At 38.3% G+C, this 144,179-nt stretch overlaps 1 protein-coding gene across 1 annotated transcript; it reads left to right on the top strand.

Annotated features, from left to right (window-relative positions):
• The first annotated feature begins 56,016 nt into the window (after positions 1–56,016).
• Positions 56,017–115,983, top strand: LOC132119591 (protocadherin-17-like). Its single transcript, XM_059529686.1, has 5 exons — positions 56,017–56,570; positions 57,325–60,126; positions 81,893–81,951; positions 82,095–82,267; positions 113,756–115,983. Exons 2-5 carry the CDS (start codon positions 57,646–57,648, stop codon positions 114,454–114,456), a joined length of 3,414 nt encoding a protein of 1,137 aa, XP_059385669.1. The 5' UTR covers positions 56,017–56,570; positions 57,325–57,645; the 3' UTR covers positions 114,457–115,983.
• Positions 115,984–144,179: the final 28,196 nt, after the last annotated feature.

The raw sequence follows: 144,179 nt of genomic DNA, 5'->3' as shown, positions 1-144,179 counted from the left end.
GCCGAAAGAGACCGGCAGCCTTGATTCTGTCTGCTGGTCCGGAGAGACTTCATTCGTGCAGGTTCACGTGTTGCGTACGAATGAAATATTTGTTGATTGAGACCAAAATCCTTTCAGGTGTTGAGACCCAAGCAGCACTGACGCGACATCTCGGAAAGCACCGGCGTTGCCAAGACCGTGTTTTTTTTTTTTTTTTTTTTTTTTGCGGGTTGCTATTCCAGTCCGGGGTTTGAGGTGACCCCAATAATGTCATACATAGCCCCTAGAATGTGAATTCTTCGAGAAACCCCTTTTTGAACGCGATTGGGCTATTTTTAGTAGTAACTGACGGTTTTGAGAAAACCTGGCAACCCTGGAAAGCACGCGAACTTCGCCAATGTTTCACATCCTCTGCCGAGAAAAGCCAAAGTTTGTATATCATCGACACGAATGACCGCAGATAATTACCGCGACACGGAGCAAAGCCAGCGATCTCGTGTACATCTTAGAGGAACGTCGAACTCGCTATAGTTTGCAGGACACAACTTAACTATAGCGAGTAAATCAATAAACGCGACAGCTTGAGCAAGGACAATCGTGTCGGAATCTGCGGTTGTTATCACGTCGGCATCTGTGAACTCAAACATGTGTAAGTAAGATCTTTTATACCAAAGTATAAAGACGTGATTGGATAATGAGGAAGGTAATTAGTGACGAAGTAATTGAGTCTTCCTGGCAGAACTTAGGCTAAAGCTTTCATTTAGCAATAACGACACTACATTGAAACAGATCCTGTTTGCAAAACTGATCTGAATGATTAAATTCGTGAATTTAGAGAAAAAAAATAATAAATAATGCACATTAATGGATTGACATGAGAGTGAATAAATGATAACATAACTTTCATTTTTGTGTGAATTATTCCTTTATCTTGTTTCCTGAATAATTTGATTTTTTGTTTGTTTTTGTTTTTTTATCTAGTAATCTCGCATGTGTCTCCTATGCAGTTGCAGAAATATGTAAACAACGTTTCCAATTTTCCAAGATCCTAGGTCTAGAATCAAAGGTGAAAATTTTTAATATGAATTTCCATCAACAGTTTCCATCACGTTTGGCCAACTTAGTCCAACTAAGTTGATGCATAAATGAACTATGACTAAGAAATCCACACCTCAGAGCTGTAAAAGATTCCCCTGGAATCCCTGTCACACTTTTACCAACACACTCCACAAGGCGCCATGACTAGTGTACAACCATGCTTTATGTTACTTTATTAGATGTGGTGAATGAGGCTGAATATATAACACTGTCCTTCTGCAATCAGAAGCGAGGGCAGCTAAATTAATTATCCAAAAGCGATGATCACAAACATCAGACAGTTTATGACTGAAGTGTGTGGCCTTTGTTTGCCTTTCAGAGTTTGGCCCTGGGGCAGCACCAATTCCTTTTTTCATAACTCTGTGCAAACAAATTGACTCATTTTGACAAAAAGTTGTATGAAAACAGGAACGAGGGCAGGTTGTGGGTCAACACTTCTGTTCCACCCACACACTGATACACACAGGCATTACAATGAGTCTTGCACATTTGCTCACAATGACCTCTATTGATCACAACAGCCAGAGCAAGAGATGGGATGGACATGTTGTTATCATAGAGGAATGGACAAGAAAAGACAACATGGAAGGGAGGAAATAGATCGTGACAAAGATGGAGATGACAAAGGGGAAGAATGAGGTTTGGAAGGGAACAAAAAATGCTGTAATAAAAGTGTCAGGGCCAATTATTGATTCCTTCTCAGCACTGATCGATCAATTTGTGCCTGTACTGCCCAGTGTTGCTTCCTGCTTTTACAAGAAATTTCAGGAAATAGAAACTCAGCATGGATTCAGAGACTTTTGAAGAGAGGATTGTATAGTAGTATAGTAAGTCTTTGGAACCATCATTTCAACCATGTCTTCACAAGAAGCATTTCCCAGACACTTTTTAAAACAGCTATTTTAGGTCCTACAATCTGATTGGTTGAGAACAGATTTGGGTGAGTTCTTTCTCACTCCATGTTCCGTTGGACAGGAGTTTCTCTCACCTCTCTCACACAAACAATATTTGGCTGAGATACAGCTATTTGAATATCTGGAATCTGTGGGTTAAAAAATAAGTTTTTATATATTTACATTGAGTAATTTACCAAATATCTTCATGGAACATGATCTTTACTTAATATCTTAATGATTTTTAGCATAAAAGAAAAATCAATAATTTTGACCCATACAATATATTTTTTGCTATTGCTACAAATTTACCATAGTGACGGTTAATCTCTACCCTAGATTGGTTTTGTGGTCCAGGGTCACGTATATATGTTTGTATGTATGTAATTGTTTGTTGGGCTTCACGGATTTATTTCTAAATGTTGTGTTTATAGATGGTAAAAGAACACAGAGCCATGCTTCACTCTAAAACATGCAGTGCATATATATATTTAATTAAATCAAAGTCTTTGAGATTTGATGTTGTTTTCACCACAAGATTTATGTTTTAAAAAATGTAAGGTAAAAAATAAAAATAAAAAGGAAACATGCATGAATGAACAGTTAACAATAAGATCAATAACATGCACTTAGAAAACATAGGCTGATATTCCATTTCATGCAGACTTTAATAAGGAAAAAAAACAGATGTTTATGTACATTTTCTAGCTTCTAATCATCAAATGATGATGAAAAGCATTTGAATGCTAATTCAATGAGTTGAATGCTAAGCAACACAAACAGTGCATGAAAATAAAAGTCGCTATCAGCTATTGTATTGTATTCTTGAATTCCCCTTGTTCTTAAAAGCTAGCCTCTTTTGTTTTCCTTATTTAGCAAGATAAGGAAAAGCAGAGATGGAGATGTATGAATCACTTCCCAGAATTTATTTATTTATTTATTTTTAATCTCCCTCTATCATGCATCACGTTTCAGTGGTTTTGACATTACTGGTATTTATCAAATGTAATCTTCATTAGACACAACGTCATGTGTATGTGTGCGTGTTTAGCATACCAAGACCGTATGTGGGCACACAGATGAACCATGCCAAGACAAACATCTCAAATACAACAACGGAGGGATGTTATCGCTAAGGCGCAGAAGCTGGCAAAGCCTGACACACTGCTGTTTGTCTCTCAAGGTCTTCAGCAGTAAACAGCACATCACCCTAAGAATATGGCAGTGTACACAATATATGCAATCATTCCCCTAATTCAAGGCCATACATCTATAGCACAGACAAATGAGCTTGTTTTATAGATAACAACTGATTTATGCAGTGCTTTTATGAGAATGCGGGGGAACCCTGATCTTAAGGTGTTTGAGTTGGTTTTTAGAACATATTTGAATTTAATTTACCAATCTAACCATCTTAACCTAGGTCTACCAGGATTAAACCATGTCTATAGACTCTCTAATCCAGCTATGACCAGCTAAATACAATGACTTACCATTGTGGACCAGCAAGTAAACTGAGTTTGTTTTAAGGCATTTTAGATATTTTTAATTGGAAATGTAGATAAAATAGTAGGAATATGAAAATAGTTTTTTTTTTTTTTTTCTGGAACAGCTGAATTTCCCAGACAGGAACATCTTAAACCTGTCTGGTTTTCGAAACTAACCTGGACTGGTTAAGACGGTTTTTAGATTGTTTGACGGTTTGACGGTTTGACTTGCGAGCTACTGTAGGTGTAAACTAATTTTGGAAGGACTTTACTAGACAGACATGAGATCTCTAAATCTATTTAAGCCATTTATTTTTCCCCAAACCCTTCTAAACCCAGCAAACCAATTTAGTCTGGTTTAGGCCAATGTTTATTAAATAACAAATACATTTTGTTCCTACCAAAACCACTCTAAAATAGACCAGCTTAAACTGTTTGGTGGCAAGCATAGACTAACAAACCTATTAAAAGTGATTTAAGCTATTTTTATCCCCCAAAACCCATCTAAAACCATCAAGCCCAGTCTACTTGAAGGAAGTGCCTGTATATCAGCCCCAGTACCTCAAGGAGGATCAGTCATAGACCATCACAGTCATCATTCAGACCCCATACCCTCAACCAGCTGGCTCACAATTACGCACAGGCATCCACACACCTCATAGCTTATGTACCCGTTGACATCCATGTACGCTCACACATTGTTTTACTTCCATAGACCTGCTGTTTGATTCTGATCTGTCGAAAAATATTCTGGCCTATCATCATTATTTATTTCCGACACTATTGGTTTTACATCACAATATGTTCATTTGCATGCCTGTATGGGCTGTACATTACAGGAAACCTGCTGAAACGTTGCCAAAAGCCTCCTGCCGCACCCTGTAATTTATAACACACGTCCTCAGTGCGCTTTCCCCAGGCTAGCATCTCCAAAAAGCTCAAGGTCACTCTTAAATAATGCTCATTTTTCCCAGCTTGTCCCACCATAATAATTTACCCCCCAGGCTCCTCCTCACCACAAAAAAGAAAGACTTCAAAACGCCCCCGTCTGCCAATCCCCATGGGCTTTATTGATGACCGGAGCTCATCTCTGCTCTCAGGTGCCTGGATTGTCAGTGTATCAGTGTGAATACATCATCGGGGAAAGGCGTGAGCACCTAAACCCAGTCCAAGGTAATAAATCTGGAGCTGAAAGGTCCAGCCAAAAGTCCTTCTTGTATGGAGACTATAGGTGACAGTGAAGGACACTCCATATCAAGATGCTGCACTGCCTGCGCGACAGGTCTGAGCAATAGGGATTAAAACGTTGCTGGAATGGACAACAGAGATGGAGAAAGAGGGAAGTGGGAGGTGGAGAACGAGGAAAGTTTTGAGGGGGATTTATGAAGAGGGAAAGGACAACACGTGCTTGGAATACTATGTAAGCTTAGTCTCATAAACTAAAGTCAAGTTTGTTTTTTTCACTGCAATTGTTCTTTTTTTTTCAGCCGTTGTATGTTCCCATAGGATGATTTTAGCAGCTCGTGCAAAGCTTTGGGGGTTTTGAGAAGAATAAGTTATGAGATATTTTCATTTAAGTATTTTATCAATTGGAGATGTTTCTCCTACAGTGTCTTAAAAGAGAAATATAAAATATTCAGTGATAAAAATGAGTGTACTTCCAATACTTCCAGGACCAGATTATTCAATCTTTGCAATCATATCGAAACCTCTGACCTTTTTTGCAGGCTTTGATGTCTTGATGACACTGAGATCTCTTCTGATCACGATCCTCTCATTCCTGTGTCTCACAGATGCACGGTTGTATCAATATAAGCTTGAGTAAATTACATTTTAATATTATTATAATTATTGCTTGGGGTAAACTATTCCTGTTATATTGCATTTTAAAGCAATTAAGAGAAAATAACAATAATGTAGGCCTGAGTTAAAAAAGCAGAAAACAAAAGTTTCACAACAGTTTCAGAAAGAAAAAAAAAAACATTGATCATAAATGTTATTAATGTAGGCTTGTTTGTGTTTTATTTTTAAGTACCAGCTTAATAAATGAATCAGTTATTTTAGTTTTCAGCCATATTAACATTGACAATCAGATTGAGATTGTGGCAGTAAAAAAAACTAAAAATAATCTTCCTCATGTGATTTCAGACCAATGTTATTTTAGTATAATTTACATAATATTATTTAAAAAAAGATATATTAATATTTAAAAAATTAGCTGTCAATTTAATATATTTACATTTTCAGTTTTAATGTTAATTTTAGTTTTTAGTCGTTGTTGTTTTTTCGCTTTGTTTATTTCACTTTTAATTTTACAATTGTAATGCCTTTATTTCACGTAGTTGCCAAGGCAAGTTTTGCAAAGTTTTTAAAATAATTTAATTTAATTAATTTTTTTTTATAATTTAAGTCAACAATGACAACATTATTCCACACCTGTATCCTGTTATTGTCCTGTTTTGTCAGTGAAATACAAAAGAATCTTCATGCACAACATCTGTTCATAGCAGCAACAGCTGTCAAGCTCTAAAAGGCACAAACTGCTTCTCCAATGTTGCTTTCAAATCAAATGAGGTTCCTTTAGACTTGGGTTGAGTGTCCATGACATCAAATTTCATGTGTCTTGTGTCCTCTGCACACTTCAACCACAGGTGAACTCCATCGAGGCCCAGTGAAACACAATAACTGATTCAGATGCTGATGCTAATGTGTCCTTTTCCAGATCCTCTTCATTAAGTAAAAGCACTTAGCAACTTATAATCAACAGCCTCATCTGGTTTTGATGACTCATAGTGACAGATGATCAGCACGTGAAAGCAAAAAAGCACATAAGGACATTTTCTCTCTTAGCATGCCCACTTTTTCCTATTAGTGAACAACAGCTTTGTGATTACACTGAATGATTTAATTGACCTGACTGGGTTACCATGTATTTAAGAGAATTCAATTAATCTTTGCGTAGACCGAGTTCCTGTCTGACAGATTACAGCTCTATTTCCTCAGAAGCAGGTCAGGGATCTAAAAACAGACAAGCCCGTCTTTTGACTGCGTTCAGGGATTCGATGGTGCCAAATGAACGTGTTTAATGAACGAATCGTCGCTCTTGTTCACATCGCTTCGGCTCTGATCGGCCGCCGTCGTATCTGGAGGGATATTGGCTATTTGTTATGCTAATATAACATCTTCAGCTCGCTGGCTCTTCTAGACATGTTAGGCAACACTCCACCTATCGCAAATGAGATTCGTTTGGTAACCAAAGTGGAACCCGCTGCCTTAGGTGCTATTTGTGTGCTTTATAAAACCGAGAAAGAGAGAGATGGAAAGAGCAGTGAGTGATGCGGAAAAACCACCACATCTGTCAACAGGCATCAATAACCAAGACACAGCATCACCCGTCTCTTTTAATTGGCTCCTGAGGCAATATGTTTCAATCGAGCCTCATTCACTGCTTTTTCAAATGAGCTATGAAACAAAGCCATTTGTGTTTCCTCTAAAAAGAAGCATGTGCTCCGGAGCCAGATTTGTCTTGTGTCCTAAATTATTGCAATCATATTTAAATGTTTTCTCTCTCTCTCTCTCTTTCTCTCTAAAACCTGCCATTAAGCACATTTTTTTGTTTGTTTTTTTTATTCAAATGGTGGTTTAGAGGAGGACAGATTATTATCCACTGACCCCTGTGGACAGTCGTTTGACTCTTAATGAAGATCTGTTGAGAACGAATATAGCAAACCAAAGCTACGAAACACAAAGACTTCTTGTGTGCTTTTGGAAAATCAAATTACTTTCTGCCGTGGAAGAGAAAGATCAAGGTGGCTCTCAAGGTTCAAGTAACATTTCAAAGCCTTTAATTACTATATCCTTTGGGCATTTTATAATATATCAAGGTTTTTAGATAAAAAAAAGCATTTTTAAGAATTCTGTTTTATATAGACATTAAATAACATACTTTTGAAGAAAATTCCTTCTGAAAAACACACTTGGCTTATTATACCTTCTGTGGTGTATGTTATGGTAATCAATAACTTAAAATGTGCATCAAGAAATTAAAGAATACATTTAACAACACATTTGATACATATAAAACCAGAGGTGGAAAGAGTAACACAATTTTGTACTCAAGTAAAAGTACTGTTACTTATGTGAAATTTTACTGAAGTACAAGTAAAGTTACCAGTCTAAAAATTTACTCAAGTAAAAGTAAAAAGTAGCTCATTAAAAATGTACTCAGAGTAAAAGTTACCGAGTTACTTTTTTAACAGCGGGATTCTAGTGTAGTTAAAAAAAGACAAGGGAAAAAAAAATCTCAATCTAGTTGTTTTTAATTGAAGGAAGACTTTTACAAATTAAAGTGTTATAGTAAAAATAATACAATAAAAATAAAAGAGATAGATGATTTTAGTGCAGATCATCCAATAAAACATTTTAAACATTACTACAACCATTAATATGGCATGAACTGTGGATTCAGAAGAGCATCCTTTTCTTAAACAGAAAAGACAGACTTACTACAAAACATTAAATTTAAATTGGGTCAGGGACCTTCAAGTATTTAAAGACCAAACTGTGCCATTGTCAGATAACAGACCTGTCGAATAACAAAACATCAAATGAACAACGTGGTCTATTCTTTTCTGTATATCTTTACACTATGAACTTTTTGTTAAGTTTGAGTAGCAGTTGGTTTTCAAAGTTAGTAGATTTCATCCTTGCCCGCTTTGCAGTGAATAACAGTCCAGCACTGCTGAAGAGACGCTCACAGGCAGCTGAGGCAGGAAGACCAGTGTTGAGTTTGAGAGAGAGGTTTTTGATGTGTGGAAATGAGTTCAACAGATCCATTTTGTTTGAGATACAAGCAAGGTACCCATCTAGCTCCCCTGTACCTTGTGACCTTCTGGACTTCATTGAGGAGAAGAAATCTTCTTCATCTGATGAATGTTGCCCAACTTGCTCCACTTCTGCCTCTGCCATCTGGTCAATGTGTTGTCTCACATAGACCAGACCTGTTGAACAACAACACAACAATGCATATTTAATATTTTTATCAATGCAGAAACTGCAAAGATTCATTTTACTGTACTTACACAACACTGGATTATTAAGTAGTAACAAAATAGACAAAACTGGGATTGATAATTAGCAACTGATTACACTGATATAAAACAATGAAATCATACCTGCTTCTATGATTTCAGTCCTCTCAGTCCAGGTGTTCTTAAACTTTGGCAGAAGGATTGCTGCAGCAATCAGTTCAGGGTCTTGAATCATCCCACCAAAACGCGTTTGGACACCATCCTGCACTGCTTTGATAAGGGGCAGACACATTTTGGAGGATGTCTCCAATCTGCTGAGTTTTGCTTGTAACTGAAAGATCACCGGCAGGAGCCACCCCATGTGTGTGTTGGTCTCAGACTGGAGAATGTTCAATGCCTTCACAACAGGTTTCATAACAGTGCAATACTCAGTCAGGAAAACAATTTCAGCTGGACTCAGCCTGTAGGACAAACAACAAATGCATTTTTTTAGACATTTCTTGCAGGAATAGGTGTGGATTAAATGTAAAAAAATATATAAGAAGGGGAACTTTGGGAAATTATTTTAATTTGTGTTATTTTATACTTATTTGATTATATTGATTAAATTATATAAAAAAACCTCACATTTTCACTTTGAATTCTTCACAGACATTTCTGATAGCGTCTTCGCCTTTGTCTTGTATGATCCTTAAGATTCTCTCCACAGCCATGTATGTAGAGTTCCACCTAGTCTGATTTGGCCGGATGAGCTGGAGCTCGCATTTATCTTCAACAGTTTCTGCTGCCATGTATGACCGACCTGTCTTGTTCCACATTGCTTGGCATTTCCCAAAGGCAGCTCGTGATAGCCGTTTGTATGTGTCATTGTTCTTTTCTGCCAAGGCAGCATCGGTTGTGGCGACTAAATTTAACAAGTGGCATGCACACCTTTGATGTGGAGGAAGCTGGTACTCAAGACCACTGTCTTGTTCCAGGATGTCAAATGTGTCCAGGTACTCAGCTTCAGGCTCTTCAGAAGAGTCTTGTTCTGATTCGGACTCTGCTTCCTTAGTTTGGCTTTTCTCACCAAAAATACTAAATGCCTTGATAAAGTTTGAGCCGCTGTCTGTTGTGGTTCTTACCACTTTTCCCCTTATTCTGTACTGACAATGAATGTCATCAAGAGTGCCTGCCAGGACATCAAAGGTGTGTGACCCTCTCAATCTCTGGCAAGCAAGTGCGGCAGATCTCCTCTCCAATGTTTCCTCATCAATCCAATGAGCTGTCACCCCTATGAAACTTTGCTGGTGCGCAGTCCAGCAATCAGTAGTTGTGGAAACATAGCTGACTTTACTGAGGTGTGACTGCAAAGTCTTCTTCAACTGAATGGCAGTATCATCAATTCTGGTCCGGAGAGTGGGTCTGGATATGACTTTGCACTGTGGATTCAGTCCAAGTAAAAGTTCTTTAAAAGCAGGTTGTTCAACCAAAGAAAATGGATGAAGACCATCACAAATAAAGTTGATCATGAGCTTGTCAACCTTTGCCTGTGACACACATTTGTTTGCACTCGGTGCAAATACGTCACTTATTTTTGCTTGCTTGGCTGGGATTTTTGGTGGTTCCAGGGTTCGCTTCCGTGTTGCCACAAAGTCACTGAAGGCCTTCAGCTTTGATGGATGTTTTCTCTGTAACCAAACAATTTTAATCATTTAAATCAATGTCATGTTCATTAAACATGCTGAATTAAAAATATTTACATTCATTGATCAAATGTTTTCTACACACATTACATTTTGTCTTTACATTTCATAGTGCACAATTCTTGCTCAGTTAACAGTAAGACAAGAATATGACTATGAAAAAAATGGATATATTAACATGTCTAAATTAAAAGGGAAGGGATGTACAATAGAAATGTACCTGTGGCCTTCCTTTCAGTCTAACATGATATACAGAAATATAAACTGTCTCCGCTGCTGCATTATTAATAATAAATTAAATATGGAATAACTTCTTATTAAAGCTACACTTTTCTCCGTTACCTTTGTTCTTTGATTTACTTTAAATACAGAAATCGTTAGTGTCTGTCTGCTGTCACTTTAAGATCTGCGCGCTATAACACAAGTCAAATTTTTTCCACAACTCTTTTAAGTTCATTTAGTTTTTTTTTTACTCATTTAAGACAATAGCCTACTCGACAAAATGGGCATTTTGGCATAATTCTGTTTTATTGTACGCGAAGAGAACTCGATTCTGGCGCTTCTTTCAGACAAGGTCTGTCTCAATCACCTCCTAGTGCAGTAGTGAAGGCACTGATCATGGATTTGCCACATTCTTGTACACGATATAGCCTACTGATTCACCACCTAGTTTACTAGGAGCTGACTGAGACGCAACCAGGACATTATTAAGAGACAGCGGCTTCTCTTTCGTCTTGTCGCGCTGAATTTTGCATGAATAGGAGCGTGATCATAATATAACGCTAGACGGATAATATAAAAATATAATTCTGGGTTAATTGTTTTATATATATATATATATATATATATAGAATAAATCGCCTGCGTTAAAGCGCTTATTTTGACAGCACTAATTAACTTAGTTCACGTTAGTCTACAGCCATGCTTAAAATGCAAAATCAGCAGATCTAACGTTACACCAAATAACACTTTAATTAATTTTATATGACAGTTAAATAATGACACTGGAAATAGACCTAGCTTGTGCATTGACAATTTTGCACTAGTAGCTAATCACCGACTCTCCTGCTAACAAGCTCACGCACTGATGCAACGCAAGAGTATGCTACAACAATTATGTAAACTAACTAAAGTACAAGTAATATTATACAAGTATACAAGTAATATTAACTTACCTCAACATGTTTGCGGAGGTTTGATGTAGAGTTTTTATAAGCTGCCAGTTCAGTCGACTTGGGCAGACACAGTTTACACTGCATGATAAAGCTGTCGCCTTTCTTGCACTTGAAGTCAAAGTGGTCGCTTAAATATGGCCAGGGGTTTGCTTCAAAAGAAGTTGATGGTATTTCGATTTCAGCTGGGTTTGCATCTGTTTTGTCCGTCTCCATCATTCTTGTTTAGCGCATTCGTTCTCCCGCTCATCAATCAATCAGTGCAGTAACGTTAGTTTCCTGGGCGCGATTTTTTTTCCTTTGCTTTTTTTTTCCCTTTGCATTTTTTTTTACTCAGTAACGGATATAATTTAAAATGTAGCGAAGTACAATACTCCAAACAAAAAATACTTAAGTAAAAGTAAAATTACAGATTTAAAAAAACACTTTAAAAAGTAGAAGTACACAAAAAAACTACTCAGTTACAGTAACGCGAGTAAATGTAATTCGTTACTTTCCACCTCTGTATAAAACATTGGAGAATGTGGGATTTAAAATCCAATGTAAAAATGATATATTACACACTGCCATTCAAAAGTTTGGGATCAGTCTCTTATGCTGTGACGGTTCTGCTGCTGTGCTGGAATGAGGAGCGAAGGAGCAGGGAAACATAGGGACGTGGAATAATCTTTATTTACAGGAAGGAAGGAGCACGCATAGCAGGAGATGACGACATTCAAAACCAGACCAAGAAACTCAGAACAGGACTCAATATAAATACACAAGAACTAGTGGAACACACCTGGGAGAAAAAAAGAACAAAACAGGGAACGCCTGGAACAAATGATACGGACAGGAATGGGATGGATCAAATATGGGCATAAAGAAACATAACATGGAGCATGTGGGGGAAGAAACACACACAGACAGTCTGACAGGTGTGACATACAGTATGCTTATCGAGTCTGCACAGATTTGATCAGAAATACAGAAAATAAAAATATTAATATTGTGAAATGTTATTACATTTTTTTTTTTTAAATTCTATTTGAATATATTTTAAAATATAAATTATTTCTGTGATGCAAAGCTAAATTTTCGGCTGATTTGTTATCAGTTTTGAAAAAAGTGCTGCTTAATTATTTATTTATTTTTTTGTATTTTTTTGTGATACTTTTTTCAGAATTATTTGATGAATAAAAAGTTCAAACGAACAGCATTTATTCAAAATTGATTTTTTTGTACAATATACGTCTTTACTATCACTTTTTAAAATCATTTTAAAACATCCTTGATAAATAAAAAGATAATTAAAAAAAGGAAGAAAAATGTACTGACCCCAAATTTTTTGAACAGTAGTGTATACTAATAACATTTCTATTTTAAATGCTGTTCTTGTGTGATGAGTTGACATGAAAACAGATCTTGTTCCTGTTATTCAGCTTTCCATTGTTATGCTGGTTAATAATATATATATATATATATATATATATATATATGTGTGTGTGTGTGTGTGTGTGTGTGTGTGTGTATGTATATACATGTCAACAATCATTTAACTGTCAAATTAATTAAGAGATATAAATTAGGAAAAGTAAGGAAATATTGTTTCACTTTCATGTAATTTCATGTTACGTCACTCAATGTTAATAAATATTACATTAAATAGTGTGTTTCACTTCAGATTGCTTCACGCCATATTACTGAAATAAAATGTGTTGCAAACGCAATTTCATGTGACAGTAATTGAGCTGCAGCTGTTGTGTATTGGTTAAAGCATACAAGTTTATATATATATATATATATATAAATATATCAAATTAAAAAAAGGTGCATTAAACTATAGAAAAATGCAAGCATTTTCACTAGTGGTCTCAGACACTGTATTTCTAAAAATGCAACAATGGACTTACTTTTTCGCCATCTGGCAGCTTGTGCTCGTGGCATTTTGGACAGGTGTAGTGTTTCCTAATAAAATGTAACACCATTGCTGCAAACGGTTTAAAACAACTGACAGGATTATCTCTGGTAGGAAAATCAACTCAGGATTTAAATCATTTTAGGATTTAAATGCATCTTTCTGATATTTTGGCACCATCAGTGAGCAATAAGGAGGATCACAGCAGATTTGATGGTGGGGATCTAGGGATAGAAGAAGGTTCTGGTTGAATATAAAGAAAATATTAAGTTTTGAGGGCAAATAAATAAAATAAATAAAAAATTATTTGCGGAGTGGGAGAGGAGTTTTCTGATCCAAGAGAATAATGTCAAAAGCAACAGGGGTGTGATTAACCCAAAACCAGGCTTAAATCCAGCTGTGTTCACTAAGTATGCTCAAAAACAAGACTGTACACCTGATCACACATTCAATCGCATGTAAACATTGATACTAATCAGTGCTTTCATATAAAATTTGACTGTCTGATCCAAAAGCCCAGGGACATTTCATGCCAAAATCAAATATTTAAATGACACATTTTAGCAAATTTTTCATTGAATGAGTAAATCATGATCATTTTAATTTTAGGGTGACTCGTTCCTTTAAGAATCCGTGAGGAAGTCATAACCTGGCATGAGCATCTCTGGTCTCCAGCAATTAAAACCTCACAAAAGTAATTTATCTCCCTCATTGCTTTGAATTTGATTAAATCTTTCAGAAGATCAAAGTATTAATATGTCTTTACCTCCTTAATCTCTTGGGTTTTTTTAGATTTAAACTGAGTGGAGAGGGAAATCACACAATAGAACACCAGCCTGGCTTTTTCATAAAGGCATTAATGCTGTAATCGTCTGTCTTTGTTTACAACACAGGAGTTGCACGTCCATGCTATAATCACTTCCAAGTCAAAAGAGAAAGCAGCTTATGTAAAGTTTACCGTTGATTCCTGATTCCTAGTCTACTGGCTATTGCTTTAGTATCAACTAGACTGCCTGTCAGCTGTTACATTGGTATGGTCAGTGAAAATGGAACACTTGGCCTCACAGTGTCCATGTTACACATATCATGGAACTTTTCCACTGCGTGGTACAACTCAGCTCGGTACGGCTCGACTCGGCTCGGATTGCGTTTCCACTGCAATATAGTACGTTTTGATTCCGCATCACCCCATCAAAATCTTGCTGAATCCGCCACTTTGCTATCAACGAGAGGAATGTCTGTAATTCCTCAACAGACAACGAAACAGCCATTTTTGTCTGTTTCGTTAAAAAAGCTGCACTTGTTCAAAACATTCAATCCTTCACTGGCTGTGCTGATTTAAATCTAGCGGTTCTGTTGTGTTTGTGTTGCAAGTTCAGTGATGCAGGGAGTGAAGATTCACCACGGCCAATCAGTGATCAGCAGAGCTTACACGTAACAGTTTGGTAATGGTTCACTTGGAACCTCAACTGAGGTACCAGGTACTGTACCCAGTGGAAAACCTAAAAGTGAACAGTCAATATCTAAACATAACAATTTATCAGTCCAGTCTTGAGAAGAAAGCTATAGTGCATGTAATATTGTGTATGGATGGAAAATCAGATAGACTGAAATACAGTGAGATGGATGGACGATAGATGGACAATTCGATGGATGGATGGATGGATGGATAGATGGACAATTCGATTGATGGATGGATGGACGGATGGACGGACTGATGGACGGATGGATGGATGGATGGTCAGTTTAATAAATAGACAGTGGGATAGATATACTTTTCAATACAAAGATGGATGGAAGGATGGACAGTGCAATGGATGGATTGATGATGGATAGATAGATGGACAATTAAATGGATGAATGGACAAACAGAGTTTGATAGACAGAGGGATGGTTGGAAATTTTGATGTATAGATGGATGGACAGACACACGGATGGATTGACTGAGTGAGTGATTGATTGACTGACTTGGGTGTGCAAATCTCATCCTGGTCATCCATTAAGCAGGTGAAGTTTGGCATATAAATTAGTGCAGGAATGACATTGCTAAAATGTTTTAAATCATTCATGTCAAAAGCTGTGCTGCATTGTGGCCTATTTAAAGCCTAATGGATTTAATTTAGGAAAGGCCACACAAAACAATCTCAAATTCATGAAAATTATGACACATTGAACAAACCAGCCTGTGTGACCTTAAGTCTTGTTTGTCTAATGAATGATAAGAGTGGAAAGAACTGGTAAAAGGTAAAAGACTTGACATTACAACAGATGAAAAAGGGTCCCTGAATAGCTTTGTAAATGGACCACACAAAGAGTCACTCAATCAAATTTGATCATTCAGCAATATTAGGAGAGAGAAAATTAAGATGTGAATGATTCACTTTCAAGCACATTAATTCTTATGGAATGCCACAATGAGTATTATGTATTTGAATGCATAGTTATAATTTTTTTATTTACATTTTTATTTTTTATTTTTTCAGATGCTGATTGTATGCATGTGTGTCAAGTTTGTCCTGTATCATAGGGGACAATGTCACAAGTGGTGTAAAAAAACATTTAATTTATATCTAAACAGTAATATAAAAATTAATACACAGTAGGTCTCTGTAAGGGTTAGATTTAGCTCAATATTAAAACAATAGAAGTCAATGGAAAGTCCCTACCATTATCGTGTGTGTGTGTGTGTGTGTGTGTGTGTGTGTGTGTTCGTGTATGAATGCTTGCAATGCATCTCTTCAATACGTGTTCATGTGCTTGGCCATATTGGCCTGGCGTCATGAGTTTTTAATGTGCAATAATGCAGCAGCATGTGTAAAGGAATAGCTCATTGCCCTTTTCAGTGTGGAGCCAGATGATGGGGCCCTTTGCACTGAATGGCCATAATTGTGATGAGCAAATATCAAAATGGCGTAAAAAAAAAAAAAAAATTGGTTATCGTCTTCTGTGCCGTTAATGTTGTCATCATGTTAATGCCCACCCTATATTAGCTCTAAAACTTAAGTAGTTTATCTCGGGTAGACATGGTAGACCAGATATGGTAATGGTATGATAGAAATAGCAGATTGTGGCCCAAAAAATCTAGTTTGACACATTCACATATATATACATCTCAAACAACTTGACTCCACCCACAAACATGTCATTTTATAGATGACGGCTTCCCTAATCTCGGGGAATTAAAAAAATAAAAATAAAAAATGTTCAATGCTGGATTCACTAAACGCTTGCTCTTGAAAGATTGCTCAGTACCCTGTTTATTTGGACCAGCTGGCTCCACTGAATCACAAGTATGATAAATAATAGATGTTTAGATTTTCTATTGAGCATTCAAAATACAAATTGTATTGTAATGAGCGTTTCATTTCCCACACGCTGTACACGGTAGACCACAGCAGACTGGGCCATCTGACCAATCAAAGTAGAGAAGGCTCATGGAAAGGAGGGGTTTAGAGAGACTGAATCTTAGAACTGCTTAGAACTAATCGTTTGAGAATTGCTGGAAAATGAGGTGAAATTAAATGCATATTTTGAGAAAACAATAGTGTTTTTTGACCTTGCATGCATGTAATCCCATTGTAGGATACTCCCAAAACAATATTAGGAACCTTAAAAATAACATAAAGTGGGCACTTTAAAAAAGGCATTTTGAAATTGAGTAATGGGAGACTTTTATCAGAGCAACAAAAGTAGGACGAAGAGTAAGATCTAAAGTGTACGTGGAGACATGAGTGATTTGAAGGATGCAAGGACAGTGTGACAAGAAACTATGACTGTAAGGACAGTCGAGGAACAGACAGAAAAAAATAGCGAGAAGGCCTGAGGCCTCTGTCGTCCTGGTTTAGTCTGTCCATCCGGTCAAAGTGGACGAGAGGCGTCTGTTGGGAGGCTGTGACTGACATGTCCCTATGCCTTTTCCTTTAATTGTCCTCGGATCTACTGAACTAGTCCAAACAGCTACAAAGAGAACACGAGATGAAATCTCATTATCATACCCATTTCTGTAATACATGAGTGGTGTTTGTCCATCCAAAAACTGTTGAAATAATACTAGGGTGGTATTTTATTTTATATAAAAAAATTTTTTTTAAAAACAGTATCCCAGTTTCCACTTCACACTAAGCAACTCGACTGTTTTCATCGTTGATAATAATAAGAAATGTTTCTTGAGCATTAAATCAGTAAATTCAAATGATTTCTTAAGGATCAAGTCACACTGAAGACGGGAGTAATGTCTGCAGAAAATTCAGATTTCCATCACACATGAATAAACTACTTAAAAATATATTATTATTAATAAAATAAATAGTTTAATATGAAAATATAATAAAATAGAAAACAATTATTTTCACTTTATTTTTGAGTAAATAAATTGAACTTCTGAACAGTAGTGTATGTCTGTGATCCCTTTATTTAACACCCATTGTATCATTTGTGAGGTGAAAATCATATCACTCTGAAAATAACAGTTCACCTCTCCTCGTCTAGTCACACAGTTTAAGGTGTTAATCAAATTACAAACAGTGTGGAGTTAGGAGTTACATTTTTATTTGAGATAATTTATTCAAATACTTAACCTTAACTATGAGCAATAGTGTTAGCGATGCTCGCCTAAGCCAGCACCACTAATAATCTTCATCTTTCTTTCTCTTTTGTTCTCAGCTCTGGTGTTTTTTCTCCCCTTCTTGAAGTAATGGTTGCCAGGTTACAGCTTCTTGAAATGCACAGTCATAATAATTATTTTGAATAAATAACGAGAGGTCTATTCAAAATGGACTTGGGATTCAGCTCATAGAAGAATGCAGAGGTAGCCATGCTCCGGTGTCTGCAGTCAGTGTGTGTGTGTGTGTGTGTGTTATGAACAGAGAAAGAGAGTATATATCAGGGTCCATTAATCATATCACCTCATTAAAACACTAGCGCAGGAAGGTCGGCAAGCGTTTGAGTGTGTATTTTACATGTGACTGCATTTTACCTGAAATTTCAATTTTAATTTGTTTAGTGCAACAGCTTAACATGTGCGAACGGCTGTAAATCCCACAACCTCCATCGGTGTAACGATGCAAAAAAGGTCAGTGGGAGTGTACGAGTGTGTGTCCTTGTTTCAGATGAGTGCGTGAAGCGAACGATGTTGGTAAACACATTGTCTATTAGAAGTCCTCCTCTGGACGGTGACATGCTCGCAGATAATGTTCATTTGCAGCCTGCCAGTCCATAAACCCCAGCCATATCTCTACTGAAAGAGCTTTTCTTTTTCCAGATGGTCAGTTACACTATTGAGTCCGACAGGCGTGCATATACAAACACAATCTGAAAAGCACTCTGAAAGTTTGCCCAGGCGTGGCTATTTTTCTGTGAAACAGAACAATTCAATTAGGAACAGAGAGCTCCCCTACAAATTACTGATGGAGGATAAACAGTGTATTTAAAGGTCTCTCTTTTTCTCAGTGTGTACTGTAGGTGTGTGTTTCCATAAAATCATCTGTAATCTCTCTCCAAGCCAACCACCAACCAGCCTTTTTCTAATTATGTTATAACCAGAGGTGTAAAGTAACGAATTACATTTACTCGCGTTACTGTAATTGAGTAGCTTTTTTGTGTACTAATACTTTTTAAAGTAATTTTTTAAATCTGTAATTTTACTTTTACTTAAGTATATTTTGTTTGAAGTATTGTACTTCGCTACATTTTGAAACACATTAATTACTGAGTAAAAAAAAAAAAGAAAGAAAAAAAAAACGCTCCCTGGAAACTACGTCAGTAAATAATGGGCAGGAGGGCAAACTGGCGCTAAAATCACAAGAAAGATGCAGATGGACAAAACAGGCGTTAGTGGTGCAGACACCGCTGAAAACGAAACCCCGTCATATTCTGCAGTTGAACTCGAAGGAAATGAAGTGAACCCCTGGTCATATGTATGCTCTATTATGCAGTGTAAGCTGTACTTGCCTAGGAAGACCAAACTAGCAGCTTATAAAATCTCGACAAAACATCAACCCTGCGCAAGAATGTAGAGGTAAGCTAAATAATTGCATCGTTGTATTGGTGGTTAAAATGAAGCTTTGACATTTTAGCAAGAGGTTTTGCACAAATTAGCTAAAAAGACCGTGGTGAGGAGTGTGCTATTTTTGTTTTAATGATGTGCGCGCGCATTTATAGTGCGTTCTTTCACTGTGTGATTCAGTCTCCTAAAATGCATTTAGAATGATCACAAAATTGAAGATATAGGGGCAGAAAATTCACATAATTACATAATTTCATATATTAAATCAAAATCACACAAAGAATGCCATCGTTTCCTCCAAAAATCATCATGAATATATACATACATATATATAACAGTTCAGTAAACAAGTTAATTAAGAGACTTGCGTTTTAGACACCATATTGCCTTTTTAGCTCTATTTCTACAACAGAAAATAATTCCAAACACAGCCACCAAAGCACAGTTTTGCGTCTCTGAGCAACGTGACAGTGTTTCGTTCCTGAATGAATCAACCGTTTAAATGATTCGGTTCAATCGCAATGACTCACTTATTAACAGTGACTTGCTGACACATACTGGCCATTTTAATTTCACATTTAAAGTATCTTTTGATTTTTTTAAATAATTAATTTCTTATCATTTCAAATGAGTATTCAACATTTTATGTCTTGTATATCAAAACATTATTCATGCATTGGTAACTGCAGGTTAAATGCATTCTTGTCCTGCACTAAACAGTGTAATACATCTAAATGCCACTTCCAATGAATCTTCTGCATTTCCTCTGCATTAAAAGATGAGTTTGTTGATACTGATTTGCCTGGTAACAGCCCAAATGTTTTATTATTCTAAATAACTGATTCCTTTAATTAAAAACAACTAGTTTGAGATTAATAGACCTATCCCAGGGGTGTCAAACTCAGTTCCTGGAGGGCCATAGCCCTGCAGAGTTTAGTTCTAACCCTGCTCCAGCACACATATCATGTAGTTTTCAAATAAACCTAAATGATTAGATTAGCTGGATCAGGTGTGTTTAATTAGGGTTATATCTAAACTGTGCAGGACTGTGGCCCTCCAGGAACTGAGTTTGACACCCTTGGCCTGTCCCATTTTGACTCCCTCCCACTGTTAAAATGTAACTAAGTAATTTTTACTCTGAGTAAAGTTTAAATGAGCTACTTTTTACTTTTACTTGAGTAGATTTTTAGACTGGTACTTTTACCTGTACTTAAGTAAAATTTCATTAATGTAATGGTACTTTTACTTGAGTAGAATATTTTTGTACTCTTTCCACCTCTGGTTATAACTTATTTTAACAATGAAAAGGTCTCATCTTCTGCTGTTTTGCAGATCAATAGTTAACTATTGGCTATTTTTACAAAACTCTACACACAAATAAGAAAAACTTTCACCCAATTATCAAAACAGTGTAGTTCTCTTGAAAAAGCAAACACAGCTAGATTAACTCTTCACACCTTCGTAAAAATGGTGTTTTCGTATCAAACAGTAAACACAAGCCATCATCTACTAAGCACACAATGTGCCAACTACAGTACACACTGATGGTATGAATACAAAACACATCTGGCTTTTGCTTTCTCTGTGTACAGATGTCAATTTGAGGTCATACTTTTGTCATAGTGTCATGTAAACATACAGGGATCCAAACTTCAAATATTGGTGTTTATTCACACTCATCAAAACGAAGACAAAGTCAGAACACAAAATAGTAAATTCACAAAAAAAAAAGAAAAAAAAAAAAAGACAATCAGCCTACATCATGTCGTCTTTCTGGGTCCGGCCTCAAAATTTCCTCCACATCGCATGCGATATCCTCCAGTCCAAGGCACCGGGGAAAATATCTCCTTGAATGCCGTATCCAGGCCTGACATGATGCCTGGTCAATATCTCCACATGCCTCCTCCATTGCCTGTAAAAGGGCTACCTGTTGATGAGGATGACGGTCGTACACTTTCCAGCGCCAGGCAGAGAAGAACTCCTCGATGGAAACTAACATTGTCCCATATGATTGTCCCATATGATGGCATATCGTGTATGCTCTGGTCTCTGAACAGTGAGCATGTCATGTTTCTCTCGAAAGGAACTCTGTAAATTTGCTTCATTCTTATTCTGTGGCGCGCAATTACACGACTTAGTGCAGAAATGCTTACACTGTGTATATTTTGAAAGATGGTGTCATTATCAATTATGTGCTGTTGTATTTCGCGCAGTCTTATTGCATTATTGGCAATCACCATGTTCACTATATGGGTCTCTTGCTCTGGAATGAACATTCTTCCTCTGCCCCCAGCATCTGGACAGGGTTATCCCAAGGTTGATGACATGGTCCACTATTGTAGCTCTGATGTCATCAGTTATTCTATTTCTTACTCTTCTAACCCTTCCTCTTTCCCCTCCTCGTCCTTTTCTTGCTCCTCCTTGTCCTCTTCCTCTAACTTCCTCTAACCCTCTCGCTTCTTCACCTCCATGTCCTCTTCCTCCAACTTCTTCACCTCCACTTCCTCTCCCTCGGCCTCCTCGGCCTCCTCTGATTCTCACTCTTACTGCTCCTTCCATTGTCCTCCACACAGACAGCTTACCTGTGGCTTATTTATAGTGCTTATGCTGATTGCAAAGTGAACTAATTATCTTAAACAGTTTTCACATGTGAAAGTGTGCCAGACAGTTGGCAAAATAGTGTTAATGATAGCCATACATGTGTATAATTTTGCTAGGAGTGTGTTGGAAATTTGGTAATTGAGTGTAAACAGTGATTTGTGTTTAAAGTTCTGCAAAGAGAGTGTTGTGTGGTGAATTGTGCCTACAGTTTTGCAAAGTGTATGTTACAAAATTGCAAACTGAGTGCAAAGCAGTGTTTGTGCTTTTAGTTTTGCAAACTCAGTGAGTGGTTTTGCTATATGTATTAATAGTTTTAGAAATTGTGCTACAAGAATCACGATTAGCGCTTAAGCATTCAGAAAAAACTGTAATATTGTGTCATGCTGAGAGAGTAAAATGTCGGCGGCCTGTGATAATTTAGGTCATGGCATAAATTAAAACATTCCCACCAAATCTGAGCAGAGCTCAATTTCAACAATATTTTCCTGTCGTTTTATATCCAATCTGATATCAATACTATCAAAACCAGTATTGCCACTATCAGTACCATGTATTAGATTTCCCTTTTATTATTACTTCTAAGGATAAAATGAGTAATCATAGCCATTAATGTTATATTTGAAAGCCATCCTTTTAATATGCCTTCCAATATATCAAACATATGTTTCTGCTTATCACCTGAGAATAATTACTTCAATTTGAACTTCTATATTACTTAAACTTTAATACTTAATTTTAATCAACCCTCAAGCTTATTCTAATAAAAGTCAAAGAAAATGCACTGATGAGATGTTTTTAATATACCAGTTCTTTTTTAGGCAATAGGAAAAAACGCTCCTGAGAAAGTGTCTTACTTGTATCTTGCTGCAGTTTCATATATATATATATATATATATATATATATATATATATATATATATATATATATATATACATTTACTGTTTATAAGTAATACTAAAATAACACTGACATGATACCATGGTTCGCAACATAATAACATGTTTTTGGAAATCCTGTATGATAATATACTAAACATTTTTTGGTTGCACTTTATTTTACAGTACGTGTACTTACATGTACTTATAGTGTTTTTACAGTGTATTTATCTAAGAAAGTTCTGGTAATACAAGGTAACTACATGGGGTAGGGTTAGGTTTAGGGGTAGGTTCAGGGTTAGTACCTAGTTGTTACATAGTTATTGTAATTACTATAATAAGTACATAGTATGTTCACGAGGAACAGGACTGTAAAATAAAGTGCTACCCATTTTTTATATCAAAGAACGTACTCGGTTACTAAACGTAACCTCGGTTCTCTCTAGAAGAGTGGACGAGTACTGCCTCTTAGCTAAGACGCTACGGGAAAAGTCTCTTTTCACGAAATACTGAAGCAAAAAATTATCCTTAATTTTGTATTTTTGTAAAGCGCATTTGCAGCAGTACACAGCCATAGGCGAGACGGCTCGTTCGCTCATTGGCTTGTTCTGCAGCAACTGCACAGCCTATCGAGTGCAGGCTGATGCAACATCAGACTTCCCGCCGAAACGGGTGTGGCCCAACCTATAAAAGGAGCTCGATAAGGCTGATTCACCTGATTTATTTTATCGCCGAAGCGAACCAGAGTGAATCGTACGCACGGCAGAGAACGCATTACTCGTTCGCTCTTCTAGAGAAAACCGACGTTACGTTTAGTAACCGAGTACGTTCTCTTACGAGAGCTCTCTCGTACTGCGTCTGAGCTAAGATGCTACGGGAACCCAATGTAAAACGCCGTGCGCGCAGGGATCACACACCAATAAACCTGAAGTAACGCCCAGGATTTACAGTGCACAGTCACCTGAGGGACTCACAGAGAGTCCAGGACAGAAAAGGGGGAAAGCCCTCCGTCCCATATCTAGCAGCATCCGTAGATGCGGCAACATGACATCACACAGCCGAGGCAAGGCCTGACCAATGTGGCAATGCGGGTCTTACGCAATACTGCCCATATAACAGTCGGCAGCGCATAGCGCTCGTGAACTCAGAATTCCCCTCAGGGCCCTGATTCGACTATACCGACAGCAACCTTGCTTGCAAGGCAAGAACCTCCAGGTTATAGAACCTGATAAATGTAGACGGCGAGGCCCAACCTGCCGCCATATATATATCCTGCAAGGAGATCCCAGTAGACCACGCCCACGACGAGGCGATGCCTCTTGTGGAGTGTGCTCTGACACCCAGCGGGCACTGAAGGCCCCTGGAAGCGTAAGCTAACGCTATGGCGTCAACTATCCATCTGGATAGAGTCTGTCTCGTAACATCCATTCCCTTGGAACGTCCACCGAACGAGACAAACAGCTGCTCCGTCTGCCGAAAAGCAGCAGAGCGAGACACATAAGCTCTTAAAACCCTGACAGGGCAAAGAAGATTCGAGTCTCTATCCTCCCCTGACACCGGCAGGGCAGACAGGGCAATAACCTGAGCCCGAAACGGTGTGTTGAGGGATTTCGGCACATAACCGTGCCTAGGTTTGAGTATGACCCTTGAGTCATTGGGCCCAAACTCCAAGCACGACTGGCTCACCGAGAGTGCGTGCAAATCACCCACACGCTTCACCGAAGTGAGAGCCAACAAGAATACTGTCTTGAACGACAGATGCTGAAGGCTAACCGATTGGATAGGCTCAAAAGGGGGACCCTTCAAGGCCTCCAAAACCGCCGCGAGGTCCCATATAGGGACTGACGGAGGTCTGGGAGGATTCAGCCTCCTAGCTCCTCTGAGGAACCGGATGACTAAATCATTCCTTCCTATTGACTGACCGAGCGCTGTTTCAGAAAACGCCGTGATGGCCGCCACATAAACTTTGAGCGTGGATGGGGCTCTGCCCTTATCCAACAGCTCCTGTAGGAAGGAGAGGACCTCCGTCACCTCACAACTAAGGGGTGAATAACCTCAAGCTGTGCACCAGCTGGAGAACACCGACCACTTCGAGGCATACAGACGTCGTGTCGACGGAGCTCTAGCCTGAGTGATGGTATTTAGCACTCCCACTGCGAGATCAGCGGGTAACCGTTGAGCGCCCACACATGGAGGGACCACAACTCCGGTTGAGGGTGCCAAATCGAGCCCCTGGCCTGCGAGAGGAGGTCCCTCCTCAACGGTACCGGCCACGGGGCGACATCTGCTAACTTCATCAAATCTGGGAACCATGGTTGGTTCTTCCAAAGAGGTGCTACAAGCAGTAATGAACATCTCGTTTCTCTCACCCGTTCTATCACCTGCGGAAGGAGGGAGACGGGAGGGAAAGCATAAAGCGGGCAGCACGGCCATCTCCGTGACAGCGCACTTGTTCTTGGAAAAGAACGCGGGGCAGTGAGCGTTTTCATGGGACGTGAAGAGGTCCACCTCCGCCCTGCCAAATCTCTCCCACAACATTGCCTCTGGACAGCCTGTCTGGACCCAGATTCTGTAGCCCAGGCACATGCACTGCCCTCAGCGAACGCACGTTGCGCTGAGCCCAAACCAGGAGGCGTTCCGTCAGCCTTCACAGGTTCCGAGACCCGAGACTGCCCTGGTGATTTATGTAGGACACCACAGACATGTTGTCCGAACGGACTACGACGTGGTGATCCTTGATATGGGGACAAAAGCGCATCAGCGCGTTCTCCACTGCCAGCATTTCCAGACAGTTGATATGATGGAGCTTTTCCCGTTCTGACCATAGGCCAAAGGACGGTCTGCCCTCGAGCAGCGCTCCCCATCCCGAAGTGGAGGTGTCCGTCGACACCATCTTCACATTCGGGGAAGTCCCCAGGCTTACACCTGATCGGTACCAGCCGTTCGCTCTCCAAGGTGCCAGAGCTACAACACAGCTCTGATTGACCTTGAAATGCAGCCGGCAAGACGTCCACGCTCTGCGCAGCACCCGAGCCTTCAGCCAGAACTGAAGGGGGCGCATGCGGAGCAGGCCCAGCTGCAGAGCCGGGCCAGTGTTTGACAGTGTTTGAGCGACACGGTCGCACCGCAGCGGAAAGAACTCGCTGCGCGCTGAATGCCCATCACGCGCTGTGGTGACAGCCGCGCCGTCATGGAACACGAGTTCAGAACTATACCCAGAAACAGAATCGTCTGACTGGGGTTCAGCGAACTCTTCGCCCAATTGACACTGAGGCCGAGCTTCTCGAGGTGATTGAGTAAAACGGCCCTATGGTCCATGAGCTCCGCTCGTGATCGGGCCAGAACCAGCCAGTCGTCCAAATAATTCAGCACTCGCATGCCTCTGAGTCTGAGAGGAGCGAGCGCTGCATCCATGCACCTCGTAAACGTACGAGGAGCCACGGGCAAGCCGAACGGCAGGACTGTAAACTGGTATGCCTGGCCCTCGAAGGCGAATCTCAAATATCGCCTGTGGTTTGACTCTATCTGTATTTGAAAATACGCGTCCTTCAGATCTATTGACATGAACCAGTCCCCTCTGCGAATCTGCGCGAGGAGCTTCCTGGTCGTAAGCATTTTGAAACTGTGTTTCATCAATGCCTTGTTCAGCTGTCTTAGATCCAGTATGGGCCTGAGACCCCCGTCTCTCTTGGGCACCAGAAAGTATCTGCTGTACAGCCCCCCCTCGCTTTGAGCTTGAGACACAGGCTCTACAGCCCCTTTGCTCAACAGTTTTGATATTTCGGCCCGAAGTATGTGTGCTACTTCTGTTTTGACCGTAGTTTCGACGCGCGCTGAAAAGCGCGGTGGGCGTCGAGAAAACTGTAGCGAGTAGCCTCTCTTTATAAAGCCTAGCACCCAATCCGAAACCCCTGGAAGCGCTGACCATGCATCTGCATGAATGGCTAAGGGCTGGATGCGAAGCGTGCTCTGTTGACTGGGCAACGGCGGTGCTCGGGTGTGCTGCGCATTTGAGGCGGGGAGCACGCTGATCACAGCGAGCAGATCGCTCCTCCTCGACCCCGTCCCGGCGCTTAACCGACTGGGGGGAGGCTGAGCGGGTCCCGTGGGACTCGATATATCTGCGAGTAACTGTGGGCTGCATGCGTGCACATTTACCACTTTCAACTCGCTGTCTGCCTGTGCAGAATGTACGTGCACGGGACTCGTTTTTACAGAAGCCCCGCGCCGTATGTGACATAGTGTATGTGGGCACTGGGAAGTGGGCACGTTTACTGTGCGGCGCGCTCAACCGATCTGTGTCGATCTTATGTGCGCTAGCCCTGTGTGCAGGGCTGTGCTTACATGTGGAGATGGGCACTGAGGAGTGGGCATCGTCACTGCATTTATAGCACCATCGGCCGTGGCCGGACGAGCATGCGCGGGTTTCGTTTTTACAGAAACCACATGACGCGCGTGACATAGTAATTGTGGGCACTGAGGGGTGGGCACGCTTACTATGCAGTGTGCGCGACCGACTTGAGTCGTATTTATGGGCGCAGGCCCTGTATGCAGGGCTGTGCTTACATGTGGAGATGGGCACTGAGGAGTGGGCATCGTCACTACATTTATAGCACCATCGGCCGTGGCCGGAACACCAGAAAAAACACTCTTTTCGTGAAACATCTGGGTAGCCGTGATAATGGCTTTTGTGTGCAGGCAAGCGGGCACTCGTGCAGGCTTGCGCATTGCAGAGGACACTGAGGCAGTCACAACTCTTGGAACTGCAACAGCGGCGCGCTTAGGTGAGAGCTCGGCCGCAGCGGAACTCGAACACCGGCACTTTCCCAGCAGTGCTAGGATGCTTTCGGGGCTTCTGGCTTCAGGGCGACAGCTTGAAGAGCGAGAACGGGGTCCCGAGCTGCGTTGCTGACGCTGTCGCGATGACGCAGCAGGAGGCGGTGGGCGTGACTGAGAGCTCTGTGGGGCCGGTCTAGAGCGGCTAGCTGCAGAACTGGAGCGCTTCGGCAAGAAGTGCTTGAACGCCTGCGAAGCTTTCTGGTCCTCTGCGAATCTCTCCACAAACTCATTGACGGATGATCCGAAGAGGCCAGCAGGAGTTAACGGCGCGTCAAGGAACGCAGCACGCTCAGACTCCTTGATGTCAGAAAGCGTCAGCCACAAATGCCTCTCAGCCACCGTAGCGGAAGCCATAACCCGTCCCATGGCCTGTGCAGCGGACTTAGTAGCGCGGAGGGAGAGATCCGAAGCACTCCTCAGATCCGCGAGACAGATCGCTTCAGGTCCCATCTCATCCAGCTTGCGGAGGAGATCGCCCTGGAAAATCTGCAGCGTAGCCATGGTGTGTAGCGCAGACGCAGCCTGCCCAGCAGCAGAGAATATCCGTGCGAGCAGCGATGATGTCATGCGGCAGGCTTTGGATGGCAACGCCGCCTTAGTCCGCCGTCCAGCAGAGGGCGGGCAAAGGTGCGCTGCTATAGCCTGTTCCACCGGCGAAGTGACAGGTAGCCTCTGTTCTTAGCACCGTCCAGTGTGGAGAATGCTGGCGAAACAGATGAACGGATTCTCGCCGAGAATGGAGCGTCCCAAGCTTTCGCCACTTCTTCGTGAAGCTCAGGAAGAAAAGGGGCGTGCTTTGAGCTTGAAGAAGAACGCTCATCCGGAAGATAGCTATCATCCAGCCGGGAACGTGAAGGGGGCGCTGGTGCAGACCACTCGAGGCCGAGGCTCGCCGCGGCCAGAGCGAGTACACGCATCAGCTCCTTATCGATATCCCCCCGTCTGCTGGGCCTCTGAGCAGAGGGCGGATGATGCAGGCATCGAGAAGGATGCCAGGCGAGTCCTCAGAGTCACCATAGGCATTAGCTCGCAATGAGGGCAGCCGCCGTCAGCGAGCGCGAGCGCTGCATGGTCCTCACCCAGGCAGGAGACGCAGATGACGTGACGATCTCCTTCGCTGAGCGGGGCTCTGCACGAGCCGCACGAGGGCATCTTTAAAAAGACGCAGCTCTTTTTGTGAGTGTGCGTCGCAGGGCTATAGGATATATATGGATACAAGGATATAAAGGATATGGGCGCCGGATAGCGCAGCAGGAACGGTAGTGGAAGGCGGCGATGCCAGCAGCTTCAGAATGGCTCGTCCTGCTGATATGCTTTCTCAGACGGCGCTTGCTTCCTCCGTGATCCAGCGATGCGTGAGCTTCGCTGAAGAGATGAAAAATCAGGTGAGTCAGCCTTTTCGAGCTCCTTTTATAGGTTGGACCACACCCGTTTCGGCGGGAAGTGGCAAGAAGGGCATGAAGCGCCCTTATTTGTTCTGATGTTGCATCAGCCTGCGCTCGATAGGCTGTGCAGTTGCCGCAGAACAAGCCAATGAGCGAACGAGCCGTCTCGCCTATGGCTGTGTACTGCTGCAAATGCGCTTTATAAAAATACAAAATTAAGGAAAATTTTTGCTTCAGTATTTCGTGAAAAGAGACTTTTCCCGTAGCGCCTTAGCTAAGACGCAGTACGAGAGAGCTCTCGTAAGAGAACCATAGTCACTATATGATACCATGATTCTATTTTTTAATTTTAATTTTAATTTTTATGTTTTATTCAAACTACTGTAATGCAGGTAGCAAACCAAATCTGTTTACTTTCCACAACATTTTTATAATCTAATTTCCAACAAATATTGTTTAGTGTAAATAACAGAACCTGAAAGTTTTGTATGATTTGCATTTGTATGCATTGTCAATATTACGGGTTGTGTCATCTCATTCATATGATCATCTGAGGACTTCAGGTCAGTTTTTGTTGTTGTTGTTCTTTTTTTAGGCCTTTTTTTCTGTGTGAGTATTTACAAGGGTCTGCACACATAGAGTAGGTTGTACGAATGTGTTTCGTTCAACTCGAGGTCAAGCATTAAGATCAAGAGTTGCAGTAGTGTGGCGCTAATCTGCTCAAAATGGAAACATAGCAAGTGTACTTAGTTGCCATGAGGTCGTAACCTTCCTATTCAGAAAAAAATTGAGGTTACTGCTGGCAATAATGCACACTCGGCATCATAATAAGTATTCAGGTTCTATGGGCTGCAAAAAAGCAAATGTTTTGCTCCCATTAAAGCACAAGAAGAACTTTATTCATTTCCTCACTGGCTTTAAAAATGAAGCATATTGACAATCCTTTTTGTATTCATTTGAAGCCAAAAAAAGACTAATATGATTGTTTCTCTTTCATTTCAAAGAAGCATGCAGATGGTGTATTTTTGTAATTATCAAAACGTATTATGCTTTGTGTACAGTACATACACAAACATCCCATCATGTTGACATTGATGTTTTTAACTAATTAAAAATCTAATTAAAAGATTTGGAATAATTATTTTATTATCCCTCCATTGGCACATAGTGTAAATCCAGTCACAGGGTCAGTGAATCAGATTTGTGCTGATTATGACTCATATCAATGTGAAGCAGGTCGTAAACAATTGATTGTTTATTTTTTAAACCCTGAACACATTATTTGTATTATTTATACTTCTGAATGCCATCTCAAATCCTTGGATGACTTTTTCAACTTTTTAAAGATGCTGTCGATCATGCCTTCTCCCGAGAGAGAAAGAGCTAGAATGTGGGAGAAAGAGTATAATCCTGGATAAAGTTGAAAAGTCTTTTTTTTTTTTTTATGTTCCGCCCAAGATTGTCTTCTAATCACAAATCCCAGATCCAATCTGGAATCTGTAGTTTACAAGGTCCTGATGGATGACGCTGTTATGGATTGTTTTAAATCTGCAGTGGCAACAGCCTCCATCCAATTTACATGAAACCAGCCTGAGCAGAATTCCAAACTGACCTTAGAGCAATGAGATTTCCACATGCATTTTTACTCACCACCTGGTCGGAATTTGGCCTATATCAGGGCAGTGTAGAAAAAATGCCTCGCTTTAGATCCACCAACACTGTCTGCCACGGCTTTGATCTCACTGTAATAATCTCATTGTTTATGGAGATGAAATTGTGTTTTCCAGAAATGTTGTCGCTGTGATTTGGAATGAGTTGCGGAGAGAATGCATATCCTGGAGGTGCATGTACCATATGCATGCGTGTTCTGAGAGCAGACGTCAGCTTGAATCTCATTACACTTGATTTTACATGAGTTGACAAGGGGAAAGCAGGAGCAGCGGGAATTACAACAAATAAAAATCTTGACAACAGAATCAATATAGTTCACAAATGAATTAGATTAATCCAGCTCAGCCACGGTTTCGGTGTACTGTACGATTCCACAGTCAACATACAAGTCATTTTATCTGATTGTAGATTTGCCCACAGTCCCTTGCAGATATTCATTGCTCAATGTTTTTGATGGGTTATTCATAAAATATGTCTTTTCAGTCATGAAAATGATTCAGATGTTCAAGAACCACAGTCTTACAAAATTGTATTAAATAATATTAAATTCTATGTTTTATTCCTTGAACTGTATCATTGTACTTTGCTGTTTATTTTATTTATTTGTTTTATATTTATGCCCGGTGCATTACAATTTTGCCTTTCTAAGGTGTAAAACTTGACATTTACAGGTATGTATTTAATCATTTACTGGATTTTTTTTTTTTTGCTAAGTGTCCTAGCAAAGTGAACTATTGTACAAAATGCAAAAAAATAGCCTAATTATTATAATAATTGTATATAATTGTAACTATTATTTAAAAAGACAAATGTGTATATTGGTCTTTTTGTTTTAACAATATGCATCTACCTTAATTTAATAATTTAAAAAATTAATATAAATATGTCAGATAATTTTTGTTTGTTTGTTTGTTTTTTGCTTTTTTATGCAACTTGGGCATGGATACTGATGGATACAGATTTTAGACCATCTGAAATGCACAATGATTCGGTCCATTACTACATTTGGCCTCTAAGGATGGGGTTGTAGTGCTGTATTGAATATTTTACTAAGCATGGACATGTTCTGAACAATATACTGCTTAATTTATAAATGAGCATTGTTAACAGACAGAATGGAAAGAACTTGTTGATGTGGCTTTAACAAGCTTCAGGCTATTTAACAGTTAAGCCTCTGAGGACGAGGCTGTTGTTACTCAGAATGTACTTATGGAAATATTGTCAACAACAGGATTTATTTATTTATAAATTAACACTGTCAACAGGAAGAAAAGTTAGAGAAACTGACTAAACAAATTGCCTTTGAAGGCTTTCAAGCAACTAGGTCACTGCAGAATGTCAGAAAAACATTATTAGAGCATTTAATTTTCCATTTGTTGACAATGTTTTGACACTCAAGACTATAGTCAATTTTTTAAATGTTTACCAGACAATTTGTCAAAGGTCTATTCTGTACATTGTAGCTGTTGCAAGAACACTTCCTGAAAGGCCTCTTATGCTGAAGATAAAAATGGATCTTAAAATTAACCACGTTAAGCCGGACTCACACTACAGGAGTTTTAGGCCATTTAATCCCCGATTTACCCCTACCAAGGATCAGAGAAAAAATCTTGTCGAGGACCTGGACCGGTTTGTGGATTATCTTGTAATGTGAGGCATGTACAGATTGAATCTTGCACCTCCTGAACTGCTCGGGATTTGTTTTATTTAGGATTTTAAATAGGGATGATCATGGCTATGATTACATCAGTACTTTCACAATAGCCAATAAGCAACCGCAAACCAAGCTGCTTTATGGGTCTGTTGGATAGTAGGGATGGTGGAAACTGCAAACTGGAAGTTTTGCAATAAAATAGGGCTGGGCAGCATTGTGCAATTTCAGTAAGATATTTTTGTTTAAAACCAACTCTCACTCTACGAGTAAATCTCATGCAATGTCAAGCCATTCGTCGAGCTGCAACTTCCGTCCATATCAAAGGCTGCATCCTCTGGAGATTGCATCCTCAAAACTGGCCACTTCGGAATGAAAGTGACATACAGCCAAGTATGGTGACCCAAACTCAGAATTCGTGCTCTGCATTTAACCCAGTGCACACACACACAGACTGTGAACATACACCTGGAGCAGTGGGCAGCCATTTTCCCCAACCCGGGGAGCAGTTGGGGGTTCAGTGCCTTGCTCAAGGGCACCTCAGTCATAGTATTTCCAGCCCAAGACTCAAACCCACAACCTTAGGGTTAGGAATCAAATTCTCTAACCACTAGGCCACGACTTCCCTGAGTTCCAGTTGAAGGATTTTGAAGGTAACAACTGATGGACACCAGCATAAAAAATGTATGCTCCTCCTTGATCATCTTTTTAAGATGATGCAGAAGTGGGTTCCAAAAAAAGAGTTTTTTGACCCCTACACCCTTCATTAGATCATAGGAGTGAGCCCTTCTGAATGTAATGCAGGGTTAATATCTTGTAGTGTGTGATGTGCCACAATTTTCAAATTGTGTAGTGTGTGCATGAAGATTTGAGGGAAGAAAATCAGCAAAAATCTTGTTATATATGTGCTGCAAGCAGGTTTCATAATTGGCTAAGTAGTCTCTCCTGTCCTGTAGTCTTAGTCCGGCTTTAGTTTATACAGTAGCTTTATATATAGTGAACGTGAGAGTGAAGATGGTTTAATGTTAGTGTTAAAGCAGCAAATTTAGTTAGCATACAGAAGCGTGCACAGTAAGTCCTTCAGTGAAGTCCGCTGAAACGGTAATGCATGAAGGAAGCACGTCTTGCACTCCTAACCAAGTTACGGATCCCCTGGAGCGAGCAAAACCAAAGCACGCGTATGGTGGCACGCGGAAACTTGGTGACAGTTTCCCCGCTGGGTTAAAAGATGAGAGAACGAAAGGAACACACATGCTGGGACATCTTTTGTGAAAGGCTCACCAAACTACTTAGACCAAAATTTTTAAAGAATAAAAAAAGAAAAAGAAGTAAAAGTTTTTTTTTCTTCTTCTTTTTTTTTATTTTCTTTTCGCCCCCCGAGGACCTGGAAGCAGACTCATGTGGCTCGTTGTTGTACTTGGTTTTCATTTTATATTGATGGCTTTGACATTTGCCAGTAAGCTTGTACGAAAAAAAAAAAAAAGCCACAAACCTTAGTCATATACTAAAGTAAATTGCAAAGCATATATATATATATATATATATATATATATATATATATATATATATATTAGTGCTGTCAACGTTAACGCATTAACGCATGCGATTAATTTTTGTCTGGTTTAACGTGTCAAAATATTTAACGCAATTAACGCAGCATCCGTATTTTCTGCCATCCGTTGGCTAGCTTTACATTATATGATCACGCTCTTATTCATTTAAATGCTTTTAAACATTTCAAGCGTGGCAAGACAAAAGAGAATGCGCTGTCTGTGAATGCCCTTATGTGACACATACACACGTAGGCTACACACACACACACAATGCATAGACAGGGCGCCAGAATCCAGTTCTCAAGCGCTTGAACTAACAATAAACATCCCAAAGTGCCAGTTTTGTCGATTATCCTCATAAGAGCAATCTTAAATGATTTATATAAAGTCTAAAATGAACAAAAAGAGTTGTGAGAGAATGAGGCGAGATCCATAGACAGTATATAAACGGTGAGATCCGCGTGTCTGTCTGCTCTTAAAGGGACAGCAGCCAATAAAGCTTCCTGTCAGTAAAGTTAAAGAACAAAGGGAACAGAGAAAATTACTCGCTTTTCTTGACTAAATAACTTTTGTAGCTTTAATAAGGATTAACTATTTAATTTATAGTTTATGCAGTGCAGACTGCATATAACTTTGATAACTTTATTAAATTTCTGTATATTTCCTAACTGTTAAGACAGGAAGGGCAGGAGTAAACATGACATTTATTATGGGTTTATGTTAGCATTGTTTTAAGTTTACTTAAATTAAAAACTGTTATATTTTTGAAGCCTAATAATAAATGTAAAAAATATAAAAAAATCAGTAGCTGTATTAATATCAGTAAATAAAAAGATGCCATTTAAACAAGTATTTAAAATATACTGTCTTTATGTTGTTTCTACATTAATTTGATTAACTGTGAAATTATTACATTAAAAAATATATTAAAAACGTACAAAAACATTTCTTTTTTATTGCGATTAATTGCGATTAATCACAGAAAAAAATGTGTGATTAATCTAGTTAAAGTTTTTAATCGATTGACAGCACTAATATATATATATATATATATATATATATATATATATATATATATATATATAATTTTTTTTTCTATTCTGCTCGCTACTATTATTTTCCTGCACATTTATCATTATAATCAAGTTCGTTTATGGATCCAGATCAGTTTTGCTGTTGAGTGTAGGTTTTGTCCTGCTACTTATGCTGTTGACAACATTCCCATATTTCCTTATGCAAACTGACCTGACCAATTCAGATGGACATAATACTGCATAATGCATAGACACGACACTGACACATTTTAACGTGTGAGTCTTTTTGGACGTAGGCGATCCCGTGGGGTGAGACCTGTCAATCAAACACCACGCAAATCAGCATTCCTGTGTCTCTGTGACCTTGTCAAATGGCGGTTGATATCTCACGAAGGAGTAAAGTAAAGTAAAGTGAAGGTATTTTTTTTTTAGGATTTTTAATGATTTGTCATGATGACTGATGGACCTATTAATTAGAGGAAAGTGTTGAAACTGTGCAGGGTAATCTGAGAAAAGCAGATTGTTAACACATGTGTCATGGCAGATACATGCTGTAATTTCTTACACATCTGACCGATGCTTATGATGTCGACCAGGGGCTCTTCTAGACTTTCAGCAGTTACTGGGGCACAGCATTTAGGGCTGCCTTTATTTAATCAAAAATACAATAAAACAGTAATATTGTGAAATACTATTTTATTTGTCATAAATTCTTAATTTAATTGTCATGAAGAAAAGTCACATCACAATATTCTTTTTTTTAACAAACACCATGAAATAAAGGGTCAATTATTATTATTATTATTTTCTTTTTTATTAATTTTTTTAACACATGTTAGACCTTGTGTTAATGCTTAACATTAAAATTAAATGAGTAATAAATAAATAACTGTAAATGTCATAGAAGCTGTCCTATAACAGGCAAATCAAAATATTATTTATTTATTTTTATTTTAATGAAAAATATGACCCAAAATTGTTAAGAAGTGGATGTATGCATTATCAGTTTGACATGTATTGACAACAAAGTGCATTATTTATCTCTGCCCAGGTTAGATATGAAATAGGAGGTGTTCCACAGAGCTGCCATGATTTAATTAGGAGATGATTGTGTCTAAGCTTTAATCCTGATTTAAGAGTGCTGAGCGAGAGAGTGCGCTTAAACCTGTGTGAAAAACCTGTGTGTAACGCTGATGTTGCACATCGTTTAGAACAACTTAACAAATCAGATCTTATTCTGTCGGAGCACAAAATAAAAGCAGTTCATCTACAGACTTTGTTCAAAGCAGCACACACACAAACACAGTTACACTGATGTTAGCAGATGCTCCAGCCACTGGGATGGTTTGAAATCCCTGAAACAGCAGAGAGTAATGATGTCTATAGATAGAAAAACACTATAGGTAGCAATTATACATTTACATTTCAGATGCTTTTATCTAAAGCAACTTACAAATGAGGACAACAGAAGAAATCAAACCAACAAAAGAGCAAAACTAATTAAGAATTGTGACAATTATTAGTCTAACGCAATATTTTATAAATAAAAATGAATATATTTATAACAAATAAAGAGAAAACAGATAAAATAGAAAAGAAAAGAGAATGCAAGTGTTAGAGGGTCATTATTTTAATAAAAAAGAAAATGTAGAGAGAAAAGAAATGGGATATGAGTGCTAGTGTTAGAGCTTTATTTGTAATACTGTGTGTGTGTGTGTGTGTGTGTGTGTGTGTGTGTGTGTGTGTGTGTGTGTGTGTGTGTGTGTGTGTGTTCATACTCTAATATTTAGTTTTTATACTCATAATCAACTAGTTTTTATTTTATTTTATTAGTTTTAATTACAGCAGTTAGGCTTACAGGAGGGTTAATTGATGAATGAATGGATGAATGATTGAAAGAAATGAATGTATGATTGAAAGGAACACATGTATCAAATATGTCCTAATTACAAATATTAAGTTTCATTTGCTAGGGGAATAATCCTCCCTTGCACTATATATATATATATATATATATATATATATGAACATTCTCCAATAACCTTAATTTTATTTTCAACTTTGAAAAATAATTTTTACAGTCTAATATTTTCTTTTAGTTTTATAAGTCTCATTTACGGCAAGCATAAGACACTTAATTGATGAATGAATGAATCAAATGAATGAATGAGTCACACACATAATGTTCCAATTGCAAAAATGAAGTTTTATTTGTTGGAAAAATGTCTCCCAATTCCATTCTGCTCCGTCTTATTCATTTTTTCAGTTTGTTCCAGAGCACTTCATTTCCAAAGAAAATATTTGGAGTGTCCAGATATTTCCAAACAGCGCTCAGATGAGAATTGAAAAATGGGTATACATGGTGTGTGCGAGCATGGTGTGCATGTGCGTGTTTGTCTGGCTTTGGGAGAATTCTGTTTACCGTTAGCTTGAATTAACTGTGTTGCTCTCACTTGTGTTTGCTCATTCACTCACTCACACACACACACACAGCGCCTCCCCAAAGCCATGTACCCAAACACAAATGCATTTTGAACAAACACACCTCGTCTGTCAGTCTGCATGTACATTGTCTGGAAAGAATGTACTTCAGTTATAGTGTATGTGTTTTTTCACAAGAAGTACATGAGTGATTTATTTTGAGCTCTCCTACCAGTGATGCAGTTTGTGCAGCGAGGCAGCCACAAGCCAGACTCTTTAACCTGAAGGTCCATATGGAACGATGCTTAATTAAGAAGGCCTTTTTTCAAAGCATAGTTCAGAAACCAGCGGCCATTCTTAGCCATCTTATGTGCATTCTTAATGCCTAGAATTAGCAAGTAAGAGCACCGTTGGCATGCCTCAGGCAGGTATATCATGCACTGGTGTTGCCAGACACCATTTGAGCTCCTAGCCACCAGGATTACACACTATTCAGAATTGAATTGAGAATGCCTTTTTAATTCCAATTCAGTCTCTGGCGAATTGCAGTTTAAACATAAGGAAGGTTAAATTAAAATTAATTGAAATTCAAGTAGGTTAATATAACCATAATTTTTAACAGGACAACAATGCCAATAATTTGTTGCTTTAAATGTCAGCCTCTTCCCGTTTAAATTTGCAGTTTGGGGCAGAATAAGCTGACAGTCTGAAGTCTGGCTCTACCAGACTAAATTGTGTAGAAAGAAATAAGAGTCAAGGACTAATGTGCACTTTTTTCTATTGTTTTCAGAGTATTTTTCAGACATTAAGCATTGCATTTCTTTTTGCCATCAATATTTATGTGAATGTGTGTGTATGTGTCTGCGTGTATGTGTATCTTTGTTCAGATTGAAATTCCTTTCAGGTCAAGGGCTCGGTCCATTGATCTGGATATTTAATTTCATCCAGGAAAGCCCATTTGCAGAGGGATTCCTACTCTCTCATCTCTCTCCCTCTCTTTCTTTTTTTTCTTTTTTTTTTCATTCAGCAGTTTAGCTCCTTAGTGTTGTTTTCAGAGGGGAGAATAGGCTGGTCTTCTCAATGATGATAAAGGGAAAATGAAAAAGAGAAGGAACAAGGGAGGAAATAAGAGTGTGTGAAATGGTTTGAGTCAGTCTCTGAGTGGCATCAGCAGGGTACCTGTCACTCAAGAATTGTGAGAAAGACTAGCCCTTCTGAAAGCAGAAACTAGACATAGTCACTTAGTCAACTGTTTTGCATGTAAAAGGATAAAAAATAATAATAATTCTAAATATCTGCCAAATGTATGTCCTTTATTTCCCTGTTCATCACTTTTGCATTTAAAAAAAAGTGTATATAAAATAATTTTTCATTTAAATAGCTAAATAAGCATTTTTTTTGTATTTCCTTAAGATTTAAAATGCTTTATGCATTGTGTGTTTTTTATTATTATTTACTATTACAGTATTATTCATATATTAAATATTATTTTAATATTAATAATTTTAATTTGAGCAATTTTGTGCTTTTGTCATTTTATCTATTTATTTTATTGTTGTTTTAATTTTATTTTAGCCTAACCTTTTTACCAGTTTTGGTTTTAATAGTTTTACCACTTCAGCTTATTTTAATTTTCATTTACAGTTTTCATCTAATACGTATTTTTCATTTTGTCTTCATTTTAGCCAACAAAAACATATTTTAATAGTTTTACTTTTAATTAGCAATAACAACACTGGATGCATTTTGTAATAAAAAAAATATATATATTAATTAGTCTTTGTCCCTGCACTTTCTTTTATGTGTATACTTACTAGACTTGTCAAGCTCAAAATACATTTGTTAAATATTGAGTATAACAACTAAGTTATTATGTTAAATAATAAAGTAATAAATTTCTTTGGGCACGAAGTAGGCACAAAAACAAATACTATAAATAATGTGTTTGTTATTTGCTAGTCAGCTTTTTTTAACTACATTTGCAACTCTTTAACTTTTTAACATGCAACCCTGATGTGCAACAAGTCAATTTGTTTGTGCTTAAATTTACAAACGCCATAAGATAACCATGCTTAATTGATGTGTTTTAACAGTGCTATAAATTGATGCAAGCCATGGGTGTATACTAAGTGTTTAAATGTTATCGAGAGTCAAGCACAACCTTTCCAAAACCACTTCTGCTTGTCACAACATTCTCTGCTCTTATTTGTCTCAGCTACAGCTAATAAGCTTCATGTCTCACCTCTGTTCTAAACAAGGAACTGCAGAAAATACAGAAAATAGTTGTCTACCTCTGTGGTTTTAGGATGTAAACTCTCCCCACGCTTGGTTTGTTGCCCGCTTCGCTGAAATCATGTGAAACCCACACATCGCATCTTGGAGGTTGTTCACTGACCTGTTTGTGAGTTGTAACCCCAGACAGAAGCCAGTGTTAAAAGCTTTTGCAATTGTGGGGAAGTGTGTGTGAGATTGAGGTGTCTCGTTTCAGTTTAATTATGGCCTGGGATGTAATCTAGTGAAAAGTGTCTCTACAAACTGCACTGCCTTCTGACACATTGATTGACACAGGGGTTAAAATGGCTCTCATTCAGAGATAAAGATGGGAGGACTGAAATTGAGGGAAGGCTGGAGACAGGGCAGTGCAAATTGTAAATGTTCGCAAATCAGTGCCATATTTAGTGGTCACTTATGGGAGCGTTTTGTTTCTAAGTCTTCTCTGCGAATTATATTATTTAAAAAGTCAGTGAGCCTAAACAGCTGAATAACTAATAACTAATTGCAAAATAATGTTTACACTGAATCATATGTTTCCATCTTAGTGCAAAAACACAACCACTAATTGTGAGATAATGCTTACCATTACTCATAAAGTCATAATGTGAGAATAGATGTTTAAAATGGGTATTGTGAGGGGGTAAAAACTGTAATTGCAAGATATAACGATATTACTCAGTCTTTTAACAGAAAGACATTTTGGGAGACACTGGTGCACACCTTATGAAACCCTACTTGATAACTGTACAGTCCAATTTATCCTCCTAGTATACTCTTTTGTATATCACAAAAGAAGAAGATCAACAGGCTGCCTCTCTCAGTCTGTTTCCATGGTCGGTTTTACTATAAATATCACAAATTCTATTGGGAAACTGTCATTTGTCTTCTCAAGGTGGAGACATGACACACATTCTCTCTCACACACACACATACATTCACAAAAGTAACCTTCAACAGTCCTCCTCCACTAATACAATACTGGAATGTAATACTACTATTCTTACTATGTCTGTAGTAGTCTACATTTGCTGTGTACACGGACCTTCCATTTCCAGTGTGATGAATGAATCAGACATAATTACAGCTGCTATGTTTAACGTCTGTCTCTGTCTTTTTCTTAACATATATTTTTTTTTTTTTATTTCCTTGAAGCCATTCTGGAGCCAGGCTCATTCACAAGCTAAATGACCTCAAGTCACAACAATGTAGTGTACTGCTATTTGAAGAGTTTAACCTGCAACAATGCCTACTGTGTCACATGCTGTTTAAAAAATAGTAGGCATTATGATGTGTATAACACAAGTAATTAGTTTTTATTAAAGTAGTATGCTATTTTGAAGCTATACGGTTTGTGCAGTTTTCTTGTGGAGCAACCGTTTTTTTTTTTTTTTTTTTTTTTTTCGCAGCATTTATTCTCTGCATTTTTTAAATGTTTTGTCACAGACGGATCCATGAAAATGCCTAAAAATGCTGCATTACAGTATGTGCATGCCAGGCCAGCAGTTGAAGGTGAAGATATAATACAGGTGCATGACATCACTATTTCACACATTTGCGTTGTTTACGTGGAGAAAATACTGAAATAGTTTTCAAAAACGAGCACTTTGAAATAGTTTGTAAAAGTCTGCTTTTCAGGCCCTCGACACTGTTGTTGTGTAAATGAATGGGCAAAATGCATTAAAAGTTTTCAATTTTTAGTTGAAAACTGTCGTGTAAACACCCCCTTAGTAATTAGTTTTGTGATTCTGTTTACTGCAGAAACTCGAATCTTCGTGTTTAAGAACTGTCAGTCTGTCTGTAGGTGTTCTGATATCATTCAGCCACGAAACAGCAGCAGTGTCATGATCACACCATATAGCGGGTCCTCTAAAGCGACCTTTTAGCTGCAAAAAGAGAGCGAGAGACACCTAAAGATGATGAAGTGCTGCCACAGTCCCAGATGATGGACTGGGGGACAAAGGTTAGGCTGTTATGTGCTGTTTTCTATCTTCTCTTCCTCCCTGCCTCTCACTTTCTTTCAAATTATTACTCTCTGTACATCCCCACATCAAAGCGGACTGATAATTCTATAATTTTCAACCTGGGAAAATACTAAGATACAACAGGGAGAGCAAAGGAGAAGAGTGAGTGCGAGCGAAAAAGAGAGATGAGTGTGTTTGGTTGCTTAGGAACTGCTTGGTCGAGCTCAGATTGTACTATCTGGTGTGTGTCAAAGTGATGGCGTGGAAACAGGAGGAACATGAAACCACTTTCTCTCCTTATTTTCATCTCCTGAACAGAGAGATAACCTCCTATCAGACCGCACACATCGGGTCCGGGACCTCTCTTTAAAGGGTTAGATTGCAGCTAGGCTGCTTTACCTCTCGGCTCTACCTCATCAAACTTTACGGTTAACCTCTCATCTGTGCCGAAGCACACTACTGTTAACCTCGCATCTGTATTGGTGCGTACTTTACCGTTAACCTCTCGCCTCAACCTCGGCAAGCTTTATTCTTCGTCCCTGTAGCACACTGTAACACGTGTTTCAAAGTGAATAAAAGTCATAAACGGAGAACTTATGAGCAGAAGATATAGAATTTTGCAGAAAAATGAAAAGAAGGAAAGAAAGTCCAACCTTTAAACCAGTAAGTTTATTGGTAGAGCATGCATGCACATTAGCAAGGCCAACTTGAAAAAGACAGTTTTTCTTTTAGCCTACACTGAAGAAGTAAATATTATGATAACATTTGGCCCAGATTTTATCGGTGATTTGAAATATGTCATTGGAGCATAAGCATAGCCACCAGTTGTGGAGATTTCAGTCTTATTCAATTAAATAGGATCCTTCATGCTTTCACCACTAAGTAAACTGCTTTAAATTAAACTACATTAGCTTAATCTGATAAAACAAGAAGCGTTTAAAACTTTAACATCCATTTAAAATCAAACTTTTTTCCCCCTAACCAGTTATGACGGGACATTTTGTCATCCTCATGATTTACTGTATATCCAAAATCCAACAGGATTTTTCCATTTGGTAGGGAAAAGTTAAAGTTTGCTAAAGTTTGGTTATAAATGTCAATGCCACCACCACTAATCACCTGACCTCCAACTCTTTCAATCTCTTCTTGAAAATCTACAAGATGGAAATGTTGAAAATAGTTTGCAAGAGTGTGAGTATAAACATGGCATAGCTGTAAAACTAACATTAAAACAAGCTGATTATGGACAACTTTCTCTAAGATCTTATTAATAAAAACACATTTATAAATAGCCCTAAAAAATAGAATCTAAAATTCATTTTCTTTAATACTGGTTCAATAACAGCATGCTTAAACCCTAATGGTACAGTGCCATAAAATAAATTTGACATTATTTTTAGAGCCAGTTCCTGTTATTTCTGAAGGACATACAGGTTTAGAATGTCATTATGCTGCAAATGATCACAGAATGTGCTATCACTTTAAAACATCAAATATGTTCAGATTGGCTTTGATTGTATGTTGTTGCACAGAGTTTTCATTTTCAGATTGGACAGACAAATGACTTGTTGCTGGAAACCTGTAGAATCACACCTGGTTAGAATCTTCTTATAGTTATTGTGGGTTACAGAAAAACATGTAAACGGATACGGCTAACTATATGCAGTATAAGGGCTTGAGGGCAGTGAGTGCTATGGATGTAATTAAGGAGTAGGTGTAGTAGGGATGCCAGAAGAATTTTCTCAGGATTTAGTTGAGCAGCCTTGTATGCATCATTGGAGATGTGATTGGGAGGATTAGATGCACATGCTTCTATGAACCTCTTGTTTCCTTTATTATTATCATTCTCGATTTTTCATGTCACTGATAAGAGTTAATTATTTCTTTGTACCGTTGTCCAAATTCATTTGTACGCTACATAATGTAAAAACGTGAAGAATACAAATCAAGTTATTATGTAAATCCTGTGGGTTTTTTTTTTTTTTTTCGTTTTGCTTTTTATACATGATTTTACACCTTGTTCCTCGAGAGGCCAAAGCAAATAACAGCAATTACACTAACTACATTCACACAAAATAACTGTGTTTGTACCTGCTACCTCTGGGCCTCACATACACACACACACTCTGTTTGCGCGTGTGTGTATGAAAAGAAAAAAAGTTGGGGAACAAAACGATAGAGGTCACAGGTTAAAATGGGTAAATAAGAAGACTATGAAAGAACAGAAGGAAGAATCGAGGTCGAGGGCAAAATAAATAAATGAAATGAATTACAAAAGGTTATAAGTCATCATAGACTGAAGTTGAATAAAATGAAGGCCTTGTGATTTGAGGTTAGTCACAATGAAAGGAAGTCTTTCTTTTCAGTGCCTTCATTTTAATCTTAAAAACATACTTGACATTATAGTTTAAGATTGAGACGTGACTGTTTCTCTAATTGTTTTTTTATTTCTTACAGAAAATGGTCAGGTTTGGAATGAACACTGGTAGCAGAAATGATTAAATATTACAAATTAAAATTCTATTTATTTATTTATTTTTTATTTTTTTTATTTTTGGATTGAACTGTTGCATTTCACAGATTTATTTTATTCAATTTTTTCTACAATGTGTTTTACTTACAATATTGGATAACAGCCAGATATCTTAAAAGATCAAGTCTTTTTGAAACCGCACAGGGTTAAATATTAAAGTTTTGAAGCAAACATAATATGTTGTTTTTGAAGTTAATATTATTACTTATATTTATACAGTGCATGAGACCCTAAACATAAAGAAGTCACTCTAAAGAGAGCATGAGTGTTAAATTATGCACAATAAGTGCACTGCCTCAAAACTCTTCTGCTCTGTTTTTCATCATCTTTGAGCTTTGAATATTTAATTAGTTCACATTTATGATAAACTGAATGCAGAAACTTTCAAGTTAAGGTGCAATAAGTGCTGAGGCAATTTTGGAGGTACCACTAGGTGGGACAAAAGAGCACATTAGAAGTGTTGAACATAAATGATTAAATGGACTGTCTCAGGAATATTAGCTTGAAATCGATTTTAAAAATGAGGCATCAGAAATAGTTAAGCCTTAATGAGGATAGGATGTAAGGAACAAGAATACCTTTCTTAGATGTCGGTTCATTTGCATGCAATGAAACTATGGGGTGCAGTATGTAAAGTAGGCAAGATGGCCATGTTTGGTTTTGTAATATTTAATCCAAATGTGATTGTAACATTGCACTAATGTGCATTTTAGATGAGTACATTTCTGAGGGTGAGTATTTTTTTTTATTTCTGGGTGAACTATTGCTTTTAAAAATCTGTACTTGTTTGCACAGCTACACATTGTTTCTGTAGCGAGATACAACATCCCATGAGGTAACGGGTAAATTTAAGTTGTCTCTATATTTCCTGAGGGAATTAAACACAGCTAAACATCCTTAACAGCATAACAGAGTTGGCACTCAACAGTCATAAATAATAGAGACTGAGTGTTTTGCTCTTTAGGCAGGAGGACTGGTGCATCACCTGGAAGTCAGTAAGGAATATTATTTGTTTTACTCCACCTTGATTGCTCCCAGCTTGAAAGAGTGCAGAGCGATAGAGATAGAGAAATAGCACATGTGACCAGGGAGAAAGAGTGAACACAGCTCATGCATGAGGGGACACGACACTTGAAATGGGTTACATGCCTGACTTGGCTTTGTAGCTGAAGATAATAGCATGAACCAGCTGTGAATTGCTGGTTCGATACCTGCACAAGCACGCTTCCATTTATACACCGCAGAAACACAAGCCGGCGCATAGAACGAGGGAGAGAGAGGCAGAAGGAGAAAGAGAAAGAACAAACACTTAACAGCTATTTAGGGAGAGGAGGAGAGAGGAAGAAGGGGCAGAGCAAGTCAGAGAAAGAGCGAGTGATTTGTTTTATCTCAGAAGTGAGAAACATCGATCTCTAATCATTATCTCTATGCAGGGGCATCAGTAGGACATAGATCCATTTGAGAGCTATTTAAATAGGTGCTATTTTAAGGGGTGGAAATACATCCAGAAAGATTGATCAATATGTTGCGCTGGATTTGAAATCCACATCTGGATTCGACCAAATGTCTAAATATCATGTGTGGTATACTATATGGACCAATCGGCATCGAGAACCAGAACTGTTGGACAGTTAGTGACTGAAGTATAGTAATTCAGGCTGATTAATGAGCCAAACTTTGGCCATTTTTAGATTCTGGTCATTGACTGAATCCTTTTTCTGTCAGTTCCAAAATCTGACAGTAGCACTGAAAAAAGTAATGAATATATAGTGAATTTTGAGTAAATGCTGTGTAAAAAAAAAAAAAACACATGGTCTTATAGGGTTAGTTCATCCACAAATGAAAATTAAGCCATAAATTACTCTGAAGTCATCCTAGGTGAATATGACTTTCTTCTTTCAGACACATTCGGTTGGAGTTATTTAAAAAAAAAAATTGACTTTGATCTTTTAAGACGTTTGATGCCACTCAGCAGGTGTTGCACTGCATCGTTCCTTGAGAAGTTTAATAAAAAGCTCATCTATTAAAAGAAATCACACGGATCCAGGGGGTTAACAAAGGCGTCTTGTAGCAAATTGATGTGTTTTTATTGTAAGAGAAAATATCCATATTCAAAGCGTAATAGTCACTTTAATCCGGCTTGCCCTCATAGATATAAAAAAAGCAGTTACAAAACGAGGATTTGAAAAGAAGAATATCGGAGGATTTCGATATAAGCTAAGAGGAGACTGGTTTATCTTTGCTAAAGTAAGGAAACTTTGCTTCCTTTGTTCCTGTTAACAAACGCTGGTTCTCATGAGACTCACCTGCTTCCATTTTACAACAGTGAGTGCAAGCAAGATTAAAGTGATTATTACGTTTATAATATGGATATTTTGCTTTCAGAAATGCATCGATTCACTACAGGGGACCTTTGTTCGTTTTTTTAATGTATGCGCTTTTTATTAAACTCCTCTTGAACCAATGCTGAGTGGCATCAAACAGCTTGAAAGATCAAAGACAATTTTTAAAATAACTCTGAATGGATTCGTATGAAAGAAGAAATTCATATACACCTAGGGTGACTTCAAGGTGACCCCCAACTGCTCCCCGGGCGCCGCAGCATAAAGGGCTGGCCACTGCTCCGGGTGTGTGTCCATGGTTTGTTTGTGTTCACTGCTGTGTGTGTGCACTTTGGATGGGTTAAATGCAGAGCACGAATTCTGAGTATCGGTCAACATACTTGGCTGTATGTCACGTCACTTTAAGTAAATGATGACAGAAATGTATTTCTTTTTTTTTTTTTCCTATGCCTTTATATGGAATGTAATATTTTATTTACCAAATATGCCTTTTAATGACATCTGGTGAGAAATTCCTGCAGAGGATCCTGGCGTATCTTCCTATTGAAAGCCACTGGGTGTTCAGGAGTGGTACGTAAACCCCATCACGTTCAGTAACATTGTCATCCTTGATTTCCACTTCAGACTGTGCGCTAAGGCATTGTGAGATCATAAGAGGCTACTCTTAACATAAGTGTTATGGCAAAAATAAGAGTCAGGACGAGTTAGATGTGACTGTGTGTCTTATTTTTAAAGTTCTCTTTCCTCAGAAGTATTTTGGACTGGTTTATATTGTGATCCAGCAGTGCCTCAATGGAATTATGACTGGTTTTCATGGTTTTCTACCACCACAGTCAGAAAAGCAGGGTGTACTGATATTCAATTTGTCCCTTCATTCAATAATTTTCTTCTAATATGAATCAAAGTTTTTCAGTATAAACATATATATATTTCTAAATTCACACACACACATACACACACACAGAGACAAAAAGCAGTTAATAATACATTTTATCTTGCTGAATGAAAATGAAGCCAATTTTAGGACCATTCAAATTCACTTTTTCAAAAAAAAATTCAAATTCTCATTACTAAAATAAAAAAAATAAAAAAAATCTCATAACTGTGATGTGATCAAAATTATTTTTCTAAAGTATTTATATTAAGTGTAGTATTTAAATAACAACAAACAATATTATATTCTCATATTCTGTAAAACAATACGATTTAAAAAAAATCTCATACATTTTAATGAAAATCTAATGAGATCCCCATTGATAATAAAAGGAATAAAAATATATATATTTAAAAATGTCCATGCACATTATGGTAATGATATTTTTGGTGAAAGTAATGATAATTTTAATGTTGTTTTTGGGTTGAGAGGTAACATTTTCATGAGATTCTCCCAAATGTATCCTAAAAAAAATACACATTTATAAGACTTTAATAAACCCATCTGAACAGAGATGATGTGCCGTTTTATTATTTCCAATCTTCCAAATTAAACAACGATGAATAAGGGGAGAAGCTCTGTGAATTGTTCTCCTCCTCACTTCCTGCTCATTTTCTTTCCTCCAAAATGACCCCTTGTCCACAATTTTTTTTCTTTTTTGGTGAATAATAAAAATAATTGGGGGCTAAATTGCAGCTTGAGAACAGAGTTGCCTGACAGTAGCTTCCTCAGGCACGATTTCAACCTCATCCTGGCCCTGTGACATTCACACATGGTCTCAGTCGACATCTAAACAGCCACCTAAAATATGTACGCACACATACCTTTCTTCATTCTATTTTACGGAACTTATATATTTTACGGAATGTGTGACTCACCCTCAACTGGTTCTCGTTTGACAGATGTACTGTGAGGATTCCAAGCAACAAGCTCTAATAAAGTATGTGTTGGGACAAAAAGTGTGCGAATTAGTCAAGGACAAACCAAATTAAGAGCTAAGAAAAGAATTTCATCATTGATGGAGTCTTTGACCTTGTTATAATTACTTTGTTAGTTGGAATGAAGAAATAAATGATTTTGAATGTTTGGTTCTGCGCAGCAACCTTACAGAATATGGAACAAAATAATTTTACTCAACCTTATTCAGTTTGATTTTTGACACTGTTAATTGCAGTGAAAACATGACATTCTCTGAGAGCAGAATAAATCACGAGAGAGAGAGAGAGAGAGAGAGATTTTTCTGATTAAAGTAACTAGGGATTTATTATAGATTTCGTGTTGACTGTGATTCACATTATTAATTTATGAGTCAGGCTGTCAGTCATGTGAATTCACTGCTGTGAGCTCTCAGCAGTCTCTGACACACACACACACACACACACTTGTCATAGAGTAGATGTGAGAGCAGATGATGTATTTACTGTAGATGGGATGCCTTATCTTTAAATATATAACCTAGAGCAAAAAAAAGATGGAAATCAGAATAGAAGAGAGACTTTCTTAAACTCTCTGACTGGTTTTCTTTTGTAGCTGTTTATTTCATGACTTGTGATTTTGTAAATATATGTGTGTGTGTGTGTGTGTGTGTGTGTGTGTGTGTGTGTGTGTGTGTGTGTGTGTGTGTGTGTGTGTGTGTGTGTGTGTGTGTGTGTGTGTGTTTTGGTGATAAAACAGAAAAGTCAATGCATTGTTTAGCTGTACTGTTTCCAGCTAAATGTCTATAGTTATTTTATTCAAGTAATTTATATTTGTTTCATTTATAATTGGTTTATGTATGAATAGTTATACATGAAATGGTCATAGTAAAGATGCTCTGTGAAGTCTTGTGCTCAAAAAAATGTAATCAACACTATTGTTATAATTTTAAAGACACCATATACTCAATATTACAATATTGTAACTTGTCGCCCGTATATGTTACCTTTGAGGTTAAGCAAAACCTGTTGCAAATGTTGAAAAAAAATCACATGAAATTGGCTAAAAAGCAAAATTGACTAGCCTTTAATTAGAATTTTTACATCTTGCTTGAACGTCAATACATTTCCTCAGCAGGCAAAGACACTGCAGCACAAATCACCTTTATCATCCTGGCCAAGTGAAAATGTATTTACTATCGTCTGGAATATATTTTCTTTTACTTTGCAAAGATCCGTTCATTGTTTTCAAGGATGTGGCATCGTGGCGTTTTTTTTTTTTTCTTTTTTTTTTTTTTTTACATCTGATTCAGTCTCAGACTTTTCCCAGTAAACTATTAGGGCTCCTTTATTATAAACTTTACATTTAAAATGATTTCTTTACATCTTCATGTGCAATGCCCGAAATCATGTGCTGACCCAACTTCCCAAAACAAAGAAAAAAAAATCCCTCTGTCGCATTTTAGTGTGAAGTAGTGCAAGTTTCTATTCCGTCCTTATGCCAGAGATGAACAAATGAGAGCGCGGATGCCGCTGTCTATAAAGAGCATTGACTCACACAAACCAATTTATTGCAATTCCCACTAGGACAGAAATAGATTTGAGTATAGTGATCGTGCTCTGTTTTCATGTAGACAATGATCATTCCCGTAGGGCTAGAAAACAGAGAAAAGGGATGTAAAAGTGCTGAGATGTTGGAGGCTGGTTAACTATCCCAGGTCTACAATGAATGCACTCAGTGGGTTTACGCTGTAACAGCCCGTCTATAACTTTAGCGCAAGACACAACAAAACCAAGAAGTGTGTTTGGAGTGTTTCTCGTTTTGTCACGTGGCGTGGCTCGCTTGCAGTGTTGACACTTCAAGTTGGCTGTGCTTCAGGGCTGATCAATAATCACATGTAGAGCACTAGTTTCTCCTGCCAAGTTCGTGTCCTGTTTAGATATATACACCAACCTTGCAGAGGCCTAAAACAATGGGCAACTCAATATGATGAATGCAGAACAACAGAATTACCCACCAATTACAGTGAATTGAAAACATGGGTGTTTATGTTCAAGCGGGTGTTGTATTCTGATGGGTAGATGTACAATCTCTGTGTTGGAAATGATTCAAGTTGAGCTGAAAAGCTCGGTTTCCGGGTTAAATACAGCATCTAAGGCATACAATTTGTGTCTGAGTTCATAGAAATAATCAAAAATCATGTGCTGATTTGTTGAAGAAAAGTCTATAGGTCAAGTCATTTCTGAATGAAGTTTTCGGAGCATGATTTAGGACAAATAAGATAACTTTACATCATATTTGGTACCAAATAATTAAATAGTGCTTTGACAAAAAAAATGTATCTCCCCTTTTGGCTTTTTAAACCCCTAAAATGTCCTTTTGACTTCCGTTTTAAGTGCATTACTGCAACAGATGCTCTCGATAGCTGATACCATTAATCAGTATTTTATCTGGGTCTGTTTATGGGTAGATCTTTGATATATACTACTACACTAAATGCTTGATTTATGCAAATGTTTAGTGGAAAATCGTTTTTTTTTTTCTAAAATGCTTATATTTTTCAAATGTTCTGATTCATACTTTATTACATAATCATTAGAAACTATGCATGGTGGAAATTTGTAACTGGTTGTAAAAAAACAAATTATACAGGTTGTATTCATTATTTGGTGAGCTTGGGTTTAAGGTTAGTGGAATGATTTCGCTAATGATTGATGTGATGTGTAACTTCCTGTCATCTCCTGCATTATGAGAGTTGTTACTTTCATAACACAGTGGCAATTACAGTTAAGTGGTTGTCTGTGTGATGTTTGTAAGGCATATATAAAAAAAGAGTAAATTATCCATGGTGGAAGAAAGCAAGGAATTGAATGTGTTTTCATGTGACTACAATGGATGCTTGTACCATTAGCTCGAGAAACTTTCAGCTGTTTATTACTTAATTTAATCTTATGAACATTAATTAAAATGGCATATTTGTATGTGCGTGCAGTCCAAATCACTGTCGTCCACTGATCTCACGTTTCTCAGGGTGTTTTAGGCTGACAGAACATTAATTAGAATTTTGCCTTTGTCAGCTTATCTCAAACCTGCAGGAGAGAAGGACCCGACAGTTCTTCCTTCTATTTCTTTTCCCGTCAAAAGATGTGTTTCCATTACCCTTCAAACTGTGCAAATTGAAATTGCAAATACGCTCAATGGAAACACGTCAATTTTGCAAATACTCCCATATATAAAGGGGCTTTTCCTGCCATTAATGCTTGGATACCTATTCTAAATCTAAATTTTTTTTATTACATTTATCACAAAAGTTTTCAGCAAATCTGTAATGGAAGTGCAGCTATAGTGAAATACTTTAGGTTTTATGCCAAAAACATACACAAGTTCCCTACGGTTCAGTAGCACGGTGTAAATTCAGTACCGCAAATATGGATTAATGACGTGTTGGATTAATGACGTGCCGTGAAAACATCCTATAGACGTTTCAACCCTAAACACAAACTACTTCGACAAAAATAGGTCAATATAATAGACTGCACTTATGTTTTTCCTCTGCTAATGAAAGCAGCTCCAAACAAAGCCACAGCAAAATTAAGCATTGTGCGTTTCCAAGCAACACACACAACAGTGATGTTGCTTTATGGATCATATGTTTTTTGAAGGTCTCTGTTGAGTGAATAACTTGCTCAAAAATTCTTGTTTCGTTGCTGAATGAATCCCATTTTCTCACAAACATTTTGATTGAAAGATTCAGTGACTCATTCATAAAGATAGCTATCAGGAACAGCATACTATTTTTTTATTTATTTTTACTACTATTAAAAAAAAATTAAAAATGCACTTCCGAGCATTTGAACAAATATTTTGTCAACAATTCAGTGACTGGCTCATAAAAGAAAAAAGTGCTTTGAACTAATCAGTTAAGTGAATGATTTAGTAACTTATTCATATGGGCACTCATTTTGTACCTGAATGAATCAGGTATTTTATGATTTAAGATTAAATGAGTCAGCATCGCACTCATAATGAATCATTTGTCACCACCTACTGGCATAATGGTGTAACATACAGAAAAAGTCTCTGAAAAATCCCCACCACTAATATCCAATAGTTGTCTTGGTATAACAACATATGCCAAATGAATACATATAAGCTCAACACTAACATCTAATTAGTTGCTAAAAATGTTGTTCTTTAAGCATGGACATATAAATATGTAAGAACGTAAAGCATATCGACAGTGGCATGCAATATTTGATTCCAGGCTTTTAAATTATTTAGTCTAACCCACATCTGTCATTGTCATTACAGCAACAGTGTAGACGCAGACATATTCAAATATATTATGCTTGGTCTGAACAAAAATTTCAATTTGTTTTCATTTGATTCTTTTTAAATTAGTGAAATCTCTCTGTAGATTCAGAACCTCAGTAACTGTATAAAAGCTTTGTGATCTGGTACAAAACATCATACGTTCACTCAGATTCTTGCATTTTACTTAGAAACCAGAATGGCACACAAGCACCTCAGCGTCACGTCTCTGAATCCAGCTTGGCAAGGTCTCTCTCTTTCTCACACACAGACATCACCTCAGCACCGTTACAAGTCCTCTGAATGCAGCATGGCAGGGACTCCACACAAACCTGTCACTCTCTCCTCCTCCGCTCAGCCAAGACCTCCCTGCTGTAAGGCGGATTGAGGGTGTCTAGCAGGGTAAAGTGGACACCTTCTTTCAAACCACCCCAGGTCTGACCCAGACATTCTTGCTTGGCTCACAGTGAGATGGAGCCACACACTGGGCCTTTTTCTTGAGTTATTGTGGTGTCTAATCCTGCTTAACTGTTCTCAAAACTGAATGTACAGCAGGGGTGGGTGGGTGTTACCTGCCGCTATGTATTCGTTTCACTAGTTTATTGACCTTTTAGTATGTGGGTGGATTGGATAGACAGACAGACAGACAGACAGACAGACAGACAGACAGATAGATAGATAGATAGATAGATAGATAGATAGATAGATAGATAGATAGATAGATAGATAGATAGATAGATGGAAAGAAACATGTTAAGTTCTATCATCTGTCATTTTGCAAGTGCAAGGACAGAAAAGCTCTGATTCTAACATAAACCTTCAGTCCCTTACCATTGCAAAACAGAACAAGAGGAGAAGAGAGCAAACGCAGATGAAAATGTTACTGGAAAGGGCAGCTACACTGAACCGGCTCCTCTGAGAATTGTCCTCGGCAGACATGAAAAAAATTGCATTTTGTACCACATAAAAGCCTTATCTCCATAGAAGGAAGAGAAAAGGAGAGAGACGCTGCTTTTAAGGCAGCCTGTCCAAAAAGAGCAGGCCCTTGCACAGTCTCATTACTTGAAGAAAAACTGTGCCATTAAATTGAAATTTAATATTCTAAATTGTGTTTTAATGTAGCTATTCGCCTCCATCCGTCCAAATGTGGCTTCTGTCGCCGGCATGTCTTAAGGCAATTTAATTGGACAAATAGAGACAGCTGTTAATAGCAGGGCTTCTATTGTGTGTCTTTGGTGGTTTTTCATCAAGACCAAACCCTCAGGACACACTGATAGAGTTTGAAGTAAATTCAGTTGGAATCCATAAGAGAGCAACATGGAGAGAGATTTGAAACAATATACATGCAAGCAAGCACATGTGCCGTATTCTCTCAGAAAGTTCCCCAACATCCTCTGAAGTCATTAGAGTTTCAGCTTGCCATATGCATCTTTCAAGAAGAGGCATAAGAGGAAAGATGCAAAACGATGGATATATACTCCCATTTCTATACCCATTTATATTCACACCTCGTGAGCAGGACATATGTGCGACACATTTATCAGGAAAAACCTAATCACCAACGTCAAGAGGAGAGGTCACGTCCAAGGTCAAGGATTCGGCAGCCCATATTGAGCCTGAACAGGAAGATTTACAGCTGAAGCACTATCAAACACTACTCTATCTGCACATAATCAAAGGGTATTAGAGACAGAGGGGCTTCAAACGGCCTGCATTACAGAGGCAGCCCTGTAATGATAAGACAATGGAGAAGCATCTCTAGAATATTAAGGTGCCGTGCACCGGAATTCACAATGAATTCAGACACCGGCTCCAATCCCCATGTTGACCAATGATGAGTCAGACCCATGGGAGCAGCCTCCATATAATCCATCTTGCATCAGACAAAAGGCAGTAGATCTGGAAAAAGATTTATTATTTGCCATATCAAAGAGCATTACAGAGCGTGACTGACACCAGATCAGTGGATGGGGGGTGAGTGCTACCTAAATATCATTATTTTTGTTTCAAATAATTGGACTATATATATATATATATATATATATATATATATATATATATATATATATATATATATATATGCTACATACAGTACATTTAAAGTATATACACACAATGTATGATGTAATGTGCCGTCATAAGTTAGACTGAAAAATGAAGGAAACTCTATTTGAAGGTTCAAAAGTGTCCACTAGAGGGCCCGATGAGCTGGTTGGAAGCATCTTGTGATTCCTGTTCTCTTTTCGTCTTTTAACTGCTTGGCACATCTCATAAAGCATTTATGTAGCATTTAAAAGCATTTATATCTTTCCTTTTTATATTTTGTGTTCCTGAGTGAAGGACAGTTTAAACCCCTTGCACATTTTTGAAGTATGCAAACATAGGCAAAGTATTCTAAATACTTTCAAACCTGGCTGCCTGTCTTTAGATATATATTATATACTGTTTTGTAGTCTCTCGCTTTACCAGACATAACTGACAAACATAAACAAATAAATGTTAGCTGATGTGAAGTCTGGCTGAGCAAGACTCTTGCATCTTAATTTTTCCTTGTCTATACATTACAGTAGCCTATTTCATGAGATTTACACACAAACTAGCAAATTAACAACTTAATAGTGACTCCTTAGAGTCTCTAAATTTAAATCCAGTTCTAAAAATATAATTTACTGTTGTTTTTATAGCTTTCTTTAGAACCGAAGGCCAAATATAAAGTTGCAAAACCAGTGTCAAAATGTGGAGAGAAAAATAAAACCAAGACAGAAAACTTGATAATCTTGTATATCTTATTGATCATTTATCTAGTAGCCTACAGCATGTTTTTGAACATTTTTTTTTTGTAATCCTTATCAACTCCTAACCAGAAATATGTTTCTTTTAAATACATATTATAGGCCTACTCTGTAGGCTAGTTTAACGTTATCATAACTAATATTGTGTTAATAATAATGTTATTAGAGTGACAGCTACACAAATGTATACATATGACATTATTTAGTTTAAAGTGTATAGTACATCCAGTATTCGATATTTACTATCAGGACCTTCTATCAATGACCATTTGTAAGATCGTGCGTTTGTATGTGTGTGCGTGCGTGCATGTGCGTGCGTGCGTGCGTGCGTGTGTGTGTGCGTGTGTGTGTGTGTGTGTGTGTGTGTGTGTGTGTGTGTGTGTGTGTGTGAACAATCTGGCTACCTGCTGATCTATAAACCGTTTCTTTAACGTTAAGATTCCCAACCCCTTCTCGAGCTCTCAAAGTACAAGAGTCTTTTATAAACTCCCTTCTCTGCTCTTCGAAACGTGTGCCCATCACTCACGTAAAAAACTGCTTTGAAGCACCGCCCACAATTTGAATTCTAAGAATTCGATTGGCTGCGTTAACCCCCTCCTCCTCCATCTATTGGTTGGCGGCGGATCAGTAACAATGTTTAATGCACTATGAGACAGAGTGAGGCAGTCAGAGAGAGAACCGCGCAGCGGAGGCTGAAGGGACACCGGCACACCACAGTGCATTTATTCTTAATTCCCGTATCGTTATTGACAGCTGGCTTTAGTGACAGTCGGAATGGACTGAACACTGTCGGTTGATATCCACATTTAAACTTTGGAGTCTCTTGTTTTCCCCTCTTCGGTTTTTGTATTATTGACTGGACGTAGCCTATAGCCTCCAGTGAGTGTCAGGACGCATTTATCACGGGGATGTCTAACCCCGCATCAATGCAGTACAAGAAGCTGTTCGCGCAGTTGATATCAACGGTTGTGGATGTATATTTTACTCTTGGGTCAACATATCTGTCCTGAAGCGCCTCCAGTCTGAGTCCATGAGAGGTGGAGAGTCACTGCATCCTAATCAGCCTCATTGACATTACAAGCGCACTTTTGCGGAGCACTTTATTTTTTCATACAATCTAGTTGGAGGTTTTATTTTATTTTTATTTTTTCCCTCCACTCATTGGGAAGGTGCACGAAGGATGTAACTCGTCTTTGGTGATGGTTGTGTTTAGACTGAATATAATATTACAGGTAAGCCTGTTTTATGTTTCTCATCATCTTTCTGTTCCAACGTGTCATCCTGAAAAAAAATAAATAAATAACATGAAATGACATGTCATAAATGTTCCTGCAGCTACTGGATACGCACAGTGCCAGAGAGGATGCAACAGCTTCTTCTTGTATTTATTCAAGAAGCGCAGTATAAATAACCGTCCAGGACTGTGTTTCATTTGCTCTGCTTTATGCGACTATGTAAGAATTGTATTTAACAGCCGGATTATGCCGGTTAAGAGGCTTATTTCAACGCATTTGCATTCAGGGGTTTGCCTTAAGACAGCAAGGTATAGATATGACATCAGTTAAGCAGCTGTTTGAGGACGCCTGAACATATAAAGCGATTTATCCGTTTTAATTTGCTCAGCACCTTTATCCATAATTACTCGAATGATGCGCGTAACACTCTTCGTGCCACATGGCGCATCCTCGACGCATTACTTAGCCTACATGTTGAGAGCAGAATAACACAAACATCCACCTGTGCTCGGCGGTAAAGCACTCCGAAGCATCTTAGGGTTGGATTGATATGCCATTCACGTCGTTCGCCAGTGAATGAGGAATTACACATTAGAATTACGCGGTCACACTACAGAAGAAAAAAAAAGCGCATACGTTGAAACACAAGGAGCTTGTTTAAATCTTTATGTCAACATGTAAATGATCAAGTGCAATATTTCATGCAGTATTCTGATACAGATTATTTTATTTTATTTTATTTTTATTACAGGCGAAAAGGCTGGGAAAGGCTATTTCTTTGTGGAAACTGGATTGCGATTATGCCTCCAATGCGCCTGGGCGTTCAGCAGAATATAAATTAGCTGCACAGCCTCACCGTTTGTTGTAAAAACTCAGGATAAAGGGATCCCTGCTACAGAGGAAAGGAAAGAGCATTCAAAGGAAAAGCCCACGTAATGACTTTATACATTTTTTATCATGAATCGGCATGTGTCCTCAGTAATTGAAGGTAGAAATTGTGATATTGCCGGGAAGATCAACTGGTCGGAGGCGTAAAACGCATCAGAAACCCAAGACACTCTCACTGAAAGGGATGCATCTTTCTGTTTTCCTTTTCCTACTTTTATGGGCGCAAGCCCTGACGTTGAAAAACTTGAACTACTCTATACCTGAGGAGAAAATTCAGGGCGTCATTGGAAACATTGCCAAGGATGCAGAGCTGGAACTGGGAGAGCAGGGGAAAAAATCCAACTTCAGGGTGTTGGAGAACTCCGCCCCACACCTTATCGATGTGGATCCTGAAAGTGGGCTATTGTACACTAAACAGAGGATCGACAGGGAAACACTGTGCAGACAAAACACCAAGTGCCAGCTCTCCATGGAAGTGTTTGCCAACGACAAGGAGATCTGCATGATTAAAGTTGAGATACAGGACATAAATGACAACGCACCAAGCTTTCCTGCTGAACAGATCGATATCGACATATCTGAGAACGCAGCCCCAGGCACACGTTTCCCCTTGGCTGCTGCCTTTGACCCTGACACTAAGGAAAATGGCCTGAAAACATATCAGATCACGCGCGATGATTATAGCATATTCTCTTTGGATGTTAAATCCAGAGGGGACGGAACTAAATTCCCTGAATTGGTCGTTCAAAGGGCCTTAGATCGAGAGGAACGTAGCCATCACACCTTAATTATAACTGCCACAGATGGAGGGGAATATCCCAAATCAGGTACAATGCAAATTAATGTGAAAGTCACTGATTCCAATGACAACAGCCCTGTGTTTGAACAGCCCACATATGTAGTGGAAGTCCCTGAGAATTCACCCCCAGGCACGGTACTGATAGATTTAAATGCTACAGATCCCGATGAAGGGATTAATGGGCAGGTTACTTATTCTTTTAGCTGTTATGTCTCAGACAGGATCAAAGAGCTGTTCTCAATAGACCCCCGAACGGGTGTGGTAAAGATTCAGGGTAAAATCGACTTTGAGGAGAACCCAATTATAGAGATTGATGTTCAGGCAAAGGATCAAGGCCCCAACCCAATTCCTGGCCATTGTAAAGTCACCGTTAAAGTGCTTGACAGGAATGACAACTGGCCATCAATAGGTTTCGTAGCTGTGCGTCAGGGGGCGGTTAGTGAAGCAGCAGCTCCAGGGACAGTGATCGCACTCGTTAGAGTCACAGACAAAGATTCAGGCCGCAATGGGCAGCTCCAGTGTAGGATTTTGGGGAATGTTCCTTTCAAGCTGGAGGAGAACTATGATAACTTCTACACAGTAGTGACCGACAGACCCCTGGACAGGGAGGTTAAAGATGAGTATAACATCACAATTGTCTCTAAAGACAATGGCAACCCACCCCTGAACTCAACAAAGTCTTTCACTGTTAAGATTCTAGATGAAAATGACAATGCACCCCGCTTCACAAAAATGGTCTACCTTCTCCAGGTGCCTGAAAACAACATCCCAGGGGAATACCTGGGTTCTGTTCTTGCTCATGACCCAGATTTGGGCCAAAATGGTACTGTATCCTATTCCCTTCTTCCTTCTAATGTAAGTGAGGAATCTATCACTACATATGTTAACATCAAACCCACTGATGGTGCAATTTATGCCCTGAGGAGTTTTAACTATGAACAAACAAAGTATTTTGACTTTAAGGTCCAGGCGAAGGATTCAGGTAACCCTCACCTGGAGAGCAACACCACTGTCCGTGTCAATGTGCTGGATGTTAATGATAACATTCCTGTCATTGTCCTTCCATTACTTCAGAATGACACTGCTGAGATCCATGTACCTCGGAACGTGGGAGTCGGACACATTATCACCACCGTGAGAGCGGTGGACAATGATTTCGGTGAAAGCGGTCGTCTCACCTACGAGATCTCAGATGGCAATGAGGAACACCTGTTTGAGATTGACTCGGTGACAGGTGAGGTACGGACAGCCCAGCCATTGTGGGAGGAGGTGGCACCTGTTGTGGAACTCATCATCAAGGTGACTGACCATGGAAAGCCATCACTGTCTGCCATGGCAAAACTTATCGTCAAAGCCTACTCCGGGCCCTTACCAGAGGGTGAACCACGCATCAACGCAGAACACCATAACTGGGACATGTCGCTCCCACTAATAGTAACCCTGAGTATCATCTCAATTATGCTCCTCGCTGCCATGATCACCATCGCAGTCAAGTGCAAACGTGAGAACAAGGAAATCCGCACATACAACTGTCGTATCGCTGAGTACACTCACCCACAACTTGGCAAGGGCAAGAAGAAGAAGATCAACAAGAATGACATCATGCTAGTGCAGAGTGAAGTGGAGGAGCGGGACACCATGAACGTGATGAACGTTGTTAGCAGTCCCTCTTTGGCCACCTCACCCATGTACTTCGACTACCAAACTCGTCTGCCCCTCAGCTCTCCAAGGTCAGAAGTCATGTACCTCAAACCCACCACCAACAACCTCAGTGTTTCTCAAGGACACATTGGCTGTCATACCAGCTTCACGGGACCTGTTACGAACACCACCGAGACCCCAGTGAACAGGATGTCAATAATACAGGTAGGAACGACATCTTATATTCTTCTTCCTTATTACCCTCCATCCTCCTCTCGTTCTGCTCCGTCTCACTAGGTCAATACATGAATGGATGAGTAGATATGTGTGCGCATCCAAAGCAGCCAGTGAATCATAGTGTGGGGGAAAGGAAGGGGATCACAGCTGGTGATAATATGAAACTCGAGTCTCTCTCCAGCTCTCGCCAGATGCCAAAACGCACCTTGCTATCATTTTTTCAAATCTAGCTTTGCTCATATTGTTTCAGGTAATGCGTTAAGAGGAAATTGAGTATGGAACATAATTCTGTTCAGGAGATATTGTTTTGATGTTACTTCTGGTGTGGAGAGATTTGATGCACTGACAGGTTCAGCCCTAAAGGCTTGTTATTTCATAACAGCCGTACCGTGATGACTTGCCTAGAATATATTTCCAGCTACTATATTGCAAATGAATATAGATTCAATCAATATGTAGTTTCCTGTGGTGCTTTGAATGTAAGGTTCCTACGGTTTCCGTCTTACAGTGACAGAATTAATGTTCTTGTTTTTTTTTCTTTTTTTTTCTGATATTGCTCAAACACTATGTCAAATAAATACATAAAAACATATTTTCAACCAACGCAATGCAATTTGTCTTGAGCTAAAACATTTTAATTTTCAGTCTTGGCATTGTTAAACCCTTACTGTATTACTTACTCAGCAGGTTTGTCTCACCTTCCTACTCAAGAACACTGTGACATCCTCTCTCTATTAAAGACGCTCAGACCGCATTTTGAAAGAAAGAAAGAAAGAGCTTTCCCAGATTTCCTCGTTCCTTGCTAATGCGTCTTTGTGTAGAGCGATTTGGTTAAGCCAGTGACAACTTATGTGTGTCTGTGCTGCTAAGCCAGTTTAAAGTCATTTGAAATCTGTCGTGTCAGATGAGGCTAAAGTCACCTCTTTAAACTCCGTACATCAGGTACAGGTGTATGTGAAGAGATTGAGATTACAGCGGGCAAAAATTATTTAACTCTCTCTCTCTAGTTTTATTTTATGCCTTAAATAAATTTGATCTTTGTAATATCTCTACTTAAGAGGTTTTTTTTTTTTTGAGTGATTTCAGAAGTGTGAATTGGGTGTTTTTGTGACTAAGAATGAATTTGTATTTGTATGTTTTCATGGGTATCCTGTGATCTCTAGATCTGTGTGTTTGCAGCATGTGTCTGCCCATGATTGTGTGAGCGTGTACTTTGCTATTCATCGCGTCCCAGCTGCAGGTCAGAGGTCAGAGTGGGGCCCATTATTCTAGGCCCTTTAATAATGAGCAGAATAACTGCAGAGGTCTCGTCAAACTGCAGAAGCAAGCACTACAGCATAGATACATGGCTTTTTCTCTCACTACCTTCACACTCTCACTGAAACAAACAAGCTCCAAAACACATACCTGGAGTGCATTCTATGTTTACACCGATCCATACATTACAGGATATACTCTCCATTATTTACAGCAGAAGTGTGGTGAGAGGCAGAGCCACTATCCTGTTACTGAGCCTGTAAAGCAATCTGGCTCTCCTCTCCCCTGGCCTGGAACAGAGAGAGAGAGTGAGATAAAAACAGAGCCATAGAAATGCGAATCCCAGTTGAGAGGTTATAAAAAATGTTAGAAATCCCTCCCTTTCCAGTCCCTGTCGATCGATGTGTTCGGGTGCTGTCATGTACATCTGTCATCAAAGCTTGAGGTTGCCTGAAAGCTGAAAATAACATGATATAACAAGCACACACACACACACACACATATATATGGTGTTCATATATATATATTTATGAACCCTTAGTGTGCCCACTACTTGCCACACAACTGCACAAGGGCATTTCAAATGCTTGCTTTCAGGCCTGGTGGCAACAGTAGCAGTGAGAAGATAAGACCAGGGGTTCCTTAATGGTGTTTTATAGTAGCTGATCGAGAGGTTGCAAACAACTTGCCATTGAAGTAATAGCCAACGTCTGAAATGAAAAGAGGTTCAGGGTCAATTACAGAACCAGGGCTGTCTGCTCGGGGAGAACACAGCAGAATGAGGGGTGTAATTCGATTGGCTGAGAAAAGTTTCCTGGTTAAAGGGATGTAATAACGCTTAATTGCACCACAGCGTCCGGATCTATTACTTAATGGTGTGTATTGAGGTTTAAGAAAATCTTCAGGGGTATCCTTCTAACCTGGTAGCAGGGGTTTTTCTTAATTCTTTCGTTAAGAGAGCATTTAATACCCATCCTTATATTTGCAGCATACTTAACAGCATGTTTGAGGCCAGAAAATGCTTTTTATTCCATCCTTTCAAAATAAATAAATAAATAAACATGCTCAGGGAAATTATTTTATTACCTTTATTTGTACTTAATTTGCTTTTTAGGTGAAAATAACAACTTACCTCAGTTTTAGAGAGTGGAAATGTGAGTAAGTATGAGCGGGAGGCAGATACAGCTGCCATGAGCAGCAGGGTTAGTGCTCCTGGCTATAAAAGTGTCCTCTAGGTGGCGACAGTCTGCCTTCAGTGTGCTGCAAGCAAAGTGCATGAGGCTCGATTTATGCTGTCAAATTTATGTTTGCTTGTTTTGTTTAGTTTTTTTATGTAAGCGTGACTATAAAATGGTGTTTATGAACTGTAAGCTGCATGCAGTTTAAAATCTTTTGATGCTTCAATCCTTCCTTTTTATTTATTTATCCTAAATAGAGAGGTCAACTGAGCCGCTTAAGGTCAAACCGGTAAGGCAGGAGTAGCAATTAATGTAGCACTGGGGGAGGGCAGCGGGCTTGACACACTCCAGTTGTAAAGGTCAGTGATTGGAGGGAGTTTTCCGCTGGAAAATAGTGATGCCTCTCCAAGAATGGTCCATCTGGGCCATTTCTTTCCATTAAATGGAATGGAATTTGCTAATTCCTATTTTACTTTCTATTCTTTACTGTTTTAATTCATTTTAAATCAATTTTAGTTGATTATAAAAGTTTTTATTATTTGTATGTTTATGATTATTTTAATTCCTTTCGTGTAAACTAAGCACTTTGAATTACCATTGTGTATGAAATGTGCTATATAAATAAAACTTGCCTTGCCTTGCCTAAATGCACCTGAAAACAGAAAGAGAGAAGTGGAAAGAGGTAGACAACAGATCACGCTGTTGAGTAAATGCTTTGATATGCGGACTGTAGTTGTGCTTGTGGCATAATGCTGTTGTGTGGTGCAGTGAAGTCGCTGTGTTTCATAGAGATTGGGTTTCTGTCACCTTGTTTTTGCAAAACTGAGCGATAAAAGCGGCTGTCAGGTAATCAGATTGCTGCATGAGCTCTAGATGTATTGCTTTGGGAACTGAAGCGAAATACTGTCAAATGGCAAGGCATGAGAGAGTCAATGTATGACAATCTATTTAGTGCCCTCTTTCTCTTTCACACACTGTGTGTGTGTGTGTGTGTGTGTTTTGCGGTGGGACAGCAGGAGTGTGAGCACTGTCATGCATGCTAATGGTTCTGTCCTTGCATGCTGCATTATAAAGTCCATTTTGTGCATGTGTGTGTGCAGTGTAGGAGCGGGTATTAGTGTGTGTGTATGTGTGTGCTGGCAAATTGTGTCATAACATTTCCCCATTGATGGGAGTAACAGCCCATTGTTTCTTCTCTTCTCTTCTCTTCTCTTCTCTTCTCTTCTCTTCTCTTCTCTTCTCTTCTCTTCTCTTCTCTTCTCTTCTTCTCTTCTCTTCTCTTTTGTGGACTGATGCTTAGAGATTTTGAAATGCACCCCCCTCCTCCTTTAAGCTCTCTGCCTGAGAAATAGATGGTTTGTTTATGGCTTTGAGTTAAAGACAAAAGATCCTGTCCCAGCTTGTCCTTCTTAAGCTTTCGTGTATTAAATTTGTTCTTTCTTCTGCCCTTGGTGTCTTGTTCATATTTTCAGATGGTGCATTTACGCTGAATTATTGATAGGCAGTTTTGATATACACACATGATCGATGTGTTCTGCAGTATATGAGGGAAATCTAAACAGCTCTTGTCTGCCAGGCCTAAACGGTGCACATAAGACCCTACAGTAAATCCTACCTATATTTGTTTGATTTCTTCAGGCTTTATTCTTTCTAAAGTTGCAGGGGTTTTATTTTTTTAACCTCATGATCGCTGTTTGTGTGGCTGTTTATCGCATCTGTGTGTATTCTGAACTCATATGATCCTTATGCTATATGTACTCTCTCATTAATAAATCATCAAATTTAACCGAACAAGACCATACTGGAATGTTGCGATGTACGTCTTGAATTTCTTACACCGCTTCTTGTTAGCAGCATAAGAGTGTGACCACAAAAAAACTTTATTAAACTGTCTTTTAGAGAATGTGTTCATATTTTGGATGTCCATCTTTCTTCTACACGCAATCATCTATGTTGCACAAACAGACACTTGTTTTTTATTCATCTGCAAAGAAGCCTTTGGTTTCAAGTGCTTCGGATCCAGATTAGAAGAAGGACTGAGATTAGCCCAGTTCTTCAGGAGATGAAAATCAATCCTGCGAAGCCAGAAACAACAACAACAACAAAAATCCACCCGTCTGTCCTCCCCTCCCTTCCTCCTTCAAATGGTTGCTGATTTTCTTTGGGTGCACTGGAGTGTGTCAAAACCTTGGCATGAAAAATTTAGCAAGAAGGGGTGCAAAGATCTCTGTAGTTTTTTGGCACACATATAGGTGATTAATTACTGCACAGCTGAAGTGTACAGATATGTGTATAATAGCAGAGACATTTGTTGAACTGCATGTATAATGTATGGCAATTCTGGAAATCCAAGTAATGCCATTGAATTATTTATTGAGTTGTATAGCTCTATAACCCAGCTCTGTCTGCCATGCATGGTTTGGAACCCCAGACCCATTTGGGAACCAGTGGGCCGAGGGCATTAATAACTCATAAACACATTCATAATTTTACCCCGTCCCTGTACAGTTCCGCTTGAACGATGGAATTAATCTTGAGAAAGTCATTGTGCCGGAGTCGTTGGACTAGATCTACGACGTGGCTCTGAATGAATGGATGGATGGGTGGATGGATGGGTAAATGATACATATGGTCTGGAGAAATGAACGGATATGGCTGTCGGATTTCGTCCTATCCTTCTTTGAGACCAAATACATCTTATCTCAGTGAATCCGGAGCCAGATAGACTGCAATAGTTTACAGTGTCCTAGTCTGTTCCTACTGTTTCGTTTTTTTTTTAATTGTAGGACCTGTGAACATTAAGAAAATCAAATTTTAATGTTTTAAATATAAATATAATAAATACATACTGTAACATACAAGAGACAAAATGTGAAGCGCAGGGGGTCGCCAGGACTGGAATTGAGAACCGCTGATGTTAGTGTGTCAGGCAAGTAATGCTCTCATAGTGTAGATATATTAGTTATATTAGTATATTAGATTAGTTCTGAATGTGAACAGGAGAAATATTCCGGCAAGATTTGTTAGAACACAAGATTTGACCCTCGAGGCAGAAAACATTGAGGCACTTAAACAGATTTGCTTGGTCAATGGAAAGAAACTCAGGGAATGACATACTGAATTAGAACTGCCCAAAACGGTTTTATGTTTTTTAAATCATATATTGAGCAGTACATAGTTCAGGATACGTTTGTTTAAATCATACCTGCAATAAAATGTTCTTTATTCTCTATTGATTTCACAGTAAATACCAGTGTTCTTCTTTCCTTGTCTACAAGGATGTTGCACGGTGGGGTGTTTGGGAAACAAGTCCCAGTTACTCCCTTTCAATATTTGTTCTGGCTCCTCCACGCAAACAGTAAGGGCTAAAGCTAGCCTTGCTAACGCTTAAGGGCATTGGCGTTGGAGTTGCTGTCAAAGGTTTGGTTGCTAATGTGCTTGTTTGTTTTGGATAGTATGATAAGCTAACACTGATGAACATGGTTTAGACTGTGTCAGTGATGTCGGGCAGAGTGACGTCCACATTTCAGATGGCTTATGGTTGCGTGTACACCACTCTGTCTCTCTGGCACCAATTTCCAGATAGCCTTTTTAGTCATGTGGCCCTTCGTTTTTGAGATGAGACATTCAATCAGACAACTGCTCTTTAATTAGAAACAAAAACATCATCTGCATGTTTAAATGATGCAGACGTTAAGTTAGAAATCTGCTAGGTTACACGTGTCAAATGGTTGACCTCTGCCCTTGTTCCCTCTGTCTGAATGCTACTGTAGCAACTTGTAAATAGTTAATGCTAGCTGTGTGAACAGTGTGGCTGCTAAACATAAAGCCAAAATCAAATTACATTTGGATATAATATACATTGAATTTAATGAATGAATTGAAGTCCTACATATCATGCACACAGTAACAGATTTCACAAACTAATTTTTGCATGTGCACGGTTCGTGATTAAGATCTAGTATTCGAACCACTGCAGTAATTTTATGTAGATTAAGCAAACCGCAAGTCGCACCTGTTAGTAATTGCAATAATTAATTCCAAACTTTGTAGCCAAAGACAACAGCAAAAACATCTAAATTCTGCTTTTAATCAACGCAAACAGATCGTTTTCTCTGCGTCTTCACAGCAAAAACACACACAGCTGTCTGTTGCGGCCTGTTTGGCCACAGGGAAGCAGTCCTCTCAGCACTGTGCTGCAGAAATCGTAGAGCATTGTTCAATCACAAGCTGTGTTCTCTCCTTTCATTATTTGCAGATTGCGTCAGTTCCCCTGCAAGGCTGCTCTAGACCCCGAAGGGTTCTTGGGATACCTCCCATGGGGCTACTTCTGCTAAACTGTTTAAATGGCAGCATCCACTTAAGGCTGTGTTTGTTTGCTTTCCTTTTATTTACTTCTGTCATTCACCGGGTTTCCTTTTTTTTTTTAATCAAAGGCCTAAGTTCCTACATTAGCATTAAAGATTCAGATCTGGGAATTTGCATGTAGTGTTGTAGAAGGTAATGGTAAAAACGGCATCTTGTTTGAATGTTAAATGACGTGTTTTATGTGTTGGCAGTTGCCCAATAAACATTTACATTTTTTTTTCTCTCGACAGATGTATTCTTGGTAAATTTTCACACTGGGAATTGTGGTCTTTTCTTTCTCTGGGAAGTAAAGAGAGATCTGCTTTTTACTTCTTAACTGTCTCCTTTTTCTCGCATCATGTCATTTTATGATTTGCGGAACTCTTTCGGCAATTTCTAACAGACCTGTTGCTGGTTGCAACGTCCTGATGCCATAAATGTTGTCAAAGAAAATAGTAATTAAATAATTCCTGTTAGCATAAACAGTAAATTTGTGCAGTTCTTGTCCACCTTAGGGTGATGTTCGAACAAGTTCTTCATACTTCTCTTGTCTCTTATTCCTCGCGCTATCCTCTAGCTTTAGTGAAATACCTAAATATAGCTCCTGGCTCTAGGTCTGTCCTTCCAGTGATGTGTTGTGCACAGGAAGATGGATCTTTTTCGAGATATTGGATTGTCATGTGACAGGGCTGGCTGGTAACACAAACCATGCATCTGTGGCTTAGTCAAGTTTAATGAGTGAGCTTGTCAGTACTCATGTTTTGTACACAGTCTTATCTGTCTACAGTTACATATTTTCACCTGCACTGATGTGCTGAGGGCTGTCAGCACCCAAGGAAAATGGCTGGCAGTTTAAATCAGGCTCGTATTTCTGTTTGTTTTTCTTAACCCTATATATATATATATATATATATATATATATATATATATATATATATAGCCATCCACTCATATTTGGAAAAGCAGTATATCAAAACATGTTCATGTTATAAGCAAATATAAAAAAAATAATGCACCTTGAAGGATGCACCACCTTTAAGAGAGTCATTATTGGTGCCCTTTTAAAGTTGATCAATCCACGGTGTCTGCGCGATTGATTGATCTAAAGAGTGAGAGGTTCATAACTGCCTGGTCCAGTCAGAGGGTTGTTTTCTAAGAGACTGAGCTGATAATCGCAGCCTCACTTTCTCTTATATGATCTCTCTACGCTCTTGTCATTTTGCATCAGAGGTGCCATGGCTGATGTCGCTGATGACAAAGTTCAAATTTCTGATGATTACATTATCTTTTCACCATAGCAATCTTCACACCTTTCTGTGAAATTTGTTGCCTCCATCCTGAGCCGGATCTAAGGTCAGTGAACATTCAGGGCTTAGAGATATGAATGCCTTTGTGGCTAGGTGTTTTTAAAATAATATTTCATACAAAAAAATCTATATATACTTTTTTGGTTGTTTTGTTTTTATACAATCGCAATATCTTGACATTGAAAAAAAATCATCCTTTGAAATATCTTGGAATTGGAAAGACATTAGGGTAAATGATGAGAACATTTTCTTTCTTTCTTTCTTAGTGACAAAAAATTTGCAGACATAAAAAAAACAAGTAAAGACAAGTTAGCCTACAGAGAAAAAAAAAGAATATTCAGGACAGAATCTCACCCTTAGCACCATTATGAGGAATTTGAGGCAGAAGTCAGTATTTTCATAACAAACAAAAGGTATGGCGAAGCCAAAGCAGAGGTCACTTTCAAAAAACAAAAAAACAAAAAAAAAACTCATGGAATTTTACTCAGAGCTTTTGGAAAGGCAGGAAGAGCAGTCAATCATTCCTCTTTATAGGAAGAAGAGATTGGAGGGCTGAAAGGAGAGAGAAATCTATTGACTCAGAGCCTTTAGCTGCCTCAATCTCCCATATGAAAGTGGAAATTTAAGCACGTTTGAAGGCAAGGTCGGCTGAGTTTATAGCTTTAGATTATGCAATTGTTTCTTCAGGGGGTTGCTGATTAATTCCATACTCTAGCTGACAGGTTCTTAATGCACAGCGGACAGGGCTGCTGTGGGACATTCTGACAGCATTGCATTTGGCAAACCTTGCTTTTCTCAATTTATACACACGCATAAGAAGAGATGCACGTAGCTGACCCTGAGAGAAATGGAGAGAGAGCAAGTCACCTTGAAGTGAAAGACAATTGTTCAGAGTGCTGCCACAACTGATGCAGGCTTTTATGTGTGAGTGTAAGTGTTTTTGTGTGCGTGGCATCTATTTCTGGAGTTGTTTGGAGAGCAGTCTAGCAGCTTAACAATGCTTTCTTTCATTACTATATTGAATCATATTGTATATTTAATTTTGGACTTTGCTTATGAATTGTTTATCATCTTCCCGTGACCTAAATTCAAGGCTCTGCTGCTCTGCTGAGTCAGTTGGTAACATTTGAATCTTTATCAAAGCATTTCGAATTGCAAAGGAAGGCTGCTGTGCTAATGAATGGGGTCTAATGGAGTCTGGTCTCAGGGATTCTGGATTCTACCCCTGTCTCATGGGAACCACTTTACGTGATCTTTGTTCTGGTATAGATTATATCATATGTTTGTAAGAAAAAGCATTTGTGTTGAAGTGGTATGCTATAAACTAATTTGGTAAACTCATTTGCTAAGCTTGTTTCCAAAATGCTCTGGGAATAGAGATGTTTAACCGCTATCCTTTCATTATGCGTTGCAAAGCACTCTAGCAAGTTTGGTGTTTTGTAGTTAGTGGTGCTTGCTCTAAGGCTTATGCTATCATTCATACTTAGGGACAGAACCTGAGGTCTGCATCTCTGCATGGAAATGACCACCTAAAACCATAACAACCAACTCGAGCATCCCAGTAAACACCAAGAACACCCTAGCAACCACCTAGAAAGACACTTTTAGAACAACCATTTAGGTTTTGGCAGTAAAAAAAAAACATCTAAACTTCTACTAATTAATCTTCTGCTGTCCACTGGGATTGCAGGGTTGAGTTTGGGAGCCTTCAGGAGCCAATCAGAGATGACCACCTCCTCTCTCTTCATCTCTTGCACTCCTTTAAGCTCTGTGTTGGACATAACACTCTGAATTGAGTGTACTTTATTTTCAAACCACTTATTTATTCAATATATTTTAAAACCAATTTCACACGCCGGCCTGATGGTCTGTGGAGATTGTTCCAGCATAACGGCAGGAAGTTGTTTGGCATGAAACAGCCTCTATTTTGAGAAAGTGTGTGAACTGCTGTGTTAGGGATTTCAGGGAGAAGGGGAGGAGAAAAGCAATATTTCATTCCCTGAGACTGTACATGTCACAGATGTGGTTCAGTGATACCAACACAAGCGGTCCAGTGACATAGCCAGCATCCCGTTTTAAACTTCTCATCTTCTTTGAAGAAAAAAACTAAGCTTCCATTAACAATAGCTGTGCTCATAAAAGCATGCTTATATGAGAGATGAGAGGCAGCTCATATACTCATCACTGCTCCTTGATGCATTAGTATTTTCTGCATTCAGACCTCTGAGAGGGTTGCACATAAATAATCCATCATTTCTTCTGCAGAGATCAGGTTCGTTCATTCATTCACATCGGACTTCCCGATAAGTACATAAGGTTTCTTAACATACACACATTTAAGGTTCTAAATGGGTCCTTTGCATTCTGATGTTTTCTGATAATCATGCATTTTTAGGATATCAAAATAAACATGCTTATTGACCTTTGTTGACAGGAATGAAATACAAAACATCTTTTATTTTTGACAAGTTTTTATATTTTGATAAAATAGCATATAATAGTATATAATTTAATATTATATATAAAAGGTATAATTTTATTAATAACATAACAATTAAGGTTAGGGTTAGGGTTAGGGTTACAATCTTGATATTTTGTTGCAACTTGCAGCTCCAATGTAAAACCTGGATCCTGAAGCCAGACCAGTTGAGAACTTCTAATATAAACAGTTTCTTCCACACACACCCACGACGCAGAGGCCAAAGCAGCATGACTCGCACAACACCTGGGGGTGGCTTAGGCAAAGCTGATGATAGCCTCAGCTCCCAAATCACTAACAGGTGGTCCAAGACTGGGCTGCACTCACTGTCTGTAAACTGCATGGGGTGTTTTTCAGTGGATGTCTTTTCTAAGGGAAGATTAAGTAGTCTTTGACCTGCTGCACACTACTTTTAACACCTTTAGCTTTAGTTAACCCTATTGGTGGGAGCTGTAAGGCTATTGGCTGAAGGCTTGATGTGCTTAAATAGGTTTAGCTTGGCGTGCCCATTATCTGTTTTGCATTTGAACGACAACCAAGTGTTTTTACCTCAGCTCAACTCGGGATCCAACTTCCAGCGCGCTCCCACACACAACCTCTCAGATACTTATCCAGCGATAATTCAATCTCTTGCGTCGAGGCCGGAGAATCCCGACCACAGCTCCATTTAAGTTCCCAGCTTCAGCCTTTTAACAGCGAGCAGATAGGAAAGATATCGAGGGCCGATGTCTAGTTGGATGTATTTTGTGGTTTGGCTTGAAATTTTCTAAAGGCCCCCGTTATGTAAAATGGAAAAACTAATAATGGAGACTCCAGCAACATTTATAATTGCTTGGTGCACTTCTTACCAACATGTGCTGTAAAAGTTTGATGTAAAAAGTTGAGCGCTTACAGGGTTTAGGTTACAGTTTATCTCTCAATCTCGTTTTCTTGTCATACCTCATTGTCTTTAATGAGGAGATGCGTTTGGGATGAAGTGGGTTGATATAGCTAGCTGCTAAGAAGCTTGGGCAGATTTGAGTGTATTGATTTTCCTGTTCTAACTCTGCTGTCTCCACCCTGCGCTACTTAACTTTTACATTCTTCTATGCTGTGTTTATCTTTCGTTCCCTCGCCGTATATTTTTCATTGCTCTGCAATTTTTGCACTAGGGTTGTTAGATTTCCTAGGAATGCATTATGTAAGACGTTGCATTCAAGGAATTCATTTTAAGATGATTTTGATTATCAAAAGCATAAATGTAAAACTTTCTCTCTGTGTGTGTGTAATGTTAAGCACAGCTATCTTGACTCATTATTAGATGTATTATTAGATGTTTTTGAAGTGCTCTAAAAACTATGAGGTGTCCTTGGGGAGGTCTGGACCACCAGTGAAGGAGAATTTTCTTTGTGTGAGGCTCTAGGCTTTCAAGAGCAACCGTGGACGATTAACTAATCAATTACACGGCAATGCATTTCATAGTGGAGAAACATGTGCCGTAGCTCTGTTTCCTGAGCTGTGCCGATTCGAAACACCCTGCACCCTGACCGACGTCTGACGGCATGCTCCAGCCGTGAACCCAACGGGTGACTTATTCAATGAGAGAAAGCAGATTGCACATGTGTTTTTTTGTCTTCATGTTCAATGAAGCAGAAGTGTGATTGACATTTCCAAAGCAGTACCTCAAAGCTGCCAGCAGAAATTTTTAACACCCTTCCATTCAAGAAACACATTGAAAAGTTGGCATCATATATCCAGAACTGCTCTTAATTAGTGCGCAGTCCATTTGTGTATGGTTCTGTTTCTAATGTACTTAATTTCTAAATGTACTTAAAATCTTATAGTATCATGTTTGCGTTTTTAGAAACAACTTAGGTTTTTTCTAAACTACAGGCTTCAGATAAGGATTAACTGTCACACTGTTTTGTGCTAACTGTCTCATCCGGGCTTCTCTTTCATGTAACACCTTTTTGAAATTCTAATTAGTCCCACACACTTCATCCAAACGAAATCAAATTATGTGGGAGATTTCTGCATGGGTAAAACATGCAGTGCAACGTGGGAAGTGAGGTTGTTAAGCTGTCAGTGAAATCGAGGGGCATATTTTGGTCGAACTGCAGGGCTCATTACTTGAAAGGGAATAATACAGGAACAAGAGGTGCAGAGAATAAACCGGATTCTTTATCTCCATTTATTTCTCTCTTTCCCTTAGTTTTAGTGTGTGTATGTGTGTGTACATATATATATATATATATATATATATATATATATATATATATGTATATATATATATATATATATATATATATATTAGTGCTGTCAATCGATTAAAAACTTTAACTAGATTAATCACACATTTTTTCTGTGATTAATCGCAATTAATCGCAATAAAAAAAGAAATGTTTTTGTACGTTTTTAATATATTTTTTAATGTAATAATTTCACAGTTAATCAAATTAATGTAGAAACAACATAAAGACAGTATATTTTAAATACTTGTTTAAATGGCATCTTTTTATGAATGAAGGCCAGTATTACTGATATTAATACAGCTACTGATTTTTTTAAATTTTTTACATTTATTATTAGGCTTCAAAAATATAACAGTTTTTAATTTAAGTAAACTTAAAACAATGCTAACATAATAAATGTCATGTTTACTCCTGCCCTTCCTGTCTTAACAGTTAGGAAATATACAGAAATTTAATAAATTTATCAAAGTTATATGCAGTCTGCACTGCATAAACTATAAATTAAATAGTTAATCCTTATTAAAGCTACAAAAGTTATTTAGTCATTCTCTCACAACTCTTTTTGTTCATTTTAGACTTTATATAAATCATTTAAGATTGCTCTTATGAGGATAATCGACAAAACTGGCACTTTGGGATGTTTATTGTTAGTTCAAGCGCTTGAGAACTGGATTCTGGCGCCCTGTCTATGCATTGTGTGTGTGTGTGTAGCCTACGTGTGTATGTGTCACATAAGGGCATTCACAGACAGCGCATTCTCTTTTGTCTTGCCACGCTTGAAATGTTTAAAAGCATTTAAATGAATAAGAGCGTGATCATATAATGTAAAGCTAGCCAACGGATGGCAGAAAATACCGATGCTGCGTTAATTGCGTTAAATATTTTGACACGTTAAACCAGACAAAAATTAATCGCATGCGTTAACGCGTTAATGTTGACAGCACTAATATATATATATATATATATATATATATATATATATATAAATATATATGTGTGTGTGTGTGTGTGTGTGTGCTCTTGTTTTTGTGACATATCAGGACACAACTTTGTATAATGAGATGGGTATGACACAGGTATTACAAGGAAAGGGTGACTTATGAAGACAAAACCCATGTCCCCATTTTTCAAAACGCTTATAAATCATACAGAATGAGTTTTTTTGAGAAAGTAAAAATGCACAAAGTTTCCTGTGAGGGTTAGGGTTAGGTGTAGGGTTGGTGAAGGCCGATAGAATATACAGTTTGTACAGTATAAAAATCATTACGCCTATGGGATGTCCCCACTTTTCACAAAAGACATTCCTTGACACTTAAACCCATTATTTATTGGATATAATATTATATTTACTTATTGATTTTCTTACCAACTGGAAAAAAACACTCAGTTCCTAGAATGACCCCCAAGCCTTTTGCTCTCTCTTTCACAAGTCATGCTCTCTAAAGCCTCAGAATGGTTAAACCATCCACCAAGTTTCGACTTAGAGAGGTTATACCTTGTATCACACCTCTAATGTGCTTAACTGAAAAGCCAAGACACTCTCTCTCTCTCTCTCTCTCTCTCTCTCTCTCTCTCTCTCTCTCTCTCTCTCTCAAGCTCTCGTTCTAACTCTGTCCTTCTATCCTTGACCGTCTGCCTCAGGTCTCACTGTGGTGTCGTAGAGGGTCTCAGCATGAAAAATTACACAGTAAAAGCCTTTTTATATATCATAATAAGCTTAAGAAATGTATTTTCCACTTCACTTGTTTTAAAAACTACGACCAGAGCTGTAAGGGTTAGTTGAATGTCAGAAAGCCTTTTGCTTTTCACATTCAACAAACCTAAGAGGCAAGGGTTGAAATGCAAATATCTTTTTTTTTTTTTCTTTTTTTTCTCACTGTACTCGTACTAGAAAACAATAGACACCATCTTTTCTGTCTTTTCTATTAACATTTGTTATGGGATTATATTCTGCTTTATCCAAAGAGAAAATTGGGTCTTATCTGGTCTAAATGACAGTTGCTACTGACTGCAGCCATGTCGCCCGGACAATTGGGAGATAGAAGCAGGACTGCCCTGAAGCGCTTATAATCCCAGTCGGGATTACTGTAATCTCCCTCTCTTCATTTTTGAAACTGTGATTTGTAAAAAGAAATGGTGACTAGATGTGGTTATTGTCACTGAGATACACTGTAGCTTAAATATGCATAAAGGCATCTTTTGTGGCTCAGATCACTTGATCTGTAGTTATGATAAGCACTGGAACTGAAAATCCCAATAATTGCTCTCAGAAAGGATATCATGTATTCAACACACTGTAAATTTGTGATGCGATCTGTGTTTAGATTTAAGCCTAATTTGGCCAGTGTTCTTTTTCAAGCATTAAAATAGCATTTAGTTAATAATTTTTGGAGAGGCTAGGATCACAAAAGTGTGTAAAGGGAGACATAATGTAATTATTATTAGCTTTAGTTATGAATATTAATGAAGTAACATGACATACATCCAATGGTTCTAACTAAATTGCAGGCGGTCATTAAAACAAAAATTTTAAAAGTGACAAATTGAAAAATCTGTCAGTATTTTCTCTGATCCTTATATTTCAATTGACCTTCTTTCCTTTGTGAAACACAATAGATGATATTTTGAATCATGAGTCCATTTTTGTGTTGCTTAGACCCCAATGATGTTCATTGTATGGATTAAAAAAAAAAATAGCTGAAACAGTCTCCAAAATATCCTCTTAAGTGTTTCACAAAAGAATGAAAAACAACATGAGGGTAAGTAAATGAAGAGCAATTTTTTGTAGTCAAAGCAAATATAAAGAGGTTTGTAAAGTGACAATGGTTGTTATGCTCCTGTCTGGGATCATTTTAGGACAATGATATCACTCAGAAGTAGCATCCATCTTACATAGACATCTGGGACGTACACAGATTAGACTTCAGCATTAATGGTGATTTATCTAGTGTGTCCGTGCACATCAGCACTGCTTAAACTCTTAAACAACAGAAGCAGTGTGCCGTGGCTATTATTTTTAAAAGGTTCCTGTCAAATCCAGGCTTAGATAAAAACGGATGACCTGCGGTGTCTGTTGGGCTCCCCGTAATTAATCAAGATGAATATAACTCTGACCACAAATGTCTAGAGTCATGTGGCGTTAATTTCAAAGGAAGCAATTAATTTTTCAAAACTTTTAACTGGGGGTCTGGGGCTGGGAGCAGGAAATGAGCGGCGATGGCATTTGGTTCGTTAAGGCCAGACGATTGATAGGCTCAGTAACCACAGGAAAACACATGACCGGCTAATTGAATTTGATTACTTGGTAATGCACTAGAGAAATTACCAAATCAATGCTCGTGCCATTCTTTGTCTCTCCCCCTATAATGAATACATCACTTGAGAGTCCGATTATTCTCTTATTCATTTGATTCGGCTCAGCACGCACAGGGGTAACTTGTCCTGGTCTTGTTTGCTATGTAGTTGTAAACATTGATCGCTATTTGTTTATGAAGCTTTATTGTGTACATTTTGCAAATGCTATTCCACCCAGGGGCCTAGTGTTCAAACAGCCAAACAAACAGACGTTTGCCCTTGAAACCTTTGATTTTTGGTAGCCTGTCATGTCAGATGGCTGTTTTACACTCAATTAGGGAGCTATTGGACCCGAGTCTGTTTGCAGTCAGAGTTTGGTTTGTTTAGTTGCTGTGAAAGTTTTCTTCTGGGGTACAGTTAATGTCGACTCCGGTACAGTATGCAGTTTTGTATGAATAAATCTAAATCATGGAAGTGAGCCATTTTTGAGGTTCATTTGCATCTTTGCATGCTTTAGCTCACATTTACCAAAGATTAATGCATTTTTCATAGCTGCTTCTCTCCAAATAAAAGTTGTGGTGGTAAAAAATATTTGGAGAATAAACCCATATATATTCCTCCTCATTATGATAGGCCTTATACAAGAATAAAGTCACACAATTATAAATTATATATATTTTTTAAAGAATGAACTAAAATAATGAAACCATGTTTGAGGTATTTTATATTTAATTTTCTTTTAGTTTAATGCATTTCTCATTGCTGTTTGTTCCAGATTAAAAGTTTTGCTGGTAAATCCAATGCAACAAAATATGAATAAATCAGTGAAGCTGACATCTGTTATGGTGGTAAACTATGTCAGCAATTTAGTGAGATTTTTCCAAAAATTGAGCAATTTAGCAATTTAGTCTAAATAAATAAATATATAAATATAATCTCCTTATAATAATAGACCTCATACTAAAATAAAGACATACCATTACATAGTAATAGAAACATTAAAAAAAATATATATATTTTAAGACACTATTTTATTACAGCACATTAAATAATCAACTCAATTAACAAGAAGATAGGTGTTTGTGTCTATATGACAAATCTATATAGCCACCATCCCAAAGAGTGAACAGGATGGGTTTTTTTTTTTGGGAAAACTGTATATTTGTGTCCACTTGGCAGACTTGCAAGGTGAAACTGGACAGTTTTTCTACGTAATGCACACACATTCTCTTCTCCGAGTCGTGTTTGTGTTGTCAGACAGCAGAGGGCAGATATCTGGCACACCAGAATACCCAGATGCATTTCACAAGCTGGAGAGCTCCAGTGACGTTCCAAAGGCAGATGGGCATCTATGCTGCGTAAGCATCTGTCCTTTCCCCCATGGCATCTTCCCCCCATCTCAGTACCTTTAACTTACTGTGCCTCTACATTTCTCTCTGTGTTTGTCGTGTAAACACGCTTATGCATACACAGACACTCTCACACACACACAAACACAGATTTGCTTGTCTTTTGATCATTTGTCTTTATTGAAAGGAGAACTCTGGCTGGTCACTGTGAAAACACTCCAGAGAGGGCACTGAGGATTCACTGAAATAGATGAGCCATTTTCTGCCTATCTCTTGAGAGAGTGTTTTTCTCCCACACACTCCCTTACACATACAGATTTCCTCTCGGTTTGTTGCTTCTCTTCGGACTGGGAGCTTAAAGAAACTTTTTACTATTTGCGATGACAACTGTGTGTTTGTAAGAGGTGCAGGAGTTTGCTTAGCTTTTGTTTGGGGAATTTAAAGTTTATGTTCAAAAGTTAGCTTTATCTTACAAAACTTCTTTGGGTAGATTTGGGGGTCATACATTTCGATTCATATACATTTTTATTAGTACTTATAAATTATATAAAGTAATAAATATATCAATTCAATTTAGAAAAAAATAAATGTATAAATGTAAATATTATATTATATTTTAATGATGAAAAAAATGTATTTAAAATAAAATAATATTATTAATTTTATACATTTTATTCATTTTAAGAAAGAAGTTTAAGATTATTATTATTTTATTTATTTTTTTTTTTTCTTACTTTTAGGTGTGTTTTACAGGTGTTAATTATTATTAGTATTATAAGTATTATTATTTCTAATGGCATATTATGTAGTAAAACAACATGAAAAGTAGAAGAAAATGAAAACTGGAGCTGTAGGTTTGCCTGTGTAGAAGTCCTTTTTTTTTATTATCAAATATTAAGAGTTAGCATACGTTGAAGTAAGAGTTAGCGGTTAGCCTTTGTCTCTATTAATAAAGAGGTATCTGCAGTACCGCAGATGATGGTCCAGAGCCCTCAATTAAAAGTTAAACATTTAAATTAAAACAGGCATAAGTTTACTAACAGCAATAAGTAGTGCAGGTCATTAGCTGTCTGCTAGCATGTAACAGCCTGACTGGATATGAAAATAGCAGAAATGCAGTGCAGCGTTATTTATAAAATTCAGCTGATGGCTACCTAATGCCGTACACCTCTGTGTCTCATTAAAGGGGTCATATGATGGGATTTAAAGTTTTAATTTATCTTTGGAGTGTTTCAAGCTGTTTGAAAATAGATAAGATCTCTAAATTCGTCCACTCCCACCTAAAATGCCTTGTTTAAACAAGCCCCCACATGTCTATGCCACGACGTGGAAAGGTTTGCAATGTTCACGCAAAGAAAGAAGGCATCTTTATTGTTGCTGTTACCGCCACCATGTTGTGGAGACGCTGTTTGTTTCATTACAAAAGCGAAACTACTTTGTTTGGCCTTCCCAAAGAGGACACTGCTAGAAATCAGTGATTAAGTTGTTTTTACAACACTGTTCCAGAACAGTTCAATCCAAATATTCAGATGTAAGCAGCGCATTTTATGGAGGATTGTTTCCTGATCCTGAGAGAGTAGATTACAACACAGGCTGTTCTGACTCAGAGTCTGTAAGTACGTTTTCATATTTAAAGGATTTGCCACTAATGATTCAAATCATGTATAGTGAGCGAAGGCTCCCAGTAAGGGGTGTAACATTTCCGCCATACGCTTGAGGTATTCGGCCAATCACGACGCACTGGATAGCTGCCCAATCAGAGCACACCTCGCATTTCAGAACAATAAGCTTTGTAAAAATCGACATGTTTTAGAAAGGCGGGCATGGAGGCTAAACAATAATATATAGTATGTGGAAAATAATTTGGTTTTTGAACCTTAAACCACATAAACACATTGCATTACACTAAATACACATTTTTAGCTACATCATATGACCCCTTTAAATCCAGGACCAAGAGTTGTAAAAATTACTATGTGCTATTTGGCAGGAGACTGTGTGATCTATACTGCTGTAATGTACTTTTTATTAGCTTTTAGTTGTTGATACAAAGCCTTTATTTATAGTGGATCATAGCAACACCGTTGGAACGAACAGGAGACTTTGGCTGCCAGCCTGCAAGATTGTGTTGTGTTTTTCTTGATTGTGGATATTTGCAGGTTGGATGCTTCTGATGAAGTTTTTGCTAAAGACACAGGGCGAAGAAAAGATAAATAAGAAGGCTGCATGGAGTCGTGCATGACCCATTGCCGCCACGACCAGCGGACACAGCTTGCGTAATCTCAGAAAATCCTCATGAAACTTGATTTAGACCAGCACTATCCTCCTTGCTCTATCGCTCAAACGTTCTCTCCAGGGGGAGTTTGCACACAGGCAGGATGTTGTAAAACACTTCCCTGAAAAGTACTCTTATCAGCCTTTTAAAACGTAGATGTGTGGACGTCATATTCCTGCATCTTCCTCCATTCTGGCAACCCTGCAAGTATGTTATTAACAGACAGTGCCTTTTAGACCTTGAAATGCCATGACTGCGCGCATCAATGCTGTGCAAAAGGTTGATTTGTCCCCTGACCCTTTTGCTAAAGAAAACGTGCTGCACTTTTTTCTCAGAAATTAAAGTTACATAAGTCAAAAGAAAGCAGAGTTCGCCTTGAATTTTCAAAAGACTCATGGCAATTACAACGTTAGCTGTAAAGCTTTCCAATCGCTGATTTAGCTTTTGATTCGGCTTCTGCATCTGCGCTTTTTATCAACTGCTGGGGTTGAAAGACACGCTCCATACCACAATAGAGTGTCTCAACAAAGCTACATAAAGGTCACGAGGGTAAGGAGAGGCCAACGTGACCTTTCACACAATCCCACAATCCCCTCCTGCTGTGAATTGGCCATCTCGTTTCATCATTTAAACAGTCAGTGACATCACGTACCATTCAGATATCTTCTTTTGAAGTCCAACAGTGCATTGAAGAAAAATATTATATCACTTTCTAGCAAATCTCCAGATATTGTTTTATGGTGTAAGGTTTCAGAAGCAAATAAGAAAATAGAAAAGATAAACATTGTTCTCATACTTTGATTACATAGCAGTTTGCTTTTTTATCTAAGAGACCCAGATCTGTTTTCTTGGACCTTTTCCTGGTCACATCCTTCAAATGTCTTTTGAAACAACAAGTTGATAATAATTTTATATACCGAGTACATGTGGTAATGTCAGGCATAAAAGCGTATGTTAGTAATAAACTACGTTTCTGCACTGCATTACTGTGCCATCAAGATGTCTGAGAGGTTTTATGATGGTGCAGAGAGAGAGAGAGAGAGAGAGTGGATGGGAGGGAGAGGAGAAATGAACCAGTGCATTAGTCTCCCTAAGTCTTGCATTTAGCCATGTCAATATTGTCTGGACCACAGCTAAGTCCAGATTCTGTTCTGTTCCAATTTGTATTGACTCTGTGTCGGAGCACAAACACATTTTATGGCAACATTGATGTAACATTGAGTAACTGAAACCCATAGGAGAGAGATCTGTGTGGGTCGTCGGCCATTGATGAGACTGAGAGAGAGAGACAGGAGTGGACGTAACTCTGGAAAAAAATGACAAACAGGTCAAGTTTACTCAATAAAGCACTTCTTATTACTCACCTTTATCTTTGTTTGGTGAAACTGATTGGTAGACGTTGAGACGTTCTTTTTTTTCTCCATATAATGATGACAGATATGCAAAGTCTTCAGAGCTGAAGTATAATATGCTTACCTTGCAAAAAAGTAAAAATCTCAAAATAAAGAAAAAAATCTAATATAATATGATTTAAATAGAAATAATTAATATTTATTAAATTTAATAAATAATTTATTAATTATTTATTTCTTTATTTTTCCAAATAAACATAATATAACAAAGAAAAAAATAAGAATAAAAGCAAAAAAAAAAAAGAAGTGAATGGGATGTTCCCTGATGGATAAAGAGGGTTGTGCTTGTGTGGGTGAGTGTGCAAAGCTTTTAACAACTCATCCTCTCGTTTTCTTTTACCAACAATCTCCATCCTCTTCATTCCATTTTCTGACTTGCGTCTCCATGCTTATTTGTATCTAACAGGTCATTAAGTTCACAAATGTGCAATTGAGTGTTTTGGAGGTTTAATTAGCATGTTTCCTTGGCTAATTAAAATGCACAAATCTAAGGATTAAAGCCCCTCTCCATTTCTCCCTTTTTATGAATAATTAATCAGTCTCTTTCACCAGGAGATTCTGTTGCACACCAGGACACATTTCAGTGTTGCGCAAGATGTAAACTCTTTTCCCTTTTCCTTCACAGACAGACAATTTTCCTGCTGAGCCCAATTACATGGGTAACAGGCAGCAGTTTGTTCAAAGGTAAGGCCTATTTAGCAGTTTTCTCAGCGTAATTTGTCTTAAACTCCTCTGTACTCAAATGTTCTTCAGATAACTATAAAGCCATGCATCCATGCCTGGGTTAATCCATTTGATCATTTTTGGCTTGTTTTTCTGACTTGTAGCAGCTCGACATTCAAAGATCCGGAGCGAGCCAGTCTCAGAGACAGCGGGCACGGGGACAGCGACCAAGCGGACAGCGATCAGGACACTAATAAAGGCTCCTGCTGTGACATGTCTGCTAAGGAAGCGCTCAAGATGAAGGCCACTGGGCTCAAGCCTCAACCACTTGAGCAGGGTGAGTCCTTCAACATCAGGAACTTCATTAAGAACCAAAGACTGAATTGTTGATAGTCTGTCTCTCTTTTTGTGTGCTTTTTCACAGTCTTTCTTTTTGCTATTTGCTCATCATTGTTGGACATTCCTTTTGTTCCTTGTGTTGTTTTACTCTCATTTTTTCATTAAGACTCCTTATAGTCCTTATAATTCTCCTTGTCCTCTTTCGTCCATCTTTCATTTTCTCCCTCTCCCTTTTGCTCTTTCTCTCTCTTGTATTCTAGCCACGTTCTCAGTTTATCAAAGCAGGCAGGCCCATTATGATTTTATAAGCCGAACCACTCTAGCCGTTCCATTTAGTGAGTGCTGGTTAGGCGCTGGGAGGCGCTTTCTTTAAAACTTTGATAATGAAACATGGAAAATGACTTATCATCCAGCAGGCCATGTCACATTCTCCACCTGATTAAATATGAACAATTATTCTGGGTCTCTCTAGGTAGGAAAATTAGTTGTGACATGGGTAGAACAATAACTTCTTATAAGAAAGCAGTCCCATGCTCCCTTTTCACTGCACTCATTCAGGAAGGAAGCATGTAAGGATGGTTTTATTCATTTAGACCCAGGTCTGTTGGGTCATGTTGAAGACTATTACACTTGTGCCGTATCCCGTCAAATGGCAATCCGAGCAAAAAAAAGAAAACATGAAAGAAAGAGAATAAATGGGCCACAGAAAACAATACATCAAATATAATGGCACAATTAATCAATAGAACAGAGGGGAATCTGCCGCTATCTGAGCCGAGGCAGATGACGAGTGCGCCAAGTCTGTCTGCCTTGATTTGGCTTGTGTGTGTATGTGTGTGCGTGTTTTCATTGGGATTCAGGGATAGACTGAATGCACTGGCAAGAGAAATTGGCCATTTAAAGAGACCCATATGTTTGATATTTTGAGAATATAGCCATTTAATGGTGCATGGGAACAGTTAGAGAATGGCTGAAATTAGCTAGTTTAACGGTGTGGCTCACTTACACACACAAAGACAAGAGCTACAGTTGCAATAGTTGCATGTCCAACGAGCTTTATAATCTAAACCACAAACAATAAAAAAAACCTGACAGCGAATAGTGTTTTTTGCATGTGTTTTGTCCTTATTAGTACTTGTTGTGGACTCTTTCAGCATGTTTTGTCAAAAGATGCCAGTATGTGATGATGAGCGACGCACAAAACAGCTGACTGTATTAATTGTTAGATCACTGAATTGGTAACTCAACCAAATCCATTTGCTCAAATACAGTAATTCATTCAGGAATAAAATGGCTGACAATCTAGAGAATCATTTTCTCAAAACCCAATCGATTTGTTCCAGAACATTGATTAATTCAGGTATGACATGGCTTACTGTACAGTAAATCACTTATTCAAACCGAATTGTTTCACAGGAACTAAACAGCTCACTGTCTTAATAAATGAATCATTAAATAATTTAGTCAACCGAATCATTCATTCAAAAATGCTGATTCATTCAGTAACAAAACATTAGTGTGTTACTCTGAGCTCCATTTTCCGTTTTGAATTTGATTGATTCAGTTTTCTGCCATTTGAGCAAAAATACACAAATTAACAAGAAAGTCACTAAATATTTGTGTTTATTAAACCATTTTATGATCGCAAAGTCACAGTTTTTTTGCATGGAAAGATGTAAGCTATATTAAATGGAACATGGACACTTAACAGCGTGAGTACAGCACTGTAAAAAAAACTGTAACTTGTTTCATCTTATTTTCATTTGCCTATTCTGACTAATTCTATAGAATGTACATTTATTCTTTCAAACCGCTCACTTTTGATGACCAAATTCACTACTCACTTTCCTCACTGTTTTCTTATATTTAATATTTAAATCAATGTTCTTTTTTCAAGACTGGGAATGGCTGTCTGTTTTGCCAGTATCCCTCCAGAGGACTGGGTGTATCTTCTCTTAGGCAGGTGCACTCTAAGCTCTCTCTCACACAGAGATGACGCATGACAGTCCGGAGAAAGCCCAGGCTAGCCTAAAGATCCCCTGTGTGCTCTTGTAAGCATTATCACCTCCAACATTAGACCGTCTCCACTAGAGCCAGCTTCTAAATCTGTGTTAAAAGCCTTTGAAATTGATATTTTACAGTTGCTGGAAGGCTATAACAACATTGAGTGAATGTTATGTTTCACTGCATATGCAGCTTGATATAGTGGTGTCTTTAACTGTGGAGTGTTACAGCTGTTTATGGCAGCAAGTTATGGTCAGTGGATATGAGTCTCTCTCTGTGTGTGTGTGGGTGTGTGTGGAGCTGGTTGAGTTTAATGCATTATTAAGGAAAATTACTATTATTTTCAAACCTTTGGTTTGACTTGTATTACACTAGATACTTTTTTGTGTAAATAATAATTGTAAAGTTATTAAAGTGTACATTATTAAAATTATTCACTTTTAAACTTGAAAAAAAAAATCGATATTGTGGATGTAAATGGACTTACCAAGTAGCTACCTCTTTCTTAAATGAGAAAGCTGAGCTTGTTTGTCTTTCATAGGTTTTGACAGTTTTCAGTGCAATTGTATTTTAAATTGTGAAGAATAGATGATTAAAAAATCATCACAAACCCACCCCAAAGCTCATTTCAGCAATCAACTCTGTCACACTCACGTGTCAAGAAAGTTCAGACTTAAAGTATTTTGTTCACATATCAGAAAAATCATGGATGCATCCAATTGCAGCAAACATTAATTAGCATTGCTATACTAACATTAAATCTAGGGTTGGGTTTTAATATTTATTACAGTGTTGTGTAGGCAGTCAGCACTATGATTAATGACCAATGAAATCTTCAGAAGTGCACTGATTTGGGAAACAAATCGCACATTGATCTGCCTCTGAACAACTTTCCTTTTCGGATTACGTCAACAAGAGACGAAAGTACTGTATATAATATTAAACAATAGCCAGACATTGAGGTTGCCTTCATTCTGGTCTAGACATTTCCAGTTAATTCCCAATTGATAAGTCATGTGTTTTTTTGTGTTTTTTTTTTCTCATTAAATAGCCTGTTTTGTTCCAAAATATGTAACATTACAGAACTAAATGCTATTGCTATCGTATATTCATGTTGACTTTAAGTGAGTCCCTCAGGTATGCGTACCCCTGGTACTGAATCCACTCCCTAAATGTATTTCTAGATACATGTGTATGCCTGGGATATTAAATATCTGCTGTACCAACAGCTATTATTACTGATTGCAAATTGTGTATTCATAAGGGCAAAATTAAATGCAGATATGAGAATGAAAAGAGAAACAGAAAAAAAAACAGTTGATCACAATCGCTGGACAGAGTCTTATCATTCGCTTTCTCATTATGTCTATCACATATTCCCCATGTGTATCTCCCTTCTTTCTGGACATGCACCTTGGCTAGTTTTCAAGGTTGGGAATTTTCTATGCCCATATAAGTGTGTGTGTGTGTGTGTGTGTGTGTGTGTGTGTGTGTGTGTGTGTGTGTGTGTGTGTGTGTGTGTGTGTGTGTGTGTGTGTGAAGATAAAGATAAAGATATCCGCATTGTGAATAGAACCGCAGTCCCTCATAGATCTAATGTCATGTTTTCATCCCTGTAGAGAAGAGTTTGTTTTATCTGCCATGTTCCTATCACTTTTTCATTCTCTCTGCTTTTAATTGGATCAGAACCCAGTTGTTCTTAGAACAAATATGAGCTTTGTTCCAAAACCTTGCAAGTTGTCTACCTAGACATTGTTTTAAAGCATCATAGGCACTTTCCCAACTATATTGCTCAATATTTGTGAGTACTATGTATTTATATTATTTGATACACACTCTTTTATTCCCTCTTTTTTTTTTGTCGCCAGTGTGTGTGCTAGTGTGAAATTGATTAATTAGGCTCTCTAAATTGGGAGCTGTGTATTAAGTAGGCAGAAAGTTTTTTTTTTTTTTGCATTAATTGTTGATTCATTGATGTAAAGTTTTGCCTGCAGCATTCATCAATTGGAATTCATCAGCGGCCATCACACGGTCCAATACGCATGTATACAAGTTATGAAAACCGGCCCATTATATGCAAGTGCCTAGATGTGTTCCTTGGATAATGTGTGCGTGTGCGTTTGAGAAAAGGTCCCATTAGATTGCTGTGTAAGTGTTCTAGATGACCTCCCTTAATTGTGTTTGATTGGAGGGCGATAATCAAATTGTCTCACCTCTTTTCCACTGTAATGCTTCAGATTATTCATCTGAAGCAGCAAAATGGGAGAAGATGAAATTATTGTAATAACTGACCTTTTGACTACCCACGTTTGTCTAGTTTACTTGGTCTAGTTCTGTGTTATTTTAGTATCACTGATGTAATATTGTATTAGGCTAGATATTATTTTGTATTATGGTATAATTTTGTATCTATGATATACTATTATATATATATATATATATATATATATATGTATACTTTTTTTTAAATAAATATCTTGATTTAGTTTTTAATTTTTAATATTTACCATTTTAAAGTTTTAGCAATTTCGTTTTGTGTGTTTTATTTAATTTTTTTTATAATTTTTATTAGTTTTTGTTTGATTTATATATTTGTATGTAGTATTTATAAATTAAATTATTGTAGAATTTCAGGTTAAACTGAAAGAAAATGACAAATGTTGTTTTGGCTAAAGTAAAGAAGCAGAAGTTTATATATATATATATATATATATATATATATATATACTAACTAACTAACTTTGGTGGCAAAAAAAAAATATATATATATATATATGTATAGCAATATTTTATTTTAATTCTATAAATTATTTTTATTATTTTATTTCAAAATTTATTGTTTTTAAAAGTGTGAAATTGGTTTATATTGTTCCCCTTTTATTCTTGATTTGACATAACAGGGTAATCAATAATAAAGAATTTGATGGGGTGCCATCAGCCAATCAGCATCATCCTGATGTCATTTTCTTGCAGCTCCAGAGTGATTAGTTGTAAAACATTAGCTCAAATAAGAATGTCAGCAAGCCAAGCAACTGCCATTGAAATGAATAAGAATGCTAAAGCATAGTTTCTCCAGACACAAACCCATGCAGTCAATTCATTTCCCTCACTTTTTTGGCAGAGTAATCAAGATCTCTTTTACCCACTTTATCTATTGGAACATAGCGCTGTGATGCTTGGTCACACACGCATTATAGTTTTGAAACTACCTGAGAGCAATGGCTGATTGATTCTCCGTGGCTGCTGCAATGCTTTAAATTGAACAGTCGGGTGGAGGCAGAGCTCTGGGAAACAACAGACGCTACATCAAGACTCCAAAACGTGTCAGAACACCACACTCAGACGAAAGCTCTGATCAGACATATCGATTATGATCCTGATTCTACAAGCCTTGTTTAACTTCTCTTCCAGCAACATGATTCATTCATCAATACATGATTCATACAGCAGGGCCTTCGTTAACGAAATCGGTGCTGAAAAACCCATGTCTTTAAAGACTAGATGAAAAACGGCATTCATAACACGTAAAAAATTGAACTAGTTCATACTAATTTTTTAATGATAAAGACCGTCCGTAATTTCGAAAATGCATCTGTCCAGTTTTTCCTCAATAATGCCATTACCTCTCACACGTAGCACAGACATTAAACTTGGTGTGTCTAATGTTTTAATTTTAGAGTGAATATGCCCACTGGATGTTATGGTATCCATTGGGATTTGGTTGGATCAGACTCGTTAAGCTATGATATTATTAATTTACATTATTTCCCCCTACCTACGCTGGTTGTGGTTGCATTAGCAGAAACGTCGTTTTCAAAAGCAGAGAACATCATTACATTTTTCTTCAGAACAGCATGCACTGAAGATTCATTCATTAAGATCAAGGACGTGTATTCCGTTGTCTCTATGCAAAGAACTGTGCATTACTTTTCTTGCACCATTTTGTACATGGCTTTTAATGGAAAGCACTAAAGAGGGATATGCATGCATGCATGCAATGCTATTTAATAACTGACAAGTTGTGTAATAAAGGGGCTTAGATCATATTTCTTCAGGAAGAAACATAAAGCACTGAAAATATATCTAAAATGATTGCTATATTTTTGTGTGCATATCCCAATTTGTGATCCTTAAACACATTCACTTCAAAGGAGCAAAATCAGTTAGTTAATGACATTCCGACTGATGCCCTTTTCCCACTTGTTGCCTAGGTTACCTCCTCTTCCTGGCACTAAGGCATTAGCGGAATCCATATTGACAGATTTTACTGTTTTTTTGCTCTTTTTTTCACCCCTCAAAAAAGGTAATTTCCTGTCATATTTTGAGCATATAATGCAGACATGTTTAGATGACGGTGCGGTGTTTTGAAATGGCTCAACACTTCTACAAAGCTATTCATACACACTCTCTCAATGGAATGTATGAGCACTCTTGGCTTTCTTGTCAGTTCTTTCCACAATGCTTCATTCACCTCTATTCCTTAAGTTCCACATCTGTTTTATTCTCTCTTTTCTACAAAGAAAAGCGAGTCTGTGTAATACAGATAAAGAAAGACGTGTGTGAATGAATGCCGTATGTGACATCAGCCTGTTTTCTAAGACCATAGAGCCTCAGTATATACACACACACACACACACTTTGTGACTCAAATGTCTACTCCGTTAAAGCATAGGCTTGTGGAGGAAATGTGCAATTTCCAAATGTTCTATTCATATTACACTTTCTAATCTTGACTCACTAGGGTTAATCATATTTTCCACATCATACGCTGTTTTTTTTTAAACAAAATCAATTAGAAAACAAATAAAATTAAAATAAAAATGCAATCTGAAAGGTAAATATACTGATATGTAAGTTTAAAGATCAACGTGCATTGATCTTTTCATTTCTGTATATGGATTTCATTCTTGCACTCTGTAATCTCCTAAATGTATCTTACTGAGGTTTATATTGCAGATAATCTGGAAGCAGGGCTTTTTTGAGTTTCACAGGAATAGTTTCAGCTCTGTTATCAATGCTTTCGTAAGCCGACTGTCAGTAAGAGTAATCACTGTCATTGTCTTTCTTTAAAGTGACTCAAATATGCATTAATATCACATAAATCTTACAGTTTTAGATGGCAGTGTATTTTTCATGTCTGACAAGTTTCGTATCTCTTTTTTTATTTCCAGGTAGAGCTGTCACCATGCATCAGATTTAGCCATATAAGCTCTCGAATTTGTTCTCTATCCATTCCGACAATAACTGACATGTCGCAATAATGTAATTTTCATTGCAGTCGGGAGAAAAATGCAGCTAACAACGTAGACAAGCTGAAAGGTCAGCAAATCTCTTCTGATTTATTTTGTTCATGTTTTTTATACCTCTCGGCAGTGGTGCGGTGATTCATCAGTCAAAATCACTGAATAGTTAATCACTTTCTTTTCTGTATTTTTTCACACTTTCTAAATTAACTGTGCAAATGAGATTGTGATCAGAACATACATCAGAACTGATCATCCGTTTTCATGAGTCATGTTCCTAGAAACATTGGAGTGAGAGATATGGCAAAGTCATGTGAGCTCAGGCTCGGCAATAGCAGATATATAGCCTGTGACTGCGTGAGCATGAAAGCAGCTGACCTGCTGAGTCCCGTGGGAAAGAGCGGCTTTTCCCTCATAACGATTACAAATCGCCAGCAATGCAATTACCAGGGGCTAAGCAATGACTCTCACGACTTAAACAATGATAGCCGATCTCGGACAGCATTGTTCAATAACGGAATAAAGCTGAAGATTTGTTGCACTCTCAAACGCAATAAGACACCACGTCCATTCATTTCTGCAGAGCCTCTGGGAGCACTGAAGGCTGTTTTCAGGGACCATCAAAGTAATATTCATGCTATTAAGATATCTTTCTAAACATTTAGCATACTGAATGCTACCTCAGACTCCCAGCATTTTCCAATGAAGATATACAGTATATCTGGTTAGATTTTTAGCTATTTGGCTATCTCTACACTGTTACACTCTTAAATAATAAACCAACCAGCTAACCAGTTTTGGTTCCCAAAAGAACCTTTTGGTGAACAGTTCTTAAAATATATTTTTTTTTTTTCTTAGTGTAAATCACATTTAAATAATCTAAAATAAATAAATAAATAAATAAAACTATATTTAATAATAATAATGATAATAAAAATAAACAATTGATAGAAAAACAGCAGCGTCACTGATCATTTTCTGATAGAACATTATCCACTGAGTTTGTGGAAATTTCCTCAAAGTCCGAAACACAACACAGTGCAATTCATAATATAAAATATGAGTAAAACACCTATGATAATTCAATACAAAAATGTTCAGTTATTAACACAGTAGACTGAGCCCTATTTTTATGGACTTTTCATAGATATGTTGTTGTTTTTTAGCATGTCTATATAGTTTTTAACGTTATGTTAGGTTTGTAAAGTTATTTAAATATTTCAACTTAAACTAAATGAAAATTTTAATGTAGCTGAAATAAAATAAGCTTTACTCTTTTATATTTGAATTTATTTCTGTTCATGCTTATTTCAATAAATGAAAAGTTTTATTTTATTTTATTTATTTTTTTGTTTAACTAAACTAGTTTTTAGTTTAGTTTTAGTTTGGCTGTTCCCAGGCTACATGATATATAAGTGGCGCCCCTGTTTGTCCGGAAAACTCACATTAATGTTGTATTGATGTTAAGAACGACAGCTGGTGCCGCTAGCCTCAGCTGAGAACTCTAATTAACGAGTTTGTACGCATAGGACCTAAACAGGTACCACATGGGAGATTGTTGGTTCATATTTCTATATCACATCTGTGGTAAATGTGATTAATTGATGTTTAATGGTTTGCATCTCAATTCTACTAAACAAAAAAGATGCCTCAGTTTAGTGGCGTCAATCAAAACAGGTAAGGAAGTATTCCTGTAGTGATTCATGGTAAGAGCTTTATTTCTGTGAAACCTGCTCTTTTGCATACTTTGGTTGTCAGATGGCTGCCTTTTGTTGATATTTCAGATAATCATTTTATCCCCCCGAAATCAATGTGTTTTTTTCACACTTATTAATAGTGCGTCTCCTGCAACAGCCTTTGTTCTCTAATTGAATAAGCACGACCCAATTGATGCATGCGAATGTCAGAAGAAACATTTGGAGAGGGAAATTAGAAGCCTGAGCAATCTGGAGTAGCGTGAGTCTTATCGTTCATGTATCTCTCTTGTTGTTTTGTGTCTTCTTCACCTCACTTGTTCACACTCTTGAGCCCCAACGCGCACTATTAAAACAATTTAGTCCACTAAGCTAGCGCAATCCCACGGAAAGGCTGCAAATCTTTTTAAGGGCAATATCTGGAGCTTAGGATTTAGTTTCCTTTATTATTGAAGATTTAAGGGATTATCTTTCACTCTACACAAAGTTTAATTTTGTTTTGTTGTGTGAGTGTATTTGTGTGGTAACGGATGCATTGTGGACCTTACATCTTCCCTGAGGTTAAGAAAAGATGTCCTGTGTCTGCTGGCCTGTAGTGATTGATGAAAGCTTTAGGATCTTTCAGCCATCTAAAGCCTACTGTATCTTATTTGATATGCACATTTATAAAGCCTAAATTATCACAGTATTTATTTATTTACTTTAGAAGAATCATGTTAAAAACTATGTTATCATTAATCATTAATTGCATGGCATTTTATGTTTTGCCCTCCATAATAACAATACAGAGCTTTTATTTTGAGCATTTAAATATCTTACTAAGGCATATTATTGGGAGATATTGTGCTACGACCGATATTAATATGCATTTTGTGTAAGTAGTCTGCTATACTGCAAAAAGATCTTTTTAATTTACATTACATAATTTTTATTTTTATGTTTTAATTTTTTCAATAGACCATACATTTATTGAAACAACTTTTTGTCTGACTATTATTTCATATGTTTCATAGTTAGAAGCAAAAATAATATGCTGTGAACCACTTCATGCTGTATGCTAATTTCAGATCTAAAAAAAAAAATCCCTGGAAGTCTTCACATATTTCAATGTTTTAGTAAAAACATATGTAGGTAAATGCTTATTATTGGTTAAATTGGTACATAAAAATAAATATTCTATAATAATTATTAATTATGTTCCATGTCCATTTAGTTTAAACAGTGGAAAACACTGATTACTTTTAACTAGGTTTTAGTTCTTACATTTAAACATTTTTGTTTTCAATAAAAATATTGAATATCATGAAACGGCTCAGCAATATAGAGATTTTTTTCTATTTTAGCTCTATTTCCCAATCCTTAGCCTGTTGTGCGCAAATACCCACATACCTTTTTTTTCATGTAATTAAGCTGGAACCTCATTAGCCCCGAGTATTGTGGTTATGATATCTGAGAGTCATAACGACACTGTGTCCTCTGCCTTCTGAGGGAGCAAACCATAAATCTGTGACATTAGCCTGCCGCCCCTGTCGCCGTAGTGACTAATTATGATCTGTTTGTATAAGTAATGGCTTATTCTTCACACGGTACAGTGTGATCATGATTAAAAAGGGACCCGTCGGAGCCGTAGACTCATTTTCCTTTGCTCTCATTGGCCGCTCGCTCATCATCTCCCTTTCCTCTTAAATGAAAACTCGTTATTTGACGTGTGCTAAATGCTATTCAGGGTGTTTTCCCCCACTAGCCAGTGCTGGAATAAAGAAATTAGGAGGTATTAATCCTTAAGGAGCTAATTTATCCCTCACAAGCGAAGTGGACAAGGACTCGTTTCCGAGGAGAACTTTAGCAGTGGTATTTGGAGGCTAGTCACAGCGCAGAGCAGCTCAAGTGCAACTCACACACTTGTTCTTTATTATCTTTTGCATCTGACCTTATCATTTGTGCAAATGCTTTGACATAAAGGTTGGAAAAAATGTTTTTTTTTGGGGGGGGGGGGGCAGCCTTTAAAAAAATGCAGTTTCTTTGACCTGAACCTTTTTTTTTTTCAGATTTGAGTAGAGACAGCATTTAAACTTGGCTCAGTGGCTGTAAACCATTACATCCGATATCCCAAGAACATCAGCAGTAGATTAATATACTTTAACAGTGCTTGAGAGATTTTCACATATGAGTTCATAAAACAAACCTGACAGCTCCAGATGTAGGCTGCAGCATTAATACAAAAATTGTTTGCCCAAACCATGTCTGATGATGTTTGTTAAACCTCATTGTCAGCGCCACATTTGTGACTCTGGACCACAAAACCAGTCTTATGTTGCTGGGGTATATTTTGAGCAATAGCCAAAAAAAAAACCAAAAAAAAACCGTTGTATGGGTCAAAATTATCGATTTTTCTTTTATGCCAAAAATCCAATGCCAAAAAAAGGATATTAAGTAAAGATCATGTTCCATGAAGATATTTAGTAAATTTCCTACCGTAAGTATATTACAACTTAATTTTTGATTAGTAATATGCATTACTAAGAATTTATTTGGACAATTTCAAAGGCGGTTTTCTTAGTATTTAGATTTTTTTGCACCCTCAGATTCCAGATTTTCAAATAGTTTTATCTCCAAATATCGTCCGATCCTAATAAACCATACATCAATGGAAAGCATATTTATTCAGCTTTCAGATGTTGTTAAATCTCAATTTCGAACAATTGACACTTAAAACTGGTTTTCTGGTCCAGGGTCACATTTGTGGTCTTTCTTACCAAACAGTCGGGGAGTATGTGGAGTCTATTGTTTTCTGTTTATGTCACTGCAATTTCTGACAAATATGTGCTCAAGGTCACTGATTGGATTACATTTATTGTGCTTTCACACAGCCTGTTTGTGTGTAGGTCAAAACAAATGTAGTTTCCCGTTGCAAAAAGAATTAAGAGGAAGATTAGACATACATTATAGGTTGGATTTATAATGGCGTCACCAGCAAGTGTCAAGAACAGCACTTTCAGTCTGACTTTAAAAACCACAAAGAATTTAAATGGACACTGTGTACATTCTTAAAGCAGTAGTTCACCCAAAAATCTGTTATCATTTATTCACCCTCATGTTGTTCCAAACCAGTTTGACTTTCTTATGTGGGGAACATTGGAAAAAAAAAATTAGAAGAAAGAAAGAAATGCAGGTGTTACGGATCACACAGGAGACAGAGGAGTAACAGATGAAGTTGGTTTATTAAAGACACAAGCAGAGGAACAGGTAGTGAGGAGTGGATGGGCGTTGGGATCCATGCCGGGAAGATAGTGACTTCAGGAAGGGTAGGTGAACCACACACACGCACTTTAGGGGAATCGGTATCTTCGGAGGCAATCCTTAGAGAGAGGGTAGAAGAGGAGTTAATCCTAATAGTAAGCATACAGGAATGATCTTGTCGCGAACGTGACGGGATGATGACTGAGTGTGTGTGTGTGGCTTTTATGGTGCAGCGCTGATGAGTGGATGATGAGGAGCAGGTGGTGATGACTAGTATTCAGGTGAGGGTGTGCGCTGTGATTGTGTGGAGGTGGTAACAGCAGGTTTGTAGCAACTTTTTTTTTTCAAAGGAACTTTTTTTTTCTTTCCTCCCCTCCCTTTTTCTTTCCACTTAAACTGATTATTAACTTTGAAGAAGAACACATATGTTGGATTAATTAATGCATTGAGTCTAGTCCCAGGGCGATTGGGCACACATTTTAGTTCTAACCTTTTACTTTAAGGCATTGTTGGGTGTATAATTAAGCTTGGCTTAATTAGTGAGTTATTAAGACCTGTGATGAGATATGACAGGATCTTCTGGACTTAAGGGGAAAAAAAACTGTCTGACCGGAGTATTTTGAAAGTTGTTGAAACTTACTTGAACTGCCACGCAGTTCATTCAAACAAATTGATTAACGTGAAATTGACTGGTTTTAAATAGCAACACGACTAGCTGTCGCTTGGACCTTGTAATCTGTTTTCATAGGCAGAGCTTGTGCAAACTCCATTTCTGATGGATCGAAATTGATTGGATCTATCAAATAATAATCAGGCCTGAGGTTTTTATTCTTAAGCTGGGCTTTTGCGCGAACACAAATCGGAGACCTTGGTTCAAGTGTCCAATCATCTACACAGCCACCCTTCCTAATCAAATCTATCAAAATCACGATTTCAGATTATCTGTCCTTTCCCACTCTCTCTCTCTCCTTTCTATCAGTCTCTCTGCGATAATGAATTATCCATTATTTCCCTTTTATCCACACTGGCCTCTTCTGTGTTGAACAGTGTAATGTGACCGCATGCTTGGAGTCACAAGGACTCTGTTCTCTGTGACGTCTTCCATCTGGAAACAGTCTCACCCATACTATATATATTTATATATATATATATATATATTTATATATATATATATATATATATATATATATATATATATTCCATTCCATGTCTGTGTCAGATTGGAAGCAGGTTAGAAATAATTCATGGTCATGTCCTCTGTCCTCAGGGTCCTCATGTCCTATTTCAGATTGCAATGTCTTTTACCAGCGATCCAGGGAATGTTTTATGAATCATTAAGAACTGAAGAACGTTTATACTCATGACTTTGAACTAATTTTAACTCTTTCCTCAAGGCAATCTTAACCACTTTAAGGCCTGTTAGAACTAAAGCGGAACATCAGATATTTAATAGTTAAAGTAATAGTTCAACTATACACAAACATTACATAATTTACTCATGTCTCATGTCTTCGAAAGCCTGTATAATTTATTAATTTATTTAAATTTTTATTATTCTTAGGAGACATTTCTGGCCATTTATTTATTTTTTCTTCTATGCACTTACAATGAATGTGAAGCTTTCATGCTTAAAAAAGAAAAAAGAAAAAACTAAATCCAAAAGCACCATTAAAGGATTATTAGAGTATCTTTTGAAGCCACATGATAGCTTTGTGTGATAAAAGATTTACTGATAGTGTTAGAGTCAATGAGTTCAACTCAAAGGAAGGTTATACAGAGGGCAGTCGTGGCTTAGTGGTCGGACTTGTAACCCGAAGGTTGCGGGTTCGAGTATCAGGTCTGGCAGGAATTTTCGGTGGGGGGAGTGAATAACCAACACTCTCTTTCACCCTCAATACCACGGCTGAGATGATACCCTTGAGCAAGACACCAAACCCCCAGCTGCTCCCCAAGCGCCACAGCTCCGGGTGTGTGTGTGTGTGTTTGTGTGTGTGTGTGTGTGTGTGTGTACTTGGATGGGTTAAATGCAGAGCACAAATTCCCAGAATGGGTCACCACATGTCACTTCACTCACCACATGTCACTTCACTTTCGAGAACTGGTTCATTAATAAATAATTTAGACATATTTTGTGAATTAGACCAACTAATTAATTCCCTGTAAACTCTAATGCTCTGAATAATTACTTGGTTTGTGTAGGGCAAACTTAAATTAGTTCTAACAAATGAACTTTTATGGGTATGTAGAACTTTCTTGTTCTTTTGACTATGATACTATCATACGGATGAAAGAAAGTCATAAGAGTGAGTAAATGATAACAGAAAGTTCATTTTTAGCTCAACTATGGGGCTAACAGGATTTTGCACCATTCCCAAAGTAGATTCCCATAACAGCTTAGTTACACAATTTTAAGGGGAACCAGTTGGCATTAAATTATTTGTTGGACATTGTTTTGCCATTAGTGGAAGTTTAATGTGACCCTGGTCTCATACAGGAATACTGTAATGAGCGTTTAGTTGTGTGGGTACTGCCGGGCCTTCAGGCCTACAGAAGTCCTCCTGACCCTTCTTTGGCACACTACTCTACTTTAACGTGTATGTGTACATGCTTGAATAAATCTGTACCTCTGTAAGTTTAAACTCGCGTGTGTCCGCCTCCGCCTCTCAAACTCAGTGGGGTAAACGTGTTGTCCAGCATCGCCATAGTGATGATACCCCAGGAGGAGATTATGATGATGCGTCCACACTTCCTGGCTCTCTGCCACTCCTTCCCATCTGTGCTCTGTCTTCAGTGAGTGTTTTGAGTGCACTTGTGTAGTAGTGGCATTGTTAAGAAAGAAGTACAAAAGGAAACATAGTGTGGTGTTCTCTGTAAAATAATAAAAAAAATAAAAAAAAATATATATATATATATATATATATATATATATATACATTACAATTTTTTTGTTTTCAATATAGCAATATTTTTTTATTATTAATAGAATAGTTCAGAAACAGGTTTGGAATGACATGAGGAGTACAATGTTGACGGATTGAACTAGACATTCTGAAAATTTGAGATTTGTATAATTCAAACCTGTCATCTCACGTATTTATTGTTATATAAAGTGCTGTGCTCAACACCATTGCTCTTGCTTTTGTCTGCCTATCCTGTTTTATAAATGATGACTTCGTGTTCTGACAGCTAGGGAAGATTCTCAAGGTTGTACTCTCTAAGTGACATCTTCTGCACTTCATCTTCAAGCTGTGCTTAAGCGAGCTGAGTGCGACCTCTCCATGGGAGGCCTCCTTACATTCATACTCTCGAAAGGGTTTAGAGAGTGATGCACATGAAAGCTGTTTGCACCCGTTGGGCTTATCGCGGTGTTCTTGTATGTATAGGTTTTTCTCCCCGATGGGAAATAGTTTAGTGGGTTTGAAATATTCAAAACCACAGTGCATTCTGCCTTTATCTGCTGTTTTTAATTCATCAGTTATATTTTATTGCAGCTTTCTGAATACTTTCTGGAAAAACAGGTTTTGTTGTGATAAGAAAAGGAAGAGAGGAATATCATAAATAAAAAGGAGGTTGGGGTCACAGACTAGCAGTTAGGATTTCGTCACAATGTGCCATGGTACAAAAATATTCTTAACTTAAATTCTCTAAAATTAAAAAACTTTTAAATTAAAATACTAATATGACTAAAACTGAAAAAAAGCTGTTTTAGAAATAATAAAATCACAAATTAATAAAAGCATTTAACAAAATTACTAAAACTCAAATTCTACATATTAATTCAAAATATTAAAAAAGTATATATATAATTATTTTTATTCAAATAACCCTGATGCTATTTGAATATGACTTGGAATTTTCTGATTCAGTTCCCCCATTTCTCACCATCATTTCCTGTATAAATAAAATAAATAATAGCAGATTATACTAATAATTGTGCACATACTCTAGTGAATTGCATAGATGCACTTTTATGTGTGGGCGACCATGGGTTTGACTTGGGTCGTGTCCACATCCCACTTCATCCTCCAGTCTTTTTTATTTCCCGTCTACTCTCAGACTGTTTCTAGTTGGAGGATAGACAGAGATAAACGGACCGAGAGAGGAATGGGAGGCATGCTGTCTCCCCTCAGGAGGTGAGCTTAAGTACAGATCTGTTGTTTCCTGAGGGCTATAAGCCACCTACAGTTCAAATAATAATCAAAAGACCAGCTGCTGAGCGAATGAGTCTGTGTGCTTTATGGTAATTTGACGGATCGTTTCAGTCTCCTACCATGATACTTACTGTGATATTAATATTTCTGCTTTATGGTACCTATATATTCATCTCCTATACTTTCTGAATAGCTGGTCATTTATTTATTATATTTGTATTATTTTATAGTTTAATAGTATAATGCATGTTGACTGAAATATATTAAGAATATATATATATATATATATATATATATATATATATATATATAAAATACTTTTAAAATAAAATGCATTTTGAAATATATATATACAGTACAGACCAAAAGTTTGGACACACCTTCTCATTCAAAGAGTTTTCTTTATTTTCATGACTATGAAAATTGTAGGTTCACACTGAAGGCATCAAAACTATGAATTAACACATGTGGAATTATATATGGAATTATATACATAACAAAAAAGTGTGAAACAACTGAAAATATGTCATATTCTAGGTTCTTCAAAGTAGCCACCTTTTGCTTTGATTACTGCTTTGCACACTCTTGGCATTCTCTTGATGAGCTTCAAGAGGTAGTCACCTGAAATGGTCTTCCAACAGTCTTGAAGGAGTTCCCCGAGAGATGCTTAGCACTTGTTGGCCCTTTTGCCTTCCGTCTGCGGTCCAGCTCACCCCTAAACCTCGATTGGGTTCAGGTCCAGTGACTGTGGAGGTCAGGTCATCTGGCGCAGCACCCCATCACTCTCCTTCTTGGTCAAATAGCCCTTGATGCCTTCAGTGTGACTCTACAATTTTCATAGTCATGAAAATAAAGAAAACTCTTTGAATGAGAAGGTGTGTTCAAACTTTTGGTCTGTACATATATATATATATATATATACAGTGTAATAATTAATATTATTTTATAATGATTATTTGTCCACTACTGAATAATAATTTCACTTGAGAATGAGTCACATTACTGGTAAAAAGTGTTGCCAGTGCTGATTCATTTGACTTTAATGAAGCATTATTGACTTAATGTCTCACCCTGATGTGCATAATTACTACATTATTTGACATATCACCATTACTCTTATTAACATAAGCTTTTTTCTCTATCAGAGAGTGACACTTACTCAAACTCGCAAACTGCAGCACAGGCCTTTCTGATACTACAAGATATACAGAGTATAGTGTTTGAATGTGACTGTGATCAGTTGTGTAAATGTTGGGAGTGTTTTTCCTCGATAACCTCAGCTTGTTGCATTTTTCTATCTTTTTTTTTTCTCCTGCTAAATTAAGATAAGAGGGTTTGTTAATTAAACTGTCACATGGCAGCACCTTGAGGAATTGCAGCGAAAGAGCAGTTTTAATTGGAAGTCTATTGTCTCACTACACACACGCATCTTATCCATTGACTATCATAACAGAGAGCAGGGAGGAAGTATCACCCAAGACAACAAGGAGTCAGGGAGCGGAGAAATGTTGTTCCTGATATATGATGTTCAAATATGTTACCTTGTCAAGAATGTGGTCGAGAAACAATTCTCACTTGGAAATTACCAGTTTGCACCATCAAGCACCCCATCTCTATGGAGTGTATTTAGTGGATCAGTTATGTTAAGTGATGAACTGCCTTGGCCATGGCTTCAACTGTAAATACAATCAGCAATTAACATCAGATAAAGAGACCAATTAAGCATCAGTGTCCTGCATGGAGGATCAGTTATTGAGATTCTCTGTTATGGTGCTCATTACATACGTGGCTATATTGGTATGTGTGTGTTTGCGTAAGGCTGTTATTTTGGAGATATAGATCCACAGTCACATGCAGGCTTGTGCCCGTAGTCTGTAAAATCTGTCTGGCCATCTGGGCTGAGGTGTTCAGAATCTGTCTTGATTAAAAAGGGCAAATCTGGAGATCACAGGCCTACTGATCTTCTCCTTCACCCTCACATGCTGAGTCCAAACTGGACACAGGAGTGACCCCTTCTGTAATCTCGTCTGGAGATTGTGATGATGCTTCTTTAGATGAGGATGTTGTTCAAGAGGAAGGGAGGGCACGAGTCACAGAGAAAACACTGCTGTTGTAGCTAAGCAACAGCTAATAGCATTTGAATGAGATCTCAACAGGTAAAATCAATGTTTATTTGTTATACTTGGACTTATAAAATGTATTGTTCCAATTTTAAACTCTGATTGGATGAACCAGATTTGAAGCCATTATTATGTCTTGGCAACCAATGCAATGCAAAAAAAAAAACATTAAAAAAATCAATATTTATGTCTGGTTTATGACATTTTCATTGAATATGTCATATATATGTGTAATAAAAACCAACTGTGTTTTTGAAATGACATGTTCTGTAAACCAGTTTCTACCAGTTAATGCAGAATGGAGCAAACTTTCAGTTCATGCTTCATTATCCCTTCTGCCAATTACAGCCCTGCCTCTGAAAATCAGTTCCACAGATCGTGAGCTGCCCATCGGAGTATTTGCCTCCGAGCTTCGGTTTCCCACCAGCCGTTCACAATCGCCTCACCCCATCGCCTCTCGTAGGCACGTTGGGCGTGCAGCTGCTACATCAACATGACAAGTGTTTCTAGAACATTCTTCATTGTTCACTGACCAGTAATCGAAGTGCAATGGCAGCCGTCGGGGGATATTTTCTGCTGTTGGGCTCTGAAGAGCGAGCACCTGGGCCTGCACTGAGGGGAGAGAGATAGTCATGCTCAAACAGGCCATCTCATCGTGCTTTCACCTCAGGTTTTGTCGTTCTGAAAGAACTCACAGCCTGCTTCAAATCAGTAGTGTTTGCTCGTTCATTTGAATTCACTGTAAATCTCACGCTCCAGTGGTGGAGAGGGACACATTCGTTTAAATTAGCTGCAGCTCAGCAAGTGCAAATACGTTTATGACCTCTCTCAGATTTTATTGCTTAAAGTAGAAAGTGAGACAGCTATGCGCAATTAAGCACTGCTTTTAGCCTGGTTGTAATCTACCAGTCTTAAAAGTTTCAGTAGTCCTCAGTAACATCACATTTCTCAATATTGATGTTTAATATAAGTGGTCTAATATTTGTATTTAACTCTCCCTAATATCATTCCAAAGCTGTATGACTAAAAGATTTTTTTTTTTTCATACAGTGAAAGTGATTGGGTTCTAGTATGATTCCACAGTGGAAACTCATATAGGTTTAAAATGACATGAATGTGAGTAAATGATGACAGAATTTTCATTTTTGTGTGAATAATCCTATTAATAGTCAATAGCATGACTATCACTGGGTATGGATTTGTAATAAACCACCTACGGTAGCAGTGCTTTGGCAACCACCCACAAGTGACTTTCCCATCAAAATAATTTAATTTTTTATACATTTTCTTCTAAACGTGTACAAATCAAATGCTGTTCTGATATCTTTTACCCAAACTTTTTTTGTGGTTTCAGGTCCTTTTTTTGTCATTGCATGATTGTTCATAGGGAAACTCAGCTCCACAATTCTCTGATTCCAGAGAAAACATGAGGACACTCATGAATCTAATCTGTAATTCAGAATAGAGATGCCCGTGGAGCATATCTAATCCCAGTGAACCGGCTTTACAATGACCACAGTCTGTCATCAGCTGTTAACATCCTTTCAGGAACATTTCACTTCCTCCTCTGTTACGCGGCAACTATGCTCTTAAATACAAAAAGCATAGTTAGCGGCTCCATTAATGTGTTGTTTGGTTGTCAGTGTAAGATGTACATGTATTTTAAAGTTGTTTACAAGCCAGGTGATTTGATGAAATCTCAGATCTGAGATTTAACATTGTTGAGCGTATATAATCTCTTTCTCATCCTGTGTAAACCCGCTAATCTTTGACCTTAATATTAGAGTGCCACAAGGATTTAGAGATGTTTTTTTTTACCCCTTTAAACACTGAAAGAAAAAAAAATTATGTTGATATCCTTTTACTAAATATAGTGTAGAAACTTTAATTTTCTGTAAAGCTGCTTTGCGATGATATGCATTGTGAAAAGCTTTATACAAATAAACTTGAATTAAATGTAATTACTTTCATTGGGGGAGTCAATAAATCAGTCATTGGAGTTTATAATACTTAAATGTGTATTTTTCATAAACTGCAATATAAATTACCAACCTGCAGATGTGGAAAAATAAATAAATTAGCAGCAAAAAAAAAGCTGAAATCTGATATTGAAGTGAGATCTCCAAATTGGTGTCCCTCAACTACACGAAGGCTAAGCATCTCTTATTGCATTTCAGTCAAACATCTCTTTGTAATTTGATCAAATTTATGAAGCAGAGAGTAAATATGTATTTATACTAAGGCTTCAGAAGCGGTGGGGCTCTAGACGGCGCAGTGCTGTGCCTGTCAGAAGGAAAGGTCAATGCTAATTTAATAAAGTGAAACGGAAATCTGCTAGCATGCTAAGCTAGGTAGCACGGCAGGATATGGAAGGAGGAGATACAGGATGAGAGCTGGACAGACGTGGGTTCAGAGCGTGTTCGTTTGCTCTGTAACCAGGTTAGCACCAGGATTCAGACATTGGATACTTTAAACAGAGAGACCATTGTCTTATCTCTTACTCTAGTCATGCTTTTCCCGTTTGTTCTGTTTTGAGGTTGTTGTCATTCATTATATATATATATATATATATATATATATATATATATATATATATATATATATATATATGTATGTATGTGTGTGTGTGTGTGTGTGTGTGTGTGTGTGTGTGTGTGTGTGTGTCTCACTGACACCAAACTTTTCAACAGTAGTGTATATAATTAAGCCCCATAAATATTAATGCAGTTTACTTTGCTTTAAGAAATTTACCATGGTAACCATACTGTCAACCAAAATACTATGATTGTTCCAGTTTTAGTAATAAAACAGTTCTATTTTTTTGTAACTACTGCTTTGAGCAAAAATTAGCGAAAGATTGAAAAAGAATAAAGTACAGAATATTTATATATGTATTTATGACAACAATAATTAGAAATAACTAAGGTGTTTTAGCAGAACCCAATGGTTACCATGGAAACTCTTTAAAGGGACATTCTTGAAAGCATCTTAAATACTGGTTTAAGAAGTAAATATATATTATTTCTGTATTGAACATATGCTTCTCACTTTTTAAGACGCTATGTTAAGTAATCCAACTCTTCAACTAAGCGCCGACTATAAATTCGCAGAACATGAAGTGTCACTTCAATCTTGAATTGCTTTGATGGTAGGAAATCCCAAATACCTTATTACAGCATTTACAGGGTCAGGAGGCATAATTAATAGCATTACAATTTTATTGCAGACTATTATAATTTTTATTATTATTAATCACACTGAATTAGGAGCCAGATTAGGAGGGGTGCAAGGAAGCCAAAGCAAAATTAAAGGACTACAGCTGTGTGTAAAGCTGTGTGAATAGAGAGGGATCTGGCTGCGCTCTCTTCCTGTCCCACTGAAAGCCACTCATGAGATTCAACAGCTTTCTCCCCAAGACCCTCAATGTTCACACTGAGAGGGCCGGCATCAATGGATCAATTACCACTATGATTACATTCATCAAATCCTTGATTGAAACTCCACTCGTGCTATAGAATTAAATGGGGAGGGGGTTTCGCGCACATGCTAGTTCATATAAGGATTGATTAAAGACGCTTTCCGTCTGTCATTGGCCCTTTGTCTGTATTCTTTTCACTTATTCCCTTTCTTTATCATTCTCCTCCATCTTCCTGTCTATTGTTCGCTCATCTTCATTAAAAGGTCACATCGGAGTTTATTCCTGTTTTTCCCCCTCTCTGTCTCTCTTTTTTTGTCTTCCCTGCATCCTTCCCTCCCATTCCACCATGTAATGTGGTGAAAGTCATCTCTATTACTGTGAAGTTGTACACATGAGTACAGATAACACCTGCTGTGTCTAGTAATGAGTGATTGGACATCATCGAGCGTGTGTGTTTGGTTAGCTCGCTGTGCCACAGCAATCCGCCTGCATCTTGGAGAAAATGAGATAATTGACAGACGTATAATCCTCTTCCTCCGGATGGGACTCCGGGGAACCATCGCAGTGACAAAGTGATGACACGTGGAAAAGTATTAAATCCAATTGTGGGAAAACAGCTTGGGAAGGAAGGAGCGTAGACCGAGAGTGACATTTACATTATAGGAAGTGATTTAGGAAGAGAGTTTCTTACTGTCAGTTACCATTCCTCTCAGATCACATTGATTTAGACCCATGCAGGGCAGCGGTTTGGTTTGGTTTGACTTTTTTTATTTTTTATTACTACTTAAACTGAAACTGAAATAAATATAAAGCAAAATGTAAAAAATTAAAAAATAATATATTGGTGAAAATATAAAATAAAAATAAAAAGAGATTAAAAAGTAAAGAAAATTCTAAATAATAATACATAACATTAACTGCATGGTGTGTTTAGGTGGTTCTTGGTTCCTGTGGGGAAATAAGACTGATACTTCTGGATTGGGAATGTTAACAGCTATAATTATATTATATATCCATGTATTATAGAATTTTCCAGATTATTTAATAATTGTCATGTAAGGAACAGTCCCCTTTTTAAAACCTTTGTATTTTTCATTACTGAAAAACTGGTGGGTTGTTTTTGTAATTGGATGAGTCAGTGTTTTCCAGGCTTAACATTAGTTTATTTTTGTAGAAAACAAAATACGAAGGTAAACAGAGATGAAAAATAGAGAAGGGGAGAGAAAAAAAAGCAAGACTGTATTAATTCCATTCGGGAAAATTAAAACAGATTAATACAATTAATGAAAAAGGTGTTTTGTGTGTTTATTAGTGTAATTAGCCATATAGTATATGCAAGTGGGACTTGATTCACAGTAGGTGGGTGTATGTGTGTGCGTGTGTCTCTCTTTCTCTCTCTCTCTCTCTCTCTCTCCTCTCCCTCTCTCCTCTCTCCTCTCTCCTTTCCTCTCTCCTCTCTCCTCTCGTCTCTCTCTCTCTCTCTCTCTCTCTCTCTCTCTCTCTCTCTCTTTCTCTGTCTCTCTGTCTCTCTCTCTGTATGTGTGTGCCTGCACCTGCTATCCAGTTCTTTCCCGCCTGTGGAATCCCGCAGTGGATTTTCAATCTTTTCCAAGAATGAACTTTGGCTGCAACAGCGGGCCATCATGGCACGAAGACCAAAGGAGAGCTTGACTGTGAACTGCTCACTAGAAAGATATTACAAAAACTTTACCCAGCATGAGCATGACTTCCTCCGTTCCTAATTACAAAGCTTCATTTTGACTTTTCCACCATTTTCGCGTTCTGAATGCACAAACAGGTGAGGAGCTGCACCAGTGTCTCGCCCCAGTCACCGCAGCTCTTGAATATTTACAGCACACATAAAAGGCATACCACAGAGTGTGGACGTGAATGGGTAGAAATCTCTTCCGGTTTTATTCAGTCTTTTTCAGGTACACGTCATCAGAAATCATATATTTATATGTATATATTATACATCTAATAACTTAGAAAATTATATAAACAGCTATATCTTTATCTTTTATCTTTTCATATATAATGGTGCATATATTGGTGGTTTAATATAAATATTGTGAGGAGAATATGATTGAGCTGATTTTGTAATGCGAGTTCAATCTTTAGAAGTGTGTGTAAACTCATCTAGAGTGTAGAGGACAGATCTGAGTGTGAGTGTCATCAAAGATGCTGAGATGCTGAAGAGCCTGATGGTGCGGGTGAATCAAATCATCTGAGATAATTTTTTTTTTTATATATATATATATATATATATAAACTAGTCGCCGACCAGACAAACATTTAAACACACTCAGGGGGAGGCACAAAAGTGCATAGAACTATGCAGAACATAATGGAACTAATTTCACCGCATTCGAGTACACACTCACCCAAGAGAGTACGCTTTGTTGAAATGTGACGTCCAGAGATCCATAAAAGTTGCCTCGGCCCTTCACCTCCAAAGTCCCTTTTACGTGTGTTGTGAAGGTTAGCACATTCACTTTGAAAGGCCAACAGATCTTTCCCCCACAGGTGAGTGCTAAGGCCTGCAAGCCCCACGCTGAGCCCCTGCTGTGCCTGAAGAAAAACATCTATTGCTAACCTCTCTCCTCCCTTCAGCTCCTATTCTCTGCCTTGCACTTTTGTCTCATTCCCCCAACTTCCGTCTTCAAGGAGGTCCTGCGAGTGAATGGCCATTGATTCGGCTTTGTGTGTTTGTTTGGAGTCGTCTCCTTCGGTGTCTACTCTGGAGGCGGGCTACCTTGAGGCCTCGGCTTAGAGCAACTTAACCAGGCATTAGCTGCCTGCTGCTCAACTGAGAATGCATAATGAAAAAGACTGTTTGATCGAAAGACATTTGTCCTTGGCTTAGTTAAAGCATCTCCGTGTTCCCTTGCCATTTTCAGGAGGTTTGTCGATAAGCCTCCCCTGGAGTCCATGGGTATTTTCTGCCATACCATCCCTCCCAACTTATCTTGGATCAAAGTTCAAAACTTTGGTAAAACAGCACCTTGGTACACTCTTAATGATAAAAAAGGATGCCTTTTTTTACTTTAAGTGAACAGTTTCTATAACATTGTAAAAAAATCGAAAGGTTCTTAAGATGTTGTCACATTATGTGTGGTCACATGTAAAATTTTGCTCTGCAAGATTTTGTGCAGTTTATCCAATAGAAATCCACGCAGTCTGTTGTTTTGTGCGATACTGAAAAAGTTTGGCATACAGATTTAGCTCATGTTTAAGTTGGTCATGCAACTTTCGCTGATCTGACCTACAGAACGCTTTGTGCCTACTTTCAGAATTTTGCCCAGATTGTCTCCCCGATTTACAGTCTGGACAAGTTGACGCTAATTGTCGAGTCTGCAGATTTGAGTTGACAGATTTCATAAAAAAAACCCTGTACTATATGATGATCAAAATTTTAGATCAAATTTTAGATCACACATGTTTTTCATCTGCTATGTATCTGGTAGCAATAAGGCACATGTTTTTGTGTGAGTTTGTTGTGTTCTAAAAGACTTAAAAGTCTGCTAGTGTCTCATCTTAAACAGTATATGGATGTTAAAGGTTCTTCATGGAACCATAGATGGTAAATTTAATTTTTAAGAGTGTATATTGACCTATTTACCTGTGATTCAGACCCAAAAATAATTGAGAGATCCGCAGTGAAATGTTCAACTTCGCAAACATACACACAGGGCAGGATCAGCCTGTCACAAAGGCCTGGAGGCATGTTCCAGCTGCCCTGTGAACCTTTAAGGAACCCCAACCAACTGCACCCCAGTCTGCCAGGGCACAGGTGTGAGTGCTCACGCTGAGCAGCAGTATCACACGTTCTACACAAAGCCTGTGCTCACGATCCCCACCCCACTGTGATGGTGCCCTCTCATGTACCCTCACACCACATCACCCCCAATGTCACACCTTTTCAGATCTAAGATGTATCATTCAACCAAATATCAATCTCATTTTTGCTGTTCTATTTTTTTCCCCTCTTTTAATATTTTCATTCAAAATAATTTGTTAAATAATTATATTAATATTATATATTTTATTTGTGATATATTTAAATTATATAATTTAAAAAATATGTAATAATTTTGTATTAGACTTTTTTTACGTTTTTCTTTTTTGTACGTTTAATTTTTTTACATGTTGTCATAAGATATGTACCAATGAATTGTTGAACTGTACAATAAATTGTAAATGTATCACTTTGTCTAAATATAAGACATAAAAGTTAGAAATCCTAAAATATAGTCAAAATGTACACACATGTATGATAACATCAAAATAATAATTTTTATAATTATAATTATTTATTATAAAATAAATATTATCTGTTTTTAACATATATTTAAAAATACAAAATTAATTTAAAATGATAATAATAATAATTATTATTATTAATGTTATTATTATGCCCTTTGTGTTGTCATAGATAAGGATTCAAATTAAATTATTCCACATATTATTTTCACCACTCTTTTTTTTTCCAGGTTTCATTCATATACTACTTCCTTACACCACCACTTAAGATACATTTTTTATTTATTAATTTATAATTTAAAGTTCATATTAAAATATATGTTTTTGTTACGTATTTTCTGTTATTTTAGTTTACTGTCACTTTCATGGCTTAATGCCTTGTATTATTATTATTATTATTATTATTATGAAATAAGGGCAGATTTATAACTGATGTCTTGGACCATCACCTCCTGTTTGCGCCCGCTGGTGGTGTACAGCAGATTGAGAAAGGAAGAGAAGGAGGGAGGAGAGGAAATTGATGTTGGCTAAGAGACACGGTGTGGATTAAGGAAAGCAGGAAGCTGGTAGTGCAGTGCTGCGATCGGGAGGGGTCACTTGCGAATGAGCACAGAGAAACGGAACAGCGGGACTGAAAAACTAGATGCTAATAAAAGATTTGGCAGGGGGCCTTAATGCACTGAGTCAGAATATACTACGTATCTATCTCTCTTTCTGTCTCCCTCATTCTGCATCCCAGCTGGAGCATCAAATAAAGCACCCAGCCACCCGAATTCTTCTGTGAGTGAGTGAGGAAAGAAAGAAACCCTGACATTTGAAAGCTTCCTCTTTAACTGAGAGTGTGAGGTGGTTGTTAAATGGCTTCGAACTCTTTAAGTGGCCTGGATTCTCCTTCCTGTCTTTTTCACTCTTTCTCTCACCCTCAGAGGAAAGTTTCTCTGGGTAAAAATCAAATGAGGGTGAGGATGAGGACTATGTTCATTATGTCAGCTCATGCTGTTGGCTTATTAGACTGCCGAGACAGTGCCCAGTGTTTAATTGTGTGATACTACGTCCAATTAATGTGGTCAGTAACAAAGTTTTGTTGGCAGGATTTTGTATATTTAATCAGTTTTACATGTAAGACTTGATTCAAATAAGACAGCAGTCAGCGATTATACACACATATGTATGGCATCATCATAAGAATCCATTTTGTAATTTAGTTGAATAATTTTGTTGATTCCAGATTGATAGACCTCAATAACTGTTGCTAACAGCATGACATTTGTTTTAAAATTTTGATTACAACATAATTTGAATGTGAGAGGTTGTGCTAATATTATAAATACAGTCAGACCTTAAGTCCATTAAGCAAGTCATGTAGTACCTACAACCCTTTCAGATGTAAAAACAATATAAGACATCTCAACTCTTATTTTTCCAAATGCAGCAGAGAAAAAATAGTAGTGAATATGTTCTGATGTGACCTTCTGTTAGGACTGTCATATACATATGGAGTCGTCTTGAGTTGTTTCTCTGCCTTTGGGACTTTGTGTGCAAAGTAAAATGAGATTTTTCGTACACACATCATTAGCTTGATGAGTGGGACAAGCGCTGTGCTAGCAGAAGCCTCGCACTCTGAAACTGAAGTCTGCGAATACTAGTAAATGGTGCACAGAGTTGAGTGTGTGCTTCTAGTGATATAATTGGGCAGTTGATTTGACATTCCTGCAGAGCGGCCGATGAGGAGCCCATAGCTCACGATGAGCCATTCAATATATAGATCTGTGTGTGAATTGTCAAGAAAACACAGGGATGTCAGAAAATACCATTATAATGAAGTGTCCCCAAAACAGCTTGTTACCTTGTGAGCCGACTGTACGTGAGGAGGTTTAGGGGTGGCAATAATTCACACCGTGCCTCCTGCTTTGGATCTGGCGACGAATTAGTGGCCTCAGCCAGTGTCACATGTCTTATTGTTAGTCATGGCAACCTGCCAAGTCTCAAGGTCACCTGTTCCACCCAGGCATGAATAATCTATTGAAGGATTGGTTCCTCCTCACTGGCTGCATGGAGATGTGTCAGAGTGGATTATTTATGCTTTATTGTGCTTCCATTGAACAAGCAGTCAGTTCTAAACATGTTGGAGAAGGCAAGTCTGATTTGCTTTCTTAGCTTAGCAATGCATTTCTGTTGTTTTCTTCTTTCGCTTGAAGGTTTGGGGTTGGTAAAAGGTTTTCTTTTTTTAAGTCTCTTATTCTTATGTAATTCATCAAAATTATAGTAAAACATTAATATGAAATATTACAATTTAATACAAATATATTCGATTTGAATATTTTTTAGCAGCCATTACCCCAGTCTTCAGTGTCATATGACACAATCAAAAATTTTAATATGCTGAAGAAACATTTCATATTTATAAAATATTAATCTCTAAAAAAATCTTACTGCCCCTGAACTTTTGAACAGTAGTGTAAATGCTCATTTTGCTAGTCTTGCATCTAACGGTGATGTGAAAGTGTGAAATACAAAGATATTCCCTCATGCACACAGACATATTTTTTAACATGCATACCCATGCTAATTTTTATTTGGGGAAGATAAGCAGCTGAAAAATCTAGCAAAGCAGCTCAGGTTCAAAGCCTATGTGGATCTGAAGAGGACACCGTATGTGTTTATGTGTGTTTGTGTGTGTGTGGGAGATCTCATTATTTAAAGTGGACAGCATGTTCTTGCTCACCTTGTCACGCATGCTAGTTTGTGCCACTCGGGACTAGCCTTTCTCTTTCTCTCGCACAACAGAAGAGCCCCACATGCTAAATGTCAAGCTCTCTCTCTCTCCCCACTTATATAGTACTTACCCCTGTCCTTTCATACTCTTGTAGAAAGTGTCCATGAGGACATACCAGCCTGCTGACCCTCCAAATAGACAAGCATGCTTCATGCATGGCACAAAACCCTAGGTGCCCCCCTAGGTTTGGTCTTAGGCCCGATACAGAACTTTCTTGCAGATGTCCGTGTGTGTTGAAAATAAATATTTTGACCTCAGGAGAGACAGGTGCAGTGTACCATTACCATTGAGAATGGGTAGGAGAGTTTAAAAACTTTTTCAAGGTTAGCAAAAACCCCACAGACCAGAAACAAATGGAAGGGAACCCCAGGGATAGGCTTTTGTTGGCCAGACGCACACAGTGAAATCTGGAACAATAGGGATTCGGGAGCAGAGTTGCAGAGAATCATTTTTCCTGACATGGCTTGGCCTTTAGCAGGGAAACATTTGAAAGAGCAATTTAAAATATGATTAATGATGATAATAAGGTCAAGTGGTCAGGATTTTATACATGCCATGCCTTGCACATCGCATGAAGAAAGCAAACCAATTGGCTACACTTCTGTGAAAGTAAACACAGATATCAATTTAGCCATGAACACTTTAGCACAGAGAATTAATGCACTTTCACCGAATAAGGAAAATAAACTGTTGTTTCCTCAAGCTGAATATCCCTGTATTTCAATATGCATTGTAAATGTCATCCAAGGAAAATTAGTACATCTGTCTGGATCCGTTTCTAAATCACAGTGCTCTCAAACTTTAACTGCCTTTATGAATTACTGTGTCCCATTGTTTATTTCAAGAAAAATGAAAACCTAAGCGATGTGACAATAGAGCAATAAACATTTGAGGAAAGTGAGATACAAAATGACATTTTCATAAGAAAAGTTTCTAATCTGTTCATGCAGTGTTTAAGGTGAAGGATAGATTAATATTGCTGGGAATTACAGTTCGGGAAATCAATACCACAAATGAAGATTCTTCTAGCATTTATGCTATAGTCATTTTTCCGCTATCATGTGTTACTCCAAGACAATTTTTAAGGTCTTAACTGGGTGAATGATGACTGCTAGACTATTGATAACGTTTCTTCTCATAAATTCATGAGGTTGTTTGTGTTTCCATGTTTTCATCTCCCAAAAGAGAGACGTCATTAAACTATTAAATATAGATGTAAGACTTTTGTTTGTTCTGCTCAAATCACTGAAGTTCTCTTGTCAAATGCACATTGAACTAATGACATGGGGTCCCGTATGTGAGGTCTGCATGTGTTCACGACCTGGGTCTCCGCTTTAACTGAGCTCTTTGAGCATTAATATTCACAGGACAACAGCTGCACTTTCCTTTTCACTTTTTTTTTTTTACTTAAATTTTTCATGTTTTCTCTTTTGTTAACCCCTTCATTTCCCATCTTAAAAAACATAATTTTTTATCCATTACACTTTCCTGGAACCATTTGACACACCATCGGAACAGCCACCAATAATCCAAAATGTGGTTTCTTCTGAGCTGAGATGAAAGGAGTGAAGATGCACACACACATACACATGCAGTGCTGCATTAGAAACTTGGCTTTGTGATATGGAAAGGCTGCCTTGGGATAGCTTCAAAGCCCAGTAACATAAATTTATGATAACAGTGCCACACTTTTTGCCAAAACTGAGCTATTGTTGTTCTACTGAGAGGTGTGGTAAGGAAAGAGTGAGTATGTACTGTAGAATGCATGAGCATGATGGGAGGAGAGCAGGGTGATTCTTTGTTTAGCTTGGTTGTGGTGTGTGTATATCTTTATCACTATTCAGATTTTTTTGGTTGGTAAGATCTTTTAAAAGAGGTCCCTTATTCTCGACAAAGCTGCATATATATAAAAAAAAAAAAAAGTAGTCATGTGATTTGTGTAAGGTGATTTTGAATTTATAACAACTGTTTTCTGTACAAAATATATATATAATATATTTATTTATTTATTTATTTTGTGATGCAAAATTCATCATTAGTCCAGTGTCCTGTGTCACATGATATATCCTTTAGAAATATATATATATTTTTTTTTATATGCTTAATACTTTTGTGGAAACCATGATTACCTTTATTTAGAATTCTGAGGAAGAGTCTTTTTGAATGATTCATAAAAGCATCAGCTCACACAAGACATTTGTTCACGAATCAGATTCTACCGGTCAATCTGTGGGAATGTTCATTGTGCCGGTTCACTGTCATTTTATCTCACCAAATTAAATTAAGACTGCAAACTCACATTCACAACTACGGTAAAATGTCATTTATTTTGTACATGGTTCTAGTGATTCAGCTTTGTTTAAAAATGGTGCAGGAAACACTGACTGAAGTGTTACGTTATGACAAGCTGTTTTTGCACTGATGACATTTATTCATTTGTGATGAATAATCTTTGAATTTGTTTGAGATTAAATTACATTTGACTTAACTTTTTCTGTTTGACTTTCCACATGGTTATTTTTTAATTAAATTCCAAGCCAAATTTATCTTTTTTTTTCTCTCTCTTTCTGTCTCCAGAGGAGGATTGTGTCAACTGCACAGAGGAGTGTCGAGTGCTCGGTCACTCTGACCGTTGTTGGATGCCCCAGTTTACCACAGGAGCCGGAGGAGCGGGAACTCCCCAAGGCGAGGGCTCGGACTACCGCACCAACCTCTTCGTACCAGCAGGCATGGAGGCAGTAACAGTGGAGACCGAAACTTATGAGACGGTTTGCAACCCCAATGGCAAAAAAACTTTCTGCACATTCGGAAAGGAGCGTCGGGACCACACCATACTCGTGGCGAATGTTAAACCCTACCTAAAGACCAAACGTGCCCTCAGCCCTCTCTTGCAGGAGGTCCCGTCTGCCTCATGTAGCCCCACCAAAGGCTGCAGTACAGGTTCCCCATGCTCTTCGGCCAAAGGTATGGGTGACGGAGCTGAAAGCAAGCCCAGCACCAGCCACTACGGACCCCCAGATGGACAGTACATCTCCCCAAACAAGCAGAACAGAGAGCAGGGCTACTCCACGCTGCCTCACTCTGACCCCGTAGCCAAAGTCCTGGCTGCAGCACGTTCACGAATCAGCCAGGAGACGGCGGTGGAAATGGATAGCATTTTGGAGCAAGGCAGAGGAGAGATGGGCCGTGGAACCATGGACGCAGACCAGGTGGTCAGAGATATCGACAAATTGCTGCAGGATTGTCGGGGAAATGAAAACTCCCCCGTCAGAAAGTAAAAAAACTTTGCTAGCATAATAAACTACACTGGAGGAAACATGGACCAAGTCGAGGCGCTCTCCGAGAGAGTGTGGCGCAGATGAGGATGTTTTGCAAGGACAAAAAAAACATGTGTACTATGTGAAGATCTTGACAAGTAAACATAGGGAGCAAAAGAACAGTTTGCTTTCGTTCATTTGGACGCTGTGTTGTGTTTGTTTGTGGCAAAGGAATTTCTTTGGAGTTGCAGAAGTTGCTTCTTCTGGCTTCTTGTGAGCTTTTTCTTCTTCTACAAGTGCCCACCAGCTTCAAACTCTTTCTTACAGTGACGTCTTTATGTCACTGGACCACAGATGGAGCGTCCCACCCTTCCCCTACAGGGAATTTTGGAGGAGAAGGGATGGACGAAAATGGTTTGTTTTGACAATCGCAAGTCAAAAGGGTTCGGGGTGCGTCGGATGCCCCAGAATGATTGGACCACACCAAGACAAAGACACTGTCTTTAACTTTTATTGGCTTTGTAATATCAGCATAAGTACAAATGATATCAGCAAACTCTGAGGGTGTGTGGGGCCATGAATTTTTAGAGCGGGTGGGGAGGGTTGATTATGAAATGTAACCATTCTTCACCTGTCATTTTTAGTCATGTGTATACTGTGCCCTCCCCCATGTATACGTACATATGGAACATTCCAGAACGGTGAACCTGTTACTCTTGCTCACTTATTGGTCCCCTGTGATCATCTGTCTTCAGCTTTTCACTACTTTTAAAGTGACTCTCCACGTGTCTGACGTTAAGTTATAACAGTCACTCTCTTGTATATTAGGGACATTTTTCTTCAACTGTGAAAAGATATATCTATATATACATATAGATTAATATATATATATAAATATATGAACTTATGTATATTGTCCAGATAACAATGAAAATATTTATACATTTTGTAAAAAAAAAAAAAAAAAAAAAAAAACAAAGGTGGGGGAAAAACAATCTTAAAAAAGAGGGTTTGCACAGGATGAAAACGCAGTTGAAAATATTTATTAAACTGCAAAGGACACTGTTTCAATTCCAGAAAAACAATACATTAACAACAACAACAAAATAAAATAAAAAATGTCCCTTCACATTGTCACTTATACACAATATCATTTTAATGTGCAAAATGTATCCAATTTAATGTGTTTACATCAAAACAACATTTTTTATTGATTTTTTTCTGCCGTTTCTGTGCATTTGAGCCAAATTGTTACGTGTTAAAGAGCTATATTGTGTATTTTATTAAATTAATATATGGTTGTGTTGTAATATACATGGGCTTATATTGTACTTGGCAACTGATGCCTTAGCAGTCGTCAAACTCTATGAGTTTAATTTCCATTGAGTTTCATTCTTGGTTCACTCTTGCGCTCTCGCTTTCTGCTTCGCTGCTGTGCGTTTGGACAGGTTATGTTGTTTTAAACACGTGTTGGAAAAGACTGCTTACATGCAACAGCAACTTTGTTTTTGTCTACAAGATACAAAACTAAAAAACAGCCACACATGACTACAGTTTGCGTTGTTTTTTGCAATACAAAGACTGTTTTATGGGCAGCTAATTTCACAAAAATGGTCATTGTTTGGGTTAATTGAAGTTTTTTTTTTTTTCAGCCTTCTAACTCTATATATGATTTGATGAGCAGCAGCAGCAAATCCTTTGTGAACTTTTAGTGATGCCGTCTATTCTGGTTAAGGTCATTTGTACTTCAGAGGGTCAGAAGGATTCGGAAAAAGAACATGCTGTTTCATGAAACAAATCAGAAGTCATGAATCTAGTTTGTCATATTCTCTATTCTTTCTATCAATGCATAAAACCTGCCACAAAAAAAAAAAAAAATGTTGCTATGACTTTTATGCTGTTCCAAAAACTAGTGAGTTGCCTCACCGCCTCTGTTCTCAATTAAGTTTAATACAAGTTTGATACAAGAGGAACAAACCAATTTCACATATCAATATGCATATCAACACTTAAAAGTATTAAAAGTTAATTACAGAATTATAGAATAAACCTTTGTCACCGGACATCTTGGAGATATATATATATATATATATTTATTTGTTTTTCACTGAATTTGTTTCAATGCATTATTCAGTGTTTCATATTTGCTGCCTTTGAATATGACCCAAAACGAAGAGAACATAATTAAACATGGCTTTTGCAACAACCTATGCATCAGCAGCATAAATGTTCCCGTTGAGGAAACTCGCCAGATTTTTTCGGAACGTTTTTGTATTTTCTATGTCAAATGGAGCTCAGTTTTAGCAGTTTTGGTATCGCAATCTATCCATCTAGTTCAGCTTATAATGCTCATAATGACCTTGTGCACTCTGTTCACATCATGGAATATGAGAATATAAACAATGAATATATGAATATATATATATATGTCTATGTATTTGTGTTATTAGAACGGTAACCTGCCCACACAGTGTACTTTGGGATTTGAACTATTCCCAGGCACAGCAATTTAATGAAAAAGCACTCCTCATAAATGAACTCCAGTTTTATGTTATGTTTCCAAAGTTTTGCCGCATTGTGACTAAAATGAGCTGCCACGATCACAAAAGAAACAGAAACAAAAACAAGGGGAAGAAAATCATGCTCAAGATCGGCTATTTATGTCATCAGAAAGCATTGCCCGCGGTGTGCGTTAAACACAGGTCGACTTGCACAGCTACCTCTGGGAGCGGGAAAAGAAACTTCTCTCATCTTCTGTAAAGACACAAACGTGTCTGTTCCATTATTTATTTATTTGTTGGTTTGTTTATTTATTTATATATTTATTCATTCTACCCCGTGCATCTGTTTTCCTGTATCAAAGGATGCACTCCTAGACTTTCCTAGTTTCATTCTTTATTTTCTTCACAGTGGGTTTATCAGTACCCGGGAAAAAGAGATAGCAAAAAAGCAGTTTGTTGTGAGAAAGTGAAAGAGAAGCACTGTGTTCATTTCTAAATGAGGATTATTATTCTTATTTTTTTTTCAAACATAGTGATGAGTTTGACATGCCAACGCACTTGACACAACTGCAACAAATAACAATTCACAGCACAGTGGCTGCATCTCAGATCTCGCTGTGGTGTGTGTGTGACACAAGCACTTTTTATTTTCTACTGAGAAGATTCTCTGTGATCAGCGCACTGCCACGGTTCAGTCAGTTTCATTTACACGAACAACGCCTTCAAGAGACATCAAGGTTCTTAAGAACACTTTAAACCGAAGCCACACAGATAGAAATAACTTCCCTGTTTGTCACTCATCTCGGTTTGTTTCTTTTTTATTCCTTTATACCTTTAGTTAAAGTTAATTTTGTACTCCTCATGAATGTGAGAGGCAAGCACTGGTGGATGCTTCATGTCAACGTTTGTGCATGAGAGAGCTATAGTTTCTATGTTTGACTAAACCTTACAGACCTTATAGTTACCTAAAATAGTCTCTGCCTGCCAACACTCACTAAGAAAAGTATACTATAATACTATATTTGTGCAAAATATAGTAGGTATACCATTTTAGTTAAGCCAGGTTGTTGTGAGCCATTCAATTAAGCTGCAAATGCCATGTGACTAATAAATACATTTATAAAATGAAATAAACAGGCACTAGTAAAATGTCTACTATGATTAAATACATTTTTGTAATTAATTTCTGCTGCTTTCAATAATAAATAAAAAAAAATACACATTTTGAAAAACTAGCTCATGCTAAACAGCATAAAAACATGAATATAACAGCATACTTAATCCCACATGGGAAAATATGCATATAGGTTTTATCTATAATGAACAAAATAAAAGAAATGACATTAACATTATACTAAATGTTATAACAGTTTTACACAATAATTGGATCAAAATGCAAAAATATTTAAAATATTCATAATAAATGGTACTTTCAGGGTATTGGATGTTATTCACTGCATTAAACTTGCAGTATGAGCCATGTAGCATAATTTTTGGAAACATTTAAAGTTTCACATTTCACATACTTTTTGTAATATTTATTATAAACTGTAATTTGTGATTTATTCTCCGCTGCTTGCAGAAGAGAAACACATACACACACATCCACTTTTAAGGCAATCAGTGGGAAATGAGCTCATGCTGAATGCAACAGAGCATACCGCATACTATTTGATTGCAAAGTGTCACATCATATGCATCTCAACCAACTGGCTCACAACAAATTGGCATAAATAAAATTTGCATATATATTATATACTAACAGTATAAAGTATACACTATGCAGAATTTGGTAGCTTGTAAGCTAGTATTCTATTCTTAACATATAGCCACGTTTAATCCCCGGGGTCACATGAGGCCCCTAATTCAGGACGGACTCTAGCAATGCCTGTGCATGCAATGCTTCAGTCCTCAGCTGAAGTGGAAGGCTTGGTTTATTATGTCAGCCTTGTGAGCTATTTGCTGTCTAATGGACTATAAGTTGCTGAGGTCAACACATAGTTTGGGATGCAGCATAAAGCAGTTTCCTCATTATTGTCTAATTACACTCAGTAGGCATGGAGAGAGATTGATTGCAGTATTAGTGAACAGGGATATTTTTGGCCATCAAAGTCTAATGCTTAAATCCGTAATTGAATGAGACTTTTTATATGCGCTCGCAACACACACACACACACAAACATATGCTGTATGATAAGCTGCTATCGTCTACGGCTGTATTCTGTGATTTATGGCATTAAAACTAAATTCTCGTATTAATAGATATGTCTCCATGCTTCTTGTCATCGCTATGCTATAGGAGTAAATATGAATGGTACACATTTAAACAGCTGCTACATTGAGGTTTGGTGCTGACAAAGATGGTGTTTTTATTGCAATGATCAAACACGAGGAAATATACTGTATGTATATAACGGATCTGCAGAGTATTTCCATAGTATTGGTTATCGCCTTTCATTCTCACCCTCCTCTTGTTCACCGCTGCTTTGAGTTGAAGTGATCTGTTTTATTTTTTGCTGAACATGGAGGATATCTTTAAAGTTTAGCTCCAGGCTAATGATTCTTAATTTATCTCATTAGTTCACATACCCACCACTCAGAGAGATTAAAGCGCAGAGGTAGCCGTCAGGCACGAGGCAGGCAGTGAGTGTGGATGCTCTGAATCACAGTGATGACACTTCAGCACAGTTCAGCTGCTCCAGGCGCCCAGCCAGAGGAACCTCCAGGCGGGTTTATACATGAGAGCAGCTTTACTAAAATGACAGACACCGCTTGTAATGTAAACATCATCTCTCTTTGCATAATGCGTTTTCTTCTTCTTCTTCTTCTTCTTCTTCTTCTTCTATCTTTTTTTTCTATCCTTTTTTTTATCTATTTTTTTTCAGGACATTGACAATAGTAGTTCTTGCCTGTTCTGGTTCCAGGTTGCCTGTAACAAAGATCTGCAAAAATGTTATTTATTTTCTAATGATCTAAGGAACGAAACAAACCTGAGCCAATCTGTGTGACGTTTATACACAATTAGATGTAATGCTTTAGAAATCCACAATGATTTTCACTTTTTCAAACTAATTTACACATTTTAAAAACTTTGTGAAATCACTGTAACAAACACTCTTGACAGCCTATTGCTTATATAACTTATATATTTTAAAATGGCAATATGATAACACTGGTGTTCAATAAACACTTATTTATATTAATACAAATAAGTAACAAATAATAAAAAAAGATCATTACATACTTACATATATATATATATACTTTTTTGTTGTTGTTCATCTATGGTTCAATGAAGAACCTTTAACATCCAAGAAACATTTCCAATGCAAAAACGTTTCTTCAGATTATTTACATATTCTTCAGATACACACACACATACACACACACACAATCCTAAATGGCTCTTCCATAGAAACCCCCTTTTAAAAAATGTCATAAAATACAAATATTATACACATTAAAATTATTATTATTGTGTGTGTGTGTGTGTATATATATATATATATATATATATGCAGCATTATATTATATTAATTATATTATATTATAGTAATAATCACTACATTAATACTGAATTAAACTTACGGTATGCTTAATTTTTTTTTTTTTTTTTTTTTTTTTTTATGTCTTTGTGGATCATTAGGTCAAATTTCTGAATTTTGAAAAATGTTTATTTAGGACCCAGCAGACAATTTTAACCAGTTCAGGAATATTTGCCTGGGGTAAGAATATTTGCAGCTGAATAAATTAAATTGGACACTGATAGCCCCTTGAAATTAAACACAAAAGTATCTCCCTTTCCAGTTTCTAAGCCAATTAAGAATGTCATGAAAATGCATAATGTGTGGAACAATATTTATTTTTCAAAATAATGTTGGATGGAAATTCATTTCCATCTCTTATCTTGTATTTGCTTCAATTTGCAGGCACATTCCATGTGCGTTCCTTCTTGTTTGTATATATCAGTAGCTTGGGGGCAGGTATTAATTAATGAGGAGGAGGATTTGGGGAGAAATCAAGTCTGGTCTTTTTCACAGTATCTTTCCTGTGCCAAGCTCATTTAGCTCGGAGCTTTTTCTCTAGGTGTCTGTTCGCCGAAAGCTCTATAGACAAACCTCTAGCTAAGGCTTAAACACTGGGATGGCTAACAAGCATCACTATCTGAACTGTGCAAGAACTGCTTAACTTTACAAGTCATTATGAAAACTAGCAGATTAGCCAAATTTATTTAAATAAGATAAAGTCTTATTAGTAATCCACTGTGAAGTCCATAGTGCAAGTTTGGAAAAAGAGTACATTGAGGGCATATAAAAGAGGTAAGACATGCATGGGTCAGTTTTATATTTGCTAATGTGTAGTATACTAAATGCTTTCATTGAAAAATACCATCGCAAAGTAATGACAAACAGGAAATGATGTCGTCAGCTTCATAAAGGGCAACCAGTTTTGAGCACCAAGGTGACACCACACCACAAAGATGCTAACACAGGAAGTAATCGTAGCCTTGTGCTGAAAAATCCATGTCATCAAACAGCTGTAACAGAAGCAGCAGAAAGCTGATATGCCTCAAGTGTAAAGGAATGAGAATCTGCATTCGTGGCCCATTGGTGCGTGCTCCGATGAGACCTTGATTAAACCAGATGAGGAAAATTCCCGCCGCGTGTCCTTTGAGAAGCACTGTGCCTTGTTTTGCTGTAGAAATTTTTAATGATATCTCTACAGGCGTCAGAATTAACCAACCGCAGAACAGAGATGGACAACAGCAGCAAAAAAAATTCCAATTACCAATATCAGACCATTGCACACAGCGGCCATGTTGTTTTTGATTGGATTAAGTGAAATGTCAGGCAGCTAATTAGAGAAGTCGAACTTGCTCTGCCGGTGTGGAGGAGGGGCGTCATTTTCCCAACATTACGTTCAAAAGGTTAATCTCTAAACCCTTCGAAAATATTGTAGCCTGAGTGTAAAGTGCATTATCAGTCTGTCTGCCTGTCTCGCTGTCTTTATTTAGAAAAAGACTTCCAATAAAAACATACCTGATGATTCCGAGCTCTAGTTCTGCTGTGCAAGAACAGCATGTGTTTCACTGTTAATGGGAAATTACATGCATTTAGCATGAGTAATGCAGTGTTGTATAAATTCCACAGACTCATTTGTCCAATGCTGTTTTCACAGTAGATTTAGCAGCTAGCTAAATTAATAACCTTAAAGTTAGCATGAAATGAAAAATTAACCCTATCTATTTTCTAAATGCATGTTATAGATCTTATTATAGGGCTTGCATGTATTTTTCATAAAAAAAAACCTCGTAATGGAGAATTAAAACTACCTAGATCTTCTGGTGAAATGACAGACTTCACACTGGTAACGTAAGCCATTTTTCCGATAATCCGTTACATAGATATACAGAAGTTTCATTGTGACTGTAAAGATTAGGAATGTAATGTCTGTGCCACTAGAACATCAAACAGAAGAATAATGACTGGTATCAAAGAGGTTTCCTGAATACAGTCACCCATCACCCCAAAATCATGCTATGGGTTGACCAAATGTTGCTGTGTTGAGCTGATCAGGATCCTGAAACAATGAGACCCATGTTTTGAGAGCCACTTTAGGGGGAATTATTGGTATAAAATAGTTTAAAAAGGACTGTACAATTTCAGTCAGACATTTTCAGTATTCAAAAAAATCACAATGATTCTAATTCAAAAGTCACATACAATTTGGGACAGTTTCGCATGTGAATTTGGAAAACAAAAACTTCTTTCTGTTTTAGCTATTGAATGTCTTTCCATCGATTTATCAGCTAAATGATTTGCGTTTCTTGTGATGGGGAGGCAAAGCCACTGAACCTGAGGGCTGTTATGACTGCCGTCTCCATCCAGTCACTCAACACACACAGCAGTGATCCGTGACAAACAGGGTGTGCGCCCATGCCACCCCAGGCTTCTATTTTTTATGTCTTTGTTTTACAGACGACAGCCAGTACACACACATCTGCTCAGTAAAAGATGCTCTCTCTCCTAACAAAGCAGCAGGCAGAAGATAATGAGTCCTGACAAGTCCATAGATGTGAAGAATCGCATATGCCAGAGAAAATGAAAAGGTCAGTAAGCAGTGAGGAAACTTAATATGAAGTAGACATATGAATCCTATCCAAAGAATTATTGCCATTAGCAAAGACAAGCAATGCCTGACACTGCCAAATCAAGTCCAAAATACATGCAGAGATTACACTCTCCCTAATACATCTCGAAGGGCTTTGCTGAATGTGACCTGTACCTTTGAGTGCAGCTCTTTTAGGACACAGTATATTGATTAAAATAGTTTTTGGGCAACAAGTTAGAGGCTGTGAGATTCTAGGAATGATTCTGAACAGAAAAACAGTTTGTTACATTCTTGAGTGTGGCAGTAAACGTCTCAGGTTACGACTGTAACCTATGTTCCCTGAGAACAGGGAACGAGACACTACGTCAGAATGACGCTTTGGGGAACGCCTCAGGCGTGACAGGTGTCTGAAATCACTATCAAATCACGGCAATCATAATGACCGGCGACAGCCCGTGAATCATTAACGTGAATGATTAACGTGCGACCTGCAAGTATAAAAGGGAGCCTTGCAAACATGACAAACATCCTATCGTCTGAAGGGACTGTTGCAGGCAGGCCCCGAGGCATGGCAGGAAGACGTAGTGTCTCGTTCCCTGTTCTCAGGGAACATAGGTTACAGTCGTAACCTGAGACGTTCCCTTTCGAAAGGGAACTCTACACTACGTCAGAATGACGCTTTGGGGAACGATATACCAACGCCACCATGCTAAGGGGAGTGCCTGCCAAGCGGCAGTGACAACTGACAGAACTAGCAAATTCAAATGAAACGCTAGAACCACTCACCCTCAGGTCACACTGGGCTGTCAGTGACAGCACTCCCTACGGTCATAGCCCAAGCTATATGATACCCCAGAAAAAACCTCCATAAACATAGTTTTAGTGAAAGGTCTACCTGGGCCTGCTCAAGGGCCTAGGACCACAACTTCAACTTCTTAGAAGGGGTCCCTTCTAGGGAATGTGGCTAGGGAACCTGAGGGAACCCCAGCCAGTCACTATTCAGGGGAACGTGCCACCTGAAATGCCACCAGGCAGGCCTGACCTGGTGTCACCATACAAGACACTATAGTCTGGCCACTTCCTGTCTGTCCGAAGACAGAGCCTCTGGACACTTGCCTTTAGGAAGGCATCCAACCCGAGGGACTGCGAAGCAGGCAGTGAACCACTCGGACCGGATCTCAGAGACGGGATATCCTGGAGAGTATGACTCAGCATAGTGCATTACAACCCTTGCCAGCGAGGGGAGTTTCTCTACTCGATCCACGGATCAACCCAGTGTTTGTGTTTCAAAACACTAAGGAGGCCTGTGAGGGCCTAAGGACTGATCTAACTGGGAGGCCTCATGAGAGGCCTACGACCGACTGATCAGACTCAGGAGACCACATACTCATACTGACCCTCAGTGAGGGGAGCATTAGATCTACCTGGTAGGCAACCAGGCTGTAGCAAGATAAAGAGGTTCCAGGAGGGAACCCGTAGCAGAGAATAAAAACTTGAGTCGAGCCAGGGCGCAAGCTCACCTTTGGTAGCTGCCTGATAAGGTCTGCTAAACTGAAAGTAAGCGGCCGCTAGCTTACAAAACCCAGCACCACTGTGAAACTACTCAGGGAGACCTGGAGAGGCCTACTACCTGAAACCACAGTATGTGGGAGCTCACCATCAGAGAGGCCTGGTGCAGCCTACTATCTGATAACCATAAAACGTGAGAGCTCACTTTCAGAGAGGCCTGGAGAGGCCTACTACCTGAAAAACCATGCTCAGTGGAACACACAGTAAGTGGGAGCTAACCTTCCAAGGAGGCCTGGAGAGGCCTACTACATGATAACCACAGTATGTGGGAGCTCAACTTCAGGGAGGCCTAGTGAGGCCTAGTACCTGATAACCACAGCGCATGGGAGTTCACTTACAGAGAGGCCTGGAGAGGCCTACTACATGACAACCACAGTATGCGGGGGCTCAACTTCAGGGAGGCCTAGTGAGGCCTACTACCTGATAACCACAGCGCATGGGAGTTCACTTACAGAGAGGCCTGGAGAGGCCTGCTACATGACAACCACAAAACCTGGGAGCTCAACTTAAGGGAGGCCTAGCTTTGAAGCCTACCACAGTACATAGGAGTTCGCTTACAGAGAGGCCTAGAGAGGCCTACTACCCATTACCAGAAAAACCACATTAAGTGGAAACTCAAAGTATGTTGGAACTCAACTCCAGGGAGGCCTGGTGAGGCCTACTACCAGAGAACCATGACATGAAGGAGCTTACTTTCAGGGAGGCCTGGAGAGGCCTACTACCTGAAAACCACAGCTGACAGTGGGCCAGACTGGCAGTCCAGTTGACTGTCTATGGGGCTTTGCCTTCAGGGAGGCCTTATGAGGCCTACTACCTGATAGTTCAACCTCAGGGCCACTTAGTACCACAGTATGAGGGATTCAGCCCTCAGGGAGGCCTAGTAAAGCCTACTACCTGATCTCCACAAAAAATGTGGGAGCCCATCTTCAGGGAGGCCTGAAGAGGCCTACTTCCTGAAACGGTCTAATCAGCTGGATGTGTACTGCTGCTGGGGACTCGCCTAACAGGGAGGCCCGGTCGAGCCTACTAGCCGATAGCGAGTCTTTCTGCTACTTTAATGAACACTGCTGGAACCATACTAATAAAAAACTTTCCTAAAGTTTTGACCTAGTGTATGCTCCACAATGTTGTGACCCACCTCCGAGGAGGCCTGTTAAGACCTACTACTCGGTAGTGAGTCTTCTGCCCAAACTACCAGGGCCAACCACCAAAGGTGAGCTGGCCTGGGAGCCCTATCTTAGGGGTTACCCAGTCAAGGAGGCCTGCTGGGGCCTACTACCTAACTGTGCAGCCTTCAAGGCAGAAAAACTGTTACTACAGCGCTTACAGCATCCTGGTACCTAATCATATTGCCAAAGGCAGTGTACTCAGCAAAAAGCAATACCTTCATAGCAGGGGAGTACAACATACGCCACTCTGCCTAGTGGAGGCCCCATTTTAAGGGCCTACCTACTAAATGCAAGGGCACCAGCTCATGGCAATGCTCTGGCTTCAAGGGAGCGGAGTTCAAATACCGGAATGAAATGTAGTTAGAACTCCCTGCTCAACCGGAGCCATCATGGTGTGAGGTAGATAATACAGAGCTGAGAATGGATTACTCAAAACTACCCTGCGTTAGCGGGGGAGTAACACCATATGCCCCTGAAATGTTAGACAGGGAGCGGGCCTGCAAGTGGCTCCAAAGGGTGACAGGGATTTGTCCTGTGCCCAGCCTGGGGGAGCGGAGCTTGCTTGCAAGCCAACCAACTTTCACCCATCGTCCGAGCGGTTCAGCTCAACGGGCTGAGTGGAGCCAGCTCTAGAGGCCTAAAACCAAGTAGCTCTGTTCGGCAGGGTCTAGCAAACTATCACATCGCAGAGCGAAAGACAGCCTGACCCGCCTGAAGGATCATACCTCAACTACCACCCTGCATTACTCTATCACCCCTGAATGCAGTGAAAGGGGCGGGCTTTGGCCAACAACTCCCATTTAAGGGAGGAGGCTGAAATCTCGGGGAGGAAGCCTACACATAATAAAATGCGGCAGCTATACTTAGCAAAACGCCTCCAACATCCCAAACATAGCCTAGGCCAGCTACAGAGGCGGCCCGGGTTAGGGCCGACCTACAAGCATAGATCTACCTGAGGGCTCGGAGGAGCCACAGCCTACTTGATTGAGAGGCTGTGAAACACTCAACCTACTGCCAGGGGAGCGAAGTACTCAGGATACCAATGTCACAAACCGAAAGGTAGGACATAAGATCTATCTGAAGCGCCAGCGTCAGTCTAAACCTAAAGTAAAAAAGTTTTTTTTTTTTTTTTTTTTTTTTTTAGGAAGACCAACTACTCTACCCCTAGGCGGCTTAAAGCCCTGAGGCTAACATAGAAATGAGTGGTGGCCCACCACGCATAAAAATGTCATGACAGGAAGGCCATCACCTACTCACACGGGAGTCAAATCTCTTTTTGAGCTTCTCCCTAAATCGTTCTAGCCACAAGCTGGGGGGGGGGGGCTTCAGGGCCCTGAAGTTCCAATACCTTACCTCATTGCTCCTCTAAGAATGAATCCCTAGGTCTATACAGGGAACAAGGTCTGTAGAGAAATACAAATCAGTGTTAGTATACACACAGAAATTATATTAAAAACCAACCAGTTCACCTGCGGCGTGCAGAATGAAGACTCGCCAGAGAGTTCTCTATGAACCTCGGGGCCATCACTTTACATGCCTGAAAGAGGCGCTCTCACCAACCAAGCCGAGGCGGGCCATCAGAACCTTGTTCTCATCATAGACCCAGCCCCAGGCCTGGTGTAAGAAACGCCTGGGGAGTCGGGAAAAAGAGGAGAGGGCTAGGATAGTAACAGCCCTCCAGGAGATGATCCATCACTAACGCTGTGATCGTTTGTACTGGATCACCTCCCTCAGATCCTTCTTTTTCTGGAAAAAACGCCTCCTCTGTGACCTGCTCCTACATGGAGGGGGTGCACGAGAGGCGACACTAGCTCTCTCGCCTGTCTGGGCTCGGATCCGGATCTCAGCGGTATACAGGTCTTAAACGCCGCTGAGCACGCCTTCGCCTCCCTGAACTTTCCAACCACCGCCTCCACGGAGGTGCCAAAAAGTTCAGAGGGCGAAACCGGTGCATCAAGGAGAAAGGCCTTCTCTTTCTCCCCGATGCCAGCCAGGTTCAACCACAGATGCCTCTCCGTGGCCACCATTGCCGCCATCGATCGACCGATCGAAGCGGCAGTCTGTTTAGTGGCCCGGAGAGCAAGATCTGTGGTGCGGCGCAGCTCAGCCACCGCCTCAGGGGACAGCCCTGCCCCCTGGTCGAGATCCCCCAGCAGGTCGGCCTGGTACGCCTGCAACACCGCCATAGTGTGCAGGGCAGCACCGGCCTGACCCGCTGCCGTGTATGCTCTGCCATTCAAACGCGCTGTGGTCTTGAGCGGTTTGGATGGCAGGGCTGGAGCACTCAGTGTCGACGCCCGCCCAGACACGAGATGGTTCGCAAACGTCTCGTCAATGGGCGGCATCGACACATACCCATACTCGCCGATCCCCTCAACATCAGCGAAACTAGCCCGCTGATGTCGGTGGATCCGAGCAGAGTATGGGTTCTTCCATGCCCTCTCGATCTCAGTATGGAGATCAGGAAGAAATGGAAGGCTCGCCTGAGCTGGTGGTCTATGGCCGGGGAGAAATCGATCGTCCAGCCTGCCACGAACAACTTCTCCCCTAACGCGCCGCCATGGCAGTTGCAACCTGTCAGTGGCGCGTTCCATTACATCCAGCAGCTCAGCATACACGGGGCAGGGTGGCTGAGAGGGTTCAGGGTCCACCTGAATGACCTCCTCATCATCCATCACCTGCCCGTCCTGAAGAGCATCTGTTGCAGGAACAGTAGGAGAAAAATCCTCTTCGTCATCCACCTGCAACTCACCCTCGTCATCCGCCGAATCATCTGAGAGGTTAACACCCCTCTCAAGACGATCGGCGAGATCCCTCTGGGAACCCATGACGCGAGTCGCCGCTCTGCCTCAGCGCGAGCGGGACCTGAGCCACGAGGTACAGATGGTGAGCCCTCCTCACTCGAGAAGAAGGCTAGACGAGAGCGGAGCGTTTTCAAAGCAAAACGCTCACAGTTTGCACAGACAGCTCCCTCAAGAGCTGCCTGTGCATGCTCTTTGCCCAGACAGAGAACGCACAGTTCGTGTGAATCACCCGGCGTCAAATACCTTGGGCACGGATCCGCACACTTCCTGAAGCTTTCAGCCTTCTCCGTGCGTTTCATTTTCTTTGCCGACTTTTCCAGCGATATCAAACAGACAGTCCCTGAAGACGAAAAGATGTTTGTCATGTTTGCAAGGCTCCCTTTTATACTTGCAGGTCGCACGTTAATCATTCACGTTAATGATTCACGGGCTGTCGCCGGTCATTATGATTGCCGTGATTTGATAGTGATTTCAGACACCTGTCACGCCTGAGGCGTTCCCCAAAGCGTCATTCTGACGTAGTGTAGAGTTCCCTTTCGAAAGGGAACACACTTCAATTCAATTCAATTCAAGTTTATTTGTATAGCGCTTTTTACAATACAAATCGTTACAAAGCAACTTTACAGAAAATTATGTTTCTACAATATTTAGTAGTAGCTAGTAGTTTGTGCACGTTTGACAGGATTTTAGAAAAATAAAAATATTAATAATAATACAAGACGTAGTCAGCTAGATGATGAACTATCAATATTATTAATTAATAGTAATTATATGATGCAGTCACACATGTAGCAATAATTGTTAGTTCTGTTTGTTGATTCAAGGTTAGGATCATCTGGGGTCCTCTGAGGGTCATCATCATCTCTTCTCAGGTGTTCTGGATCCAGACTGGAGCTTGTGTAAATCCTAGTTACCACGGGATGTAAATCCCATGGCAAAACATAGAAACAAAATAGAGACATCATTAGCATAGCTGCTGATCCAAACAAAGTAAAATTAGTTTAACCCAAGCTAAAGAATAAAAATGCAGATGCAACTACACTCACAATTTAAGAGATACATTATTCGAATGCTTGGCAAAAGAGATGCGTTTTTAATCTAGATTTAAACAGAGAGAGTGTGTCTGAACCCCGAACATTATCAGGAAGGCTATTCCAGAGTTTGGGAGCCAAATGTGAAAAAGCTCTACCTCCTTTAGTGGACTTTGCTATCCTAGGAACTACCAAAAGTCCAGCGTTTTGTGACCTTAGGGTGCGTGATGGGTTGTAGCGTGGTAGAAGGCTAGTTAGGTACGCAGGAGCTAAACCATTTAGGGCTTTATAGGTAAGTAATGATAATTTGTAACTGATACGGAACTGTACACACCTGTTCGATAACTGAATAAAATATACAGGTTGTTCTTATAGCTGGTTTAATTTGAGCTTAACACTCATTTAAAAATGTAAGAGTTTCAATGATGCTTAAATTTAATAATAATTGACAGTAAATAAAAACAAAATCTATAAATAAAACAATATAAAATAAGCAAAAAATATAATAATAAAAAAAAATATATATATATATATATATATATATATATATATATATATATATATATATATATATATATATATATTTTTTTTTTTTTTTTTTTTTTTTTTTTTTTAAGGATCATGCTTATGCTCTCCAAGGCTGCATTTATTTGATCTTTAATATAGCACAAACAGTAAATACATTTTAAAATAAATTTAATGCATTATTGCCAAATAAAAGTATTACTTTTCAATTTTCAAGACCACAAACTTATTCAACAAATGCACAAAAGCATTAGTGCTTTGACTATTTTGAATGGAACATTTTTAGCTCTTTTAACTTTTTAGCTCTAAACTTCTATGATTTTTTTAATTCTCATACAGTACATACAAGACATCTCAGAAAAAGTTTAAATCACAGGGGAACCTCCACCTTGCCCATGTATCAGCATGCAGCAAGATACAACACCATAACAAGCAAGATACAGAACAGATGCAAACATATGCTCATCAAATTATCACTTATCATATCAGCTGAGGATTAATTATTAAAAAAGGTTGATGTTCTGTGCTAATGCAAAGAACACTGATATCTTTTAAAACTACATCTGGTACATGTTGTTTTTGGTTGTTATATTTATATACACAGCAATGGCACATATGGCACAGCAACTTACACATAATTCACAGTTGTGGAAGTGGAGGTACCGTAGAACAAGTGGAGGTGTCATTTTATCATGCTGCGGTGGAGAGCTTTTGTTTTGAGCACCGGCCAACACGAGGACATTTCTCACTGGAATTAATAAGAAGACCAAACTGAACAAATGGAAGAAAAAGAAGAAGGTGGTGAAATAAATGAGGAAGGCAACTTAAAAATAAATAAATAAATAAAATCCAAATAGAAGCAAGCCATATGACCCATGCACTTTACTTCAAGTCTTCTGAGGCAATCCAATAACTTTGTGTGAGGAACAAACCAGAATGTAAGTAATTTATGAATAATATATATGTACATTTTCATATTCCAGAAATTCTGTACCAGCTTTTACATCATTGATGCTACATGCTATTGTCTTTTGTATACCACAAACAAACCATTTGAAAATGCAGACTTGAGGTTTTTAAACAGTGACACTGTTGAATCTATCAGTCTAGCTGTCATTGGTAAAACATTAACCAATCAAATAGTTGTTTCTCCATCAATGATACGAGTAGGGTAACCTGCCAGTAATTCACGCACCTTGCACACACTTACACACTCTTTCTAATTTCCCTTCAGGCACCAATTTCTGGAATGCAAATTGAAGACGCATAATCACATTTAAATTAATACTTACTGCATTCTGCCCCCTTTTTTTCCCATTTAAACTTTGTGTTGACACTTACGCTGCTCTCCATGAGACCACATCCTGAGACAACTAATTAAGTTTGCTTTGTTATGAGACGCTAAAGCAAACAACAACACAAGGTAATTAAAGCCCCCCATCACCACTCTTTTGTTTTGGCCCAAGTGACCCGCTATGAGGCCTTGACGGGATTTTAATTCTCTTTATCTCTGGATCTCTGCAAACGGGCTGACATGGTAGCTGTCACCCCTCGGAGGAGATTCTAGCCTGGCACGACACTGCTGACAGCGCGATGTCTGTGGTAATTAGGAAGATAGGGTCGTGCATTGCACGCATCAGCATGCAGCATCCACTACGTGTCGGATGTACAAGACGCGCAATGCCCGAAATGATCCACTCAAGATAAAGTACTTGACAGAGACAGCGTGCATTGCCAGGGCCTTCTTTCACACTTTTAAATGAGAAGTTAATCTATAATTACACAAATTAGGAAAACTGTTTTCCGTGTGAGTTTAGTGCGGCCTGATATGTAGTGTATTATATAGGCATGGGTGAGGTCAACTAATTTATCTAGATTTATGTAAATATATAATATAAATATACATACATATAATATAAAGCATATTGTATTTTATAAAGCATATTATCACATGAAACCATATTATGGTGAAACTATTCATAGCCCCAAGTTATTATATAAAAGATAGACTTATTTATATGGGACTTCTAATTAAGACTTAAATCAAATAACCATTCTAGAAACCTAGAGCACATTCCTAGCATTTGGCTAGATCTTATGAAATGTATCTCTTGCAGCGTCAGCTCTGAGAAGTATGAAATGCAGGTAGAATGAGAACTGCAAAGGTAATGGCCTCAGAAGAATAATGCATCGAATAAAGTGCAAATTATTCGTTCGACATCGTTTTTAGAGCTACTTTTACAATGGAAAGTTATTCAAGTCTCACTGTGGCATTAAAGTGTCTTGAGTCACCGTCTCGGTATATGGGTTATATCTGTGATTTTCCCTCTTGACTCATAACATAATTCTAATGAAGTTTCTGCATATCTGAGGCCTGTGACCGAAACACAGAAATGCTAACAAAGCTAATTAAGCTCGACACATGGTCTCTGGTCTGATTGGTGGGATGCCGCACTTTGAAAGCTCCCGTGATGAAAATGAAAGGTAAAAAGAATTGATGAGACAGGTCAGCCTGAGCCTGGGTGGACCTACAGTACTATCAAAGCAAATCAGCAGGAGACAAACATGGAGACAAAGTAATGCTTAGCTAACTTTCCAGAAATGCAGATTGAACTGTCATTGAAAAAAGTTTGGAATGGACGTTTCTTGAATAAATGAAACATTGTAATCATGTACCCGAATAACCCTCCACAGATGACTTTCCTTTTCCAGTCAATACATGAGTAAAAATAGGATGTTAACTCGCTCTGCAAATGCTACAATCATTCCCACACCAAAATATTAAAGGGACAGTTCAACTGATAATCAAAATAATTCATTCATTATTCATTATTCATTATTCATTCATAATCCATTTCAACTCTTTCTGCAAAATGATATTATGTTCCTTTTAGCACATTTCATGAAGTGAAATGTCCACAGAATTGCATTAAAAGTGGTTTTGTTTTGTTTTTTTGTTTTTTGTTTTAAACAGTTGGACTTGAATCTGGCAATGTTTTATTACCTTGGTTGTTGTATGTATTGCGGTATTTCAGAAACTAAATGTCTGGTGAGTGGTGCTAAAAAGTTAATGCTCTATCGCTTTCGAAAATATTATACTGCCTACACTGACCTCTACCCTAAAGCTAATTGACAGTGTTAACAAAAGCAAACGTGAGATAAAAACACATTTTCTGAAACAACCATGCCGTTTTATCGCGCTGATACAAATCTTTGAGCTCTTTTATCGTGACCCATGTTTCATGGGACTCATATCCAAGCACCCCATAGCAAGTTTACTCAGAAAAAAAAAAATCATAGGCTACACATTGAGCTAAAATCATGCACTGTGGTAGAACAGTTTTTAGGTCATAACATTGTATTGTGCAAGAAACAATGCAAAAAAATTAAATAAAATAACCCTTTACAAATTGATAATCCACCCCTGTAATCATATTATGTGTTAAAATGAATATTAGGTGTTTTACTGCCTCTTGTGTTCATTTCAGCTGGAAACTGCAGTGAATTGTACTGTATGTATACTGTAAGTACATTATTGGAGATTTGCAAAAATGAAGGCAGAGGCACGTATGTCCAATGAGCCCGGATTGGTCATAACAGACAAGTTCTGGCAGTCTTTAGGAAGATAAAAATCGCTTTGAAGGTTGAGATCCTGGATCATGTTCCTGTTGGTGTAAAGCTATGTTTGTGGCCAACACTGATCAGGATTTGACTGACAGCTGAACAGTGGAACCTCTGTGATTGCCCGCAAAACACAATGTGTCTCAGCGGTTCGTGCTGATCGGGTTACTCGTGGTATATCTTTCTCTCGCCACCCCCTTCTCCTGTTGATGCTGCATGACAACAGAAAACTCGGGCCATTTAATCCACAAGCTCTATCACCTCAGACAGGCAGCGCTGTTGTTTGGTGAATAAATCTGATATGAAACTCAATCATCAGGCATCTGATAACTCGGAGTGCCGTTCATGCGATCACCTCCGTGCTGCTGGAACTATTTTAGTGCTCTTTCATTCATCACAGAGAAATGCATAATGCATCTTGCCGAAAGAACGACATTCAGGAGAGCAAATTAACTTGAGTGATCTTCGAGGAGGTGGATGTGGCATGATTGTATGATCTGGAACCCCCTCATTAGTTCCAGAACTAAGACCCTCCAAGCATAAAAGAGCTCTCTTCTTCATTACCATCCATGTGGTTATCAAACGGCCTCCCCTGGCGCGGGAGACAGGCCTAAGTCTGATCATCAAGATACGATTTTTGATAATGATTTCATCCATTTTGGAGTCCCGGGGTGTCGTTAATTCAGAGTCGAAATATATAAATACCTCCCAACCCAGATGGTAGAACATGCTGACTTTGAACCGTTTAGTTTGCAGGGTTTTTGCCCATGCCATGGGTAGGAGGGCTGCAGCTGGTAGGGGGGGGGGGGGGGGGATATGTGTGCATAACAAACAGAGAGCGTCAAAAAGGAAGAGAAGGAATGTCGATGCATGTGTGCGGGATTTCTAGACCACTTGAGAGCCTGATGGCCCTATGCAGAGATACTGGAGCAGAAAATTATCTCATGTGTTAGGCCACATTGCATACCATACAAGGTCTGTTCTGACCCTCTGGAAGACAAAAACAATGCCAAAGACAGTCCAAATTAAAGATTCAACATTTGATGATAAAGGACTCCACCTGCCCATCTTTTTTATTATTATTATTTAAAACATATTCACAAAGAATTTACAATGAAACGGAAAATACAAAGGAAAAAAAATGAATATGTAATCACATTTTGTTCTTTTGGTTAATTTTAAATATATATTTTATCGCCAATGGTGGGATAAAGTGTAAAATACAAAGTTATTATATCAGTACAATAGATGAGATGAATAATAAGAATGCAGACCTATTGTCATATATGAAGTTGCAATAGTGATAAAGTCACAATTACAAGCAAAAAAATGTATTATCTTTTTATTTATTCATCATTTTATTATTAAAAAAATATATTTTTGAGATAAAGTTGTAAACTGTGAGATATGAAGTTGCAGTTGTGATAAACAATATCAAGCAATAATGTCAAAAATTGTTTTTATTTATATAAATTAGTATTTATTAATTCAGCAGACTTTTCGGTTTTAATCTCCAGATTTAAAAAAAATAAACATACTTGTGAGAAATCTAAAATAAGAAGTTGTAATTGTGAGAAAATTGAGATAATGTCATACTTTGATATATGAAGTTGCGATTGTAATTGGGGGTGTGGCCATTTTGATATGCACATGAATATTTAATAAAGTAGGCTCAAGTCTGTATTACAGAATAATAATAAAAAAAATGTTTTCTGGTTAAATTGAGCTTGGATTTGCTTACTTAATAACAAGTAGATCCTCAAGTAGTGATATATATATGCTACCGTTTACGTTGCCGGAAGGAACACGGAGCCGAGGATACACGAAATAAGGCTTTTATTAAATCCAACACATGGAGCACAGAGGTAGACACACGTAAGTTGATAGTGAGTAGACCCGACAACACTGAACTCAAAGGACACGGTTTAAATACATGGGATAATGGGGAAACACAGGTGGATGGAATCACTAAATCAACAGGGACATGGAACACATGGGGAATAGAATAAATACACCTGGGAACTAATCAAACCAAACACGGAAGACAGAAACTGGGTCACAGGGGCAAAAACACACTAAAAAAGTCCAGGTATGTAACAATATATATATATATATATATATATATATATATATATATATATATATATATATATATATATATATATATATGCCATGTAAAACCACTAAACTTGTTTTAAAATCATTACTTGCAAGGTGATTTACCGGTCACTTTCTGCATCCTGGGTTTGATATTGAATTCAGAAGCTCGGCAGAACTCTGTGTGCTCCTAGTGCTAGTGGCAGAAGGGCTTGTGTTGGAATTTGTTATGAAGAGGGGAATGTTGGGATGTGCTTGGCCCACTGAGCTCCACATTATGGATGTGTCCAAGGCTGTGAGGCTGCATGTCTCTGTGACAGCTCTTTCTCTCTTCGCCGGTCTGCAGCACGCCGTGTTAGATTAGAAAGCCTATCTGTTTTCAGCGACGGGACGGCAAATGCATTATGAACACCACAGATCTAACAGAAAAGGAGAGAAGGATGTTTGTCATATGTAGGGGTGGTTATTCCATGCAAGTATAAAAAAAGAGCACTCTGCTGTGAGCTCTGAAACATGGTACTGTCGTAAATACTGCAGACGGAGGGTTTGTCATTCCAAAGTGCCAGAGTCACATTGCTTGAGACTTGGCAATATGCCTCTTGGCTCCACGGTGACAGCACCATATATTGTGATGTATTGTTGTAAATGTTTAAATGCATTTGCGTCTAAGCTGGCAGAATTGCGCTGTAATGTAATTCCTTACAAGCTATAGGGAGGAAATAGTTTTGGTGTGAGTGTGCGGTGACGTTTTCGAGAATGTGATCGATTGTATTTTGCTCACTGGTGATTGATGTGCGTGAGCGGGCCCCTGTGTATTACCGTGCATAATTTAGCCTGTTTGCTCTGTTGATAGAGTAAGCTTTCAACCGAGCACATCGCACAGGAGATGGACGTTATCTGGGCACCCAGTTTCCATGACTGTTTGAAGTCGCCTGTTTACCGTACAAATAGGTGAGTCACCGTTAAAGAACCTGGGCTAAAGCTAACAAGCTTTACCGCAACATGTCACATAGTGTGAATCTGAATGTAGAGTTTCTAAGCCATGATATGGGTGCCGAGACTCAATGTTCACTGACACTTGTTTACATGACAAGTTCAAATCCGCCTTGCACTGAGCTAACGTTCATATTTGAATGAAAAATAACTTGTGCCCACACTAAAATATTTCATTTGCATAAAAGCTTTCATTTAGCACAGATGAACGAGGGAGGCGAGCGCAGAGCTTGCTGGAGATTAGAGCAGTTAATTTGTCACATTAAGAAGAATTACGTGTGTTTGTGTCACTAAGCAGAAGGACAGAGAGCGTATGGGGTGAAAGAAAGAAACGAGAGAGAACAAACAGTGTTTGAATGCAATACAGTAGCAGCACGAGCAAACAAATAAAAGAATAAATGAGTAAACCGAAAACAAATGAATACATCTGAGCCTGGAACAACTAAATGACAACAGTAACAGTATTAGGAGGGATTTCAGGAACTAATAAATGAGGATGCTTAATGGTGGCTAAAGAGAAAAAAACAAATCTAAAAGGAGAATGACTTATTTGGACGGAAAAAGTGAATTAACGCAGTAAATAAAAAAATAAAAAATGTTGAATGAAAGAGTATCACATCTAAACGCATTTTTCTATATTGGTGGGGAAATTTCCAATGAGTTCTATTGTTTTTACACTTAACTCTAATAAAATGATTAATACATTTTTTAAAAATGTATACGTTTTACTAACAACAATATTAAGAGAATAAAAGTAACACCAAAACCTATTACAATAATTAATCTTATTATTCATCATTTTATTAACAATAAAAGTAATGAAATAACAATATTAGTTTATCCCTATATATTTTTTGGGGCATTAATAGTATTTATTATACAATATCTGTTGTTTAACATAACTCTTATTATAATTGCATTATAATGTGCAAATTATGTGAGCAATTTTGTCTCCTAAATGTATAAGCAAACCTACACACACACTATTTTGGGTTATTAAATCCTCCTAATAAACACACTTTGTTTAACCAAAAACCACTAAATATTTTTTCCGTCTGTTGCATGGTCAGTTTGTGTGTGTTTGTGTTCTGATTAAAATGATTAATGAACAAACACACAACACTGGCGTCCTGCAGAACGGCAGACGTTTGAACAGATGATTGCTCTGACATTGACGGATGGAAGACAAACGTGTTTAATGTTCCAGGTTCAGACAAATCTAGAATGCCCTTATTACAGACTCCAAAGACAGCATGTGTTTTGCAGTGGGCTGTTTGTCAAATAGAGAGCACAAATGGAGAGAGAACCCCTCCTTTTTGTCCTTTGTGTTGTTAAAAAAAAAAAAAAAACAAGGTTTGCACCAGATTGTTCAATCACCACCCCCTTCGGCTCTCTGCCCCATAGTGGGTGGAAAAAATAAACTTTTTGTACTCCTGGTTGGCATTTTCCCTCTTTTCTCCAGTGTGGATGAAGGTCAAATGAATAAGACTGCTGTGCTGGGGTAGCTCGACATGGCTTGGTGGAGAGTACTTCATTTCAGCCAGACTTGTTGGACGAGGCTTTTGTTACTTCATGTCTGGAACACTCGCCACTAAACACAGGGGAGGGACAGGGCATGACAGAAGCATGGCCTTTGAGATTCTGTGAACAGAATGAACCACTATTTAACAAGCAATATCTTTCTTTTATAGGCCTGAAATCCACAGCACAGTATCACATCGCTCAAGCAAGCTATAGCCTTCTGCTAAGATAAAACTTATTTTACCAAAATCCATGTGACCCTTACTCCAGATCAAACTTGCACAAAAAAAGCAAGTTAGACACCAAGCATCCTCAAACAAAGGCAGTGGTGTGTCACTCATTTTTTCCATTTTGCAACTTAAAGAATACAACCACGACGAAAGTTCATATTTGTTATGATAAACTGGTTTGGTTTCCACAGACTGGGGCATAGGCTACCAAAAAGTTTTCCCCAGATGTCTCAGGCCTGTGCCAGTCGTTCCATTGTTCCCCATGTACTATATGCGTCATCATTCAAACTCTCCAAAATTTTACTCTCTAATTTAGCTGTGAAGGCAAATGCAGATATGAAGGTGGTGAGCCACCTTTAGACTGCAAAATGCTTTACCAATTTGCATTTATAAGTGTGTGAATTGCTGTGGTTTCTCCATTCTGATGTGTGACAGTAAAAATAATGGGATTGTCTCACCTGTTTTAACGCCCAGAATGCAAAAAAAACACCTTCAGGGCCAGGATGTGCCAAGATTGCACCATCCCTAAAACAAACAAACAAACAAAAATCTCAAGCTTTCTTTTTTCACAACACCATTTCACACCTCACAGTATTTATGACTTTCTAGCTGATTGGCCATGTTTAATGGAGCAATTTCTTGACCCCTTTTGAACCCCGTGTTATCTTTCTGTCCGATGGTATCTCTGCGTGTGGCGGAACTGTGCGAGAGTGAAGGCTTTTGTGTGTCTGCCAGCAGTGTTAGCTGGAACAGCTGGAGGTGTTTGAGAGAGAAACGTTTTGGCTCGTCCTTGGTTGAGCAGCATATGGCAGCAGGCCCACACCTGTAAGCCTTGACCTCTGCATTCAGACCCAGTGGACAAACACTTACCACAATATACAGCACATTACAGCACTGTTGATCCCAGGCTGGAAACCAAAAGGCTTTAGAGTTCAAACCACAGGAGGAGTGATCCAAGAACCAGACAAATGCTCTGTCTCCCTCTGACCATTGTGACCTTGAGCAAGAAAAGACAGGCTCTATAGTAATTGGACCGTAAAATGCTCTATGCTCTCTGGAATACTTGAGTCTTATTGGTAAGCCAATATCTTTAGTTATTATTATTGTAATGTTGCAGTGTTTGTTTTATTGGTAGGTAAGTTGTTTTGTATTTTGAAAAGGGGCAATTCTCAGGTTGGGTTTTTTGTAAACACACAAAACACCTGGCAGTTTAATATCTTTTGGATGCAGAAGATGCTGCAAAAGACGTGAACATGATGGTCTAACATGTCTTTTTTGAACAATAATATAGAAAAATAAAAATAAAGCAGTGCAGTGGAATGAAAAAAAAACAAGTTAACAGAGTTATTTTTATTTCTTAGTGAAAGCTCTATGATAATATAATTCAAATTAAAAACTATTTCTACAAATGTATTTATTGGGCAGCCATGCATACGTAGTGAGTGCAAAATAATTTTAAAATTTTCTAGAGGGAAATCAGGTGCACTGAGATTAATTTGAGTCTGAAACTCCTCTTTTGTGAAATAATATTACCAAAAACTCATTTTGGGATGTTCCGCAGTGTTATTCTTTCAGTATTTTCTGTCCAGGAACTGGATTTGTATGCATCTGTCTGATGTTAGGGAATATAATATGGAATAGGTTTTGTTTGTCTGCCAATGAATGCAAAAATAATTATGACTCTGAAAGAAAAAAAGAAAAGAAAATAAATTAAAAATGTACTGAAAAGTCCAGTATTGTTTAAATTTGTGCTTAGGTCACCAACAACACTAACAAAAGAGAAAAAGGCCAAGCGTAGGTTTGGTTTGATGTATGAAGATGTGTGGTTTGTGTTTTGGCAAGTGTTCCTTCATCAAATTTGTATACATTCGTTTCTTGACCCCAGTGCCATATTTTAGCGGGTTTTACAAAAACAAAGCTATGTTGTGAAGTTTGCAAGCATCTATGACCCGTGTCAAAGCATATTTTTGTTCTTGTAGACTTTTGTAACGGCAAAACAATAAAGAAACACTTTTATTTTGTTTTTTTTTTTTTTCATTTTTTCTTTCTTTTCTTGTGTGCTAAAAACTTAAACAATAAAGATTGGCTCTCATCGCTTGCTGGAATGATTTAGAAGTTCTGCATCTCTAATGATCTCGGCGTCTGTGCTACAGTATCTTCCCTTACTTCAGCAGGCATCTGCCACCTGTTCTCGACACGCTGTCCACAAAATCAACAGAGGCCACTTCTGAATATCAATTCATTAAAACACAGTAAAGCATCAAACCATAGGAGAAGACAACTATGCAAGATTTATTTCTGGTGAATTAAACTGCTTGTTTGTTGTAATATCATCCTCATGACTCAACGTACAATTAATGCAAGAGTTTTTCATGAAAATTGCAAGAAAAGCTGCAGTCTAGTCTGAGTATGTATAATGAAACGATCTTCTTGTCAATGATGATAATTACAGTATAGGGTTGCACACTATAATTACCCTTTACTCTTTTGGGGTTAATTCCTGTATACACCCTTGATAAGACCTGACACAGGGAGATGAGGAAATATACTAACCCTGTGAGTGCCCTCTAGCCTGGTCAAAGTGATTACCCACAATGTGCCGGCTGGCGTAATCTCTGAGCCATCTGTGTATGGCTAGGAAGTGGCAGTGGCTCCTGTCCAGATGTGAGACGCTGAAGGGATTAGAGGAGAGAATGAAGGGGATGAGGGGAGGCCGGGTAGGGGGGTCAAAGGTGCAGGACGTCAGGACGAATGGGCTGTGGGGATCCAAGAGAGCGGGTCCGACTGGAGCAGCTGGTCCTTACCTGTGTATAAGTTCAGCTGTAATGCATTAACCCAAGCAGCCACCCAATTCCTGATACGGGCACACACAGCCAGAGACACCTTGGTACAGGGTAAATGGGACATTGTTGGGTAAAACATATGGCTACATATACCAAAAAAAAAGAAATTAGAAGAAAGAAAGAAAGAATGAAAAACGCATACAATCATGATGGTGTTTAAAACCTGTAAACTAGGCAAACTGTGTGTGTGTGTGTGTGTGTGTGTGTGTGTGTGTGTGTGTGTGTGTGTGTGTGTGTGAAAGAGAGAGAGAGACAGGGTCACACAGTGGAATCTTGTGGCTTGTGTAGTGCAAACACATACGAGCTTCATCTGTGTCTGTCACACAACTCTGTTCCCCTTTCGGGATTGAACTGATGATAAAACTAAGGACATTATTAACCATCTTTACATTTATTGTGAAAGATGAAGCTCACGATTATTGAATGGGCCGTTACATTTCTGACAAGTGCTTGCAGTGATCGGCCAATCACAATACACTGGGTAAGTTGGCCAATCAGAGCAGACTGCACTTGTGAGAAGTAGGGGACTTTGTAGAAAACAACACGTTTAAGAGAGGCGGGGCATAGAGGACCTACAATAATGTTTTTTAAACATTAAAGCATGTCAACATATTCTGTTACACCAAATACACAAAATAATGATCTTTAAAAAAGCATCATATGACCCCTTTAATACTTATGCAAAGCATTTTAGAAATAACAGATGATGATGAAAGTGAAAAAAAGTGAAAGTCGTGACATTTGCCTAGTATGGTAACCCATACTCTGAATTGGTGTTCTGCATTTAACCCATCCAAGTGCACACACAAAGCAGTGAGAAGTGAACACACCGTGAACACACACCAAGAGAAGTGGGCAGCTATATATCCAGCGCCCGGGGAGCAACTGGGGGTGCAGTGCCTTGCTCAAGGGCATTTCAGCCATGGGTATTGAGGGGGGAAGAGAGCGCTGTTTATTCCCTCCCCCCCACCTACAACTCCTGCCAGCACCAAGACTCGAACCGGCGACCTTCGGGTAACTAGTCCTAACTAGTCCTATTCATTCAAACATTTTGGTGAACTTCGTAAAGAAAAAGAAATTAAATACAAGTTTTGCATTAATAATAAGTATTATTATAATTATTATTATCAATTTTATCAAGTTTTATTAAAGCATACTAATAATTTATTCTAAAAGGTCATTTGAGGTTTTTATTATTATTATTATTTATAAACACAACTCACTCCAAACAAACAATTTTGTGTTCATTATTACATTTCATTTGTGTGCTCTTTTCTCGCGGAGGCATGACTGATTCATAACCGGTTTTGAGGTCATCTGGTTCTACAGTTTTCATTTTTCATCTCGCCCAGCTCCTGAGAACTGAGAGCCGCTCGGCAGTGACACGCCTGACTAGACTTCTAGAATAGAAATCTGTGTCGTTGTGTTAGAGTTTGACAGTGAGACTTCTCAGGTGCATCTAATGGCCATATCTAATAGCCAAGTGAACAAAGAGACTAACAGTTTATTACGCTAACAACATTATCTGTATATCTAGGCATAGCATTGCTGTAAATCAGCTCCAATGCTTTTACTCTCTCACGGAGACACTTTAAATTCACAATGAAAAACACCTCAAATATGTGTTTTAATATTCTATGCCTCCCACTGGAAGACTTCATGCCATCTTTTCCCTGTCTAAACACACTTAAGACAAATGCATCCAATAAAAGCAACTTTTACAACAGTTAGCATAGCTCCTCTTAAAGTTCGGAAGTTCTTAAAAAATGATCAGCTAAACTTTAATATATGTCAAGTTTTCAAAGACATGAAACTACGAAACATGGCTTTCAGTGACATTGCTTGCATATAAAGCCGGAAGACAGAGGGGAGCAGAGCAGACATTGTAAAAGAGATGCTATTTGAGCCCATTTTTATGATTCTGTACTTTGTGATTTATAGCAAAGCTCTTCCTCATAAGTGTTGAGTGTGTAATGTCAGTGAGATATATCGTTGGCGGAGTGAGAAAGTTTTTCTCACGTTGTTGGGATTTTATTTCTTTCCCATTTTGATGAACGATTATAGAAAAAGGCGGCAGGTTGCGCCATAAATCAGAGCTCAGTCAATGAGCAGAGAAGCTCTGCCGTTTATGTTTACTAATTCTCCAGGTGATGTCATAAAGAACGAACATTCAATGTCATCAGGGACCATAAAATGGCAATGGAGGACACCACTGTTTGTCTCTCTCTCTCTTTCTCCTCTACCCACTCCTCCTCATGGTGAGATAGGAGCTGCATCTCTAATAGTGAGCATGAGCAAAAACATCTTAAAGGGCGCTTTTTATAAACCTGTAACTCCCAGCCTGGCTTATTTATATTGATGAATATACAAGTTTTATTAGCTTTTTGATTTCCTTTCTCATTTCATATACTATGAAATTGTTTAAGGAGGGCACTGGGTGTTTTACAAATATTGTTCTGCTGTGCTACATCAGTACAGTATAAATAGATTTTATAGCATGAAGAAGAACAAGCATGAAATACGAGCACAGGATATTACCATGTTTTTATCTGGACAAAATTCCATGATAATACCCTGTTTTGTTTTGTTTTGTTTTGTTTTGTTTTGTTTTGTTTCTTTAGATATGTACTATGGCAAGTTAGTTAGGATAATATATATATATATTTATGTATATATTTGTAACTACAAAAATCTAAATAATATTATTATAGCTGTATTAACCTGAGCAA

Source organism: Carassius carassius, chromosome 38 (assembly GCF_963082965.1).
Source record: "Carassius carassius chromosome 38, fCarCar2.1, whole genome shotgun sequence".
Lineage (NCBI taxonomy): Eukaryota > Metazoa > Chordata > Actinopteri > Cypriniformes > Cyprinidae > Carassius > Carassius carassius.
Note: the sequence above shows the minus strand (reverse complement) of the source record. Positions and strands in the feature narration are given on the sequence as shown.

Coding starts and splice junctions, on each gene's coding strand:
- LOC132119591 (XM_059529686.1), top strand. CDS start 57,646: ATGCATCTTTCTGTTTTCCTTTTCCTACTTTTATGGGCGCAAGCCCTG. Junction 60,127..81,892: donor ACAGGATGTCAATAATACAG/GTAGGAACGACA, acceptor TTTCCTTCACAG/ACAGACAATTTTCCTGCTGA. Junction 82,268..113,755: donor GCCTCAACCACTTGAGCAGG/GTGAGTCCTTCA, acceptor TTCTGTCTCCAG/AGGAGGATTGTGTCAACTGC.